Source organism: Biomphalaria glabrata, chromosome 1 (assembly GCF_947242115.1).
Source record: "Biomphalaria glabrata chromosome 1, xgBioGlab47.1, whole genome shotgun sequence".
Lineage (NCBI taxonomy): Eukaryota > Metazoa > Mollusca > Gastropoda > Planorbidae > Biomphalaria > Biomphalaria glabrata.
Window position 1 is genome coordinate 14,197,233 of NC_074711.1, and position 121,896 is coordinate 14,319,128.

At 34.3% G+C, this 121,896-nt stretch overlaps 4 protein-coding genes across 9 annotated transcripts; 1 reads left to right on the forward strand and 3 right to left on the reverse strand.

Annotated features, from left to right (window-relative positions):
• Positions 1-45,024: 45,024 nt before the first annotated feature.
• LOC106060468 (uncharacterized) lies at positions 45,025-72,535 on the forward strand. Of its 4 annotated transcripts, none has more exons than XM_056023624.1 (21): positions 45,025-45,164; positions 49,705-49,800; positions 50,581-50,743; positions 50,949-51,093; positions 51,564-51,673; positions 53,055-53,115; positions 53,215-53,263; positions 53,389-53,415; positions 53,755-53,871; positions 54,010-54,132; positions 54,698-54,823; positions 56,147-56,201; positions 56,477-56,546; positions 57,222-57,285; positions 57,501-57,611; positions 57,814-57,878; positions 57,986-58,077; positions 58,361-58,427; positions 66,571-66,737; positions 68,431-68,513; positions 68,904-72,535. In XM_056023624.1, exons 2-21 carry the CDS (start codon positions 49,728-49,730, stop codon positions 70,955-70,957), a joined length of 3,822 nt encoding a protein of 1,273 aa, XP_055879599.1. In that variant the 5' UTR covers positions 45,025-45,164; positions 49,705-49,727; the 3' UTR covers positions 70,958-72,535. The 4 variants fall into 4 exon arrangements, with proteins under 4 accessions (XP_055879599.1, XP_013073820.2, XP_055879591.1 ...); XM_013218366.2 differs by lacking the exon at positions 45,025-45,164 and adding an exon at positions 45,409-45,458; XM_056023616.1 differs by lacking the exon at positions 45,025-45,164 and adding an exon at positions 45,478-45,875.
• Positions 72,536-74,340: 1,805 nt separating this feature from the next.
• Positions 74,341-79,937, reverse strand: LOC106060469 (histone-lysine N-trimethyltransferase SMYD5-like). Of its 2 annotated transcripts, none has more exons than XM_056023636.1 (12): positions 79,778-79,937; positions 78,586-78,834; positions 77,801-77,922; positions 77,445-77,514; positions 76,651-76,755; positions 76,502-76,564; positions 76,202-76,272; positions 75,971-76,077; positions 75,822-75,878; positions 75,535-75,629; positions 75,327-75,397; positions 74,341-74,503 (listed from the first exon to the last, which is right to left on the reverse strand). In XM_056023636.1, exons 1-12 carry the CDS (start codon positions 79,829-79,831, stop codon positions 74,386-74,388), a joined length of 1,182 nt encoding a protein of 393 aa, XP_055879611.1. In that variant the 5' UTR covers positions 79,832-79,937; the 3' UTR covers positions 74,341-74,385. The 2 variants fall into 2 exon arrangements, with proteins under 2 accessions (XP_055879611.1, XP_055879619.1); XM_056023644.1 differs by having other exon boundaries at positions 79,845-79,880.
• A 3,476-nt stretch (positions 79,938-83,413) lies between these two features.
• Positions 83,414-100,683, reverse strand: LOC106060467 (hypoxanthine-guanine phosphoribosyltransferase-like). 2 transcript variants are annotated; one of them, XM_013218361.2, is made up of 9 exons: positions 100,480-100,683; positions 97,648-97,754; positions 95,900-96,083; positions 94,758-94,814; positions 92,740-92,805; positions 86,748-86,848; positions 86,115-86,161; positions 85,918-85,994; positions 83,414-85,336 (listed from the first exon to the last, which is right to left on the reverse strand). In XM_013218361.2, exons 1-9 carry the CDS (start codon positions 100,498-100,500, stop codon positions 85,283-85,285), a joined length of 714 nt encoding a protein of 237 aa, XP_013073815.1. In that variant the 5' UTR covers positions 100,501-100,683; the 3' UTR covers positions 83,414-85,282. The 2 variants fall into 2 exon arrangements, with proteins under 2 accessions (XP_013073815.1, XP_013073817.1); XM_013218363.2 differs by lacking the exon at positions 94,758-94,814 and having other exon boundaries at positions 100,480-100,681.
• A 4,088-nt stretch (positions 100,684-104,771) lies between these two features.
• LOC106060466 (galactocerebrosidase-like) lies at positions 104,772-117,702 on the reverse strand. The gene is made up of 18 exons (XM_013218360.2): positions 117,403-117,702; positions 115,416-115,484; positions 115,138-115,201; positions 114,911-114,999; positions 114,315-114,479; positions 113,578-113,616; positions 113,331-113,458; positions 112,436-112,553; positions 111,413-111,450; positions 111,196-111,320; positions 110,817-110,956; positions 110,635-110,724; positions 109,133-109,222; positions 108,891-109,032; positions 108,244-108,415; positions 107,786-107,952; positions 107,473-107,543; positions 104,772-105,118 (listed from the first exon to the last, which is right to left on the reverse strand). Exons 1-18 carry the CDS (start codon positions 117,538-117,540, stop codon positions 104,894-104,896), a joined length of 2,070 nt encoding a protein of 689 aa, XP_013073814.2. The 5' UTR covers positions 117,541-117,702; the 3' UTR covers positions 104,772-104,893.
• Between the last annotated feature and the right edge of the window lie 4,194 nt (positions 117,703-121,896).

The window sequence follows — 121,896 nt, forward strand, 5'->3', positions numbered from 1 at the left end:
CACTGAAAAGGTTTGTTCTCACGCATGATTCATCACTGTAAAGGTTTGTTCTCACGCATGATTCATCACTGTAAAGGTTTGTTCTCAAGCACGATTCATCACTGTAAAGGTTTGTTCTCACGCATGATTCATCACTGAAAAGGTTTGTTCTCACGCACGATTCATCACTGAAAAGGTTTGTTTTCACGCATGATTCATCACTGAAAAGGTTTGTTTTCACGCACGATTCATCACTGAAAAGGTTTGTTTTCACGCATGATTCATCACTGAAAAGGTTTGTTTTCACGCACGATTCATCACTGAAAAGGTTTGTTTTCACGCATGATTCATCACTGAAAAGGTTTGTTCTCACGCACGATTCATCACTGAAAAGGTTTGTTTTCACGCATGATTCATCACTGAAAAGGTTTGTTCTCACGCATGATTCATCACTGAAAAGGTTTGTTCTCACGCATGATTCATCACTGTAAAGGTTTTATCTTACCAATAAGTGCTTGTAATTCTTGTGATCATCGTGAAGGTTTGTTCTCGGAGATTTAGAAACTCTACTGCAAGCAACATGGAATTGAAGAAATCAATTGTCTGCATCACTTGGAATTTGTCAAGCAGGGATGTCTAGCTACGTAAGTCAATTAGTTCCAGTCTCAGCTCTGTCTGGGCACTTGACACATTGGCCGCAGATAGAGTTTAGAAACGGCTAATAATGTTCAATCTGAACACGATCATCACATGGTCTAGACTAAAAAACCTTGGCACGTAGATTGTGTTGGTGAATAATTCAATAAGGCTTAATTTATTTATGTGTTTGGTTCCTTAAAGCTGTTTAATATTCTTATGTCCTTTATCAAACAACTATGTTGGCTTATTATCGGTACCAATCCATTAACCCATACGTAGAGAAAGATTTTTAACTTTTTGTAAGGAGGGGGATTTTCTACATTTTGTGCCGTCGTTTCGGAGAGGGGGGGGGGCGAACTGAGCGGCCATATTTTGGGCGTCACTAGGATATGAGAAACTGATGATTTAGTCATTAAATTACAATATAAGAACTGTGAATAATCTGAGTTAAGTTTTTCCACCCATAGACGGAAAGAAAGCTACAGTCTAAAATTCCGTTCAGTCATCGGTTAAAAAGTCATGTCCTTAACCTGTATGACCTCATCAGTATTTCATTCCCATCGAATAGAGACAGTCTGACACTGTTCAAATATGCCTGACATATTTCTACTTCGGCTAACATCTCTCTCTCTCTCTCTCTCTCTCTCGCTCTCTCTGTCTGTCTGTCTGTCTGTCTGTCTGTCTGTCTGTCTCTCTCTCTCTCTCTCTCTCTGGGTGTCTCTGTACATTTTAGTCTCAGATCTAACCAAAAAAAAATTACAATCGGATCTTTGGCCTTTAACCTTTTAAAAGATTTATTCTATATTCTTTCTAATGTAAATTTCCCATGGAGTATGAATACAGACTTTGTATGCTATCGTACACATAAAAGAAATTTCCAAACGGATAATAAAGATTATTATTATTATTATTATTATATTTGGCTAATTTACTTATCCAGTCAGTATAATAAAACAACTTATAACTGGATTCTTTTAGCTTCAGTTGTGTTCATGTGCTATGCTTCTTAGAACACGATTTTGACGCTGCAAGTTTGTCAACTAAGTAGCTGATGAACTGATTGATTATGTTGATATGGTTTATGTTCATTTCGCGTGTCTTGGTCTGTCTGCTGAAAAACAGATTGATTGGCGTTTGTAAACTCTAGAAAGATTAGAAGAATAAATGATAATGACAATGTCCTGTTGTAAACGAGTTGTTTATCATCTGCGAGGGTGGGCCTACAAGTGAAGCAATGTGAGAGGGAGCAACGGAGGCACACCCTTGTTTGTTTTTAATAAATCTGGGTGTTTTTTATTTTTACTGACATAGAAAGATAACAAAACAAAAACAAAAATAAAGAAATTTAAAAAGAGAAATATAAAAGAATTTAAATGTTTAATAATGCCAAACAAACAATAATAAATGTGTGTGATTAGAAATAATTTTACTATTAGTTTCTGTTTAGGGCAATTTCATGCTTTTAGCTTTTCAAAATGAGCTGTGATCCTATCACTTGTCTGGACCAGTTGGGAAAATGGGGAAGGGGGAGAGAATCAAGGGGTATCAGAAAGGGGTACTCAGAAAGACACAAAGATAAAGGCACATTCCTCGTTCCATATGCTAGGACAAATTTGTACAAATACTCCTTCTTCCCTAGTGCTATTAGAGCATGGAATGGGTTGCCTGAGCTGGCCAGGAAAACCAGTTACTAGGCAGAATTTAAATCATTGGTTAATATACATGACTGAATGCATGACGCGTAGGACGTAATCATCATCTTTTTTGAAGTAACGTCTGTATTATATAAGATAAGAAAAAGTATCTGGGTAAATATCACTGTGATCGCTTTTAAAATGTGTTTCATGAAAAAAAAATTTGTACAACTGGAATTTGAAGTACTTAGCTCAATTCTCCTCAGGCCAATACACTAACCAATCTCTACACAAAGTTTAAAGGGAACTAACTCAACTTAAACCAACACATCAGTCAAGTATGATTTCTTTCCCTTGTTCGATTTCAAACAAAAAAAAAAAAAAAAAAAAAAAAAACCAAAAAAAAAAAAACTAGTCACAATCTGATTATGTGGCCTCAGCTAAACTACCATCCGCCTTTACTTTTCCCCCAACTAATTTCAGGTATTGGGTGGACTCAGAGGCGCCCTAAAGATTCCGAAATTAAAAATCCCAGTCTTCACCAGGATTCAAACACGGGACACACGGTTCGGAAGCCAAGCGCCTCCCTTATTTATAGAGACATATTATAAATACCTTCATACTTGGCATGTTTCGATCTAGAATCCTAGATATTGCCTGCGAGACAGTTATCTTTGTCCACCTACTGGCGTACGAATTTTTTTTAAATAGTTTATTTTCTTTATTTTCGTATTTATTTTTTTATAAATATTGTTTAGTTACTTTATCGCGCGCGCACATATGCATAGCCTACTTTTTATTACAAAGTTTATATCAACTCACTCTGTCTGTCTGGAAAAAAGTTTGTACACGTTATTTCTCCTACACCCAATCTCGGATCAAGCTGAAATTTTTCACAATTAATTTGTTTTACCTTACCGCGTTGGCTTGAGAAGGCTTTAGCCTACAAGTTCAAATTCAGGTCGTTTTTTTTTTTTTTAAATACATTTAAAAAGCGATCACCCAGATACCACGTTTTTTCTCCCCCTTTCCAACTAGTCCAGACAATTGATAGGATCATAGCGTATTGAGAAGCTAAAAGCATGAAATTGTGACAAAAACAATTGTTAAAAAAATATTTCTAATCGCACAGGTTTATTATTTTTAGCCTAGATCTATTATAAATTTAATTACATCACTGATCAAACTAATTGATACACATTAATATTGTTGTTTTTAGCGGCCCCAGAAATGGGAAAAAACGCTATTAGTTTTGTGTGAAATGTCTGTCCGTCTGTTCATCTTTCCGTCTCTCGTTTAGATCTCGTTAACTAGAAAAGATAGTGAAAATCCGACATAGTAATATTTTAGTTCATTCAAAGTTCTGATGCAACGGCTTGTGGGGCACCACACAAGATCTTTCAACCTTCTTTCTCCATTCTTCTCTGTCATTTGTCTTTGATATAATCTTATTCTGATGTTATGTCTGAAAATATTAATACCTGCCTTTTTTACCTGCCTGGGTGGACCACTTCGTGGGCCGATTTATTTTTATTTTTTATTTATTTTGCTTGTTCACTATGATAAGATTTTTTATTTGAAATCATGGTACTGTTCTGTTGTTTTTCTTTAATTGATTAGTACAATGTCACTCATGCTATTAACATGCTCAGTGTGCTCTGGGCCAATCTCTTTTGTGGACCAGTGTGGGCGGGGGTATCTGGGAGAAGGTTTCCGAGCTGCCTGTAGGCGCTCAGCAAACACAACTCAGCTCGAGTAGGGAATCGACTCCAGCCTCCTTGATAGGAGTGGTTCTCGCCACCCTGCCACACATCCCACAGTTACACAGCAGTAGAGTAACTCTGCTCTATAGGGCCTGATATACAAGTATAGCAGACTTCCGGACACGCTGAAGAAGTAGATAATTGTTACATTTGTTAGAACCAGGCGACCAGAGCACATATCTCTACATAGACTAGGCCTATAGATTTCATTAGAATTGAAAAAAAAAACAACAACAAACTTTTGTTTCTGTTCCTCTAGAAACTTCCTTCACACTTTTTAAACATTTACAAATGTAAAGATATTCTTCACTAACACAAATAACGCTTCACATTACGTTTCGAAGGGAGCTAATTTACACTTGACATGCCCTGATGCAATTGTTCTTTTTTTCCCCTGCTGATTTGCAAACTATTAGGTCGAAAATTATTTCAATTTAAAATATTTGTGAGTAAAAAATATTTTCTCTTACAGGAAATGAATATTTTTATAGTGCATTAGGCAATGTCTATTCATCTTAAAGACATTTTTTACGATAATTGTTGAGTAGGGAAAAAAAAGGCCATTATTTAAATTGCTAGGTGGTCTATTTTTAGAAGGAGGGGAAAAAAACTGGATAAAAATCTGTGGAACAGGGCGGCATAGTTTGGTGTTTAATTTGTCTTCGGGGAATACGTATCGGTCTATTTTGGTCGCTAAAAGAACAGAACATTGACACTGTATTAGATTTGCTTTGTAAATTCAGAGAATAGTGCTGATAGCACTCGTGCGCTCAGTTGATCTCAGCAGCGTTCTCGAGATTTATCGTCTGCAAACGCCGACTTATGTGTTGCGTCACATGCGCTGAGGGAAATTAGGGTGCCACGAGGTCCTCTATTTATAGCCGGCTAATAAAAATTGATTGCTTGGGTCGGGGGCGGCCAAAAGGGAGTCACGTCAAGGAAGAATTGATTCTACATAAATAATATAACATTTATTGGCAAAAAAAACGACTTGTTATTTGCCACTACGCTCCAATGTCAAAGGCGTATATTGTTTCGGTTTGATATGCTGACTAAATCTGGTCAGTTTTTGGCAACACTTAAGGAAGCAATATTAATCAAATTAAGATATAAATGTATATGATTATGTACCAGTATGCAGAGTGCGTCGATATTCATCGCTCTAAATTTTCATAATTTTCATCTATTTCCCGGTGGCGGTGGGTGCGAAGTATTGGTTTTCTATTCCCTTTAGGCTTGATAGTCTTTCATGAGAATCTGTTTAGATCTGTTTGAACTAAGGACAACAACGTCTGCTGTTGTTCCTATCAGTGGATTTGAAGTTTTTGAACGTGTTATATTGTTCACACTTCTGTCCAGAGACTAACTCCGCCAAGGACTGACCAAGCCCGGCTGAAAAAAGAGGAATGTTGAGCGTAGGCTAGCAAGCCTATATGACATTTTACGTCTCGAGAGACGATCTTTTCCCTTTGCAACTTCTTGTGTTACTAAATAGGCCAATCCTTGACGCACAATTGCGATCACAGGTTGGGCATCTGTAATCACCAGGCGCCATTGCACTTTCATCCTTCTTTCTACTACTGTTGTGTAAGGCATCTGCAACCCGGACCCTTCCTTTATGCTCGCTCTCCATGTGGATCTATCCAGTGCCACTTTTTCCCAGCTGCTAGTGTCGATTTTGAAGAGCTTCATGTCGCGTTTCCATACGTAAGTATACCGCAAAAGTGATCGACCATCGGCTCTCCTGCCTTTTGTTAGATCGCCATACAGAATGTCTTGTGGCAGTCGGCCTTCTGGCATTATATGAACGTGGCCAAGCCAGCCAAGGCGTCTGCTGCTGATAGCACAGCCGATGTCCTAGCACCATGCTCTTCGTAGCACTTCCTCATTGGTTATTTTATCTTGCCACCTTATTTTAAAGATCCGACTTAGGCATCGGAGGTGGAAGATATTTGGCATTTTTTCCTGCCATGAGTAGGTTGACCATGTTTCACTTCCGTATAGCAAAGTGCTCATCACACAGGTCCGGTAGATTAAGGCTTTGGTATTGTTAGTCAGCAAAGTATTGTCTCACACTAGCAAGCCTACAATGTGGACAACAGCTACAAAAACATCAAACAGCAAGTCAACAGATGTTTCTGACTTGGAAGAAGCTAGACCTCCAGCTAGAAGACACATATATATATATATATATATATATATATATATATATATTACAAGTACATACAAGACCTCAAAGAACTGGGTTAGCTCGCCTTAATGTTTTGCATCAACTTTGTAGGAGACAATAGAAGAAACTAGAAGGTCGTTGTGGTCAGTAGCTCAGTTGTTTTTTTTCAAAGGCAAATTCTTAAAAACGCTTGTCATAAATGAGAAATATCAGCGAGCATCACCCTTGAAGCTTATCTATAAATAAATTATCTAATTTTTTTTTATGCATTTTCATAAAGCAAATATTACACTCAAAGAATCGTCATAAAAACGCGCACAAAATTTTCTCCCTTGAATTATGACCGATATACTTAAAGACTTCAAAGAAATAACTCTTCTTCATTTAAGAACAAGAAAAACATTAAAAATATTTTTGAAAAGACAATATATCCTTTACACTACGTACAGAGCAATATGTTTCTCTTAAAAACTATTGAATGTTAAATTAAAAAACAACGGGCCATTTTGTTTACCCCGCCCCCTTCACCTCACCTCTTTAATCCTGGTTAAGCGAATTTTTAGATCTACTAGACCTTATAAAATTCCAATGATATTGATATACTCTTAGATCTAGGCCATGATCTAGACTCGTAAGACAATGCACAAAATTTTCTGAACATTAATTTATTAAACTCGTCAATAAATTGGTAAATACCCGAAGACTTCTAGTCCGTTCAAGATAAATATTTTCTCGTTCTCTAGCCAAATTTCTTTTTTCTTTTTTTTTTTACTTTGAAAATTTATAACGGTCAAACTAGAGTTTTCCCAATGTGGCCAACAAACTAATAATTCTTTTCCCGACGATGTACATTAACTGTCGAATTTCTAAGAAAATTGTTAGAGCCGTTATCGTGATCCCAGTGCAACCAGGTTCCAATCACCGACCCAGAAGTTTCCACAAAGCTTTAAAAAAATTAAATATTAATGAATGAATCTTCAAATTATAAATATGAATAAGTTAATAATAACCTGATGCTTCTGATTCAAATATTGCTTATTTGATACCTACCAGTACATGTCACATTTCAAAGGGAAGTGTCAATGCCCCAGTGAGTGTCATCCTAAATGTTGAAGCATGTGTTGAAGGTTTCAAGCTAAATCAAGATGACATCCGCCATTTTAATCTTTTATTTAACATAAGAGAACGTTAAGCATTTCAGACACAAATATTTGATCCCCAACCAGCGAAGTCAAGTTTCCCCTTTCAGACCTTGTGAACTATGGGGCAGATGATGTAAAGGTCATTTGTTTCTATGGCCTACGGTTAACGAGGGTGACATATTGACAGGACAACGACCAACCGCCTTTACTTTTCCCCAGCTGTTATCAGGTACTATCAAGGCTGGCTAGACTCAGAGGCGCCCCCTCTAAAGTAAACCAGTGGGAACACAACTTTCTATTCCTTTTTCACTTCAAATTCTCAAATATAAAAGATGAAGATACAGACACTTGTCAGCGGAGCTTCTTGTGACCTTGGTCACGTGACAAATGAGTTTGATGATTACAAGATGAGAGTTGCCTGTCGTGAACTTCTATTTCATCTAAAACTAATTCGATTCATTGGCCTCTGGTTCTGTACTTGATAAAAAAAATAAACAACACATTGGCTATTTCTCATTCTAAAGACGTGGGAGGTAGAACTACATAATAAAGAATGCGTCTATAAATAAACTGACAGTTATCTCTCTATTGTTTTGTCAGATTACGTTCACATCGAAAAACAAATAAAGTTGAAAGTATATTAAAAAGCATTAATATAAATAAATAAATAAATTATATATATATACTAGCAAGATATGACCCGCGGCTTGCGGGCATTAGTTTGGGTATCACTGATCTAGTCACTAGTGGATGGGATTTAGATCTAGAACTATCTCAAACATGGCGACTGTTCGTTTCACATTTGTTAAAATTTTGACACGTTAATAAAAGTAGAATGTGTAAATGGGTTTGGGGCCTCCCCGGTTGTACACAACGGTCTCCGCCCATGATCTAAGGAACATTTCTGCCAAGTTTTATCAAGATTGGTCAAACAGTTTTGATTTCTATGCCGGACATACATACATACATACATATATACACAAATACATACATACATACATACATGCATGCATGCATACATACATACATACATACACACACACACATATATTCATACATACATACATACATGCATACATGCATGCATGCTTACATACATACATACACACATACATTCATTCATACATACATACATACATACATACTGTCACGAGTCGAGTCTGTGACCTATTTCGACCAGTTTTTAGAAGCGAGGTCAAACCAGTGCAAGTGTCCAGCGTAAACAAGTTAATTTTAGGTATCCAATCAAAGAAAGATGTTAAGGGAAAAAAAAGCACACGTCAGCTTCTAGAAGGTCAAAGTTACTAAAATAATTAGGGGAGAAGTTTCCATGATTCTGGAATGTACGATTAAGAAAGTATAAATTAAGGGAAAGTCAGTTAGACAGGGTCCTCGCTTAGTTATCGCTTAAGTCCTCTCTTAGTAAAGGTTTAGTTAAGTTTTGTGATATTAGCGGGTCCATTTAATTAAAGTTTTATTAGTTGAAGTAATATTTATCTGAAGTTATATTACTTGAAGTTGAAATTGAAGTTATACAAAGTGAAGTTTCATGTATCTTTAAGTTTTATTTATGAAGTATCAAGTCAAGTTGTTATTGAATTGAGAAGTCATTTTATGTGAAAGTTGAAGAAGTATTATTAAAGAAGTTTTTAAGAAAATACAGAGAGATGTTTCTTTCTTTGTCAAGTTTGATAATATAATCCCCGGCAAGTGTGATCGTCACACATACATACATACATACTTACATACATACATACATACTCCTTACTTTCCGTAATATATATTAGATATATATCTTTTTTTCATAACTCTTATACATAGTGTGTTTTGTTGTGACTAATGTGTGATCATAGTGTGCTGTAACTTTGACTGGGATTGATGCATGAATAGATAAAAGGCGATACACGGCTGAGAAAGCGGAAACAGGAAAACACAAGTCTACTTCATTACAAATACAAACTATATTTAAACAAGCAAATTTTTAAAAAAATTGTTTAAAAAACAAAAACAACAAAGCTTTTGTAAGGGAATGAACTCCACACTTACAACTTATGTCACAATGATGTAGAGGCTATTTCCGTTATTTCATATCAAACTAAATAATTTATTGAATACTAGGTTGTTGTTTTTTTTTAATTGATTCATGTTTTGTTAGGTACAAAACCCTGCATATTTAGCCCCGTATATGTGAATACTGAAGGATTAATTTCTCTTGTTGGTATGAAACAAAAAAATTTACTAATTGACTATTTTTTGTAATTGATTTATGTCTTCTCTATGAATTGTGCAGAATTTCAACTTGATCCGAGAATGGATATGGGCGAAATAACGTGTAAAAACATTTTACCAGACAGACAAAGTGAGTTAATTAAAGCTTTGTAAACGATAGCAATCAGTCTATCAGTTAGAAACATTTACTAAGAATCCAACGTTTTAAAAACATAGCCGCCATCCAAATTCAATTAACATTATCAAATAGAAAACAATTTTCCAGACATAAAAAAAAACTTTTTTTCCATGGTAATTTTTTTATCTTAGGTTTCTAAACTGAAAAAAAAAAAAGAAATATTTTTAGTTGGCAACATAATTAAATTATTAACAGTCTACAGGGAAACGTTGCAGGACTACACTTCTGTGTGACATGCCCAGGCCTCTGACATATTGCTCATAAGATAGAGCGGTCTTTCTGTGCAATATATATCAAATGATACACATATTACAATACAACAGGTAGTGATGTGATTTCATAGATTCACTAGAACATAAGTATTAAATCGTCTGTAGATGTAGCTCTCTATAAACAAGTGAGCGCGACAAATTAGTATTTTTTGGTCTACATGATACACGATAAATGCGAATGAAGTTTTTCTGTTAAATGTTGGTGAAGTCAAATCCCTCAATAAATAATCGTAATGAAATGGAGGGGGGGGGGGAAACGACCTGCATTTGAATTCATGGCTCAAGCCACCTAAGCAGACACTGTAACCACTCTGCTACTGCAAGCCACCTAAGCAGACACTGTAACCACTCTGCTACTGAAGTTCTTATGAACATAGAAGATTGCATCGTTACTAGAGTATTTCATGTCTGTGTTCACATAGACTCAAACTTATTTGAGCAAGAGTTCCGACTGCAATAACTTATATGAAAAGACAACAACTGTTGTATCTTTAAAAAAAATAAAATTGATAGACATTAAAAGGGATTACTTTAGTTAAAATTATACTAATTGTTATCTATCAAAACTTGTGACTTGTTTCTAATAACAGTCGAAGAATAGGCACAAAGTCTCTTTTAGTGGAGTATATCATCTATATAAAAATAAATAGTCTTTGATATATTAATTTATCATTTATTTATTATATATTGACTAATGAAAGCTATGTTGGTATACAAATATAAATGTAATAAAAGTGGCCAGTAAGTGTAGAAAAGGATTGAAATCTACATAGTAGCTTCTGTTGTTTCAAGTTTCTACACAGAAGCGTAAACAATGTAGATCATTCGTTTCCGGCACTAGAACTTTTGGTAACTTTCGATTATGAACTTCGATAGTTACAATAAAAAGATGTGACAAGCTTATATCAGTTCATTGAGTTTACAAGTATCAAGCTTCATGTTAAGTCAACTACTTTAAACATTTATTATTGAATTTGAATTCTATTGTGTGTTAATACGTGAAGTACAGGATGTCAAATTAAAAAATTAAATGACATGTAAGCCCTACTCTTTTTTGAAAGGATGAGACCGGTTGGTTCTTCATCCTAAATAAACTCCCCGGAATACAAAGGATATTGGATGATTTTAACTTCTGAAAACACTACAATATATTGTCCTCTTTAGACATTTTTACACAAACACATTCACCTTAAACAAGAAACAGTTTCTTGGCTTCTCTTTATCTTCTTCTAAGTTACATTACACTCTATAAATAAATATAAACAACTGTGGCTATTAGAAAAAAGTAAAGTCAATGTTCATGTATAATGAAACAAGGTACAATTATGAATTCAGTGACGCGTAAAAAAAAGTGAATCGTTCCATCAGAAAAGAAGATTTATGAAGTGACAGACCCATAGACTATGGACAGGTCATATTGTCAGTATTTTTATTTAACTGTATTTTTTGTTCCACCGCTTGACACGGTGCTCTCCACTTTGTCAGCCTCCTGCCAGCTGGTTGGTCTCCTCAATGTTCCAGACCATTTCTCACTTGTTCCAATGTTTTCCGTCTCACTGCGTCTTTGTGTTCGCTGAAATGGACAAACAAGTTTTGTCGTTTTGAATGGGTTTAGTGAAGTGGTTTTATTTTATATACACGTTTTCTGTTAGGCATAACACAGTGCAAGAAATATCTACTAGCACATGAAGCACGTGATTTAGGCATCGCGTGAAAAGATTAAAAAAAAAACAGCAACATAAAGGCACGAAGTCTCAAGTCTAAGCCTGGATTAAAGCCTCAAGTCTCAAGTCTAAGCCTGGATTAAAGCCTCAAGTCTAAGCATGACTTAAAGTCTCAAGTCTAGGCCTGGCTATAAAGTCTCATGTCTAGGTCTAATAGCTTGTTGCCACGTCACACGTCGTAACGTCAGACTTGTGACGTGGCTACGGGCTATTTATTGGTTTATACTGCCCACAAATTGTGACGTCGCGATTCGGTGTTGAGGCTTTCTATAACGATTGACCTCGGTTAATATAGGTGTTATAATATAAGTCTGAAATACTTTTACATTTTTTTTTACATGCTTAAACTAGCTGATCAGCTCGATGTAATGGTGAAAGGAAATGAGAATAAACCAAAGATTTCATTAGGAAATTTGAAAAGGAATGTTGATGGTGGGGGAGGGGGATAACATGACGCCCACAGCTAACCACACCTGATGATATCGACCCTAGTGACGCCATTGAATATTAATTTGTTTGGAATAGGAGCTCACAGTGCAAGTCAGCATGGTCCTCTAAAATGTGTTCATTATTGTCTATTACATTTTTTTCAGTTAGATAAAACTAGTTCCACTTTTCTCGGATAAATGACAACTATATTTGTATAGTGCACTACTATGGAACCTAATCAAGTTATCTTCAGTCAGTCAGTGTGGAAACCAACAGACAGGGCTGTGGCAGTGACATCATGTGACTTTGATGTTTGGAACAACAAACGCTCTTAATCAGGATCTCTAGTGATGTGTATTTTTAGAAAGACCAGGGGGCATAATTGGTTGGGATAAAACATTACTAGTGCCGTTGCTTGGATACTACTTTTTAAAGCAAACCAAATCAAGTGAGGTATAAGCATAAACAGTGAGGGATATTTTTAAAAATAAAGGTCTTAGTAAACCTAGTCGAGGACCCTCTCACCCTTTTTTTTTCAAACCAATAATAAAAATAGTTTAAATGATTCAAGGAAATTATAAGGATTAAAAATTATTTGCTATTTGTTTTACGAATAGATTTATATTTAGAGTTCAAGTTTTCTTGTCTTTTTCTATTACAAAAAAAAAATAAATAAAAAAAAAAGTAATAAAATGCAATTATTATTTGTAGCTTTTTCTCCTAAAAGCAACATCATTGCTAGAATGTGGTTTTTAAACATTGATGGCCAGGAGCAAGTTGGCAATGTAACACAAACACGTTTTAATTAACATTCGAGTTTAAAGAAGCTGCCTTCGTGACCAGTGTCTCGCGGGAGACATTTCTTTGAACTTGGTGCAATGTAATATTCTGGACCATCAGTCCAGCTCACCCAACTTTGATGGGGCAGTAAGAAACAGGTTTATAACGCGGGCTGGAGGGATGGGAGGATTCTCCGGGGACGGCTGGTTTGATACTTGTTAGCGAGGAAACATGAGTCATTGAAAACAACTAGATTGTTATGCTGACTGTTGTTTGCCGTCTGTAGTTGCCAGATTGGGTCTAATGCTGGCCCGCTACGATTAAAACAAGTTAATACTTTTCTGGTAATTCTTATATATAACAAAAGAAAATTACATATAAATTATTTATAAATTGAAACATTTTTTTGAGTTTATTGTAAAACTGTTAATGAAACTGATAATTAGATGTCATAGAGTATGATAGACTGATCTTTAGATGATATAGAAGGATCTTTAGATGACATAGAAGGATCTTTAGATTCCAGAGACTGATCCTTAGATGTCATAGACTGGTCTTTAGATGCCATAGACTGATCTTTAGATGTCATAAACGGATCTTTAGATGACAGAAGGATCTTTAGATGTTATAGACTGATCTTTAGATGTCATAAACTGATCTTAGATGTCATAGAGCCGGGCATAGACTGATCTTTAGATGCCATAGACTGATCTTTAGATGACATAGACTGATCTTTAGATGTCATAGACTGATCTTTAGATGTCATAGACTGATTTTGAATTATCAGACTTAATGAACTGATTTTCAATTCAATTACGACTAATTGATTAACTAATTGGTTAATTAATTGATTAATTCATGAATTTATTAAGCCTGCAAAGTTTCAACTTGATCCGAGAATGGGAAGTGGGAGAAATTACGTGTACAAGATTTTGACCAGACAGTCAGACAGACGGAGACAGCCATGAGCTGATATAAGCTAGGCAAATATTCTATAAATTCTATAGTAAGAAATTAAGACATTTCTTTAAATATTATCACAAGTGTTTATTGACTTATTTTTTACAAGGGACGAAACTGCAGATAACACTTTTAAATATTGTTATGACCCTATTGGCGGCGCAAAAGGGTCAACTGTATGTGATTAGCTGACATATGTGACACAGGCCAGTAATACAGTTTAGTGTGCTATATTGAAAGGCAAGGGACAGTACTGGCATGAACTTTGCACGTGAATTGCGCCCGTGTTATGGTCATCTGATCATAAGCCTGCGCAGTGCGTAGGAAAGCGGCAGTTCAAGACCGGAGAGCGTTGAGACCGGGACTGTTAGTCAGCCATGAAGTCGGTCCTGGTGCTGTCCTCCAGTGAAACGTACGAGTCCAGGAAGAGACAGTGGAGTTAATGAGTTTAGTACAGTGATATACAGTCTAACGTTGTAACAGTTGATTGTGTTGCCAATAGTGTCGTATTGGCTGTTTTAATTGACCATTATTAAAGTACCAGATTATTTGGAGCCTTGTTGTCAGGTTCTTGATGTGTAAGATGTGTTGTGTTGTGTTTAACAGTGTTTACAGAAGCCTGATTAGGAGTGAGAAACGTAACAATATGTTAATAAAAATTTGCGAGAATTTTTTCATTATCAGAAATGGAACTACTTGATAAGATAATTATGATCTTTCAAGGCTCAACACATTTATAGCAAAGTTTAAGAAAGGTTATGGGATTACTTTAACATGTTGCCAGCTAATGCGCCCATACGCTCTAGGCCCACAATGTTGTGGAAAGTGCAACCTAGAAAAGTTGTCAACTCTCAAAAAAAAAAACATAATGGCGGATACATTAGAGGATCAATAGATTTTGTTATTCAAAGAGAGACAATAAAAATTGATACAATCAGAACTGTTGACGACAAAGAAACAAACTATCAATTCTATAGTTCTCCTTAATCTCTTTGTGATGAAGATAAGACCAGACATTTAATTACTTTCATCTTTTTTTTTCTGTAATTTTTACAAGGCTTGTGTTTTGTCCTCGGTTTCAGAAGTGGTCAATTCAAAAGTATATAGCTGTTGTCGAGGACGTTTTGGCACAGTCGTTTTGACGTGACCCTTTTTCAAACAGCTTTTTTTGAGCTGGACAGATTGTTGCAAAATGCACATGTGGCCCAAAAGTAGGTTTAAAGCCATCCATAGTTCGCAATATGAATTCATTAAATCATCAAAATTATTTAAACTTCTTTCTCGGAAGAGGGGAGGGGAGAATGTCTACTATATATATACTTTAGTATGGCAAAGTGAAAACAAAATATTTAGGCTACTATCAAAACTTTTGCGTTGTATAAATTATCTCAAGAACTTTGAGTCCCTGAACAGGGAAGTAACACTATTAAGTTTTAAATGACGAGCTGTCAGGATTTCATCAGAGCCAATGTTTAACATGTCGTTAATATCTTGTTGAAATGTGCCTGACAGTTACAAATGAGACTATACATCAACTATAAGCTGAAAACATAATCTAGCTTCCTTTATTTCAGTGGAAGGGTCAAGCTGCGCTTTGAAATCATGCCTTGACAGCTTTAAAAAAAATGCTCACAGGCTAATGGCAGAACTTATTGATTTAATTTTTTTCTTTAGGCACTAGAATTTGGTTTTATTCATTAATTTGTGAGCAACATTAGCAAGTCATGATGTGACGTTTTGAGGATGTCCAAGAAAGAAAGTTAAAGCAAGAAGAAGAAAAGACCAGAAAGAAAGAGAAAAGAAGAAAAGAATTTAGTGTTGAATACAAAATAACTTGTTGACACCTACCAGTTTCAAAAGCTGCTTATTTTTTAACTGGATATCACCGAAATATATGCCGACTAGATCTAGATTCTAGAATAAAAGAATTTGATTCATGACCGGATTGACTTCGGAAAATTAAAGAACACGGCCGAATAGATGGCTGCCTGGTCGTGCGGTTTGCGCGCTGGACTGTCGTTCAGATTTATCAATGGTCGAGGGTTCAAACCCTGCCCGCTCCCATCCCCCGTCGTCCTGCGGGAGGTTTGGACTAGGAAGTAATTATCTTCAACTCTGAAGGAACATCCGAAACATGTAAAACATTTTACAAACAAACATTTATCTAAATCTAAATTTAGAAATGATTGATGATATAATAACACAATATTGCGACTCTCGCGTGTTTAACCTTAAATTTATTACGTAATCATTTTTTAAATAATTAAAAAAAAATGTTTATATTTACCATTACATTCAACACTGTGCGATAAAAAGTCAATGCTCGGAACAAAAAAAGTAGCCCTTGCACCAGAACTTTGCAAGATGGCTGCCTGGTCGTGCGGTTTGCGCGCTGGACTGTCGTTCGGATTTATCGACGGTCGAGGGTTCAAACGCTGCGCTCCCATCCCCCGTCGTCCTGCGGGAGGTTTGGACTAGGAAGTAAACTATTTTCAACTCTGAAGGAACATCCGAAACATGTAAAAACAAAACAAAACAAGATTAAAGATATAATTAAGGCTTGTCTTCGAGTCCGAAGATTAGTGAGGAATGCAGTATTTTCCTTGGCTGCGCAGTCCCAGCTGTAACCTACATATTTTGCCAACACCCATTGCAAGCATAATCATTGTCCGCAGGCGGTCGATTTAGATTTTCTTTTCGCCGTCTGCGTTTGTCCTCGGCAGCAGCTTTTCTTTTGGTCTCAAATGTGTATCTCACGGACCGAAAGAAGTCCCTCTATACTCTATACTGTACATACCGGCGTTCACAATGAGCCATTAATATTTTTTCGATTGTATCTTAGATGATAATTATTATTATTAATTTTTTTTTGTCAATACGTGAATGAAAAATGAAAAGCAAAATGTCTTTGACCTATTATAAAAATACCTCTCCTGAAGTCCTTTAGTTTTTATGAACAAAAAATGCTTGGATAGCAAATCTTAAAAATAAATTATTTACTTTCAGAAGATCAAAAGTAGCCGTTGCACCAGAACTTTGCAAGATTAAAGATATAATTATATCCAAATTTCAATATCATTTTTCTTTTTGCGATCTAAACGTGACAGGCCACTAAATCAAATATGTCACTTCATCTCATAAGTAATGCCCTTCAGAATGTTTTCGCGAGAGGTAATTGCAAAATTGTCAAAACGTTCTTGTGATGAAGTCTATACGTCTTTGTCAGTGCTATTTCAGAGTTTGTCATTTTTCTAGAGTCTCGAGTGACGTACCGTTGTTCTATTGACCAAATAGCGTGAATAAAAAAAAATCCTTTCCAAAACGTCTTGTTCAACACGACGATCAAGGCCCATTTAAAATATATACAAGCTCTATGGACTACGATCGGCCCGTCCCACCCCTTCTCTATTTACTCTTTTTTTTTTCTGACCTGCGGTATCTAATCTTACTAGGAGAAACAGTGATTTGCAGACGCCAGGATAATGAATTTCTAAAGCTCAGAATTCGAAAACATCGATTGATAAAGGAGCGCTAATATTTTTTTTCAACGGGGGTGTTCATTGTAAAAGTTTGAGAAATACAGATATAAATCTAAAAGGAATTAATTACAGAATATAAATTGCTTTTATTTTATTTTTACTAACAGCTTTGATTTGATATTTTACTAATAAGAGAATAAAAGCAAGATGACAATAATACCAGAATCAAGGACGATGATAAGATAAATGTAACTATTTACGTATATATATATATATATATATATATATATATATATATATATATATATATATATATGTAGTGGAGTGGATATCTTTTTAGAAAACACCGGCCACCTCGATATCCACGTGACCCTTCACCCTAGATGGCACCTTGTGTCCGCGCATGACAAGGCAGACCAACGTGGGCACTGTCCATTCGACCGGCATCTCTTATCGCTGTAATGTCCGTATGTTACTGGACCTAAGTTGTCTCCACTCCCTTTTGTGCTTGGTTCTACACCATGTGTTCACGTATGGCTGCAGGTAATCACATTTTACTTATTCATATTGTAGATTGTAATTTTAATTAGTAGTTTATATAGAATATCACTACCGCGGTTTTTGTTCATGTTGGACTATTCTTATTTTTAGAAGCCAGCATGTAGATGAATTCATTTATTGAAATGCGTACCTGTAGTATTCTATATAGAATGTGAACTGTCCATTTTGTAAATGTATTTTTACCATGGGCGTAGCCAGGATTTTTTTTCGGGGAGGGTTTTGGGGGAGGGGATTCCCCCTGACCCCCCCCCCCCCCGCGGAAAAAATTATATATATATATGTGTGTGTGTGTGTGTGTGTGTGTATATGTGTGTGTGTGTGTACACATCATTAATCTTTATTACATTCTGACCCTTTCGGAAGACGTTTATTGTTTATTGTAGACTCCCCGCCCTTGCTAGCAAGGTGGTCTGGGGGAGTTGGCAGCGATCCCTAATCGCGGGGCGAAGCCCCGCCGCCGAGCACTATTTCTGGTATTGAAAGCCAACAAAATGCATATTCTGAGGTATCTACAGTGCATTATATTGCTATTAAAAAGTTTTATTTCAAAAACCTAATGTGCTATTCTTACTGACTTCGACCCTCGCGCGCCGTTCGGCGCGTTTTCCGGCAAGCTGTTTCCGCCACTCTTATTTTGCGTAATTCATTTTGTGTGAGAACATGTCCCGCAAAACCTCATGCGACGCTCTGTCACAACCTTACTAAGGATTCGACTCCCAGTTCGGCATATGATTTCTTTGATTTAGACCCGATCTCTATGACTGACTCCTAAAATCTGTCTTAGCCATCTTTGTTGAGATACATTTAATGATTTTCAATTTCTTGACTACGCTCTTGGAATTACATGCCTGTATTTCGCTTTAGATTTTATATCGAAAAGGAAAGTAATTTCATCAAATCATCTGTTGAGGGGGTTTAAACTAAGAAATCTCTGGAGTTTTTTTGTTTTGTTTTTAATTCAAAACCCCATTTAGCTACGATGATAGAATTTGGTGACTGTAGTTTGCTTTAAAATAATATTGAAGAGAGAGGTTTTCAACTCTAAACGCTCTGTAGGGGAATTTTAAACTCAAAACCATCTGGAGGGGTTTTAAACTTTAAAGAAAAAGCCATCTGGAGGAGGGGGATTTAAACTCAAAACGCCTTTGGCTACGCTCATAGATTTTATAGTGTGTAATTTGCTTTTTTTTATATTGAAGAGGTACTTTTTAGCTTCAAACCCCAACTGGAGGGGGGGGGGGTTTAAACTCAAAACCCCTTTGGCTACGCTCATAGAATTTTGAGTGTGTAATTTGCTTTTTTTATATTGAAGATGGTGTTTATCGTAAATTTTGGAGGGGGTTTTAAAATCAAAATCTTCCTCAACTGTGCTGTTGGAATTTGGGGATTGTTGTTTGCATTTTTTTTGTTTTGTTTTATAGAAGAGGGGGATTTAACTGCAAAAACCTCTGGTAGGGGGGTTAAAATTTCAAAACCCCTTATAGGGGGTTTTAAACTCAAAGCCCCCTGGTAGAGGGATTTGTATCTCAAAACCCCCTGATAGGGGTTTTTAAAATCTCAAAACCCCCTGGTAAGGGGATTTAAACTAAAAACCCCCTGGTAGAGGGTTTTTAACTCAAAACTGCCTCGGCTGTGCTGTGGTAAGTGATGATTTAGTATTAAAATCTCACCTAAAATAAACAAAATGTAAGCAAAAATCAGTCACTTAATTCCGTTCCCCCCCCCCCAAGGGGGGGGGGGATTTCATTTCGGGGGGGGGGGGGTTTGAACCCCAAGAACCCCCCCCTGGCTACGCCCATGATTTTTACAACAAGTATTTAGATACTGGCTTTTAAGAAACATTGTATTTGTGAGTGTATAGATTTGTTCTATTTAATTGTTGTAGTTTTTTTGTAAGGAAAGTAAAGAGCGAAACTCTTCAAACAATGTATATTAGTTTTATGTAGAACAACTAGTTGATTTATTTTTAGAGAACTACATTGTCTTTTATTTTTATAATGTTTCGGGTGTTCCATATCTCTCTTGTGTTTGAATAAAAGAGGTTGGTTTACACTATATGATTTTCTTTTCGTTTTTTGTTAAGATTTAGTATTTAGACTTTGATGTTGTGTGTGCAACTTGGTCTAACCATTTAGGCTTATTAATTATGTTTAGTTTATGTTTATTTGTAATTATGTTTTATGTTTGCCTTTGGCAGGTCTTTAATGTATAATAAACAGTTTTGAATCGCCCTACGAGTCGCCTTGTCCTTTAGTTTGTTCTGTGCCAAACCCACCACATATATATATATATATATATATACATATATGTATGTTTACAGATTTATAAATAGATCAGAGAAAGACAATGCTTTTGAAAAGAAACCCAAGGGAAGTAATCGAAATTTGAATATAGAGCTACAAAAATGAAAGCTGCTTATATCATGGGAAGCTGTCGCAAAATGCAGGAAATCAGAAGATGAGATGCAAGTCAGTAGTATGTAATGGTATGGTCAGATCATCGTTGTCTGCGGACACTGTTTTTTTACGGTAGCGTTACTTTTGTACGCAAATCTAGATTTCACTAAAACCACTTTCAGAAAATGTTATTTGTGTGAGGAGATGGGCATATTCGATGCGCGAGAACTCTTTTTTAAATTATCGATACCTCTCGGGAAGTATCGATTACATTGCTAAACACACACCATCGACGATAAAAAGGCCCCACAAACCTATTCCATACACCCTGCTAGGACCGGCCTTGTGTACTTCTTGATGAACATATCATCTTCCTAAAAAGAATCAAACATTAATCAAATATCGGTGGATACAAAATTTAACTTGGCGATGCTAGAACACAAAGTATTTAAGAAGCCCAAACAATGAGATGGGTGGGGGATTTCTTCAAATAGGATGAAATAGTTTCGTATACACAATTTTGGAGTAAAATGAAAGAACTATGTGATTGAGGGTGTGTGATTGAGGGTGTGTGATTGAGGGTGTGTGAGTGAGGGTGTGTGAGTGAGGGTTTGGAGACACTTCGAAAGGGAAGGGGAAAGTAATGAAGCTGACAAAGCATCGTGTTTAGGATTCAGAGAGCCGGTTCCAATACTTTTTAATGGCCTAATTTTTTATCAGCTGTATAGGAACAACTTACACGGCTGTCTGGGAACTAAAGATAAACAAAAGGAAATAAACAAGAATATTACAAACCTTAGAGAAAACCTTTTGAATAAATTCAACATTCCATTGTTAGATTATATCAAAATAATATGTATGTAGGCCCATATAGTTTTGACACAAATGAGTTATCCGTATTCATACAGATTTATTTATTGAGAAACAAAAGGTAGGCCTGTTGAATGGAAAGTCTAAAGCTAAAGAGTGCAGGGTAGGAATTGAAGAAAAAAAGGTAAACATCAATCCAGAAGTATTGTGTTAGTAGTATGTGGAACACGATAGAGCAGATGTGGGGCAGATGTGGATCTTTATCGTTTCAGGTTCATGTGGTACAGCATGTGTCTAGTGAACAGTTCTAATGGAGGGAAGGGGGATAGAAGGGAGATATATGTTTAAAACTCAAACCCATTGTCAGGGCAGTAAGAGTAATCCTTAATAAATTCACCTGATTCGGAGGATCCAAGACGATAAATAAGGATTCAGTTCATAAGTGCAAACTTTTCATTTTTTTTATAACTCATGCCAGGTTGTCATTTGACGTGAGGGAGATCAGGACTGAATCTCATCTTAAAAGTACTTTGAACTATTAGTTCAATCTTCATACAAAGAACATTCTACATATAGACTTGATACGCAGCACATCCCTCATATTGTGTAGCGTCTTCTTATCTTATATAATACAGACGTTACTTCAAATGTCTGATTCCAAACTTCCAGCAAGTTCATGATTAAAATCAAAATCTGGTATGGACGCTTCGGTTGACGTCAAGAAACATGATACTTCTCTTGCCCAAAAGACTTAAACAAAAAAAAATCATTCTTTAGATTGTCTTTTTTATTTTTTTAACCCAATTATTTATTTATTTTATTTTATTTTGGAAGAGAGTTAAATATCTTGGTTATTCTTTTATTGGAAAAGTTTCAAATGTCCATAACATGCCTCCATGTCCAGGGCATCGAAAATGGACAGTGGTATTCATTGTCTGGACCCACTCCTTTCAGCCAACCACTAATTAGCTGCTATGTGTGGTGAGTCATTCAATTCTCATGCACTTAAAACCCATAAATCTGAAACGCCATACACTCACAAAAACACAGACACGTAAATCACAGGTTCTTTTATGAAATTCACATTTTTGAAAAGAGTTTATAAAGTATCTAACTGTATCTTTCTGTCTGTGTGCCTACCAATCTATCTATTTTAATATGTATGTCTTCTATCTATATATCTTATATTATAAAGTAGAATGTGAGGCGTATGTATGTATGTATGTTACTTATAGACATCAAAACCGCTTGACCAATCTTAATAAAACTTGGCAGGAATGTTCCTTGGGTACCAACTTAGACCGTAGTGTATGTATTGTAGCCCTAAAAAAAATAAAGTTGTCCGACTCTATTAAAGCTATAGTATTTTATGAATCTAGGCCATGGTTAACAATGTTGACATGAGAAAAGATCGAAAGGATTTAGACCTAGATCTAATTTTAAGAAATTCACTTTGCGCAGATAGTTTTTTACTTTGACACATGAAAATACAAAAGAAGATCCATTGATTTCATTATATAATAAAATTAACCTTCAATTTTGTGTTTCAAAAGCATTTTTTAAATAAATTAGTTCCTGATATCTGTGACTACAGATTTCCTGACAAACATTCTTTCATTAGACAATACCGTAATGAATCGCGTACTAAAAATTAATTCGTTTAATTGTTTACTTTATAATCCCATCCCTAGATCTAAAACTCTAATTAAAACTTCTCTTCGCACAGATAGTTTTATACTTTAACACATGAACATACTAATTATAGTCCATTCATTTCATATTTTGATCAAATAAACATTCAAATTTGGTTTTCTAAAGCATTTTTAAGAGACTACATTCGTTTACGAAAGCTGCGAAGCCGAGTTAGATAGGCCTAGATCTATATTCATTCATGAATCGCGTACTAAAAATTATTTCGTTTAATTGTTCACTTTATAATCCCATTCATTTAACAAAGCTATCGCTCTTTTCGTTTTTAATAGATATGAATGTATCGGCTTCGGGTAAACCCATTTTCGCAAACCTAATTTTATTGTCGTAGCGAAAGAGAAAAAACTTGAAAGGATCATTAGCTAAGTTTAACATACATCTAAATCCAATCCACTAGATTAGTAAACACAAACTTAGACACGCAGGCCGCGGGTAATGTCAGGCTAGTCTATTTATATAATAGAATCGCGCTCCATACAGCGTCAATGTTTAAATAACTTTATTGATTTTCAGAGTGTCATTGATTGGCTCGTAAATTTCTCAAAGACGACAGTCAAAGAGTGTCAAACATTCTAGGCCTACAGGTCTACTCTAGACAAACATAATGCACTAGGAAAGTCTATATGTCCACCTATTTTGAATTGAAAAGACCTTCTAAATTGAGAGTCCATATTTAGTGTTCCATATATAACATAGCGTAGGTGTTGCGTTAGAAATATATTGATTATTAAAGGCATTGTCTTCGAGTTTGAATGTCAAGAAAGAATAACTGGAGACCCTGTTGTGACCTAAATATTTTATCAGGCTTTACACCGTAGAGACGTTGTCTGTGGAAGGGGCGATCTGTAATCTCTTTCCGTCATCTGTACTCCATAATAACATTAAATCACGTGGTTTGGAATGTGTTCCACAGGTGTTGTTATCGACAAAAGTGGCAATGGTTTGAAGCAGTGTTTTTTTTTTTTGTGATAGTACGCACCGGTATGGCGTACCGGTACCTTTTTCAATGTGGGTAAAAAATATTACTTTTCTTGCATTTTAACGTTTATTATTAATTTATTAGTAGTTAAAAGTTAATCAATCCATCACTGAGTACCTATTTTTTTTTTAAAGCACTGGTTTTTAAGCATCACATTACCTCTAAAATGCTTCCAGTGACAACGTCTCATAGTCTCTGCCAACCAGTCCAACTCCTAGCCTTCAAGTGCGGTTCAGATATTAAATCCGGCGGAACTGTTATCACAAAAAGGAGAAGTGACCAAGGCAAGCAACTGGCGCTTTAACCAGTAAGTGTTGGGCAAAAGATGCTCCTTGGCCTAGGCTGGCTACCCATCTGGAGAAGGAAAACCTCCTGTGCCTTGCATCTATGCTATACCCAAGACATGGTAAAGGCTTCGGGAGACAACCTTAAGGAAAAAATCAGTAGCTGGTGATCTTTAGGCAGCTTGCAGCACACGTTTCTGATGTTTGCCTTTCCTTTGGGCTTAATGGGCGGGAGAGGGGGGGGGGATAAATAGTTATGGACTGTGTGTGTGTGTGTGTGTTTCCAAGGGGATTATGAAAAAAGAGAGCATTAATTGTCAGAAAACGAAGAAAGGGAGCCTAAATTATTAGTTTTGTAGAAAAATGCTCTGTCACAATCTGTGTTAAGATCGAGGGACAACTCCAAGATGCCAGAGTGTTTTTCTTGCGAGTTAGAAATTTTCTATTTTGTAATAAAAGTTAGCAAAATGCTGGCTAGAAGAAGACATCATAAAAGTTAGGCTATATTTAGTTTTCCTCACTAATCTTCGGACTCGAAGACAAGTCTTATTACTTAGTTTTGTTCTCAAAAGAAGTTGTTCAAGTTTTTTTCGAGTTGTATTATTTAAGTTATACTACGCCTACAGCGGTATAGTTGTCTACCAGCAGTTTGGGGCTACAAGTCAACGACCGTCAACAACAGGGATAGGTGTGTGGGCGACGTCGTTCTCGCCATAACAAATGCCCAAGCTTTATCTCCTTATTCTAACTCTCTAGTAGATGAACTAGAGTCGATGTACGACTATGAAATGGGTGTCATATCAAATGTGGGTTTCAACGTTTTCTGCACACGTTGCCGACACTGGATGAAAAAACATTAGAGGACTTGGTCCATGAAGGGTGCAAACTACCCGCTACTGTATATGTGTCGCCTTGTAGGCTTGAGAAGGCTCGTTGTCTAAGCTGGCTGGAGGGCAACTCCAAGCCCCAGTTCAGTCTTTAGCCGAGAAGACAGAAATGAGAAGGCTCGTTTTCTAAGCTGGCTGGAGGGCAACTCCAAGCCCCAGTTCAGTCTTTAGCCGAGAAGAAAACAGAAACATCTATGAAAATCTCTGCACACTCTTTCTTTCATAAACACTTCCCAAAGTGAATAGGGTCTGGAACGTCATTGAACAGTTTATTTCCATTTTCCACATTCGGGTGTAGCATGAAATTGTAACGAGGTCACGTTAGATCTCCGCCGTGAGAACTGCGACAGATCTCCCAGTCTGTCAGATCACTAGGTGGTCGGCGAAGAGGTCGACACGTCAGTCGTTCTGTAAGATCGTTGATGTAGACTAAGAACAGCGTACATGATAGTCAGGAGCCATGCGGTAAACCTTGCTCAAGTGTTCTTTTGCGTGACATGCTCTTTGGCTTATGACTATGATATTTTTTTAAATGTGTGAACCGGACTGCATGCCAATGTCAGGGCCGATTTTTACACAAAGTTCCCCGCCTGGTAGATAAGAAGTCATTTATTTATTAATCAACCCTAAAAACTTAATTACTAATGTTCACTAACAGAGGGGACTATGACATCGCTATTGTGGTTCATTTTGTACACTAATAAGTTTCAGTCCTCTGGTGATCACATCATTAAATATAATAATGATATATCTGGTATAAACATTACACATGAAATTGGAATCTGGTGTGAATTTGTATCTTGGTTTCCTATAGTTATAGGGCCTAGTTTTGTTTGGTGTAATGCTCTTTTGTAAGACAAATTTCCTTATGGATAATAAAGATAATGATTATTATTACTATTATTAATATTATGTTTAGTCTGGTTATATCAAAACACACATTAAAAAAATATTTAAATATTTAAAATGTAAAAAATCGATAAAAAAAAAAATAACAACATAAATTTTGGAATGGGTTCTAAAGTGATTGCCCGCATCTACTTCTTCAATCTTCACACACATAAAAGAACAAAAACATGCTGGGTCAACACAACAGAAATGGTTTTATGCTTTTAAAAAATAGATCCAAGCCTTAGGCTCGATACATTGACAATGCGTAGTCTTATCAGACATCCTCCATTTCACTTTTTCTAAATGTTCCAAAGGGGAGAGAATCCATGTGAGGGAAAAAAAATCGTTCTTCTTGCTAAAGTAGCTTAGTTAATGGGATGTGAAATCAAGCAGACGACAAGCGACTCGAAAATTCAATCAACAAAGAAGAAGTGTTCAAAGAAGAAAAACAAAGTTGCAATGTTGGCAAGAGAATATACTAACATCTTGAAACATCTAGATTAAATAATATTTATCATATTGAAAACCGTACTAATATCCTTAAACATCTAGATTAAATAATTTAAATAAATAATATAGCAATAGTGTCTATGTTGCCAATGGAGAAATTATATAATTGTCTATTTAACATAATGATTACATTGTTAAGATTTTATTGCCTAAAAATAACAGAGGCAGAGAAGTTCAAAATGAAGCAAAGAAAGAAGTCCAAGGACCCCCCCTTATGATGAAAATGCTTAGTGAAAAGCACCACGCTGAGGCACCGGCGGATCCAGCGGGGTGGGGAGCGGTAGGGGTGATGTTCCCCCCCCGCCCCCACTCGGCCGATCTCTCCCCGAAAGGGTGGGAACGAATTTTAGTATAGAATTCACACAATTTGTATACGAATTTATTACTTATGTTAATAATATATACTAATTATTTATATTTCAACCTATTTTTAGATTATTTCGCCCCCCCCCCTCTAGTTTGTTGGTCGATTTGATAGGGTCGGGAGGGGGCAATGGCATCAAACCCGCATCCCCCATAAACTTTCGAGTGGTGGGGGGTGTGCAATTTATATGTAGAAATCACAGCTCGCTATCAGAATCAATTAAATATCTATATGACGAAAACTTGTTATTGATATTTTAACATATCTTTATATTATGTCGTTCCCCTGTTGATCAAAACTCTTTAAGTGGGGGCGATCCTACTTTTATGGAGAAATCATAGTTTGTGAACAAAATTAGTTGATTAATATATAAATTTTATATTATGTCGTTCCCCTTCTGGTATCTTGGCTTATTCGGTGGGGTAAGGGGGCGATTGCATGTACTGCCCTCCCCACTCCAGCCCTCTGAGTGCGGGGTGGGCAGTCCTATTTTTATGGAGTAATCATAGTTTGTGAACAAAATTAGTTGAATATCTAAATAATATATGCTACGTAGACTAAGGCTTTAGTATTGTTAGTCAGCAATATGTTGTCCCACACTCTTTTCTGCAACCGTGACATGGTGCCCATTGCTTTGGCTATCCTATTGTTAATGTCTTTATCAAGAAGAGCATTGTTGGATTTGATGGAGCCAAGATAGCAAAAGTGATCAACAATTTCTAGTAGTTGGCCATTAATGTTTACTTGAGGTGTAGTATTTGTGTTCTGAACTAGTATCTTAGTCTTGCTTTGACTAATATTTAAGCCGAACTTCTGGCAAGCAGCAGATAAGCCACAATAGCTGCATCATCAGCATACATATACGTTTTAGCTAGAAAATTAAATGTAGTGTAAGAGAGGAGTGCTTTTTTTTACATAGAGTTAAAATATTTTTCATAAAAAATCCGGAACAACCAATTTTCTTAAATGAGAAGAAGATTATTTTTTTTTATTTATTAGAAGAGGGATTTCAAACAGTTATTTTGCGTTAGTAGATTTTTCATATAAAATTCGGAACATTTTTGGCGACGATTTGTAAGAGAATTAAAGTATTGTAGATCGATTTCTTTTTCAAAAAAAAATCCAAAACATTCTTTATCGATTTTGTTATGTTATGGCAAGAAAATTAACTGTAAAATAAGTATAAAAAGTGATTTTTAGTAATCGATTCTAGTAAATTACTTTATTTTAAAATCCTGAACAACCTATTGTCGATATTTTTGAAAAAAAATTAAGTCATTTGACATAAATTTGTTTTAAGTTGAAAATACGGAACAATTTGATATCGATGAATAAACTATAGTGGCGTATTTCAAAGAATATAAATGTAATATTAGTCAATTATGCGATTTCAAACAATCATTTGACATAATTAATTTTTTTTTAAAACAATATTCAGAACAACTTTGTAGTTAATGAAATATAAGTCAGTATAGAGATTTTCATTTAGCATGTATATGCTATTTACATTTAAAAAAAAAAACGGAACAGCATATTAATAATCATGTGTTTTTGCAACCTTTAAGCATGGAAATTAAATGTTAGAAGTTAGAAGAGCAAACAAACATTCGTTGGCATTGATTGTTTTTTTACAAAACATCCGAAACAATCTATGATAGATACTTAAAGCTATTGCAATATTTCTGAAGGAGCATTAAAGGTTATATCAGATTGTCAATAGCCTTTAGTGTTGTTCTTTTTAATCTAAACGTGACGGACAGACCGACCAACAGACAAAATGCAAAAAAATAAGCGTCTTTTATTATTATGGGGGCACTGAACAAAAAATAAATAAAATCTGATTATTTAAAAAATTTTGAGGGAACTGATTTGTACTGTGACCTTACGCTACTTGTCACGCTACTGCACGAAAGTAGCTGCATAAAAAGTCCATTTTAAAAAATGTGCGTAATATTTACATTATAGCCTTTACAAACAAACATAAATGTTTTCCTTTTAATTTTAGCAGACCATTGACGACCGTTGGTCACAAACAACACCTTTAACTAATATTTATATTTGTTGTGAATATTTCTTGTACATTTTATAAATATATTTCACTTACAAAAGTACATACAATTGATTAGGTCTACAGACACATTGCAGCATTACCTCCATTACATTTATGTAATTGTTTTAGAAATGGTGTATTTTTATGAAAAAAAATCGCTTGCATAATTAATTTTATAAACTAAATGGTTTGCTTTTAGAAAACCAAAAGTAGCCGTTGCACCTAAACTTTTCAAGCCGCATTTAATGGTGAAATAATATTTTTAAATTTTCTTCTAGTTTTCGAGATCTGAGTGTGACAGATGGACATTTTGCACAAATATAATAGCGGCTTTTCCCCTTACGGGAGCCGCTAAAAATGATTAAACAATAGGCTGACATGAATGACGTCAAATTAAAGTAATAGTTGAGATTGTAAAATAATTAATATGATAGTCCTATTTACCAATCATGGCATTTTAAAAAATTGATCTGTCGGTGGTACATAACAAAAAGTACATTTGGCCGATAAGAGGCCTAGATAGTGCTATGCTTTCATTGGGCGTATTGCTTGCACAATGGGGTAATATTTTTGTAAACCACCTTTCGGATGGATGGCCAATTCTAATGCAAGTGTTATGTAAACTTTGGCTTTTTGTGCCACGTAGCCAGGCGTGATGTTGTGTTTGTGTTGTCAGCATGTCAACAAGAAGCTCGCGGAGAACGTTTTTGATCACAATTTTTTTTAAAAATTCCGCCAGCAGCAATTGACGATGATTGGATGCTATTTATAATTATGCATCAAATCGACAAAACTATTGTCCTTTGTTATGCTCATCGCTAAAGGGCAATCACGCTCACTGCTATCATCTGTTTACTTTACGGGACATTGGTCAAGTTTTAAATGACTGCATGCGAGGCGGGGAGACCAGTCGATACCACATAAGGTCTAACTCTTGTTGGAGACATTGCGATAGCCTAGAGTCTAGACCACTCTGCCTTGTTATGAAAAGACAATGTTGCATATCTGTATATGAATTGGCTTGTTTGTATAAAATAAGAATAGAACTACCTTCCTCCGTCTAAAGATTTAAAACTGTCACTAATATGTATAATGTATATAAGTAATGTAGTTGGGAAATAAGAGTTTTTTTCCTAACATTTTTTTAAAATTCAAATTCACATCTGCTTTTCTTAGACTCTAACCAGAAGGTCAGTTTTGTTTTGACTCATGTTGCCATGGAGGTATACATATTTTTTTATAATTGTCACGAGTTCTTCATGTTGATATAGGAGCTAATTCGTTGATGGTGCTGAGGAGTGCTAAAGTTATAGACTCATTCTTGAGATTCAGATGTAACAAGAAGTTACTGTGACATGCCGGGGAATCTATAGATGTATGTCTCTAGATCAGTGATTCCCAAAGTGGTCTATATAGACCCCCAGGGGTCTACGAGGACTTCCAAGGGGTCTACGGAAGTGAAAAAATAAATTGGGGGTCTATGGCCTGTTAATGGGGGTCTACGAAGGCGGATCTCATTGAAGCATGACCATTCATGAAATTGACTCGTTCACACATGATTTGTACCTTAGTTAATCCTTTGAATTTCAACCCTGTTAGTGGAATGATTTTTTTTATTTAAAGATTTTAACGTATAATTTTAAATACCTTAATTGTGTCTACATGAAAGTAATAATTTACATGGCCGAGTCTACAAAATAAAATGTTGACCGTAATTTGTTGGTTATTAAAAATTTGGCTTCATTCTTTCTTTGTTGAACAACTATTGCATTTGTTTTGTTTTTTTTATGTAACAAAATTTGAAGCTATGTCGCTATGAAACCATCGAAGCTGGAACATCGAGAAAAGTCAACATGAAATAAAATAGATTAAGATTTGAAATACTTTTGAACACTTTTCAATTCAGAATTAAGCCACAGTAGAAAAAAATGTTGATTAAACATCATAGGAGAGAATAGGTTTGTGAGCGTCTTACAATATATTTACTTAGGCTTATATCAAACTCTAAAAAACTGCACACTATAAGCAAAATATGACTTTGCCAACCATTAAAGAGGTTTTAAAATCTGTTTTACACAATCCTATATCTGATATCATAAAAAATTCCTCTAAGCAACAATACAGTTCAAAGGTGTAATGGTGAAATGAGTTTTTGGACAATGGTTATCGTGTTAATACGATTTACTTTTTTAAAAGCTGGACTAGTTAACCTTGCCTGATAATGTAGTGGTATTATTATAATTTTGTTATGAATCAAGAAATTCATAAAGAATTGCTTTTTGCCTGAAATTTTGATCAATTGCTCCTTCACACTGAAGTATGATAGTTTTCGAAAGGCTTATCTTTGACACTATTTTTTCTGAGTTCTTGGTTGCTAAGATCCTATTTTAAAATGGATGGCTGCCTGGTCGTGCGGTTTGCACGCTGGACTGTCGTTCAGATTTATCGATGGTCCCGGGTTCAAACCCTGCCCGCTCCCATCCCCCGTCGTCCTGCGGGAGGTTTGGACTAGGAAGTAATTATCTTCAACTCTGAAGGAACATCCGAAACATGTAAAACAAACAAACAAAACATAGAAATTAAACGGGAATCGGACATAGTCTATTTCACAAACTTGTTTCATAAATTGAATGAGGTTAACTTGCAGCTACAATGTGATAACCTAAATTTGATCAACACGAAGGCATAATCTCAGTGTTTCATGTGAGGATTAAATGAATAAAGCATACAATGATACATTTTTTTTACTTTCCAAATTTATATCAGTCTGACATCATCTAATCGGGAAGATAGAATATTAACCCAAACTAAATTGAAGCCCAAGATTGACATTTTATTATCAAAGCCGCCCACCAATAGGCATTTTTTGTTGTTGTTGTTGTTTAGTTACTTCTTGTAATGCATATTAAATTTTATTTAGCTTTATTTTGCTTTGAATGTCATCAATAAATATATATCGCATAGTAATCAGTGAGAAAAGCACATCTGAAGTTAATGAATTTTCAAAAAAATGCTAGGGGGTCTACCGAAAACTTAAAAACATGTCAAGGGGTCTACGAGACAAAAAAGTTTGGGAACCACTGCTCTAGATCTACATACTATCTTAGAGATTGAATAAGTGAAGATCCTTTTAAATCAAATACAGAACTTTAATTCAAAAACTAGGAATCACTGCAATATACAGTATTTACAAAAGTAAACTGTATCAAAAATAAAATATTCAAATTTACTACTAGGCTTAATGAAAATACAACCAATCAAATAATTTTCTATCAAGTGTCAAGGCAGGTACGGCTTACGTCATAGGTAATTCCGAGGTTGACCTTAACCTAGACTTGGGTTTATTTTAAACTAGACAGATATTACCCGCTGCCCGCAGGTCTTGACTTGCGTATTGCTGATATAGTCACTGAAACATTAGAATAATAATAATAATAATAATCTTTATTATCCGTATGGAAATTTGTCTTACAATTTGTGCATTACACCAAACAAAAAACATTATATAACTATAAGAAACCAAAGTGTACATTCACACCAGACTCACTCATAATTTACATGTGACAAAGTTTATACCAGATTGTTCTTATTTAATGATTTGATTGCCAGGGGAACAAAAGAGTGTTTGTGTCTGTTTGTCTTTGCTATCGGTGTCTTGTATCTCTTTTGTGATGGTAAAATCACAAAATCCTGACACAAAGGGTGATTCTTTATTTCGAGGATCTTGTTAGCTTTTTCATAGATGTTTGTCTCAAACAACTGCCCAAATGGTGTTTGTTTTTTGCCAATGATTTTACGAGCAGCATTTAGGATTCTATAAAGTTTATTTTTATTTTTAATGCTCAGATTGCCATACCAGGCAGTGATACTGAAACTTAAAATATTGCAGATGTGAGCGTGATAAAACATAGCCAAGGCCTTTTCGCTAACATTAAATGAAGACTGTTTTCTTAGTAATCGTAATCTTTGCTGCCCTTTTTTGCTGACATAATCAGTATTTGCAGTAAAATTTAGTTTATTGTCTAGGATAGTACCAAGGTATTGAAAGGTTTGCACAATTTCAATAGTCTCTCCAGCTACAGAAACAATATCATTTTCCTTCTTGTCCCTACGAAAATCGATTATCATTTCTTTGTTGTTTTTTTTACATTTAATAATAAAAAATTATCTTTACAGTATTTTTCAATGTGTTCTATTTCCTTGAAATACTCATTTACGTCTGAGCTCTCTGAGAGCAGGGCAAGAAGAGCCGCATCATCAGCGAATTTTGTGAAGGAGCAACAAGAACTATCGGATTGAAAATCATTGGTGTACAAAATGAAACAATTAAAGAAAATAATAATGTTATAAGTAAAGCGAATTCATGAATAAAAAAATATTATGAATGGAGCTAAAAATAGCTAATTAACCTGAATTCAATTTTGAATGTTAATTTGATTAAAATATGAAATAAATGGACTATAATTGATATGTTCATGTGTTTAATTATAAAGCTATCTTTGCGAAGAGAAGTTGTATCATCTTAGAGTTTTAGACTTAGGAATAGAGAGATGTGTAACATTTCACGTAATGTCTAATGAAAGAATGTTAGTCAGGAATTCTAAATTCGCAGATATAAGGAACGAATTTATGTAAAAATGCATTTGAAACACAAATTTGAAGGTTAATCTTTATTGAATAATGAAATCAATAGACTAAATTTTGCATTTTCATGTGTCATAGTAAAAAACTATCTGCGCAAAGTGTAGTTTCTAAAATTATATCTAGATCTAGATCATTTCTATCTTTTCATGTAAATATGGTAAACAAAGCCTAGATCGATGAAGTTATAATGCTTTTATAGAGTTGGGAAACTTTGTTGTTGTTTTTTTTTTTTTGAGGGTCTTAAGTTTGTTTTAGGGCTACAATACATACACTACGGTCTAAGTTAGTACCCAAGGAACATTTATGCCAAGTTTTATCAAGATTTGTCAAACGGTTTTGATTTCTATTCCGAATATGTGTAACATACATACATACATATGCTTTACTTTCTACTTTTTAATATAGATTATTTAATATTTTAAATTAATACGTGACCATTTCAAATTGATATGTGACAATAATATTTGTGTAATCACTGAGTCAGCCAGTCAGCTGCCGTTGTAACCTTTTTTTAGTTTCTTTCATATTAAGCGAAACAGTTTTTTAATAACTCGGTTTCTGAATACTGCCAAATCAGATTCCATATATAAGTAAATGAATTTTAAAAAATCATTTCAATAGTTTGTAAAATCGTACAAGTGTCAAATCCTCGCTTCAAAGTCTTGTATTCTTCCTTCTCTTACCAGTTCTCCAACCAACATTTTGTTTCTTATCCCAATAACAAGATGCAAGGGTCGCTTAAGTACATGAAGTGACAGTTATCAAAGTTTAATTTTTACTTGAATAATTCTATTGATTATTCATCGCTATCGAATCCTTTTATTGATTTCATCTTCTTTTAAAGCAATGTAATTATTCGTCAATCTGGTAATAATGTCTGCCAGCTGCTTTTGCGATTTAAATGGCACATTAAAGATCGGCGGGAAATAATCACACGGACGAAAGTGTACCGGAAATAGATGCCATGTGCTCCAACATGCCGACATTTGTGCTGGAGCCCATGCTGTGGGCCAACATAGACACGCATCCTTTTTTTTTTCCCGTCCTCGACCTCTAAACCTAAATGTATACATTACAATAGGGTTAGATGTGTGTAAGATATTTACATACTAAGGAACAATGAAATCTACAACGATGGGGGTTTAAGTCTAAATATAAACAGACTCACTTTTGTAGCCTACTACCAGTTAATAGAGAGTCAATATGTTGTTGTTTTTTTAAATTCTGTTTATTTAAATAGTAAGGATGTTAGAGAAACAACAACAACACAAATACGACTTGAGCAAAATTGGTCAATTCACTTCTTAAACAAAATCTTAAATTCTGATTCCAGTGACATTAGGTTATGCGTCACAAAGTGTCCAGATTTTGTATTCCCCTTGCTCCAGGCCAAAACGTCCGGCTTCGCCCAGGTCATGTCATTTTATTTTAATTACATTTTATTATTAACAAGGAGAAAAATAGAATGTGCAGTTTTAAAAAGAATAAATTTATTTTTTATTTTTATAAAAGAAAAAACCACATAAGTTACACAATTTTATTTCATTCTAAACTAAAAAAGGGTCCTTTTTTTCCTGACTTTCAGAACCTGTATTTTGCATATCATTAGCAATAGTTCGTCATAACCTGATGGACAGGACTGCAGAATGGGATTTTGATGACATCACTTGTGTGTGGATTCAGCCTGGTCTTTATCTTCTGTAAGGGGGCACCAGTGCTGACATGCCTACTAGCTAGCTGTGTTAGAGCTTAGAGTTTCTCCATTGTGCTACTAGAGTGGGTGACAAAAAGAAACGCCTCGCAAACATTTCTATGACATGGGCTGCATCAGTTAACCTTTGACAGATGGGGGGGGGTGCATTGACATACATTTATTAATTTTAAACGAACTATTCGCAATATATATATATATATATATATATATATATATATATATATATATATATATATATATATATATAGCCTACATTACTAATAATTGTATGTTTTCCTATGGCATAGAGTCGGCATAGACCATTTATTGTTCTATGAATTATTCCACTGCTCATTTGCTAGTACATAATTTATTAGAAATTGTATTTTGTTAATGTTAGTAACCTCACCATTTATTGAAAAGTACTAACAACTTGACATCCTTGTGACTGCAAAAAGAAAGACATACGTTTTGTGTGACCAACCTAACAAACAAAACAACGAAAAAGAAACTTTATTAGCTCATGTTGTCATATTATCCCAACGCTTCACCGTATATAAGACCGAATGCTTCACAACTATCAATAACAAACAATAAAGATTACAACAGACTACAATACAGATCAACAATTAGAATCTATTACAACAGACTACAATACAGATCAACAATTAGAATCTATTACAACAGACTACAATACAGATCTACAATTAGAATCTATTACAACAGACTACAATACAGATCTACAATTAGAATCTATTACAACAGATTACAATACAGATCAACAATTAGAATCTAACTGCATGAAGAACAATGCTTTTTACTGTCAACAAAACGAAAACGTTAATTCGTGTTGTCATGCCGACTCATTAATTGACTCTAGATCAGGGGTGGGCAAATTACGGACCGCGGGCCACATGCGACCCGCCGGAGTGTTTTATGCGGCCCGCCGACACCTACAGAAATCAGGTGTGCCCACAGTATATACAAATAAAAATGCAAATATTAAAAATAATATCTATATAAATTATTGAAACTGTCTTATTATAAAAAGTTTTAAGCAAACGAAGATTATGCTTATTGGCTATACATCAATACACTCAATTCAAAACACAATCTCTGAGTGTTGGGTAGGCTTGAAACAAGATGGCAAGTGTAACAATTGATGGAGCTCAATCTTTCACTGAGGAAAATAGGATTTTGTGTGTGTGTGTGTTTTTTTTAAATATCCCAACCATAAACTCTAAACAGGAAAGTTTGCACAAAGCTGCAAAAAAATTCAAAATTAACTACGGCGAAACTCCATAGTAATCGAGCTTACTAAAGCTAGGAATGTTAACCACGACTAGTTCCAATTTATGAACAAAATAATTTAATGCTACCTTAGTATGGAGAGGGCAAATGAGAAGAATATAAAATATCAGGACGAAATTGATATATTACTTGTAGGACATTGACTGAGACCTTGTTACCAATATTTCTAATGAAGAGGGGAAGAAAGATTTCATATTTGTTTATTTTATCAATTTCATTGCAATTGATTGTTTGCATATGAAGCGTAAATGCATGCTAAATCTTTTCAAACAAGGCTTTCCTATTTCTACAATAAAGCAAAAGAAAATAGTTTTTGTCATTTTCCTTTGCTGAAAGGTGAAACTACTTCTAGTGAAATGATTAACAGTACAACGCTTATTAAGATTCCTTAATTGTGCAATTTATAAAAGCAAATTTTAAGACGTCAAGAACCAGTTTTCAATACCATTCAGCTCCAGAGGACAAAGCTCCAAGCAAAGAGAAGTTCCTGTCAGTATTTCCACGGGACTCTTTTGGGTGCCAGAAGCTATATTTCCATACTTATAAAAACTTTGCTTCTATTCACACTATTTGGGTACACATACATCTGTTCTTCTTCTTCTTTGTTCTAATTTTACATGTTGGAGGGTTCAGATCAGTAATCCTATACCAGAGATGAAACGCGCAGTGGTTTCCAGATCAGGCAGTTCTCCGAATAGTCCTTGGCGGGCTTTGGGGCTAGAGTCTTGTTCGGGTCTCTTGATTTAGTGTGCACCATTGAAGGACATGGTCAGCATTTTCTGGTGATGCTCCACAAAGGCAGGTTTCGCTCGTCCCGACATTTAACTTCCGGAACATATATTGTTTCATTCAGTGAAGAAGTATTTTTTTTGTGAAAACTAAACAAGTATAATCACTGGTCAATGTTGACTGACTGTAATTTGACAGCAGTCACAAGGGTAACAACTAGTAGAACTAGTAAGATCGTTTTACAGTTCCGGAACATTATGCACGAGTGTAAAAAGTAAAATACTGCACATTAAGTACAAATGTATATTTGTGGCGATATTGTGATGTAAAAAGACAACAGCAATAGAAAAAAACAGTAAAATGTGTTTCAAACATTGCTAACTCTTATATATATATATATATATGTGTGTGTGTGTGAGTGTGCGGCCCGCCCAAATTGTTTTTAATGCGGCCCTCGATACAAAAAGGTTGCCCACCCCTGCTCTAGATCTAGATCTGTCTAGAGATCTAGTAAATTTGTTTTTCTTTTTTTTTTTAAGACTTTAAAAACAACAACTCAAAACCTAAGAGAAAATCCAAGCTTTGGGATAACAGTCAAAATAATAACAAAAATGGTCTAGCCATACTGTCAATCAGAATTACCGGATTTTTGGTTTTTATTGTGGGGGGAAGGGGGGGGGAATTCCTTTGGTAGGATTTATATATCTACTACTCGGTGCTGCACAGGCCTGCACAATAGGGGCGGACTGGCTATATGGGCGTTCAAGCAAATGCCCGGTGGGCAGTTATCCAAATGGGCCGGTTGGACCAAAGTAGGCCTAATCATCTTCTTTTTTAAAATCACGTCTGTATTTTATAAGATAAGGATCGCATGGATACTGTAATGTACGAGTTTAGAGAGTACGTTAGTTTTGTTAGACAAATATATTGTGTATAGTTTTAGCGACGGTAAAACAGGCTAATGACCTAGTAGACTGAGGCGAACATAATATGTAGCAACATCATAAACCACTTAGACAAACATAATGTCCTCACACCATACCAACATGGCTTTAGGAAATATAGATCATGTGAATCACAACTAATAGGACTAATTGATGATTTATCAAAAGGTTTAGATAATAGTGAACAAATAGATGCTATCTTACTAGATTTTTCTAAGGCTTTTGACAAAGTTCACCACCATAGTTTGCTTAAAAAATTAAAATATTTCGGCATTAATGGTCCACTGCATCAGTGGATTAAAGACTTTCTGATAGGGAGAGAACAAACTGTAATAATAAATGGCTCTAAATCAACACCGATAACAGTAAACTCAGGTGTACCTCAAGGAACAGTCTTGGGTCCACTACTATTTTTAATTTACATAAATGATTTACCAAATTGCATTAGTTCAGGAACAAAAGTCAGATTATTTGCAGACGATTGCATAATATATAGAACAATAAAAACAACACAAGACACAGATATTTTACAAAGAGAATTAGATGAATTACAGAAATGGGAATCAAATTGGAGCATGTCTTTCCACCCAGAAAAATGTCAGTTGTTAAGAGTAACAAAAAAACTAAAACAAATTAATTCCACTTATCTTATTCATGGCAAACCAGTAACACAGACTAAAAACGCAAAATACCTAGGTGTTATAATAAATGAAAAACTGTTATGGAATCCACATATTGATGAAACTACAAAAAAATCAAACAAAGCATTAGGATTTATTAAAAGAAATTTCTATAAATCAAATAAGAACATAAAACTAAAATGTTATTTAACCTTGGTTAGGCCAATAATAGAATATGCATCCTCTGTTTGGGACCCCTCAACTCAAGAAAACATTAAGAAACTAGAATAGACACAAAATAGAGCAGTGCGATTCATAACAAACGAATATTCACATTTGACTAGAGTAACACCTTTAGTAAAATCACTAAATTTAGAAAGCCTTCAGGACAGAAGGCTCAAAAGTAAAGTAGCAATCATACATAAAACACTGAACCATAATCTTCAAATACAAAAACAAAATTTAATAAAATACTCTGAAAGACACAAAGATAAAGGCACATTCCTCGTCCCACATGCTAGGACAAATTTGTACAAATACTCCTTCCCTAGTGCTATTAGAGCATGGAATGGGTTGCCTGAGCTAGCCAGAAAAACCAGTGACTTGGCAGAATTTAAGTCATTGGTTAATATGCATGACTAAATGCATGACGCGTAGGACGTAATCATCTTCTTTTTTGAAGTAACGTCTGTATTATATAAGATAAGAAGATAAGAACAAGAGACCAACATGGCGTTATGTTAGAAGTAGGTTGTGTTTTGAATAGTAGTTGAATAGTAATTAGATATAGCGACGTTTTAGGAAGACTGGACGAATTTCCCAGTGATTAATAAAGTATCATCCTATAGAAGTGAATATCAACTATATTCAACTTGTAATGTTCTGTGGCAAATGTTAAGTAATAATTGATACAAAGTCGAAGTCAGATTAGACAACATTATCACTATGGCGCGTATTAAATTGCTAAAGGTTTTATAATATTCCTTATAAGAGGGACCCTCTGAGAGTAGTATTATGCAGTCTTATGCAGACTCTACTAGGGCCTACTAATTTAATCTAACACATTTTCTGAAATAATGTAATGGCTTACACCCGTAGACAGTGCTACATCCTTTTAGGACCTACACACTGCGATCAAAAAGCAACATAAGACCTATATTCCTTATATGGATATAGTGTTCACTGTATGCATGTGTACAGTTATCGATACACTATCAAACATGATTTTGAGGACAGGTAGACCTAGAACTGAATGCTCATCAAATTATTTATGGGCCGGGTTGTATAGAAATGTCCGGGCCGATTTTGACACCTAGTCCGCTCCTGCGACACACCGACATCATAAAAGCAGAAGGTGCACACCATTTTTTTCCTCATGTTCTGGACTTGCCTATATACAGGACTAAAATACAATGTGAAAGCAAGGAAGAGAACTGTGCAGCAGAAGCAGACTTTGTGTGTGTGTGTGTGTGTGTGTTTGTTGAGTCTCATCTCATCATTCTTTGTTGTTGTTTTTTATAAGTTTCCAAAATTTCTTTCAGAAATGAAGATAACTACGTCCTAACTAAAGCCTCATGCAGGAAGGCAGCGGATGGTGGCGGTCAAGGCTCGAACATGGGACAATCGTGATCAGTCTGGCGCGCATACCACACCACCTACCAGCCATCAGCTGTTTTAGTATTATATTCCATTACTTTCGAATCCCTATGGTTGAGATATATGTCTAGGTTTAAAGGTGTACATTGTACATTAGGTTACAACAATAAGCATTAACTTAAACTTTAAACACTTTAATAAAACACACACACACATATTTCCCTTTTTATCGACCCACCTGTAACCCACTATTTTTTCCCTTGTTTAACGCGCCCATATGTTGTATTTACTACTGTCTGGTTTTCCAATCTCGACACTTCGCAAATTACACCAATGAAAATGCACGTAGTGTGTGTGACGGCACTCTGGACTAGTGTGTAGAGTCTACGTGCAATGTGTCACAAAATGTCTGCTCTTGAGTGTGATGGTGTGGTGGGGAACGCTAAAGTAAAGCTTTTTTTTTTTAACTGTCACAATAAAAAACAGAAGAATGCAGTTCAGGGGTTAACTAAACATTCATGTACTGATTTATTGTTTTGTTCTCACCAGGGTAAAGTTAGTCTGGCCTGTATACATACAAATACCGGTACATTGGAAAGAGTGCCTCTGAGAATGACATGCCAACTATTAACGTGCATAAGATAACAGCAACGATTCGTAATATTTTGTATTCCTTCATTTTAAATCAAACTGAACACTCATAAGCGGCAATTTCAATTCATTATAGAGATAATTAAAAATATATTAACGACGCGGCAACGAGCCAGGGCAGAGTTCAGGCTTTCTGTATCGAATGGTCTCGGCGTAACAATGTGAAACACTTCACTCATCCTTAATCTTTGGAATTGATGACATTGCCATTATGATCGGTAATTATTTTTATCTAAAATTGAGAATACATCTTTAGCGTGTATTTCAGTAAACCCTCCCCACCCCCCGAAACGATTCCTTGATTAAATCATTCTATTAGTTAACGCAGTATCTACATAGCTAAAGACGTCCGGCATTAGCTCTCCATGAGAAGTCCCTAATATTAATTCGTTTAATGCCACTTATTAGTTGATTTTCTGTGTATCCCAGAAGATGAATAAACTCATTTTGAAATTGTGGGCATAGATATGACTAGTTCTTGGCGTTACCATGACATAACGATTATAGTTTTTTGACATTTATAGGCCTACCAACTTGAGGTTATACATTCCTTTGTACACCCATGTAGAGGAAGATTTTGTATAATCATATACTTTTATTGCAGGTTAATATTAGTTGCAACAAATTTTCGCAGAAGCGAATTGTAGAAGCAATTTTTAGTTAGGTAATACATTATGTTATTTGTATATTATTATATTCTTATTATTAAATACATTCTATTTATAAGCCTGTATTTCTATGTGTTGTTTTTGTCTCGTGTGGAATCATGCGCTGATGTGCACAATAAACGCCGGTGCAGCCAGAAATACAGAATTTCGCGTTATCCTTTCGGAAAAATTTGCTTTTTTTTTTTTTTGGCGGCGCTTTTTGAAGATACTATTTTGTCGAACGCTATTTGGTCGGGTAACCCAATTTTAGTTATATATACTTCTTAAAACAAGAATAAATTGTCAGTGTTATTTTATTATTAGTCGACCCACAGCGTAGCATACGCCGCTATTTTGAAGGGGCGGCCTTAGGTCACTACAACCTATGCGACCGCAGTTGGCCCGCACCTTCATTGAACCCGCGCTAATTCTAGGTGTAAATTATTAAATTAAACCATTTTATAACTTATAACAGATTTCCCGCTGCCTCCTGATTTACCAGGAGCTCCTGGAAATCTGAAATTGCAAAATATCCAAAAAGGCCCTGGAAATCTCCGAAAATTATTAAAATCTTTTGAAAACTCAGAATAATCTCCTGAAATATATAGACAAGAATTGTCATTTTGGGGTGTCCTTCAATATGGAAAACGCCAATCCTACGCGCGATAAAAAAAATGACTTTATGCAATACCCGTAATTGTGGAATCTAGTGAAAGAAGCTTCTCGTTCCTCAAACTAATGAAGAATTACTTGAGGTCAATATTTCTTGAAGATAGATTGAAACTTTTGGTAATTCTTGCTATTGAGCATGATCTATGTAGGAAACAGAATTTTTATGATATACTGCAAGGCTCGTAAAGTAATTCTGTACGTAGTAAAGAATGAACAAAATGCAAAGACGAATTTATTTTCTAATACAAACTCTTAATTTTCACTTATTATCCGTATCCCTACCCATACTTGGCCCCCGCGAAATTCTTTTCGCATAGGCCCCACAATGGTTAAGTCCGACTCTGCTATTAAGTGACGGGTGAATACAAAGTATATTACTGGTTCTCCGACCCCCCCCCCTATTCTTTTTTTGTATTTAGCCGCAAAAATTACTCTTGTCGACTTGCAGGTGTCGAAATTTTGTTACTGATTTTTGCTTTGATTTTGTTTATTTTAGGAGATATTTTAATACTAAACCATCACTTGTCCCAGCGCAGCCAAGGAGATTTTGAGTTTAAAACCCCCTACCAGGGGGTAATTTAATTGCCAAATTTTGATTTTAAACCCCCCTCCGAATTTTACGATAAAACACCCCCTCTTTAATATAAGACTATCTATACATCAGTCGCCAAATTCTATTAGCATAGCTAAAAAATACCTCTTCAAAATTAAAAAAAAGCAAATTACGCACTCAAAATGCTATGATCGTAGCTAAGTGGGGTTTTGTGTTAAAAAAAAAAAACCTTTAGCGGGGTTTGAAGCTAAAAAATATCTATTCAATTTGTTTAAAAAAAGAAAATTAAACACTCAAAATACTACGAGCGTAGCCAAAGGGTTTTTTGAGTTTAAACCCCCTTCAGCGAGGTTTGAAGCTAAAAAATATATTTTTACTATAAAAAAATGCAAATTACACACTCAAAATTCTAAGAGGGAAGCAAAGCCAAGGAGGTGTTGAGTTTAAACCCACTCCTCCAGAGGTTTTATGTTTAAAATCCCCCTACAGAGAGTTTTGAGGTTGAAAACTTCTCTCTTCAATATTATTCTAAAGCAAACTAGAGTCACTAAATTCTGTATAAGAGAAGTTCAGGGAGTTTTTAATTTGTTTAAAAAAAAAAAACAACTCCAGAGATTTTTTAGTTTAAAACCCCCTAACAGATGATTTTGACGAGAAAACTTCCCTTTTCGATATAAAATCTATAGCAAACTACAGTCACCAAGAGAGTAGCCAAGAGAGGTTACTAATTTCTACTAGTCAGTAGTGGCTGGGCTCCATTAATAAAGTGCAGTGAATTGTCATCTGCGGAAATTGAAAAAGACTAACTGTGGCTCAACAAAGATGGCTAAGACGGATTTTAGGAGTCAGTTATAGAGATCGGGTCTCAATCAAGGAAATCCTATGCCGAACTGTGAGTCGACCCATAAGTAAGGTGGTGACAAAGCGTCGCATGAGGTTTGGGGGACATGTTCTCCGACAAAATGAATTACGCATAATATGAGTTGCGATGACATGGAGGCCATTACGAGGAAAGCGCAAAAATGGAAATCTCAGTATAACGTAGCGCTTTCATGGCGGACATCAGAGCAGGTGGGAATAGGCTTCAGACATAACCAGTGACAGATTTTTGTGGAAGCAGCTTGCCGCCGAATGGCTCCTGGCGATATATGTAAGTAAGAATAGCAGATTAGGTTTTTGAATAATAGCAGGATAATGCACTGTAGATACCTCGGAATATGCATTTTTTCAATAGCGGAAATAGTGTTTGGTGGAGGGGCTCCGCCCCGATCCTCGCTGGGGGAGCTCTCAGCGCTTGCTGGCAAGGGCGGAAAGTCTACAATTTTTCCGCTAAGTTCAGGAAGAATCTATTCTAGGCATAATCTAGTGTACAATAAACGACTTCCGAAAGAATGAAGGGTAGAATATAATAAAGATTAATTATGTACACACACACATATATTATATTAAATTATATTATATTTTATTTTATTATATTTGGCGAGAAAAAAAATCCTTCCAACCCCCCCCCCCCCCCGAAAAAAAATCCTGGCTACGCCCATGATCTGGATAATCCATTATCCAGACATACACCGTTCACATTTTATATTTTAGACTTTTAGAGGATAGTAAAGGATATATTGCACGGACTGTTTCTATAAAATCAGAACGTTTGACATTTGCGACCATATTAACAACGAGTATTTATAGAATTTCCATAAGATGTTAGAAATATTGTGTGTTTAAAGCCCATTGCTGAAAGTGTATCTATAATGTTGAAAACTTTATTAATGTTTTAGAAAACCACGTAAAAGATATACTTATAAGAATTCAGAATTACTGCCTCAACGTGGACGTGGTACTCGGGTGGAAACGATCAATAGAGGAAGTGGTTATGCTAAATGAATAGCAAAACAAAACTCCTGTGGGGGTGTCAATTAAGGGAATGCGAGAGCTTCCCCATTGCACGTACAGTGCGGAGTTAAGAGCTTCCACGTACCTGTCGATAATCCATGCGCCGTTCCTCAAGGGACCGTAGGGGCCTACACGTTACACTAATATTGGCCTGTCCTGCACGTTTAGCTTGGTAAAACATAGGAAAATGGCGGGGGTTCCAGGTGTGCTCGGCCTTCTGCCATGTATTCTAGTCCATGCGCCAGGAGTGCCATAGACATCGGAAATAGCAATGTTTTTCATAGACATTGACTTGGATCTCTTCCAGACAAAAAAAGTTTGTTCAAGCAGGCTTACACGCCTAGAGTTCGATGAGCCTTCGGTTCAACTCTTTTGACAATCACATGGCAAAGTAGAAAACGTCTTATTTAGAAGGATATTTATATTCAAATGAGTGTGAAAAAAACACAAATAAACAAGAAAACAAAAATACTTTAAAAAAAAAAAACTTATATAAAGTGTAATTGTATCAATTACTTTGGATCATTCATGTAGCCTAATTAAATTTGTAACCATCCAACATAATATGGGCCTGGATCTATCATAATCTATGTTTTCGATGTTTTTGTTTAATTGCAAATCTATGTATAAACTGAAAATCAAAAGAGATAGCAAATTGCAACAACAATACAACTCTGACGCAGAAGTAATCATGATAGTCTATTGTGTAGTATCTAGACTATAAGTATAATAATCTAGATCTAGATTAGATAAAATCATAACTGGATTCTATTATGATTATCTATTGGATATAGATCTAGATTATCTAGACTAGATCTAGAACTAATAGATTTAAATAGTCTAGACTATTTAAATTTAGAATTTAACTTAGATTTTAGATCTAGATTCTAGATCTAGATTATTACTTTAATTAAAAGTACTTACTAAGTTACTACAGTAACTTTAGTCTTAGTAATAATAATATTAAGTTAATATAGAATCTAGTTAAAGTAAATAAATAGAGTCTATCTAGATCATCAATCATCTAATTAACTAAAGTACTAAAGATCGCAATCATTTACGAATCATTATCATGATCTCCGAATGGCCAGGTACTGGTACAGTTGAGTGGTAGATTCTAAATTCTAGAGTAGTTTATGCTATTCGGACACCTATAGGCCCAAATTTGAAAGTTTGACTTTGACAGCGCATTATTTTACAATGGTTTGACATAGAAAAGAAAATGACGTATCAAAATCTTTTTTAGTTAAAGGAGAATAAGGATGACTACTTATATTTGTTTCCCAAACCTATATTTGTTATTATATTTAAGGTCAAAGAGGCTGTGTGTTTTCATTTAAATCGGACACATTTGACCCACATTATTTGATTCCGGACACCATAATTTATTTCGGACAGTCTCTATATTTAGGCATCAATAAACTCAGATTTTAATTCTATATTAACATTAACTAAATTTTAAGATCCCCAGGCATAGCCCCTCACATGAAAATGAAATCATTACGATGTTTTCAAACTATGCATAAATACGAACACAAAAAATTAAAATATGAACACACTTATTCTACCAAAATTAGGTCACTGGGATAGTGATTTCTGCACCGACTTTTAGACTTATTTTATGTTTGTTTAATTTATGTGTGTTGAATCTTTGGGGTTTGCATGATTAGATGTGTGTTGAATGTTTGTGTTTTTTTTTGTTTATTAATTTAATAAATTTCTAATATAGATGATCTTTTGTAGTATAGTAGGCCTAACTGAATCCTTTATATTCTCTCTATATAAATCTAGATCTATCTAGTAGGTCTAGATCTAAGCATTTAACTTCATTCAATGTACCAAGCTCACTCCAAACATTTGCCCATTTATTCTCTATTGAAAAAAAAACAACAACAAACGAACAAATATAATATAAGATCATTTTTATTGATGTCCAAAACTGGCTGTCCGAAATAAATTTTGGTAAGAAAATCGTAATTTAATTCGGACACCGTATTAATTTTTTTTTGGTATAGAATTAGAAAACTTGGCTTATAAACCAAATAAATTAGCTCCAAAAACAAAATAAATATTGCCGGGCTCATTAGTATAGACTTAGCCAATCAAAAAATATAGTCTTAACTCTAGGAAGAGGCATAGGAAAAAACAACAACCTGACTAACAAATTTGAAATTCGTTTTTCTTACATAAAAAGACAGCTAAATGGAAGGAAATTGGGTCAGAATCATTGGAAAATGGACAAGCACATTATACAGCGCGCTAGTTTTATAATAAATATTAAAATAATTATTCAATGACCACAAAAAACAGCGAATGTCCGAATTCATGTAATGTCCGTAATAAATAAACTACTATATATGATATCTAAGATTACCGATTAGATTAGCTCATGAATGTAGTGACAAAAATTTAGTCAATGTCAATGATACGAATGTAAATTTAGATCTCATGATCTACTCTACAATCTACTCCATAAGTATAACGCTAAAATTTATAATTATAAAAAGGATATCAACACTCAATACTTGAATAGCCATGGCCATGGCATTCATACTATTTACTATTCAGTTTAATTAGTTTAATTCAGTATTATGAATAGTTTAGTATTTTTTACTTAGTATGAATAGCTTGTCTAGATTAAAAAAAAAAACAACATAAACTATATATAGTAAAGTGTGAAGTTCGATCGCATTAAGCCTGCTGGCAGCAATTTTCACGTTTGGATTTTTATAGCACCGTAACGGTCTGACCTATGAAAAAACTGATGGTATCTCTGAATTCCTTGTCCTTTTGTCTATAAAAACAAATCTGATTTAATGTATCACTAGGCTTAGTTAAAATTAAATATGAGTTCAAAGAGGTGTAGGGTGGGTATCGCCAAGCATACTTTTCCTCGATCAGATTTTTCCCCAATTAGTAAGCTCGATCGGGTTGATGGAAGGCTCAATCAAATCAAAGAAAATATATCTAAAATATGTTTTAATCTTTAATTTTTTAATCTTTCACTATGTAGTCGTTTTCTTTTTACTCCAGCACAAGAACACCATCCATTGCCACCTTTCCCACGCTCCACAACTTCAAATAGTCTATTTTTAGCTGATGAGCCATTCGACTTAAAAATAGCCTTAAGCCCATCCATTTCCTTCACTACCGGGTAGTAAAAAAAAATAACTCCACACCTCTTGAGTTTGACCGCATCATGAACTTAGCCTTTACAAGGAAATAGCATGTGTCGGAAGTGAAGAAAATTTTTTTTAAAAGGTGTATGCGCAGTAGCAATATAGTAGTAATTTGGTAAACATTCAAATAAAAAAGTTTTTAGCAATAAAAAGTGAACCGATCGAACCTCTCTATACAAATCGAGGGCTGTTCGAACTTCGCACTTTACTTTTACTCTAGATCTAGAATGTAGACTTAGAGCTACTCTAAATAGACTAGATAGGTAATTTGTGGGTGAGGCCACCATTACTAGGTTGACGTCCTTACCCGACTAAGATAGATCTATTATATTACAATATATATATAATAATATAGTATAGATTTAGACTCTATAAAACCAGTCCAGTGCGTATGTAAGTATAGTATAGACAATGACTAATATAGTAGTAAGTCACTTGTATATCTAGGATTTGTAACCGAGGTGTCCTGGGTTCAATTCCTGGTGAAGTTTGGGATTTTTAATTTTGGAATCTAGGGCACCTCTAAGTCTGCCCAGCTCTAATGAATCTAAAGGGTACCTGACATTAGTTTGGGAGAATTAAAGGCAGTTAGTTGTGCTGGCCACATGACACCCTCATTACTGACATTAGCCATGGGTCAAAGAAACAAATGACCATTACATCATCTGCCCCATAGATCGCTAGATCTGAAAGAGGAACTTTACTATGTTTATATAGATCATGTAGATATATATGTTATTGTTAGTATTATATATAATATATGATGAATGTTTCTAATTTAATGATTGTTGTTCTAAAGATCTGTTAGATCCATATAGTGATATATATCTATGATAATCTATCATCTACATCTAGACTCTAGTGAGTCAGTCTTTAGAAGTCTAGTGATTTTAATCTAATATTATATATCTGATCTACTTTTTCTACTTTAGTAGCTACTTATAATACTGAAAGGGAAACTAGATTTGACTAATTGTATCACTTCATTCTTACAGTAGCTGTTAGGCTTAGTAACGGCCTAGTCAAGCGCTATGGTACAAATATATATAGATAGATAGATTTAAAAGCATTAGGACAACCAACTCGAGAAAAAAAGAACATTTTCATCTAAGCCCCTCCCTGTCCCAAGAAGTAAATAGATCGCAGGTCTGACTGATTTGAACAAACTGGTCAGTGTAAGGCTAGACTAGACTATGTGTATTCAGTCATGACAAGACAATCAAGCGATAGTGTTTGTTTTGTGTTGAGTGGTCAGGCGAGAAGATACACACTGCCGTGGTTAGTCAAGCATGTAAATCTCCTTTAACACGCATTTTTTTCTTTGCTTACAATATCTAGATCTAACTGCATAGACGAAGATATATTTCTTTTACCAGAATGTAAACGTAACTGTATGGTTTTCGTTATACAATAAGTCAATAGATTAAATTAATAGGCATGTGTGACGTCACATAGAAACCTGGTGAAAGTCTAACCATTTCGGATGCGCAGGAAAATTACGTCAGAAAAATATCAATTACTAAGTTATTATTGCAAATAAAAACAAAATAATAATATATTCATTATCTGTAAATCAAAACACATATATATTATATCAAAAATTGTCAAAACCATCAGAGTTTCCCTTTAGGCCTGCTTTTTTTATATTATATTTTTTTATTTGATCTGAAGTGGTAAGTCAACTTCTTACTTGTTAGCAATTTGTATTTATTAAACCTCTTTATTTTATTTTACTTCTAAACAAAATTATAGGTAATGAGCTGTTGGACAAAACCATGACACCCATACTGAAAGGCAGTATAAATCATATAATAGACCCGAGTAATTTTTGGATTCAAATTGGTACAGGTAAGTTATTTCTCTCTTATAATGGCAATGTCTTCGATTTAGAAGATTAAGGATGAGTCCAGTGTTTCACATGACTAAGCAAACCCAGTTGCGACCTGCATGTTTTCCCACATATTTAACTCTTATAATGAGATTATTTCAACATAGTGATATAACATTCAATGGTTTGTGACTATTTTTTTATTTCTACAAAGCTTATATCAACTCACTATATGTGCCTGTGTGTCTGGTAAAAAGTATGTTTACATGTTATTTCTCCCACAGTTGAAATTTTGCTCAATTATTTCTTGTACCTGACAAAACAGGAATCAATAAAAAACAAACAACCAATTAGTTAATTAACTATTAGTAATTAATTATTTTGTTAATATCAAACAAGGGAAAGAAATTATACTTGACAGATGTGGTGGTATAATTTAAATTAGTCCCCTTTATACTTTGTGTAGAGAATTAGGTGATTGCTTAAAAGTTTCGAACTAATAAATAACTAAAAACTATCATAAGCACTTTGCTGGCACAGTGGTTAGTGTATTAGCTTGAGGTGGCTTGAAGAGGCTTGAAAACTCAAATTTGAATTCAAGTCCTATAACTTTAAAAAAAAAAAAATGCGTTTAAATTGCGATCACTGTAATTTGTATCCAAATACCCCTTCTTTCTCCTGATAGCCTCTAGAGATCTATTTACAAATTTAGTTATTTGAATGATCCAAACTATTTGGTATAATTACATTTGATATTTTTCTTGTTTTTGTTTTAACTTGTGTTGTTGTTTTTTTTATAGCTAAAAGTTTTGATGAGTTTTCAAGGTATTCAGAGAAGCTCAATCAGATGTACAACAAAAGTGGGGATAGTTATCAAATTAGTGAGCATTTTCTTAAAGAAGGTGATAAAGTTATTGTAGCTTCTTCTGAGAACCATTGGAACAGAGCACAGATAGCCAGAATGTATGTTATCATCCTATCTTGAATCTTCTCTCTTTGGATAAAATTAAAATTTTGTTAGTTATAGCCACTATTTAAAACAAAAGTTTAAATTTTAGTTGTGCCTACACATAAGAAAAAGAAAGTACAATTAAAATTATTTTGAAGTATTTAATTATAAAATTTTAATATACAATTTCACAATAGCTATTTAACTATTATTTTTTAGAAATGAAGACACCCTTGATGTCTTCTATGTAGATCTTGGGTTCACAGAAATTGTAAGTGTATCACAAGTTAGATCAATCTTACCAGTGCTGTATAATTACATGTCACCACAAGTTAGAAGAATGGGATTAGCTGGCATAAGACCTGTAAGTTACTAATAATTAGATTCAGTATACTTATGTTTGATTTTTTTAAATTTATTAGATTTTGTATGTGAAAATTATGTTTATTTACTTAAAATTATGTTTACCTTTTTAATAGTAAATGAAAGATTGTATCTATATGTATATTATCACAATACTTATTATCATAAAAGATATGTATATCCACAAACTTTATTTTACAATATAATACATATAGAGAAAGATAAAGGGTATAATTTAAATTATTTTTGTTATTATTTGAGCTGATATATTATTTTTACTAATAACTATTAAGCTATAATTATAATATATACTATAGTTTGTCCATCATGACTTGGTTTTTATGCTTCCTCGTGAACCCAGATGTTTAACTTCACAGCTTCCAGCTGGAATATATAATAGGTGCTATATAGTTTTATGACTTAAATTTTAAAATGTATCAATGGGTAAAACCTTTTCCTTTTCTTTCTTAGCTGTCACCTTCGTGGACCAGCAGAGCCTCTGAATTTTTCACTGATTTGGTTGTGGACCAGATTCTTTTGGTGGCTTCTGTTGATACTGATCTGGTTTTGTTATTTATTTGGTAATTAAATTTGCTTTACAATTTGACTAAATTGCATTTTATAAGAATTCTCATCCTTAATCAATGTGTGTTACATTTGTTGATGGGTTAGCCCAGATAGAAATTTTCCTGTAAAATACTTCATCAACCTAGTTAAGGGACTAGACCTCAAATATTTTAAAGAAGTACCCCCCCCCCCCCCCCATCCCTATGAATCTATGTAGTTTTTGCCCCTTTAAATGACATATTTTAAATTCCATGAGCATTGATTTGGTAGTTACAGGTCAGTATCATCCACAATTTTGTATAAAATGTTTGTTTGTAGCAGTGGAGCAAAGAAACCTTAAGTGTCTATTCTTTCATCAATTTACATCATAATACTACCAGTCTCTCTAAATAGTTCATGAAATTCTCTCTGAAAGGCTGTTTTTAAAATGCTATTCTTTTAGTTGTATTCTTATTTTTAGAATAAAGTAATTACACTTTTTTTTCAATTCTATGTGTATTCTCTCTAACATTATCCTAATGATTGTTGACTACATTATATATATGTATATATATGTTTAGAAATATATTCTCAACATTTTAGATTTCAGAATAGACTGAAATTTACTTCTTTAATGTATCTTTCGTCTTTTATTTAAAACCAATTAATGTGCGTTAATAATAAGTAAAAATCAAAATGGGATTTTCAGGATTGCAATCTTCATCTTATTTTAATTGTTAGGATTCCTTAATTCAATACAAATTTATTAGCATCTAACATATGAACAATGTCACAGTAAATGATTGGTTCATATTGTACTTAGAAATGGAGACAACTATTGCAAGATGAGTTACTTTATACCTTCCAAAAGATGTGTAATCTTTCAATCTTTTTAAAAGACCATCATGGCTTTTTGAAGAGTTCTTCATTTATTGCCTTACAGTTGAAATGCAAAGCACATGTTTGTGCAGTAAAAATGCATTTTAAATGAAATCAAAGGAAATTGTTCAATTACATTCAAATTTTTAACAAAAAATTCAGGCTCAACACAAAATAATTAACAATATATCAAAACAAATGTATGTAGGCCTACATTTTTTGCTATTATTTCAAAATTTGGACTCATGCAGGAGTTAAGTTGTTTCTGTAATATTTAAAGTAGGCATTTTTATTATCTGAAATTTTTTTTATTAACTTTTTTTTAATTTCAACTTTTTTGAAATGTTAATTTTATTTTCTTTAATTTATGTATTTTAATTAAACAAAAACGCTGTATCATAAATTCAGTGCATGCCTTATATTACAAAAAACAAGTCACTAATTAAGTGCTGTTTAATATTTCTTAGATACCATATGTATAATTTAGATGATACATTGTGGTCCATGTGGTTTAAATTCTACTCTTTTTCTTCTTAGCTCTGATGATGGATCATGGATGTCTGTCACAGAAGAAATGATTGTTAATGAGATGGCTGTTGTAAGCATAAATATTTTTTGTCTTCAATATTTATTTAAGCATATTATTTGTGGAAGCCTTTGTATTTTATCTCATTAGTTTAACTATTTTTCCACCCAGTGTTCAGGACATTCATTTGATTCCAGTTTAAGCAGAGAATTTGTTCAGTGTGAGTATCAAACACTGTTTTGTTTTCATCTCAAAGAAATTCATTTAAGCTTTAGTCTAATTTTTGTTTGTTAGTCTGAAATTTAAAAAAAAAAAGAATTTTCAAATGTTATCTTTAATTGACAGATTGGCATAAAGAAGCTGATCTTTTTTGTAAGTATTTTTTTTTCAAACTAGATTTTTGTATATAATAGAAATACACTTACTTTCTAAAAGCTAAATTACTCACTATTTCGTTAAAAGTTGAATTCTTGATTGAAGTCTTTTTTACCCTTCATACTTGTCGGTAGGTCGATGAATATTCATTCTAGATAGTATCTTCATACTTTTTACTAATCACTATTCTTGCATTTAATTTTTACATCTATTTTACTTTCAAAAGTAGTTTTATGAATTAGTTATGAAATTTCTTTATTTTTAATAGTAGATAGCTTAGTATTATGTTAAACCTTGTACAAAATTAGTAAATAAATTGTACTTATCCAATTAAAGCTTCAGAAGAATTGGAAACGATGTCAACTTTTATTCAACCTGAGTCTACCCAAGTGAACACTGTTGAAATCACTAATACCTTGACACCTACTAACCTAAAAGACGTTTTTGAGTTGGGTAAGCTTACATTTTTTTTTTTTTTCGCTTTAGCTTGACATTTGTTTTGAGATGATCAGAGATCAAGGCAATGTAATCAGTCTAATTAATTATTTTCTCTGCATTTACCATGTTTGTTATATTTCAAATGTCTAAAAGCTCACAACGGATTGGAAAAATCACCTAAAGCTGAGGCTGTACAGGAGAATGATTCCAAACAAATAAGCAATGCCAAGGCTGAAATTTCGTCGACAAACTTGACGACAGAGTTTTTTGAATGGGGTAAGAAGGTCTTAGTTTTCTTATTAATTTTATCAATGTTTAAAAAAAAAAGCAGAGGGTGAAGGACATTTTAGTTTCTGTTTCTAAATGCTGGGTCTGATATCTCTGTTATCTCAAGGTTGATATCTTATAAAGTGGGACATCATTTGATTTGAATTTTAAAGCTTTTTGAGCATCTTCAAATATTGACTAGACCAGTCCTGTTGTAAAGCAACAGATGACTTTGTTGCAGAGCTAAAGGTATTAGATTTGAGTTCTAGGGCAATTTAGTTTTTTAAAAAAGCAACTAAAGATTTAAGGTCCATCCTAGAGTTATTCATCTCATACTGTAGTGGACATCTCATGAGAAAAGTAAAACAATGCTGGCTTAATGCTTATAATTGTGCCACATCCTCAAACCTTGACTTATTGGTTGTACCATACCTCTGATGTCCTGATGATTTGGAGTTCTATATGTCATTACATGAACTCTGATTGGTAAAGTCTTATTGCTGTTTTATTTTGCTTAGGCATATTATTTTTGTAGAAAACATTTTAGTGCTATGTGACAACATCTGTTTGACAGGACGAACAGATCTCTATGTTGGGGATGTTGATGTGTTTGATGATGTGCATTATGCCATTAGACAGCAAATTTTCAGCACAGATCCACAAGAAAGTTTTGTCACAGAAGAGGATGTCCTCCAGTACAGTGAGTGCTAGATGTGAACAATACTTTGCTCATATCTATATTGGATACTAGTAGAATTTTATAGCTTTTTACAAAAAAAACCTTGTTCTTCTAGAAACCTGACTGTACAGACTAAACAACCATATTGATTGTATCATTGTCATTAAATGTTATCTTATATTATAAATGACATATGTTCCTTAAAAACAGAAGATAATTTCTTCCTAAGCATCATGTTATCTCATCTCTGCCTGTGGTCCCTTCTAGGGCATAGACCACCATCCAGCTTTCACTAGGCGTCTCCCTTCTGGGCAAGTCTCTCCAACTGTCCCCACGTCTTGCCCGTTGGCTTGGCATCAGCTTCCGAATCATGGTGTCATGTATTCCTGGGCTGTCCCCTCTTCCTTTTTCCTTGGGGGTTCCAGGTTAGGGCTTGCCTTGTAATGTTGGATGCTGGATATCTACTTCAATGGGCTGCTGCTTTGTTCTTTGCCACAGTTCCTCATTCTAGATCTTGTCTGGCCAGCAGATCATAAGAATACCTGGATTTTTTTCATGGTGGTGATGGTGATTATATGTGCTCTAAGTTTATTAACATAGCTCAGTGTTCCTACATATATTAAACAGAGGACTACTTACACCATAGTGGCTTTCATTTGTACAGCCTCATGCTTTACTCTTTGAGAGGTTCTGAATTAGATCATTTTTTATAATGTTCCTTTATTGTATTTTTACTTTTATTTGGCTAAAACTAATGATGCTAAAAAGAGGAGACCAAATTTATGTTGAACCCAAATTTTAAAATATATACATGTCTAAACAGTGAAGTTGGCTTTCACTTTCAACTCACTAATCTCTGTGCAGCTTTGTCAACATCTTTTTGGGACATTTGTAGTTGGATCTCAAGATCTTAAACATTTAACTATACAGTCAAAATTTCATAATTATGACAAAATGTATTCTTGCTGTTACTTTACTGTTAATACAAATTTGAGACCCATTTACTTTCAAGTTTCAAGAATAAGAAAAATTGAACCTGGAATATTTGAAAAATGTTTAAAACATTCATCTCTGGCAGTCTTAGTGCATTTTTGTTTTCTCAAACAATATTGAAGCAATTAACATTTTAAAAGCCTATTTAAAAATAAAGATATTAGGTAGAATGCTTTAAAACTCATTTATTAAAAATGTATCAATGCAAAAAAAAGGGGCAATGGCTGATAGAACATTATAGTGTCTGCTTTTAGCTGCTGGGATGGAGATTTTTGTTCTCTCAGGCATTGTTTGAATTAGGCTATGAATTCTCCAGTGTCACATTTTACAGGATTGTTTTGTTTTCAACAGAAAGACCTAAACCAGAAGTACAGAAACAACTGGAGAAACCAAAGGACATAATAAAGTAATTTCTGTTTAATAATTTAATAGGAAATAATTATGGTGGTTTTTGTTTGTTTTAAATAGTAATTATTGATTTCAATTAAAGGGCTTTGGTTTTGTTGTTGTTGTTTTTTTTTATAGTTTATTTTGTAACCATCATCTATAACTTGGACAGTTAAAATTAGATGTTCTAAGTTTGTTTTCTGCTAGTAAGGTGTAACTTTAAGGAGGAACAAAAGGAAAATATATTTTTTTCAAGTATACTTAGGCGAAGCACTTTACATGTTTCATTTTCAGGGTTGAAGACAACAAAAGTACACATTTAAATGAAGAAAGAGCTTATGAACTAGAAAAGGAAATCTTAGATGTAAGTGGGTTTGTTATTATCATTAATTTATGTGAAAAATATCTACTAGATACTATATATATATATATATATAGTTGAGGAGTGTAATGTGGCAATCTCATCTCAATAGACAATCATGTTTACTCTCACTAGCATTTGTTAGGTGTCAATTGGATAATGATGCTCTCTGCAACATCCTCAGTAAAAATCAGTCATTGCAGGGACTAAATCTTCTACAACCAGCATACAAGCCTCTTCTCAACTTATAATTTCTTTTGAACTCTGTGGGTGGTGGGCTGACAGCTAAAAGTGTTTTAAACTTTCCATTGTCTACTCATTTAAAGCTCTTCTTACACTTCACTCCTAATAAACTTCCCATTGCCCCCCTCCCCTCCCCTATTCTGGTCAATACATTACCCTCATGAACTTCTACACTCATTGCATTCCCTTTCACTCATCCCTATTCTGTCACTAATAATGTGATCTCTCGTTACATGACTAGGTTCTTTACTTGCATTAATACATCAGTCAATGGTAATGAATTATACAAAATGTAATTGCTCCTCTAAATACATGAAGAGCTCTAACATAAAACCTATTAACTGTTGTTATAGAAATTCAAATGAAGTATATTGATTTAATTTGTATTACCTTGCACAAAAATAAGAATTCAATTTTTTATTTGTGAAACACAAGATTCTTCAAATCAAGGATGAGGAAAGATACATCTGTGAGTTAGTCCACTCTATTGTTGAACCAGGTAAAAATGTAGAAATTGTTTCTGCTACATTTTAGAATTGAAATGTTTACATTTAATTATAGCAATCCAGTTTCATTATGTTAGTTTTATGGGGATTTAATTTGTCCTTAAAATGTATTTTATCAGAAATCTTTATTTATGCAGTATTTAAAATCATGTTATAACTTTCTTTTTTTTTTACCTAAGTAACTTTAAACAATTATTCTATTATGTAGATACAGATGTTCCCAGTGACTACTTGCAAGTTGTTATTACATCAGTAATAGAATCTCTGATACAGAATGTTGAAACCCAACTGGCCTTTGCTGTATTAGATACCTATGTTGGTTAGTTAAGTATCAAATTGTAAATTTATGTTTCAATTACATACATACATACACTCTATACCTCGTCTATTTCTATAGACTTTAGATTACTTGTTCTATTTTTTTGTTTTTAGTATCATGTTGGTTTTTGGGGGGTAAATAATTGTTCTTGTTAAGATCAATTTGAATACAGAGGTTTAAAATGAGTAAATATATTTATTAGTTTCAGAACTTTTCCCAAAAGTTTTAATCCAAGTTTTGAAAACTTTAAAAGAGCGCTATGTTAAGGTGAGAAACTGGTACATTAGATTGGGAATCTTTGTAACATAAATAAAAATTCTATTGCTCAATAAACATTCTTTTAATATTGGCTTCAAAGACTTTTTTTTTTTCAGTTGCCTCAGTCTGTGCGCCTTAAGGGTCATCATCAAGAATTTGTTCAAGCTTTGTCTGAGGTGTTTAATCATTCAATCAGTTGGTGTCCCAGGTATATGGTAATTTCTTTTTTATATAAAATATTGTAAAAATATAAAAGTTTTATTACATAAATAATTAATGCAGATATGATTTTTTTTTTAACAGAAAAGTACAATTTTAATATCTTTAAAGCTTAATAAAATTAACCATGAAAATGCAAGTAGAAAAATAATTTTATGTTAAATTGTGGCATTCTTCTTATGTCATTTTTAAATGGTTATATAGTGATCTAATTGGTATTTGAAAATGTCAGACATAAAATATTTGTAACTATATATTTTGTCTTTGCTAAGTATGTTGAAGCCAGTGCAAGATTATGTTGTGAAGGTCTTGAAGCTTTGGACTGTGTTTAATACACAGGTAATTAAATATTCTTTCATTCTCATCAAATTTTTTCTATCTTCACCTTTAAGAAGAAAAAAAGATGGAGTTAACTTCTTCCTGATTGGAAAATTAGTCCTAATTTCAAATATGCATTCTTAAACCAAAACCGATCGAACATTTATGAAATGCTTTCATATTTATTGTATATTTAACATTTGGTGAACTGAAAATTTATGTTCAACAATATTTGAAAAGTTCTGATTATGAAAAGAAAATTTAAATAGCCCTTAAACAACCCTTTGTCCAAGTGATAGGTGACAAAATATGTAGGTCAAAAGTGGGTTTGCAGAGCACCTTGAAATACATTCTTTTCTTTAATCTTTGAATTTAAAGATAATGTCTTTGTCACCACCTCAAAGTTGGTGCCATAGAGTAGAAACCCTAATTCTGTATTGTGTATGTTAATTCCATATTGTGAATCTTATTCACAACCCATGTTGCACTAAGGTGAACACTTTTGACCTTAGGTGAACCAGAGAGTTAAAGGCAGTCAGTCCACTTAGAGATCTTGTAGCAAGCACTTGTATTGAGTCACTTAAGATATAAGCAGTCGAGTTAGATGTTTAAAGTAGTTGGTTATAGAAGAAGTACTAAGTTGTGATATTCGTATATTACTGTTGGATTAATACTGACCATTCCTGGGTCGAATTGTATGGTGTATTCACTATGTGGTGTTATATTAAACTTATTGTATCTGCTACACCCAGCGTCATTTCATTATTCAGTGATTTATAACAAGAACCCAATGTCACCACCACGCCTACATTGATAACCACAGCCACATTCATAACATATAAAATCACACAGTGACATTTATAAAAATAACACGGTGACATTTTTGGTGTCAGAAGTGTCAGCAAACAGCATTTATAGTGTCAGAAGTGTCAGCAAACAGCATAGTGTCAGAAGTGTCAGCAAACAGCAATTATAGTGTCAGAAGTGTCAGCAAACGATATTTTATGATGTCAGAAGTCAGAACTGCTAACTTAAAGGATTTATGAGCACCAGAGGAACAAGTCAAGAATTTTTTTCTATTGCTGTCAGAAGTATTTTAATACCACAGTTACTTACAGTAACATTTATACGGATATTTTTGAAGTTGGCAAGTGAACTATTTAGTTAACACATGAAAAAGTAACTCTAAAAAATATTTGTTTACACAAATCATGACGCCACTCAACGAGCAAGAAAGCTAAAACCTGATTATTATAGACTCTACTATTTTTCTCATTTGGTCGTTCAGCGACACATTCAACATTATAGAGATGACCTAGATCTACATTTATTGAGACCAGCACACAATTTTTCAAGTAAGATTCACGTGACCCAAGAGTGACATTATTATTATCTTCAGCTAGTCTAACACTCTAACAGAAAACAGAGCTGAAATTGAAAGTTAACTGTGCCTACTATTTTAACTTGTACTTCAAGATTGAACTTTACATGAATTGCAACTAATCCAGAATTTATTAAATTTTTTGACTACACACTTGGTATGTAGATCTACTACTACATGTCATGTTGACCTGCCATGACACAGTTACCATTAGCAAGCTATTTTTTCATCTGTGATGAACTGAACAATTTGAACTGTTCCTGTGTGAGCTGTATTTTCAACTTTTCCAGTTGACTACTGTCCTAAGTGTCATTTATCTGGAAGCCTGATTTATGTGGTTGTATTTTTACACCAGTTGAGATAGCTTTAGGAGCACAGCATTGTTCAAAGTTACTTTTTAACATCCTAAGCGAAAGAGATCAAACATGATATGCTGAGACAACCTGATCTTACAACCTGTGTGGGTGAAACTAGACAACCGTGATACTACAACCGGTGTGGGTGAAAATCTAGTACTACAAGTCATTCAAGTCATCGTTTGAAGACAGCTGATATATGGTCAGTCGAAGTAGCTGACATATTCAAGAATCATCTACATCGAGTGCTCGTCATAATTCTAATGACACACTCCTATTGTCGCTGTCTAACAGCACATTTAATAAGAGAGCGCTCTCACTCTTAGACCTCTCTTGTCGTCACTACCTAAGGTCATTTTTAGTTATTTATATTTGTTTCAGCAACTGTATGAAAATGGATTACTATTGTTCAAGGACTTGAGTACCGTATCATTTAACATTGTACTGTGGATTTAACAAGTGGATTACTTATGAACTGTACCATTGAGCTGTGGATTTAACAAGTGGATTACTTATGAACTGTACCGTTGTGCTGCGGATTTAGCAAGTGGATTACTTATGAACTGTACTGTGGACATATTTTATGTGGAGCATCACCGGAACTTTATGTACAAGTCAAGCATCAAGTGAATATTTAAGGGAAGTAACTTTAATTACCCTTTAGTATTATCAGTATTGATTAGTTCTCTTGAACTACACCACAATTTTTTTTCATTGTTTACATTTGTATTTATATATACATTTGACTTTAGGGACTAAATTTAATTATCTATTGAGTCTGAGCATTTATATTTTTTTTTCAAGTAAGCATCCAGGTATTGGTAGGGACTCTTTAGATAAAGTAAATACTTGATTGTATAGCTGTATTAGTTAAGTTTGTATTTCGTCAAGTATCTATCATATTGTTAAACTCTTGTATTGATATTGTCTTGTTTACATTTGTTGAATTTCTTTTTGCGTCATTGTTATTACTCATTGTAATTCTTTTGTCTACTATTTCTACTATCTTGTAATGTCTCTTTAAAGCAGACTGTTTAGTATCTATAGTGTATTTATGTTTGTCTAATTACTTATTAATATATATATTTATTTACTTCTTATTTCAACCTATTTTTTATTATTATCAACACTACACTACACACTTGATACACTATGGGATATATTTTGATTTGAGATTGTGACAAGATTGATTGTAAATAATATATACTTTGAGCACATTCAACTATTTGATACTATTGATACATTGATCACTATTTATCAGACTAATAAGGCTCACACAATTGTGAATTATTTGTTGCAATAAACTTTTACATTGCAAGGGGAGATACTAGAAATACATAATCATATAATTGATCAGTAAAGTATTACATTACGAACTAGACAAAGTACCAAGAATAACTTAAGATACCTCATAACCTCAATTGTTTCGCACAAAATATATATCTACTATTACCTGCAATTACTATTTGAGCAATAATAAGTATTTATTGTACAATATTCATTTACAACTACCTTTTTGTGTACACATATCTATTAATAAACTATATTACTAATTTGAATCTTTGAAAATGGCTGAGTATGAAAAACTAATAGAGATAGTGGATAAACTAAAGTTAAAAGAAGATGATAGAGCTGCATTCATTAAAATTGAAATAGATAGAATTAGAGTAGAAAAAGACAAGCAACGGGAAGAAAGGCTACATGAAAGAAGACTGAGAGAGAAAGAACAAGAAAACTTAGAGAAAGAAAAAGAACGCCAGCATGAAATAAAATTAAAAGAACATGAAGAAAAAATGGCCAAGCTAGCAAAAGAAAATAAAGACAATTCAGCAAGTCAAACTTCATCTCATCATCAGTATCATAGCAAATTTAGGAACTTTGACCAAAAAGAAGACACATTGGAAAATTTCATAATTCAATTTGAATACATCTGTCAAACAGCAAATATGAATAGTGCACAAATGGCTCAACAACTTCTAGCTAACCTAAGAGGTGAACCACTAAACATCATCGACACACTAACTATGGAGCAAAGAAAAGACTACAACACAGTAAAACAAAGACTTATTGAACATTTTGGCAAAACGGAGGAACACTATCGAAAACTTTTTAGGGAAATAAAACTAGCAAAGAATACAGATTTAAAAAGAACAATACATGACATGCGCCAGAACATGACAAAGTGGCTACAACTCGCAAACTGTAACTTAGATGACCCCAAACAGATCTTAGATTTCTTTCTCATTGAGAACGTCTTAATTAATGTTACAGATGCAGCATTCTCATTCCTGAAGGAGAGAAAAATAAAAAATGAAGCTGAATTGATATCAAACTTAACAACATACAAGGACTCCCACCCAAACATCACCATTGACAAAAGGGAATTGTACAATGTAGCTGCAACAGTGACAGAAAACCATCCAAGAACTACAAATAAATTTAAATATGCCAAGAGCATACAATGTTTTTTCTGTGGCATATTGGGTCACACCAAAGCAGAGTGCAGAAAGAGAATGTCATCAGAAAAACAGCAATATGTAAATAGAAACCATAGATATGGAAGAGATAACAGAACTTTCCAGAGCTTCAGTCCTAACTATAATAGATCCTATCAACAACAACATAACAGAAGAACATGGCAAAGCTACAGTCCAACTAACAGTAGATCACATCAAACAAACAGAAGATGGCAAAACAACAGAATGTCTAAAAGAGACCATTTTCAAGATAGACAACATACTTACCACAATAACAATCATACCAGACAAAACATAGCAGCTGTAGCAACTGAAACACCAATAGAATATGAAACAGTAGCATATATACAGACAAAGGTAGCCAAATTAAAAGTGTATCCTGCCTATGTGGATGGCATTAAGGTATATGCATTACGTGACAGCGGCTGCACCTCAATCATTGTAAAGAAATCACTAGTAAAACCTGAACAGATCCTAAAAGACAAGGTCACACTGACTTATGCAAATAAAGACTTATGGGAAGTATGTGAAACAGCATTAGTTTTCATTGAATCACCATGGTTCACTGGTCAATACAAAGCCATAGTAATGAACAACCCAGCTGAAGAACTAATTATAGGGAACATAGAGAATATAGTTGAACTATCAGAAGAAGCCTTAGTAAAATGGGCTAATAGTGTGAATCAAGAAAATATTGAGTTAGCATCAACTACTAATTCACATGATTACAACAATGTCAGTATACATGAAGCAACTAAACAGTCAATTACAAATACAAATAAAGTAGATGTAGAATGTCAAACAGATTCTAGCACAACACTAAAAGTAACTAGTGAGATACAAACAGAGGAAGTATGTTCCTATACAAATGCTCATAGAGATGAATTCAGACCTCAATACAGAACTACTAATGAGAAAATGGCCTTAACATTTAAAAATAGTAAACAACTAGAACTCTATAGTGCATCAGTTAATGAACGTGATGTTAAGTGCATAATAGATGAAGAATCTACCACAACCTTTGTAGATAAATATTTAGTGAAGCAAGAGAATTATCTAAATGACATAGCTATTGTTACTATGCCCAATAGTAAAATCATACACTGTAAAACTGCTATGGTAGATATTACATCACCATGGATAAATGGGAAATTTAAGGTTGTTGTTCTAGAAAACACTATCTGTTCAATAATTATTGGAGCATATCCAAATTTGGTCAAACCTTGGGAAAAGCCACAAATTAGAACTAATCTATGTTTATACAAATTGCCTGGTAATTGTTCATTGGATGATATCGTATCTAGTGTTGAAAATGTATCTAGTAATTGTACCTATAGTAGTATTGAAGAGCATCCAAAATATGGCTATTTTATGTGGTTAGATAATAAAGATTTTGAGGAATACAAGAAGATTTTGCATGAGATGTATGAAAACACTATTCAAGGTCAAAGAATTAAAGTCACCATTGTAAATTTCAAAGATTTAAGATTCACACCTTAAAGTAAACATTGAGCATTATTCTGTAAACATTGAGCATTATTCTGTAAACATTGAGCATTATTTTGTAAACATTGAGTACTATTTGTAAACATTGAACTAGAACTAAGACTTCATTTTTTTTAAAAACTCTATTTGTAAACAAACTTTGGAATTTGATTACTTCATTGTAACCTACATTTTTTTCACATTCTTTTGTCAACAAGAATAACATTTTTGTACTCAACAATGTAAACAAACATTGAATTTTTTCCCAACTTATTCAGTACTTAGCTTAATTTTTTCCATGCAATGTAAACATTATTTTTTTCCCATTGTATTGAGAACAACTTGGACAAAATTTTTTTTCTACAGCTATTGTAAACAAGATTGGAATTTTTTTACTATGTCATTTATCACAATTATATAACTTAGTCACATTTTTCAATACTATTGAAAAAGGAGATTGATTCATAATGTAACTTATTTATTTAATGTTAATTAGTGTAATCAAATATTGACATACACTTGTATTTTTTGAAAACATTTTTGTCAAACTATTCTTATGGACTATATTTTTTGTAACAATCATTGATGTAAACAAGAAGATTGTTTTACAAACTTTTTGATATTTCAAGTGCTGAAAGAGACACTTGATATTATTCTTTTAAATTGGACTTACACATTTTTTCACAACAGATTAAAATGAATACAACTAAACTAGTAGGATGTTATGCTTGTATATATATGCTTGAACAAATTAATGTAAACTCAAAGATTGTATCACAACTGACACATTTTCTCAGTTGAATCTTTTTTGACAAAAGAGTTTTTTTGAACTTTGTACTCAATAATTATTTGATAAACAATGTAACATTAAACTTTTGCCATTACTAGCTACAAATTATTTGAACTGTCATATGGAGAAATACTTAATTGAAACATAAGGTGCATGCAACAAGCACTATGAAAGATATTTATTTTGATTTGATGATCATACTTTTGAGCAAACAATATTTTGATACTTGAATTATACATATTTACTTGTGTAATATTAATGCACAACAATTTTTTATGGAGATATCAAACCTCATATTGAAGTAAACAGATACATTGAATTTGTAACAATGATCATTAAACAATTTAATCTTGAATTTTGACACATATATTTTGAATTTTTCTATACTTATCACTTACATATTGAGACTTACTTGTAACATTTTCTACATGATATGTACATATTGTACTATTGGTGTCAAAAACCAGACTTCTAACATTGCTATAGTGTCAAAGATTTTTTATAAATAGATATTGTGAATAAAAACTTGTATTAATTTTTCACATTGTGACATAGGAGATTGTCATTGAAATTTTCGTCACACTTTGCACATATTATTATGAAAAAGACTTGTAAATATTAAACACATTTGAATATTGATGTATATATTAGAACTACATGTAAAGAATTATTTGGGATGTTAAGTATTTGACTCAGAGAATTATTTGAATTGCCTTACAAGAATATGATGAATGAGAGAATTTTGCCCTTGTATGAATTTTTTTTGATTCAGCAAATATTTTGTGTAACACTGTCATATTATATATTTTATTGCAAGTTTGTAGTTCTATTTGAACTCTGCAATTGTACATTTCATAGACCCCAATAATTCCAATTGATCCTACTTATGATAATTATGTCGTCAAGCTGAAAAAAATTTCTTCAAAATTTTTTTCAAAAGGGGGGTGATAGGTAATGTCACCACCTCAAAGTTGGTGCCATAGAGTAGAAACCCTAATTCTGTATTGTGTATGTTAATTCCATATTGTGAATCTTATTCACAACCCATGTTGCACTAAGGTGAACACTTTTGACCTTAGGTGAACCAGAGAGTTAAAGGCAGTCAGTCCACTTAGAGATCTTGTAGCAAGCACTTGTATTGAGTCACTTAAGATATAAGCAGTCGAGTTAGATGTTTAAAGTAGTTGGTTATAGAAGAAGTACTAAGTTGTGATATTCGTATATTACTGTTGGATTAATACTGACCATTCCTGGGTCGAATTGTATGGTGTATTCACTATGTGGTGTTATATTAAACTTATTGTATCTGCTACACCCAGCGTCATTTCATTATTCAGTGATTTATAACAAGAACCCAATGTCACCACCACGCCTACATTGATAACCACAGCCACATTCATAACATATAAAATCACACAGTGACATTTATAAAACAACCCGGTGACAGTCTTATTATGACTTTGCTTTATTACAGACCAGTTAAACAGCACTGATTCTAATTTAGATTTTTTTTAAAGTTTATAATGTAACTGTTATGTGCTTCCTATAGTTCTCAAGTCCAACTTTATGGCTGTCAGGACTGAGTATTGTGCTAAGTATTTCTCTAGACAAGCTTATTATAACCAGATTTGACATTATGTGATTTAATTTTATATGTCAAAAACAACAACTCTAGAGGCAACAAGACACAGAGTCCAGTTTGAATGTGGAACTGATGTACCTTGAATGTGTCCACACTTTCTTAATGAACTCTTCAGCTGTGTTAAGTCAGTACTACCCAGACATTTTCAACAGTCTCATACTGGAGATGAAAGAGAAGATGCTGCATGATTTGACTCCAAGGTAATACATTTGTGTTACACTTGGGTCATGGTGTGTAGTTTACTTGAGATACTCTAAACAGAATGTCCCTCAATAACCATAATCCGCAAAGCAGACGCAGTATATTTATTTAAGTACTTATACAATATATTAAGTTGTTTTTTTTAGCCCCTGTGACAAAGGTCTTTGGCTTACATCTAGACTCAATCTATTACATCTAGACTCAATCTATTACATCTAGACTCACTCTATTTTATAAATCTCACCTTAATTACTTCCCCTTTTCCTACATTCAAGTCCACCACAACCCCCCACCCCCTTTCCTTCATGGTCTTGATCATTTAAACTAAATACAAGCCCTAAAATGAGTGCTGCTCACCAGCGCCATGCATCTGGCAATCATGTATTATCTTCTACTTGCCATGTCATGACTGTCCCTCTCCTCTAAACGCATTTCACTCCATGCACAAACTCTTTCCTCCACCCCACCCCTTCTGTCAAGGCCATAATCTGTTTCTAGCACTTCTCTTGACAACTTAAGGTACCACTTCATAAACCACTTAAGTCAATCTGTTCTGGTGGTGGAGAATCTTTCATTGCTAGAGTGTCCCAATGTCTCGCCCCCTCCTCTTGTCTATCTATTCTCCCACCCTTTTTATGTCTTTATAAACATGTGCATATCATTTTCACAAATCATTTCCTCATTTGTCCAAATCTCTGTGAGATGGGCACAATCTTCTCCATACTTTAATCATATTTCTTATTGGAAACCTGGTGCCTCCCTTAGGTTGTCTGCCTATGAGTGCAATCATATTTTTTTACATTGTGAGTTGTGGTGTAGCTTCTCATGTTAAAATTATTATTAGTAATAAATTTTTAGATATTTTTATATATTTTGGGATTTTTTTCGTGTAAAAGGTTGCAAAATTTACATGGATTGAATTTCACAGAATTCCTAAAAAAAAAAAAAAGCTAAGCTCTGCCAATTATTTCTCCCATCAATATATAAAAATTGTAAAATCGTGAAGCAACAAAAGCTTAAACTCAAAGAGCCGAGGGTTAACCAGTCACCCATTTTAATTGACATTGATTTAAGTAGCTTTTATCCTGTAACCTTCAGTTACCTGTATATATGTATCTTAATGAAAAATGTGTATAGTGACTTTTATACATCAAGACCTTCTAGTGTTATTCTGGTTATTTTATTTTCCTTAACCCTCAATATTTTTTAAAAAGTGAAAATGTCTTTTGAATGTTATTTCTTCTATCTTTAAATGTAAATGCTTCTATCAGTTATGTGGATTGAAAATGGGTATAAAATAATGATTGGAGGCGCTGTGGCTGAGCGATAAAGCGCTTCGCTTCTGAACTGGGGACCGGGGTTCGAATCTTGGTGAAGACTGGGATTTTTAATTTCGGGATCTTCGGGGGCCTCTGAGTCCACCCAGCTCTAATGGGTACCTGACATTAGTTAGGGAAAAGTAAAGGTGGTTGGTTGTTGTGCTGGCCACATGACACCCTTGTTAACCGTAGGCCACAGAAACATATGACCTTTACATCATCTGCCCTATAGACCACAAGGTCTGAAAGGGGAACTTTACTTTACTTTATAAAATAATGATTCTAGGTTACAAAGGTTTACAAAAGTTACAGTTTGAAATTATTATGTATCAGTCTTTTCTTTTATTATTTAGTTCATTTTCTCTTCTTCTAGAAATGTAAGGAGCTTTTTGTTAAGCATGATTTTAACTGTCAACAAGCACAGAGCTCCACTGAAAGAGGTTGCTATACAGACTGGTAAATTATATTTTGTTTTTAATAATCTTCTGTAGTTAAATTACTTGTTGCTTTAAAAAAAAAAAGATTAGAATGATCCTCATTGCTAAAGTAGTAAATGGTAAAATAATTATGTCTTTCATTTTTTTACCCTTTTCAAATAAATTAATTAAATTATGTATTAAAGAATGTCATTTAGTTATAATTCATAGAGCATCTCAACTATGTCAAACTTATACAAAAACTAAAAGTGTTGTTTTTCAAGGAGCTCAACATGTAATAGAGTTGTTGTATTTTTGGTCAAATATTAACTTATAATACCATACTAAAAATAGAAACATGTTCTCTGTTACAGTTGTTTCTCATTGCAAAAGTGTCTAAATATTGATTTCATTTTCATGTATATTTCAGATGAAACTGTTGGAACACAAGATTTTCCACAAGCAGAGAAGTTCACTTCAGAAGTTCCAGCCAGTTATTCTTGTGATGGTCTCAACTCTTTGTTTGATGACAAATGCAGTAACTTGTCTAACTCCTTTTTGAACAATGACAAGAATGTAGTCTTAGACTGTGCTCCTCCTGTCGGCAATCATTCCCCTCTTAAGGATTTAGTAGAATTTGTTAACATTTATGAAGATGATACTTTACAATCACTTCAGTCAGTCTGCTCAGACATTTCTTCAGCCAGAGAGAATGAGCTGGGTCTGAAAAAATCAGACTCTTGGGAAGATTGCACAGACTCAGATTCATTAGAAGGTGGCAGTGTTCCTCAGGAGTGTGTGCCAAAGTCACAGAAAATAACAAAGTACACACCAGCAGAGCTGAAAGCTTTGAAACCAACTGCAAAAGAACAAACAAAATCTGATTCAAAAAGAGTGGGTCTGGCCTCCAATAATAGTTACCAAAATAAATTAAATGCAGTTAAAAAAGATCAAATAATTTTTTCTTTGGATGAATTAGGAATAGCTGTCAATGACACTTACCAAAACATGTGCACAAAAGAACGAAATGCAACTAGAACTGGACAATTTCTGTCTGACTCTGATGAAGTTGGACTAGCTACCAGAAAAAATTATGATTGGCGCCAAAAAGAACTGAATAGAACAGAAAAAGCTCTTTCTAACTCAAACGATGTTGGACTAACTAACCAATTCCAAAATGAATCAAACAGAAATGGAAAAATAGTATCTAACACAGATGAAGTTGGACTAGCTAGCAGAAAAAGTTATGACTGGCAACAAAATGAACTGAATAGAACAGAAAAAGTTCTTTCTAACTCAAATGAAATTGGACAAAGTACCCACAAGAATTATGACCAATTTCAAAATGAATCAAATAGAACATCTAACACTGATGAAGTTGGACTAGCTACCAGAAAAAGTTATGACTGGCGGCAAAATGAATTGAATAGAAAAGAAAAAGTTCTTTCTGATTCTGATGAATTAGGACTAACTACAAGAAAAAGTTATGACTGGCGGCAAAATGAATTAACTAGAACAGAAAAAGTTAACTCAGACGAAGTAAAACAAATTACCAACAAGAATTTTGACTTCTGCCAAAATGAATTAAATAGAAAAGCAAAAATAGTTTCTAACACAGATGAAATTGGACAAACCACTAGAAAAAGTTATGACTGGAGGCTTAATGAATTACACAGAACAGAAAAAGTTCATTCAGACTCTGATAAAACAGGACAAACTACTAACAAAAATTATGACAACCGCCTAAAGGAATCTTATAAAACTAGAGGGGAAAATTTTCGTTCTAACTCAGATAAAATGGGACTGGCTTCTGTTAGCCGTTTTCAGAATAGATTAAATGTGAAGTACATGAAAGAATCTCACCAGGATCTTGACAATGATGACAAGTTTTTAGAACAACCTGACAAAAGTGAAACCATTGTTCCCACAATAGGTGTTAAAAAAAACCTTTCTAAACTTAACTTGTGTGATATAGCAGAAGATTTTCTAAAGAGTGAGCCTGATGTTGAAGCCATGAATGCTTCTTCATCTGAATCACTATCTGAGAAACACATGTCACAAGGGAGAATTGGAGGTGCTGGAAAGAAAAAGAAGCCCAAATTTCAACCTCTTCGTGGCTATCTAGAAGATCAGATTCGGGATCAAAACGTTGAAGAGCATTTTGAGGATCAGAGTCATGAGAAGAATATAGGAGATATAGATGATGTGCTAAGCCCAGAAGCAGTGAGACTCTATGAAGAGCTTGAAAATGAGAAAAGGTTGAGAGAAGAAGGCAATGTCATCCATCCATCCAAACTTGGGGCTGTTGCAGCTAGCAGTGGCAAAAGGAGGAGTTTGTTCCCTCAGGTAGCCCAAGCACCAGCCAAATCTCATAATCTGTGGTACCCCAAAGTGTGGCGGTGCTCACGGTGCCATAGTGGAGACCATAATGTCTATGACTGTCCTGAAAAAGACAGCTTTGACAATAAATTCATGCTGATCTAATTTTTTTTTTTCTATTGAACTCATTCCGTATTCCACCATCAGTATTATTATAGTCCGAAGTCATTTGCTCTTGTTTATAACTTGTTCTTACTTCCATTATGTATTTCAAGCCTCATATCATTTGTTTCAATACATGATTGCATGTAGAGCTTGTCATAGTAATGTGCTTGCTAAATGTTGTCTGTGATATGCATGGCATCAACATTTAAGTCTTGTGGCATTCACTAAGTCATTGCTCTAGAGTTATCCTGGGTGCTACTTAGATCTATAGTTCTTGTAGGAAACAAACTTTTTTTTTTGTCTGAAGAAATAATCTTTTTTTATAATGTCTATTTTGGGGTGGTGAGACTTGTAGTGTTTGTCTTGTAGACATAGTCAGCTTTAGGGCAGAGAATAGCTGTGTTTGTTATGTTTTTGTCAACAACGTATATACATATAAGTCTACTTACCTTGAACACCTTAAAATATATATACTTACTAGATTGCAGCTTAGGGTTTTCCACTCAGCTTTTATTTACAATCAATAGGATGTAATAATCTGGTTGCCAAATTATGAGAACCTGAAATCTTATCTTGTAGAATACAGACATTAATTCTAAAAAAAAAGATTTAAATTTATATTGAAATTGTGCAATGTTCTTGGTTTTCACTCTTAAAAATATTCATGCCTTCATGTTTTCTGAGAAATTCATTAGATTCAGGTTCATTTATGTTAACATATGTTTTATGGATAATTATCATTGTTAATTTTAAATCTTTTGTCATGAAAAAGTTTCTAAATTTTGTGATTTAAATTATCATGTTGTTTTTTAATTTTTAGTTGTGAATGTTTACTTATTGATATATCCTACAGCTTTTTCTTCTGTTTTTTTTTTGTTCTGAAAATATTTATATTGAAATAAATGTTTTAAAAAATGGTTTGACCAGTCAAGGTGAAAGAGTTGTATTTTGAAGCTATTGTAAGACATCCTTCAAGGTATAGTGGAGGGAACTGGCTGGACAATGGACAACATGAAAGAATGGATGGGCCCCTCTCTTGATATTCTGCTTAGCAGAGCTGCTGACCGGAAAGAGTGGAGGGATTTGGTGAAGTTAATGAAAGTCAAGGGATAGAAAGTCAAGGGAAAGTCAAGGGATAGAGGAAAACAATGTAGGCTAGGGAAGTGTTTTTCCAATCTTTTTACATCCAGCTTCACTGCATTGGCTCAATTTGTTTCAAAGTTGGCACTAAGTCAGTTACCCAACAATTTTTTGTTTTTCACTCGTAAAAAACAACAAAGTAATAGTGATTTCTAAGGAAATGATGAAGAACCAGACTTGATTTTCATACTATTTATTTCTCAACTTGACTGCATCACCGGCATTTTATATTGTCTTTTTGTATATAGAAGACCAGAATTTACTGACACGTATTGCGCAACAAGAAAAGAGAAATGATACAGTTAAGAAGCAAAAAGAATGCATTTACACATTTCAATGAACATTTTCAATATTTTGGTCTCTTGAAATATGAAATAAATATTTAATTCATTCTAAACAGATGAAACCAATTCATAACACCCCCTCTCCCCCCCCCCCTCCCAAAAAAAAATCTGTCCTATTTATTGACACCATTAAGCTATTCAAATAAGTTTGACTTAAAACATTTTGATTTTGTAAAGTAAACCTACCATATGATATTATAGTGTGTTAACTATCAACCTTGGGCCTACATCAGAATCTCTTTTTGAGAACTACAAGAAATTATTCTTGAAGACAAGACAATTTTTCTTTCTAATGTGTGTTTCTTGTTTTTATTTTTTTTTTATATTATTATATTGCTTATCAATATGACAAATTATGTATAGAAAAAAAATGTGTACATACAGTTCTAAATGTGTTAAGTCTCAAAGTGGCCATTTATGTTTGGGTTTTTAAATAATCAATTTTATTGTTGCCTTTGATGTTTGAAATTTGTTCTTTGCATTTGTCCACTTGTCGTACTTGAGTTGGACAGGAAAGTTTACAATGTGTTGATACAAATTTTAATATTTGAACACTTTGTAGAAAAGAACAAGATTTGAACTGTGCTCTAGTTCATTTTGAAGTCCCTTTTTTTTTTTAAAAGCATTACAAGAATGTCATTTCTTTCAATAAAATTGTAATAATTTGACATTTCTTAAATCTCAATTATATTATTTTAGCACATTATACTTCTAGGACCACTTTGCTGGAGATTAGACAATAATTACCTCTATCTATTAGGGTTGACATAAATTTTCATTTCTTTAATAAAGAATCCCCTCTTCCCCCAAAAAACAAAAGCTTTGTTTTGAAATGTTTTAAAAAGTTATACACATAGTTGACAGAAGTATTTCTATTTTTTTAAAGTTATTTTTTAGTCATTTATTTTGTGTCAAATATTTGAAGCAGGTTGTGTCATTTGGTATCACTTTTGCTGAATACTAAATTGTTATTTCAAATAGAACATTGTGATTGATATATTGAGATTATAATGTCATGCAGCATATTGAAAAGCAGACAGTTACTGGAAAACTATTTCTGTCACTTCCATTTCTGATCAAATGAGTGCTAAAAATATAAACGTATGCAGATAGAAGGAAGCTAAGAACAGAATAGTTTCAAGAATTAGTTAATAAACCATATAAAAGTCAATAATAGACAATCATAATTATCACAGAATTGAAATTTGTTATTTTGATATGGAAGCCAAAGTTTTGCTCAAAAGATTATTTCATTTAGATTTGATATGGTTAAAAAATAGAATCTAATCTTGAAATGTTACACTCAGCCCAAAGAAAAAAAAAAACATGTTAATAATATAGTAGTGAGTTGTTTCATTTTTTGTATGTCCATCCATTGCAGTGTTTCTTAATAACAAGTCCCTGTCCACTGACATTTGCATCTAGTTGTTTTTATTCTTTAAAAAAGAAAAAGGGGAAGAAATGAAGGTCATTGAAAAAGGTTAAGGAAAAATATTCCATTTTAAACATAAGCTTAAGTTTAAATATTGTATGGTCTTCAACAGAATGCATGTTTTCAATTTTAAAGCATATGACTTTTTGTTTTGGATCATTCTTGTAAACTATTATTGATAGAATGTGATTGTTTTCATTTTAGTCCACTGCAAAACTGAAGCTTACAATAAAAGTATTGCTGAATTCAGAGAACACTTTTTTGTTCCACATAAATTCTATGAAGAAAATCATTTGCTTTTTTGACTTGCTCTTCCTTGACACCTTCTGTTGTACATGATCATCCCTGTGTTCTTTTATTTATGTTAATTTATCAAAAGTTTGAAGAATTTGAAACATGATAAGATGAAATTATTTATATTCTATTGCCTTTGTTATGTTACAAAATAAACATGGGAAATAAAATCATTGAATTTCTATGGTCTTTAATACATTTGGTTTTATGAACATCAATCACATAGTGTCCTCTTCATCCATTTCATCACTATCAATGTCTTCTTCTGATGTAACACTAGCATCATCTGCCTCAGACAAACATTTTTCACAGGTACATGTAAATAAGTAATTCTCCCTGAGGAAGAAATAAAGTTTTAATAAAAGTTTTACATTTTCAACCTTTGACTTAGACTTACAATACCAGATTTTTACGACTTCTAATATTGAAAAAAAAATTTTTTTTTAATTAAGCAAACAAGATATTTCACTTTTTTATTTATCTGCTAGAACAAGTGCTCCTTCTACTCTAGTGCCATTAGAGCATAGAACGGATGGCCTAAATCAGCCGGGAAAACAAATCATGAATATATTAAGACAAAGATATGCATAGAAATTAATTATCTTCTTTTTGGAAGGAATGTCTGTGTAATGAAATAACTCTACTTAAATACTGATATCATGTCTATATTCAACATGATTACTTTACCATCAACAGTGAACAAACACATCTCTCATTACATTGTTTAAGTACTATGAACATACACACAATGGACACTCACAGGAAATAAACAACTCAGTTACACTACTACCCCGCCTAGAAGTTATAGGATCATAAACATGTAAATAATAGTAAATGAAGATAAATTTTTAGGGATGCCTAAGTATCCCTACTGAATACTTATAGTATTACTCTATTGAAAAGTATTATATAATCAGAAACAAACAAGTTATCACTAGAAAACAATCAGCTCCAAAGTGTGTCATATTATGCATATAAATATTAAGTTAGACCATCAGAAATTGTAGTCTAGAATAACACCCAGAAAATAATTCAATTACACTAAAGTCTGTAAATTATAGAAGAAAATAATTTCACTAGTTTAAAGCTTCTAAGTTTATTCTAAGTAGTGTTGAACAGATCAATAGGATACTTTATGACAAGTAAACAGAGCACTCACTTTAATATTTTTTGTCGACTATGTCTGCTTCTTGTAAGGTCACAACAACTCAGATAACTGATGGTAATTTCCTAAAAATAAATAAAGTTATATTAAATTTGTAAAACCAAACATCCCAAAATATAAAAAAAATCTAATTTTCTAAATTAACAAAATTGTATTTCTAGGAAATACAATAGTACAAAAACAAAAGAAATTAAATGCACACCTCTTCAGGACTGATATCCTGCAAAGCCACCATTGCAAGTGTATGATTGCCATTAGGAAAAGTAACTTCAGCATTAGGACTACAACTGTGATTGCCTGAATAAAATTAAACTCTGTTATGTATTTGTTATAAAAGACCCATTTCTCTTTCACCCTCATGCTAGACTAATATATATATATATATATATATATATATATCATTATTTTCATTACATTTTAATGTGCTCCTAGTCTAAATGGAATACAAAAACTAAAAGATACACAGACCATGAAGACAAAACAACTTACAAGAGCTTTGTAAAAGATACAGTGCAGAACCTTCACAATCAAGAAATTCTCCTGATACTGAAAGTTAAAAATTAGACAAGTTACAGTAAATAGCGTACCCAACTGACCATATCACTCAATATATACTACAGATCTAATGTGTACAGTACCTTCATCCAATTGATCATAAAGTTGGGTTATAAGTTCATCTAATTGTTTTTTCTCAGCATCTCCCAAACAAAGTTTCTCTGTATTTTTCACCCAATGACTAAATGAACTGAAAGAAGACAAAACGTCAGGCATATGTTTACACAATGTGAAGGTGCTTTTTAGTGTTTACATGTGAAAGTAAAATATTAAGTGTCTACTTAATGTAATGAAAATATACTTCTTTTATTTACCTGGATCCTATGCCTTGTCCATTGGTACCTATGAGTGCTAGTAATGAGTTGAACCCTTCTGGAGTGAACCACTGGTTTAACAAATTGAGAAGAAAATAAAATGAAATATTTATTTAAAAAACAAACTCTTATATGTAAAATTAAAAAGTTGACTGTCTAATGGAGGATTTAATGAAATGGATTGCTTGAAACAAACAGAAAATCATTTACTCATTTATAAATCTCCTATGAAAACATGGATATTATTATTCTTTTAAAGTATGTTTGGAAATGAAACAACTTGTGATCAATCAGATTTACCTCTTGTACAGCTTCTTCAAAAAGTGTTTCTCTCAACTGTTGTCTCAACACTTCTCTTTGAACCTGAAAGTATTCAATCAGTTTTCAAAGCAAATGTTTCAAACTGAATAGATTAAATAGTCCTTCCAGGTTTCTAGTACTTTACATACCTGAAACTGTTTACCCAATAATTTATGGGCTATATGTTCCTGTTCATTTAAAGTTGCTTTCACAAAGCCAGAAAACAGAGATATTATATTTCCTTTGTCCTGGGCCTTTGACAAAAAAAATTATTATTAATTGTCTTTATTAAATTATTATAATAATGCCATAATGTGTAATACTCAAAGAGGTCCTATTCAATATTTACAGATATATATATATATATTCATAATAAAAAAATAATGTTTGACATAAAAAGAAAAAGTATTAATTAAAAAAACAATTTACTTATATCATTAGAAAAATATACACACAGCTATAATTATCTCATTAACAAATGTTTATATTTTCTAAAGATTATATTGAAAATATTAAACAAATTGGTTTGGGTCCTAGTAAAAATCCCAAAATCCCAATTAATCAACCAAGACAACATACATCTCCAGATACTCAAAATACAATGAAACAATTGATGGAGTAAAACCAACATTACAAGAGAAACATTTACAAACTAGAATAATTAGACCTTCATCAGACTTCACTGCCCCCCCCCCCCCCCAACCTATAAAAAAGGAAATGATAATAAAGTTAATTAGAAAATTAATATATGAAATCATAAGGATCTTAATTTCTTTACTTCTTGAAACATACAGCTGAAAAATCAACATTATTTCATTTTCAGCATAAACTCTTTTAAAGATGGTGCTATAGTTAAAATTCAATAACAAACAAATGACTGTATGCTTCAAAGAGCTTCAGATACACAAGTCCTCTCATAGAATGAACATTACGTGGTAAATACCTGTTTCACCATGGCAATCATCTTAGCTATAAGCATTATACTTGTTGTTTCTGGAGGATAGTGAAAGGACCTGTAAGCATAGAAAAAATAATACTCAAATCACAAAACAATTTTAATTTCTTGGTTCAAAGTTGATCAACTTCTATCAGGGTGTTTATGGTAATTATAAAAAAATACAAAACTAATAGTCATAAATTCTTTTTTAATGTTGGTTTTGTAAAATGTAGAAAAAAAATATAGTCTTAACAAGATGTTATGTAAGCAACAGAGAAAAATAGCCACATTCTGTTTTTTTTTATAACATGCTGCATATGTAATTTGAAACAGTCAGTTGTCTATAGTGACAATCTATTTACCTCCAAGTTTCAAGCAATCTATTTAGTGGGTGAGCTTCATCCTCCTGCGACTGACCTTTACATAGAACTTGATGGTACTGGCTCAATGCCAAATCAAGACATTCAGTGCTGCAGTAAGGTATCTGAAGAACATCAGACAGCATATCTAAAGAGTATTTCTAATTGACACACTCATTGAATCTCTTTTCAAAAGATAAACCCCCTAATTAAAAAAGGACTCAGAATTATCAATTAAAGTTAAAATAGCAGGTAGACATGAAAGCAAGAAAAGAAACAAATTATACCTATTTTCTCAAAGTAAAAATTAAATTAAATTATATAGCTTTTATATAGCGCTACTTTCATGCTTTTATAGCATGCTCAGAGCGCTATGGTCCAATCTCAATGGGGAGGGGGGGTATCTGGGAGACGGTTTTCTGTGCTGCCTTTAGGCGCTCAGCAAACAACTCTGCATGAGTCGGGTGTCGAACCTCGAGCCCCCTTCATAGGTAGCCAAGTCAAGCCAAGTTCAAGCATCTCAACCATGCTTATATAATCATATACTATACCTCATCAGCTTTTAAAACCAAGACACAAACTAATGTTTAGATTAATTTTTCAATTGTTATTGAATCTGTTTATTGGTTATTCACTTACTATGTTGGCTATATGACACTTTTGTAAGACCTTTGGTCACAGAAAAGGTAACCACTATTTCAAGTGTTCTTTTAAGTTTTCAGTCTTGATGAAAAACCATTATTCCTTGGTACTAAATTATATCTAGACTTCCACATTAAAGATCATACCTGACACTGGGGACAGTTTACAAATTGGGTAACATCTTGATCACAGCATTCTGGATAGGGTAAGGTTATTTCTGCATTGTTGGTAAGTCGTCTTACCATATTTTCAGAAGTTTCCAATGACTTGAGACAATATTCGCAAGCCAGATATTTATACAGTTCATTCCAAGAAAACTGAGCACTGACCAAAGGTTTTTCTTCAAAAATAGTCTCCCCTTTCTTTAAATTCTTCCTTGCAAATAATCCTTTACCCTGAATATATAAATAAAATAAAGAATTTTAAAGTAATAATAAAAATCATGTTAGTATTTAAAAGAGGTTTTAGTAATCTTTTTAAACAGGCTTAATAGCACTTTTCAGGACAAAATTTTAGGAGATTTTGGGAGTTTTTTTAAGGATGAAGTGTATGTATATATATATAAGATAATATATATATGTATGCTATGTATCATATAATTTATGTATAATCTGTGATTCCGTGACTGCGTGAGCACACCTGATTTCTGTAGGTGTCCGCAGGCCTCATAAAAAACTCTGGCGGGACGCACATGGTCCACCAACGTAATTTGCCTAAATAATAGATTAAAATACTCTTTTACAAACATTTTTTTTGACAATGACAAGTCATTGACTGATTGAGACTTGAGTTTGAGTGCTAGAATTTAGAATCTAGACGTCATTAGACTAACACTAAGTGACATAGTAAGTCTTAGGCTTAGCAGGCTTAGTTAGGTTTTAGACTAGTAGTAGTGTCTAGTGACTAGAGACAGTGAAGAATAAAGTTAGAGTTAGACTAGTTTATTAGTTAGAGTACTTAGACGACTTAGTCGAGTTAAAGACTTTAAACTGACTTACTAGTCAGACTAGTCACGACTAGGACTAGTGAACTTGTGACTTAGTCACTTAGCTAGGCTTGGCTTAGCCTTGCCTTAGCCTTAGGACAGTTACTGTGACTTAGGCTTAGGACTTACTTTTTACTGAACTTACTCACTTAGAGTAGACTAGATCTAGATAGATCTAGTGACTAGTCATTCTAGTACTAACTAGATCTAGTAGTGTAGTAGAGTAGAGTGTCTTAGAGTAGACAAATCTAGATCTAGACTATCTAGAATCTTATCTAGACTCTAGCGGTAAGTAGCCTATATATTTATATCTATCTAGTCTAGATCTAGATCAAGTTCTAAATAGATTCTACCTTTATTGCAGAAATATTAATTATCTTCACGTTTTCATGTTGTAATTCTGCCATTTTTTAAGCTTACTTCTAAAAGACTGAAACCCATGGAGAATTTATATTTCGCATTTTAATGCTGAAAACGTTGCATATTATTTTTCCATGATTAGAAGAAATTCAATAGGTAGGGTGCATTGGCGTGATGCTGGGTAAAATGTTGCAGCGGTTACACGAAGGCATCTACACCAGGTTTCGTTTGGACGGCAATGTGTTCAATATTCGACGTTTATTCTCCCATACAAAAACAAAAGAAATGGTCATCAAAGTGCTTTTCTATGCTGATGTTTGCACCCTTCTAGCTCACAATGAACATGATCTCGAGATCGCGGTCAATGAATTTGCATACGCTACGACCTCTTTCTGTTTATCTATAAACCTCGGGAAAGCAGAAGTCATGTTCCAGAAGTCACCCAATAAAACCTACTCAGCCCCAAAGATCACCGTAAATGGACAGCCCTTTTACTTGGTAGACCACTTCACATATTTAGGAAGCATATATGGTATCAAATGACGCCTCGCTTTCAAGGAAACTTGATAACCGTCTGGCCAGGCGAGAGTTTGGTGGAATAAATCGCTCCGCCTGCCTACAAAAATCAGTCTACCAAGTGGTGGTTCTCTCAACCCTTCTATATACATCTGAGACATGGGTATCATACAGAAAACAACTAAGACTACTTGAACGCTTTCACCAAAGATGCTTGCGTAGTTGCGCTCCATCATCGACATACGGTGGCAAGGCTCACTACAAACAGCGATGTCCTTGCGAACGCCGATATGGACAGTATAGAGGGACGTCTTATGGTCCGAAAGTTACGTTGGGCAGGGCACGTATCCCTTATGGGGGACGAACGTATGCTATTTTTGGTGAGCTAAAAGTTGGTAGACATAACAGAGGCGCCGCACGGAAACGCTTTAAAGGCCAGCTTAGGCGCCAACTTGCCTTAGCTGACATAGAAGAGAGCACCTATATAGTTGCATGTGGCTTCAGAACGAGACAGCTGGAGGTCACTCACAAAGGCCCGCGAGATAAACATTTGAGAAAAAAAGAAAATCCACTGCCGAGGACAGACGCAGACGGCGAAAAGAAAATCTTAATAATCCACCTGCGGACAATGGTTATGCTTGCCCTGGATGTGGGGATGCGTAGCCACGGGAAATAATTCTTGTTTGTAAAATGTTTACATGTTTCGAATGTTCCATTCAGAGATAGTTTACTTCTTATTCCAAACTTCCCGCAGGACGACCTGGGATGGGAGCGGGCAGGGTTTGAACCCGGGATCATCGATAAATCCAAACGACAGCCCAGCGCGCAAACCGCACGACCAGGCAGCACTCCTCATTAATCTTTGGACTCGAAGACAAGCCTTATTATTATTATTAAAAGTAGCTTATCTTCTTTCTTTTTTTTTTAAGTAACGCCTGTATATTAATAAGATAAGATGAGCATGTGGGGAAAAAAAAGCTTAATCTGTTCTGCCTAAATATGTGTAGGCTCTATGCTTGTAAAGAAAACTGTATTCTGTATTAATAAAGGCCTTAACATTAACACTTGAAATAAACACGAGAAAGCTTAGTCCAAAGTGACATTTATTGATTGAGGTCATAAAAAATATTACTATTAGGCCTACAATGTAGACCGATCATAAAGTGTTATTAACTATTAGAAACCGCAGATGATATTCTAATTTACTTTCGCAAAGATGTCCATATATTTTATAGCTGTGTTGTTTTGAGATCTTTACAGATATTTATCAAAACACTTTCATAAATATTTTTTTTTTTTTACAGTAAGTTTAATTGGATTATTAAAGTGCTGATCAAGATTGAGCTAGCTCACTGGCCTACATAGCTTGGTACAGTTAACAGAAATAGATGACCACGAGGATTTCTAAGTGAAGGTTATCAGTAGGCTACGTAGCCTATCTAGATCTATACTTAGACATTTAGGGTGAAAACTTTAATAAGGGTATTAAGATACACTGACTAAGCAGACAACTTTTAACTGGAAAAAAAAAAGTGGGTCTCGGCACAGCTACCTAAAACTTGGTCATATTAATAGGCCTATTTGAACTCGAGGCAATACGTTACACTTTCTAAAGATGCTAATGCTAGAGATTTATGGTGTAGGCCTACTTTATAGCTGCCTAATATCCGTTCTGCGCTACGGTTGAAATACTTAATATATGTTTATTTTTACCGGAAAACTTTTTCATCCTTTAAAAAAAACGTCATAACAACGCTTTCCACCTCAACAAAAATTTATGGGTCTCAAATTCTTGAAGCACCGTTTTTTTTTTCTCTCTCTCATCCTTGAATCGAACGGATCACAATCCTCTAATATAGAATAAACACAAACATTTTTACAGCTCCATCAATTGCAGCCTTCACTACCCCCCCCCCCATAGTATGAACTGAAACACCCAGTCTCTCCACATTTGGCCTTTTTGACAAATTAAATATTAAAAATAGGATCGAAAGAAAGCGAATGAAAATAGTTTTGGAAAAAGTTACCCTTGTGCTCATTAGTCTGCAATGTCGGCTGTATGAATGATAGGCCTGCATTTTCATCAACATCACTTTGGATTTGGGCTTCCGCGAGATCGTATTTTTGCCATGACTATCAAATGTTCTTCTAATGCTTTGAATGTGGAGTGCTTTCCGCGGCAAAAACAATCCCTGAATCTTTTATTCCCTTATTGTTTCATTACGTTAAAGAGGCGCGATGGCTGAGCGGTAAAGCCTTAGCTTCTAAACAGGGAGTCCAGGGATTTTTTTATTCGGAATCTTATGACGCCTCTGAGTTCACCCAACCTGACATTAGTTGGGGAAAAGTAAAGGCAGTTGGTCGTTGGCCACATGACACCCTTGTTAACCGTGGGCCACAGAAACTGATGACCTTGACCTCAAGGTCTGAAAGGGGAACTTTTTTTGTTTGTACGTTCTCTTCAGAAAACCAACGAGTTGGTAGTATCGATACTGTCACAAGTGTTTTATACAAGTGCTAGTAGTAGCAGGCCTACACCAAGGTAATCGTGTTATGTTAATACACTTTGCACTTGAGAATAGATGTTAATTTTTCTTAAAAAAAATAAAGGCTAGTTTTTTGCCATTTCCTGTTTCCTTTTATGAGCACTCCCGAATGGCAGCAGTTGCTGTAACCAAGTGAACTGCTACAAGCGATGTAATTTGGTTTTCTCTTCGATATATAATACATAAAATTGCTGAGACGCTTGGTAAAGAATATTTTGGCCAAATGTCTTGAAGTCACTAGCTCCACATCTTTACCAATCCATCAACAAATGTAGACTGTGACAAACTAATTGTTACTTATAATTACTTCATTTGAAACAATTATTTTGATTATCAAGTCATTGATATCATCTAATCAGAAAACGGGTATGCAAACAGATTCTACTAAATGTTGAATTGTTTTTTAAATTAATAATTTTATTTATAAAGCGCTGTTAACAAACAAAATGTAGGCTCAAGGCGCTAAATTGAACTTTAGTTTGTAATATAATAAAAATGTGTTAAGTCTGTACCACAGAGCCAAATATTCAGCCAAATATTCAAAGAATGAATGAAATAGTGTATGAGAACTTTTGTCAAAAAAAAAAGTTTATTCCTAATAAAAAGTAAATAAATTCTGGTAAAATGTCAAATGCATAGTATCAATAAACTGAGGAAAGTATAGATTACAATTCATTCAACTTAGGTCAGCTATCACCATAATATCTCTTTCTTTGATACATGCTCTAAATTATGTGATGAAAACTAATTAAAAACTTTGAGGAACATAAAAAATGAGTTAAAAAACAAATAAACCCTGATTTTTTCTTTTGCATTATGCAGATGACATTTTAAAATAATTTAATGAAACAACTCAAAAGTTAAAAAAAAACAAACAAAAAAAAACAACTATACATTTATCAAGCACAGTCTACACAAGAAGTTTACTTAGTCACACTACTAAATGAAAACAATGCTAGGCCCTGGAGTGATGGTGGAAGAGCAAGAAGAGTCAATAGAAGTTTTAATGCCACATCTACAAGGAGTGTAAAAACATCAACAAATCAATGGTGTGAGCAGACTTAGGTGTGTGATTATGTTACTAGGTTCATGTACAATGGCTAGTCAAGACCTATTATCATGAGACAATTGTATCACAACATTTATAGGTGTGTTGTCAACCAATGGAAGTGAGTGTTTGTGTACAACCTGCAAGTGCTTACAATATTTCTGGTGTCTAATGCAAAGCATAGATCAGTGGGCTCAGAAACTTGCTAGTTTATAACCTTTCACATGTAACACCTAAATAATTATATATATATAAGTGCAATATATCTAACATGGACAGATGGATAAAAATTTGTCTAAAAAAAAAATACATAAAATCAACATTTGCTTAATATCTTTTTAAAATAAGTTGTTTGCTGACTATATCTTTTGTTCTGAGACAAACAAAAAAATGTCCCCAAAAATTCTAAAACAAGAAAAATAAAAATAATAAAAAAATAAAACAAAACAAAGCTCATCTAAGAGGAAAAACACATTTACAACTACATCTCTCATTAATAGAGTACGACTTATTTTCCTTCTTCAATATCAAACAAAATAATTAAATACTAATAATAAATTGAATAATTGGTTTATTGATTCATATTTTGTTAAGTTCAATAAATAATTGTTTGAAGTTTCAACTTGATACAAGAATGGGTGTGGAAGAAATAATGTGTTCAAACTTTTTACCAGCCAGATGGAGTGAGTAGATATAAGCTTTGTAAAAAAAAGGTTATAACAATTTCTTGAAGAAAATGAACAAGCCAGTAAATCATTTTGTTATATCACACTTGTCATTGAGGACAAAACACACACAAAACCGGGTCAAATAAAATAGTATAAAAAACCTCCTCCAAATCTTTCACAGCTAAATCCTCAGCTCTATAAGATATGCAAGGATAAATTAACAAACAAATCTTCATCTCTTTAAATACACCAAGATAAATTAAACAACAATGGCACACCAAAATCTTTTTCTTTTTATATTACAAGCTTGAAAATCAAGCACTGTAAATGTTCTTTCTAGTAAGTTTGACAAAATGTGTCATTAAGAAACACAACGGAGTGAAAAAAACATTAGCTTCTTCAAACATTACAGATATATCTGTGCAGTAAACAAAAATGCAACTTTGTTACTTTGGTTGAAAAACTAATGGGAAAGAAAATCCAAGAAGCAAAGTAATAGTTTTAAGTCAAATATGGTAAAACAAAAAACTTAAAAATAAAAATGCCCCAAAACAGATGAACACAAACAAAAAAATAATAAAATTAACAATATCTAATTTTCTGTTCATGTTTCAATTGTTTACATATTTGATGATCATATGGCTACAATTACCCACTGCATTGGATACAACTAAATTGGGTCTACAGAACTGGGAGCCATGTTGGTTGTAACAGAGCACATTATGATTTAGTTGAATATTTCTTCTTGCCATTCTCATTGATGACACATATGTGCTGAAATATCAGAAAGAACAATTGTAATGTATTTTATCTGCACATTTTAAGTACATCAAGTGTTGCTTAGCAAATAAAAAGCTATTGAAAATCTATAGACACCCTTCTCCTTTTATGAGTAAGCAACCTAAAAAAGTGTATGACTTGTGTGAGACAAATATTACCTAACCATAGTCTAGTAACTAAATGGTTTTAGGGAGATTACTGCCAATCAGAGGGCCTCAGGTGTTAAATTCTTTTGAATCCCACATGTGTTTTACAAGTAGCCTACCTTAAGGCTGAACTGGAAAACTGACAATGCCATTAAGCATTATAGAAAGGAACCAAGATAAAATTTACTAAAATTTAAACAAATACCATTTAGTTTCTTCTTAACTATGAGCAGAAGTTGGAACTTCTTGAAGTGGCTCTATATGAATGATAAACTGATGGATTAAAAAAAAAAAGTACTCAATCATACATGTTCCTGACAGGGATCATAGGGAATCCTGGGTTATTAGCTATCATATATAAATGTGTGTGTGTATGTATTTATATATTAGTTATACTGATGTAATAGAAATGTAGAAGTCATCACTTACTGTCAGGTCTCTGAAATATTCATTGAAATCAAGTGCATACCCAACAACAAACAGATTGGGAACCTCAAAGCCAATATCTGAAAACCAGTGATTGTACTTTACTTTAGAATTTTCTATATATAATCTATATAAATGTATTGTACTGTTAATGTATGAAAATAAAAGTACGGTAATTATTATCAAACTGAAGCACTCACAATCAGGTCTATAGCCAACGTTATCTTTAGTTCTTTTGACTAACAAACTGAAACAAACAAAAAAAAAAAAAAAAAAAGAAGATTGTATTGACATTCTCAAGTGAAACAAACATAAACCAAAGGGTTTCCTTAACTAAGTCATCCAAGTATAAAGCCATATTTAACTCCCTAGCATATATAACTAAATTGCACACATGAAAATGTCTAAAATAAATGTCTTATGTTTTTTGAAGAAAATTCATTAAATTGTAAAATTTTAATAAAGACAAAAGAATGGGTGAGTAATAAGGACTTTACAATTCTGAGTTGTAAGAATCCCAAAAATCACTACTCATATCACTACCAATACTATTGAAAATTAGATAAAATTATATCTGAAGGCTGATTTTTTAAATTATATCTAAAGGCTGATTTTAAAATCAATCTACATAATCATTGCGTATTAGCCTTGCTTTAAACAAAGAGCATGGTATTTATTCTACAAGATCAAGAAGATAAAATTTGAATAATGAGAGTTACCTTAAAGAGAAAAACAAAAATCCATCTGTTTCAGAGGAGAGTGACTAACATGTAATATAGACAAAAATAAGACCCAATACCTTTGCTTGCAAGTTAAATAAATGCATTACAAACCTGGCAACTTTGACACTTTTAGGTCCCACGGATTCCAACAGTTCTAAAAGCTGTTTCATAGTCCTCCCTGTATCTATAATATCTTCAACAACCAGCACATTCTGAAGGAAGAACAAGTTTTATTGAAATACTTTGTTTTTTTAAACAGTTGGCTATTAATTTTGACTTGAATAGTCTTTATTGAAGCAATTAGTGTTTACAATCAATATAAATTTTAACAAAAACAAATTTAAAAAAACTTAAAAAAAAAAAAACAACAACAAACAAAGCTTATATTAAGAATAGTTGTATCAATTAGTTCGGATAAGTCATGTAATTAAATTTGACATATATCTAAAATAATAAATCTGTGCAATTAGACATATTTTTACCAATTGTTTTTGTAAAGTGCAATTTAAGCATTTAGCTTTATCAATATGCATCAGTCAAGTACAATTTCTTTCCCTTGTTCAATTCCAAACAAAATATTTAATTACCAATAGTTATTTAACTAATTGTTAATTTTTTATATAGATTCTTGTTTTGTCTGGTAAAAGAAATAATTGAAATAACAAATTTCAGCTTGATCCCAGATTGGGTGTTGGAGAAATAACATGTACAAACTTTTTACCAAACTGAGTGAGTTGATAATATAAGGCCTCCTTCAGTCACAAAGTGACTATGGGTCATCTCATGGAAATAACTCCCTGGGCATTAGACGTGGTTGAAACAAGGTCGCTCATCAGTTTCCTTCTCTCCACACAGCTGATGTATCCAAAAGAACAGCAAGAGCTAATACACTTTAGAGTCAGCAGCATTGTATGCCTAAGGGTCATCAGCTCCTAATATTTCGGCAGGGTTGACTCCTCAAGCCTTTCTTGCGATTGGTAGAGCTGCAAGGCAGTATAGGTTTAAATTCACATTTTTCCTTCTCCTAGGTGGGTATCCAGCCATGGCTAACGAGCCCTTCCTGCCTGAATCCTACTGGTTTAGGCACCAGTTACTTGCCTTTGCCCCTTCTCCTGTTAGTGAAAACAGTTCCGCCGTACTCTGAGCCACATGTGAAGGCCATTTACCACATACATTTTATAGGTAGTGGAGTGCTTATATCCATTACCACTTCAGGCAATGACAACCTTGCTGAGTTGATATAAGCTTTGTAAAAGTAGACTAGGCTTATAAAATGCATACATTTCCTTGCTTCATTCTTACTTTGGTGCAGATTGATATCCATTGGTTTCTAACCACTGCAGCAATCATCTTCATATGTTTTTAACAATGAACCTTAGACTAAAGCATTTTTACACTTAATAGAACCCATATTGAGGCAAAAAATAAAGATATTTCAAGCATCTTACAAAATGATTCATTAAACGGATTGTCAAACATTTGAATGGATTTGAAAGTAACATTTCTAACAATATTTAAAGGTGGTGACTAATTCATATCGTGCTTTACGTAAAATGCAAAGTGAAAGTCTTGCAGGTCACAGACTTGTGCAACTTTAGTTTAAAACGATGTTCATACTAGAATAAAGTAGGTCAGGACTAGCACATTGGGGGAGAGGAAGGAAAATCGATGTACATCTAAAGTTGGAGTTTAAAACTTTTTTTTAGGCAAAAAAAAAAAAAATCCCTATACATAATAAGACTGATATAATTTCAACTGAATTTTAGAGCAATACAATGTATTTAACAATTCGAGCAAGCAATTGAATTGAAAACATGTCACTTGCAGTTGCATTGCCAGTAAGAAAGGGAAAGGAACTAATTGTTGGTCAAGAGTAAGGGTCAAAGAAAGGTGGAACGAATAAGTGATAAAGTAAAACAAGGTTCAACAATGAAATGAAGGGAAAGATATTGCATAAAACAGATGAGGTAAGTTAGGTGATAAAATGATGTTAAAGACTAGATGATCAACTAGTTGAGCGGAAAAGGAATTGAAAAGTGTGGACTATAGGAATGGCTTGGAGGGATAAGATAAACAGAAAACTAAAAGAGACCAAGCTGAGTTTCATGGCATTAGGTCTATATATGGCTCCTTTTGTCTCGAAAGGCAATGGATGCGCCCAAGTGAGTCACTGGTTTTGGCTTAATCTTGAGACGGGGCAGAATCTGGTGTGGCTAATCAAGCCAATTCTAGAACGGCAGACTTTGCCACAATTCGTACATTTGTATGCCTCTGATTTAGGGCTAGCAGACAGGGCAGCTTTCTTTTTTTCCCTCTTGATTAAAGCCGCTTCAATTCTTTTGTTCTCAGCAAGGGTTGTCCCAGCACGCACAGTCTGTCTCCATGCACTCCGGTCTTTGGCTATGTTTTCCCACATACTTTCACTGATGCCTGAGGCTCTCATGTCTCGCTTGCAGACATCTCTATATGTTAGTCTTGGGCGGCCCTTGGGTCTGACTCCTTCCACAAGCTCAGCATATAAGATATCTTTCGGGATTCTACCATCTGGCATGCGGGTGACATGTCCGAGCCAGCGTAATCTCCTTTGTGTCAGGAGAGCATACATGCTGTTCATATTGGCCAATCTCAAAACTTCCTGATTGGAGACATGGTCCCTCCAAGAGATGCCCATTATGCGTCTCAGGCAGCGCAAGTGGAAACTATTCAATCTGTGCTCTTGGTACATGTATGTTGACCAGCTTTCACTGCCATAAAGGAGAGTGCTCACAACACAGGCGTTGTAGACTAGGATTTTGGTCGCTGTGGTCAATTTACCATTTTCCCAGACGCGCTTGGAGAGTTTTGCCAATGCTGTGGTAGCTTTTCCTATCCTTTTTGTCAGCTCGATGTCTAAGTCTAGGTTACTGACAATTGTTGAACCCAAGTAGGTAAATTCCTGCACCACTGAAAGGGTGTGGTTCCCAATTTGTATTATAGGTATTTCTGCAACGTCTTGTGCCAGGATTTCGGTCTTGGAGAGACTTATAGTAAGGCTAAACTCTTGACAAGCAGCTGCTAAGGCGTTCACTAGCTTCTGTAGACCTCCTTGTGAGTGAGATACGAGTGCCGCGTCATTGGCAAACAGCAGCTCCCTTATCAAGATACGACGCCTTTTCGTTTTGGCTTTAAGACGTGCCAGGTTAAAGAGCCTTCCATCGGATCTGCTATGGATGTATATTCCGTCTTCCAGGGATTTAAAAGCACTGGATAGTACGACTGAGAAGAAGATGCCAAATAGTGTAGGGGCCAGTACACATCCTTGTTTTACACCGCTCTTAATGGAGAATGGCCTGGAGGAAGAACTTTCAAACTGAACGGTGCCCTACATATTTTCGTGAAAAGCTGACACTAGTTTTCTTAACTTATTTGGACAGCCGATTCTCTCTAGTACAGCAAACAAACCGCTTCTGCTAACAAGGTCAAAGGCCTTGGTCAAATCAATAAAAGCTATGAAGAGGGGCTGCTTTTGTTCTCTGCTCTTCTCCTGTAGCTGCCGCAGAGAGAAAATCATATCTGTTGTAGATCTTCCTGCCCTAAAGCCACACTGCGACTCTGGATAAACACGATCTGCCAGGATCTGTAATCGCTTTAGTAACACTCTAGCAAAAGCCTTTCCGACTATGCTAAGCAGTGAGATGCCTCTGTAATTGTTACAATCAGAGCGGTCGCCTTTATTTTTATAAATTGTAACAATGTTGGAGTCTTTCAATTCCTGGGGACCATTCCTTGTTCCCAGCACAAGCTTAGCAGTTCATGGAGTGGTTTGATTAGGGCATGTTTTCCAGCCTGAATTACTTCAGCAGGAATGCCATCTCCTCCGGGTGTTTTCCCATGTGCAAGCATGTCAATGGCAATGCTCAGCTCCTTTACTGAGGGCGTTTCGTCTAATTCCGTCAAAACTGGAAGTGATGGGAAGTTGGAAACAGCATTTGGTGAGATGGCGTTTTCAATCTGGTAGAGTTCTGCATAGTGTTCTACCCATCGTTCCATTTGCAGCGCACGATCGCTGATGATTGAGCCATCTTTTGACTTGAGCGGAGCACACTTGCTGGTGTGAGGTCCAAAGGCTTTTCTCATGCCCTCATATAGTCCTCTTATGTTACCACAGTCGGCACAAGATTGAATATCTTCGCATAGCTCCTGCCAGTATTTGTTAGCACATTGTCTCGCTACTCTTTGGGCATTGTTACGTGCAGCTCTGAGCCTTTTTAAGTTGCTTGGGGTGGGATCCTTCTTGTAGATTAGCATGGCTGCTCTCTTGTTCGTAGTGGCAGTTTCCATTTCTGGTAGACTAGCTTCAAACCAGTCTTCGCTTTTCTTGGTTTTGTTTCCAAAGACCAGTGATGATGTTTGGTAGATTGTATCACGCATAAACGTCCAGCTTTTTTCTACCTCAGTCACAGAGAAGTTTTTAAAAGCTTCCTCTAATTTGTTCTCAAATTCGGTGCAAAGATCAGGATTTTTTGTGCTAGTAGTATTCAGGCGTGATTTTCTTTTTCCCTGTGAAGTGTGGATCTTAGTTGGCAGCAGTCTTGTCCGGCATGACACTAAAGTATGATCAGTATCACAATCCGCGCTTTGGTAGCTACGTGTCAGCAGTATATTTCCAATGTCCTTTTTTCGTGTCAGTATCATATCCAGCTGGTGCCAGTGCCCAGACCTAGGGTGCCTCCATGAGACACAGTGCTGTGGTTTTGTTCTGAAGTATGTGTTGGTAATGCAGAGCTTATGGTATGTGCAGAATTCAAGCAGTCTTTGTCCGTTCTCATTCATCTTTCCGATTCCAAAAAGCCCAAGACAGTCTGGCCAGGTAGTGTGATCTGCAATGTCAATATGTAGCCTTTTTAGCTCGTTGTTTATAACTGCCGTCTTCCTTGCATCGTCGATCTGCCTTAGATCATCAGTGAGACCAGGACACATTGTCCTGACATTCCAAGTGGCCAGTCGCATGACAGGGATTTTCTTTTTCAGTTTAATTTTTCTTCTTTTGTTGCTTGGTGCAAGTTTCCAGCCTACTTGTCGTTTTAAACTAAGCTTTAAGCACCCATTAGAGCAGGCAGGCTGTGGCGGATCAGCACCTAACTGACTGGGGGCTGCCCAGGTTGAGGCGGGCGGTCGCTGATCAGTGAGGCGCGAAGACCTCTCCCACCGTCAGAGACAACCCGTGGCATCCATACATTACGCCAATCAAGTTGGACTTATAACCCGTAACTGTTGTCTCCCATGTTGTTTTAGCCGCTTTGCAGCAGCACCAGAGTTTCCTCTCCGGGGCGCATTCCTGGGCCTTGGATAAAGGGGTCATGGGTGGCCCATGCGTCATGATCCCTCTCTCGACCTTGCTGATGTGATCCAAAGGAACGCATCGCATTACATTTGGCACCAACTCAGTTGCAGAAGCTGCCGGAGGGAATTTCATAGCTGATACTCCCAACGCCTAAGAGGCTTCACTCCTGATTTCTCCTCGAGGTTGTCTCCTGAAGCCTCAGTACCGCAAGGCAGCGGGGGTTTGAAGTCAGAGTACCCCTCTCCTAGATGAACTGCCTTACTAGGCTGACGAGCTCCATCTGCCCGAAGCTCCCGGTTTTGTGGCGCCAGGTATCCAGGTTTCAAAGGTTGTCATGGCCAGGGGTGTCAATGGGGTTAAGCTCCCACTGTCTATAAAGTACTCCTAATGGCATGCGTCTCAAATAGCCTCTGACAACTAAGTCCAGCACCTGGTCGCTCGTGTGGCTTAGATATTAAGCCCGGCGAAACTGCTCTTACTAACAGGTGAAGGGGTGGCATTAGGTCTATACATTTAGAAAATGATAACGTTATGATTAAAAGTATAGCTCAAGCACATTTTCATATAAGTACAGGAAATAATTACAGAAAAAGTGCAATACACAATAAAGAATCACAAATAATTTGATATTTACTATAAACATATCAATACTGAGTGCATTGCTTGTACGTAAAAATAAAAATGGAAGGGCTAGTTATTTGTAGTGTTTTGTACCTCATCAAATATGTGCAGTGTAAGGCAATAGATGTGTGGTGATCCATGTACATGAAAGCACCTTACCTTTCCTTTAAGATTTTCTAAATTGTCTCCACCTATAACTTCAATGGAGCCTGTTGAAGAATCATTCTGAAACAATTTTGTTTTCAAGTGTTAAAATAATTTCACTAAATTTTTTAAAGCTAAAAATCAATAATCAATGTCCATAGAACAAATATAAAAAAAAAAAAAAAAAAAAAAAAAAAGCAATAAACAAACCATAAACAAGGTTACAAAGACAGTTTGTGTGGATGCACAAACTGAAAATCGGCCCCCGAAGTGGTCCACCCAGGCAGGTTTCAATATTATCAGAATGAAATTCTATCAAAGACAAATGACAGAAAATAATGGAGAAAAAAGGTTAACAGATCTTGTGTGGTGCCCCAGCGGTCCAGCAGACCAAAGGATAGGTGAAAGTGAATGTGATGTTAGATTTGAACCTGGCCTAACTGATGTCTTATAATGAATATCTAATTGTTTTGTAAAGGGCCAATCATTTATTCCTCAAGAATAAAACATTTCCGTAAAAAAAAAATAATACTTTTTTCTTTGGGGTTAGGTGTTTTATACAAACAGTATGACACTGCAGTTCAGCCAATAATATGAAAAACTACTTATTAATTGTTGTTTTAAATTGTCTGACTTGTATGCATACTAAATAGATTTTTTTCTCTTTAAAAAATAGTAAACATTTTTTGTGTATAAATATAGTACTTAGTATAACAGAACTTACATAACATATAACCATTTGCATAAATGTGTTCAAAATATGGTAAATATTTGTCTCCCCTAATAAAGAGCCTCAAATGTTTGTTAATATTAATAGTGAATAGTTGTAAAAGTGGTGTATTTTTATGAAAAAAAACTGCTTGCATCTAAGTGATTTAAAAAATTAGATTTTTCGCTTTCAGAAAAGAAAAAAGTAGTCGTTGCATCAGAACTTGGAATGGTCTAAAATATTGTGATGTCGGATTTTCACTTTCATCTTTTCTAGTTTACGAGATTTAAACGGGACAGACGGACAGAAAGGCCACACAAAACGAATAGTGTCTTTTTCCCTTTCAGGGGCCGCTAAAAAAACACTGGTTGAGAAACTAAAAAATATTTAAGAAACAGAGAGAAACACTAAATAATTGTTATTTTAAACAGGTTATTCTATTAGCTTTATGTAGTGTGCCAATACTCTAATAAAAATCATAAGAATCTAAACAACTTTCTCTTGCAGGTGACTATTCATAGCTGCCAAGACATGAGCATAAACTGGGACAAAGCTTGCAAGCTTAAAAAAAAAAAAAAGGGGGGGGGGGGGGGGAAGAGTATGCCAACTAGTAAACCACAAAAATAAACAAACCTATACTGAGGATTCATGGCTAAAAGTGGGCTATGGAAATGATGGACTAATAGTCAAAGCAAATCAAATTAGAAGTCCTATGGTTTATAAGACCTCACACCTGGCAATTATTCTTTGTTACATTAGAAATAGATACAAGATTGCTATATTGGAGATTTCTTACAAATGTGTGGGATAACATTTGAAAAGAAAATCCACTTCCGAGGACAGACCTAGATGGTGAAAAGAGAACTTAACAACTACGGGACAACTGTCTGCACTGGGTATGGCAAAATAAGTAGGTCGCAGCTGGAATTGCATAGCCATGTAAAATACTGCACTCCTCATTAATCTTCAGACTCGAAGACAAGCCTTATTATTACATTGGAAATAGGTTATGCTGAGGTGTGACAAAATAAATAAAGCAGTGCCAATGTATTATCTTGCACTATTTAAAAAATTGTCCCCAAGACCGAGGGTCCTATCAAAATTGAAATAATAATGCAAATGACTTTAAATTAATCAGTTAGCCTAAGTATAATTTAAAAAAAATAGGAATGCAATTAACATTTAACAAAACAAAGTGAGCAGCATGAAATAGAAGCAGAATACATTTGTAGCTAAAGATAGAAGTAGTATTAGAGAATGGTTTAAGTTTGAGGCGACCAACATATGAGTTAGTAATAATGGCAATACTTTAAAGTTTACTTGCCAAAGAAGTTTCAGTTGATGAAACATTAGCACTGGATGAAGAAATGAAATCAGATTTCTGTAAATGACAAAGGAAACCTGAATCCTAGTATTTAGTAAAAGCACATAAAATTAACCTAGACAGGCCAGTTTGTGAGAAAGTACAGAAGGTTCTGTCATCAAGAAGAAAATTAATGTAATAGCAGCCACAAATTTTTTTAGTTTATAGTAAATAAATCAGATATATGTAAATGTATTGTTAAATATTTTTATTTTGTTAGTACATATGAAAAACTCCAGAGACACATAAGTGACTGTCACTATCAAAACAGACTAATATGAAATGTGTTTTCATTGTAACAATTATTAAGCCTACACTACTTGTTTGACCCAATATAAAGGGTGGTTGCAAGAAAGTGGAAATTTGTCAAACATAGATATATATATATATTTTTTTTACAAAGAATTTAATAACTTTTACAATGCTTCTTATATATTACACTCATAGGTGCTCAAAATGTCACCAGTACACTTCAAGCTCCAAACACAGTAATCCATGACATTTAAGTTTGGACTTTTGAAGCTTCTTATTCGTGATCTCACCTGTCCCTTGAATTTTCTGCTTTTCTAGCAACCACCCTGTACATGTAGATAATATTCTTATGTCTACAAATTGAAATGTATGGAAATAAATTTGTCATTGCAGGGGTGCCGAATAAATAAAGTGAAAAACTTATCCAAGCAAAACTTATTAGGTAACCAAAGTCTCTGATTAAAAGCTTTATATATATATATATATATATATATATATATATATATATATATATATATATATATTCACACACTTACTTACAGACACATACATACATATACACAATGCTTTTTTTTTTTTTTTTTTTAATAAATAAAAAAATTTAAAAAAAAAAAGGTACCTGTGCTCAGTGATGGATTGCCTTGCCCAACTTTTAACTACTAATAAATTAATAATAAAATTTAAAATACAATAAAAGTAATATTTTTTTCCACACATTGAAAAAGGTGCCAGTAACCAGTGCGTACCGTCACAATCACACAAAAAAAAAGCACTGTATGTATATATATATATATAATATAAACAAAATGTTTAACGGACAAAATGAAATACTATATATGTACTGTTCTTACAACATAGCTTTTCAGTCGAATAAAATCAACAGCAAGTTGCACAGATTGTCTACTGTTTCTGTTCAAAATTTGGATTTTATCCACCAAATCTGTAAAAAATTTGTAGCCACCTTTGAGAACACACAGTCCTACAATAGGTTCATGTCCAAAATCTTCCACTATATCCCGAGCTATACGTTCAGTCCTGTAATAGATTAAAATCATAAATATAATTACAAAATCGTAAGCAATTTTATGAAAAATGTGTGTGCATCATTACATCTTGCTAGTGGCTATTTCCAATCTAGTCTTATAGTAGTCGACATATTAACCTAAACAAGGTAACAAAGGACATTGTGTTTAAAACAAACTCTTAGACAGTCCATGCTACACATATAAACAAATCAGGACATTTTGGCACAAAGGTTGTTTTGACTGTGGAGGAGCTCCTTGTATTTCATTTCTTCTTCTCTAAATTACTTTACGGATAGCATCTTTCTTAGACGATTTTGTATGTACGGCTGCTGAAGTTACCTGTAGAGCTCTGTATATGATAAAAGATACAGTAACGTCTGTATTATATAAGATAAGATAGATCTCTGTGGAAGAAGCAATCTTTTTAATTGTTAAAATAGAGGCAGCCTGAAGTTGAGTTACTTCCATGGCTGTGCTGGCCTAATTGAATTAAACAAGGTCGTTGTTTACTGCATCAGTGAATAGACGAGCACTACATTCCTTTTTAAGTTCACATCGTCAAAACTTCTTAGAGTGGTCTGCAATAAATCTATCAAGAAACAGATTTCCTTCATTTGTTCTTTTCCTCGCTTCAACTGGACTTTTTCCAATGTTTAAAGAAAACATCATCAGGTTTTCTAATAAAAAATATATAACAGAATAAAATGGCGAAAGTTTTGCCTGTCTGTCAGCATACGGGACAACTGATTTGTGAATGTTCCAAACTATACAAGCTTATAAACACACAAGGGCGAAGAGATTGAAAGAGAGGGGCTACTCTCAGAATTAAAGATTAAGGATTATAAATTTGCACCTAGGAATGCCAAGAGGAGTGCTAAAAACGGAAAATCGTCTTGTCCGTGACAGAGGCGAGAAAGAAACAAAGAAAAAAAAAAGGAGGAAGTAAATCAACTCTTGTCTGTAGCTGCAGTGAAAAATTAGTCGTTCATGAACAACAGCTAAAAAACTAGTTGTAAGTTTACATACAATACAACCAAAAATTGTGTTGACGAAATATTCACATTGAAATTCTCTATCTATACAGAATCTATGAATTCTACATGTATCATTTGTTTTAAGTACTGGGAAGTAATCAACTTAATTATATCATGCAACAAGTTTTGGTTTGGTTTTGATTTTAGGCACATCAGCACTATTTAGGTCAAGGACTACTCTCTATCTACATAACAAGGACTAAATTCTATACAGTTAAACCATTAAAACCAAGGTCTATTCACAGTTAAAATAGTAAAGGTAGTAAAAATTTAATAATTTGGTAAAAATCTAATGTAAATAGTACATGTTCACAAATTCATAAATCAGATCTTCGTAGACAACTCCACTTCCCGGAAAAACCCGAGTAACTTCCCAGGGCCGACATTGTCAAATAGTGTTTTTAAGTTAGTGGCTCTAAAATATTTCTCCCTGACATCCTGGTATCTGGGACAATCAATGAGGATATGTTCCATGGTGAGGCGAGAGTCACAGTACTCTGAACAAGTTTTGTTCTCTTCTAAAACTAAAATTGTCCTTACCTGTCATTTATTAGACCAGCTGGAATAAGAACATGGTCAAGATCTTCTTCATAATGCTTTGGAATGCAGAACTGAGCCAAAGCATATCCATGGTCATTATCATCTATCTAAAGTTTAAAAAAACAAAAACAAACATGTAATAGATATATCTCACTTTACTACTGCATAAGACTGGTACAAGTAAAGAACCCATAAAAACAACAGCTCTATCTGTGCCAGATAAGAAAAAATATGTAGGTAAGTCACAGCTGTTTACACAGGGCCAGGTCCAAGGCCAAGTCGCTAAATAGAAGTCTCATTCAAGAAAAGTGCAGTTACTCAAAAGACAAGGATCCAAAGGCTCTACTATGATCATTTCATGACTATATTATCTATCTATATTATATAATAGGGGGCGCGGTGGCAGAGTGGTTAAGTGCTCTGCTTACGAACCTGGGATCCTGGGTTGGAATCTTGATGAAGACTGGGATTTTCAATTTTGGAATTTTTAGGGTGCCCCTGAGTCCACCCAATTCTAATGGATACCTGACTTTAGTTGGGGAAAGTAAAGGCGGTTGGTCGTTGTGCTGGCCACATAACTCTCTGCTGGTTAATTGTTGGCCATAGAAACAGATGATCTTAACATCATCTGCCCCATAGATCGCAAGATCTGAAAGGGAAACTTTACTATATCTATCTATATTTTATGTATATATACATACAGAGATGCCTACATGCCAAAAGGGAAATGTGTATTCCCAGACCTGAAAATTTGTATTTTCCTAAATATAAAGAAATTTATTTAGGAAAGACTAAGATTTAATTCAAGCATGTAACATACAAAATGCAGGAATCTTAAAAATTAACACAGCTTAGATTTATATAGGCCTAAGACATACACTTGTCAAAATATTTATATATTTATACTTTTAGTCTTTGTCATACTTTTCTTTCCCAAGTATTTATAGTAGATTTCGAAAACCCAAAATATCACTAATTTAGACATATACAAGTGCTACGGTGAACTATTCAGAACCTTGCAGTCATGTTTCTGTAGTCAGAATACTGTCTTGAGTAGGTAGTTGAGCTAGTAACAAGTCAGAGTTGTGAACTCATAGTGAATGGCATTTAAGGAGTTTCTCCATTCTGAAGAACTATATAGTCAGCACCATTTTACCATCACTGGCAGTAGAGTTGTGTCTCTCTAGGACACACATTTGAGACCCAAAGAATAGCCTTTGCCTTTGCCAAAGACAGGTGCAGATGACAAAAATTTTAAACCCATGAAAGACAATAGCTTAGTCGGCACCATAGTCCATCCTTCATAATTCATATAGTCAATATAGATCTAGACATAGAGCTATGCGGTACAATTATATCTTATATGGCATGAAATACAGCACTCAACCAATCTTTGGAATAAAAGACAATGACTAGAATCTAATTTAATCAGGACTAGGTCTATATTATAATTATTATATATTTAATATATATTATAGTCTTAGCCTGTCTAATTAGTATTACTAATAGAAAAGTCTTAGGCTTAGGTTAATAGATAATAGATCTAGAATCCTGGTAGACTCTAGACCTAGATTTAGAGTGTCCTAGTAGATCTATGATATATAATAATAATATTATTTTAATATTATTGCCAATTTAATATAGATCTATATATATTCTATATATAGTCTAAATAATCTTTTTTTCTATAACTATAATAATAATAATATACTAGATCTATATTAGATCTGCCTCCATACATCATCAATACATTGCATTATGGATCTGCCTTTGGGTCAAACAGCGCACGTGTGTGTATGGAGGACTTCACCTGAGATCGAGAGTTAATGACATGGAGAATAAAATGACGTGGACTAGCCTATAGTCTATAGGAAGGAGGCAAGATCGAGTTATATAGTTTCTTTCTTTAAAAGAAATATTTGATCACAAGTTCCGTAGGCTATATCGACATCAGTTTCAAGCAGAGAAAGGAGATGTGGAGCATGGGAAAAGCGAAAACAAATTTAATGCCTCAAGGCCAAGGAGGACAATGACAATAGTTATAATGCTTCGTGGAATAAATTAGATTATAGAACTAATTGAAGCTTAATTTACTATAGGGCCTATTTTAACATGCTATTTTTTACGGCCTTTCGCTCATATGACTCCCGCGAAAATTACTTTCGCAGATTAGGTCTGACCCCTATCGCAAGCTGACTTGAATTATAAATTTAATCTAGCTGACATGGAAAAAAAGAGTCAAATTTAGTTTTATCGCCCAATAGCTGAGGAGTCTGCAGATGTTTTCATTTATTTTAAAATAAGTTTAACCATTGCGGAGCTATAAAAATTCTAAACTAAAAACTGGCAAAAGCGTTTGCCATTGCATTGGCATTCACATTGCCATTGGTCATGATTGGTTCTTTTCCATACTAGGAGTTAGGAGGATTAGATTATTATAATAGTATAAACTAGAATACTAGATCTAGATTCTAGATCTAAATCTATAACTCATTTAACTAATAACTGTCTATAGACTAGACTGACTAGACTATTATTACTATTAATTTTTCACTATACTCTATACAGTATACACTAATACTAATACAGTCACACTATAGTCTATAGATCTAGTAACAGTTGTATCTAGATTCTACATAGAATAGATTGATAGAATTCATAAACGACACGTGACATAGATTATTATAAAATTATATTATAGATTGAAGATTCTATCAACCTATCACAATGACAATCCAAATCTATACTTATACTAGACTAGAATTGACTAGATCTAAATATTACTATAAGTAAGGTAGTAGTTACTAGTAGTATAGACTAGACTAGACTTACACGGATGAAGGACTTAGCCATGCTCGAAAGAGAATTGTTGCCAGCTAAGTTTACAAGTTTCCCGCAAAATTATACACTCCTCAATGAGCCCATTGAAAGGAAAACTAAATTGGCTCGAACTGTTTCAACATAGCCTAGATCTAGATCTAGGACGACTAGGACTGGTGTGTAGTCTTCTAGTTCTAGTGTGATAATCAGGGCTACAAGGATTTGCAGTTATTACTCGAGAATGTCTTCTAATAAAATCCCCAGATTCTTAAGCATGACAAATAAGTGAAAAGACTAACCATATCTCAGTCATTGGTCTTATGGCTAAATGACTGCCGAAGGAATGGGACCATACAGGACAGCGAATAATAAATAGATAAAGATGTTGCGTGAAATTTTATTTTATAGACTATATCTAGATTACAAAGTTTCTATCAAAAATTACAGGAGCTTGTCATGTTATAAACAATCTCATCATGATCATCTCCTCCTTGACTTTCGTCGTAGCGGTACTGTGACAGTTCGCGTAACCAAAATCCCTCCACTTTTCCTGGTCAGCATATGTTTGCAGGATATCAAGAGAGAGGCCGGCCCATTCTTTTACAATGTCCAGCAAGCTTTTCTTTGGACAACCCTTAATATTTCTTCGTGTTCTCTTCGCTGTACCCGGGAGGATGACTTTTGACTGTGAGACCAAATCAGCTCAGCTTTCGCCTTTTTTTTTTAAATAGCATTTGTAGGCCTATAGCGCAAAGGCTTGAATTCTTCTTTCAGCATCAGCGTTCAGTGTCCAACTTTCAGAACTATATATAGGCCTATATATATATATATATAGGGGCCTACCACATATACAGGGACGGACTGGGTATCAAAATCGACCCGGGCATTTTCCATTTAACCCGGCCCACAAATGGCGTGTTATACTATATGCGTATAATATATGTAGATAAAGTTTGATAATGCATCGAGACTGGATGTATGCTGGCGTAGGATTACGTACTGTATATAATCTTATTTATACATGTATGAAGTCTGAAAACTACTAACAGTACAATAGCAGCCTAAATGAGTTTGAAATGAATTTAATATATTGTTATATCTCTGCTCCTATATTGAAGCATATGGTGCGCACCAGGGCACTGTTAAAGACGAGTGAGTGGGTAGAAACAAGATGGTGGATTGTAGATTCCGGATAAGTAGATAAAGAAACAGAAATAAGGATAGGTTAGGAGCTTAGAACCGCCTGAGTTGTAGAAGGGATCATTGCCAGTGTGGTCAGCGGGTGAGAAGCAGTGTATGTTGGCTGGTCAGGAAGAAGTCTTGTGAGAAAACTGTGGAAAGGGTCGTTCCTGTTAGTGGAAGACATTTCTTTTAGTGTAGGCCCTATGTAGGCCTATACTAGCGTTCCTGAGACACAGTGGCAAAATAGAGAAACCTGTTGGAACGTTAAGACATGCGGCAACAGTGAACGGTGTATGTTAGTGGAAGGCAGTGGCGGAGACAGTGAACCATGCAGGCCAGAGCAGCTAAATGAATTCATAGACAACATAGACATTTATGTTAATTCTGATGGTCTAAAAAAGTATCTTGTAGATAAAGATCTCTCAATTCTTCACTTCATTCTTCATTGAGTGTTTACCCTAGATTCGTGAGGCTACATTATTCAATGTTTTGGAAACTTTTTGGTTTTACTTATAGATTACAAATTTACTTCAAAAAAAAGAAGATATATAATTGCGACCTTCGCATTTCATGTGTCAATCTAATCATGCATGTTCTTTCAGTAATTATTTTCCACGTTCCGATGGAATTCTTCATTTTATCATTAGTATTTTTTCCCCTGTTATGGTTAAGCTTGAATAACTTTCTCGTTTGTTACCAGAAAATGTTTTATTTGGTCTAGAATTAAAGGGAAATGCATGCTCTTTTTATATAACACAAAGTAAATTTTATAAAATCTAACTTAATTTAATGAGGTCAAATCAACGATGGTATCGTCAATTAGGAGAAAAAGTTTAAACTCCGGTAGGTCATTGATATATATATATATATATATATATATATATATGTATATATATATATATATATATATATATATATATATATATATATATATATATATATATATATATATATATATATATATATATATATATATATATATATATATATCATGGGCGTAGCCAGGATTTTTTTTTTTTTTTGGGGGGGGGGGGTGTCGGGGGATTTTGTTGCCACAAGACCTACGGGATGCTAAAATCGTTACACTGTATAAGAACAAATGTGACAGAAGCGACTGCAATTACAAGGGAATATCCCTCCTAAGTATTGTAGGCAAAGTCTTTGCTCGAGTGATACTTGACAGGCTACAAAAACTCGCTGATCGGGTCTATCCAGAATCACAATGCGACTTTCGCTCAGGGAGATCCACAATTGACATGAATCTCCATCCGCCAACTCCAGGAAGAGTACAGAGAACAAAGGATGCCTGTGTATATTGCATTCATTGACCTGACAAAGGCCTTCGATCTAGTCAGCAGAGATGGCCTCTTTAAAATTTTACAGATAATAGGCTATCCACCCAATCTTTCCACCAAAATATGATGGGTACAGTGCAATTCAACGGTGCCAGCTCCGAAAGTTTCAGTATAAACAGCGGAGTTAAAAAAGGATGTGTTCTGGCCCCAACCCTCTTTGGAATACTATTTTCACTGCTAATTTATTGTATACACAGCTGTTTTTTCGCTGTCCATAGCCTTCTTGGTCACTGTCTCTCTCCATCTAGTGAGGTCTAGCGCTATGTCTTCCCAGTGGTCAGTATTGATGTTCACTGAGTCGAGGTCGTTTTATTACATCTAGGCTATGTAACGGAGGTGGGGTTGACCAGTTTTACTTGAGCCAGTCGCGAGCTGTCCGTAGAGAATGACTTTCGGGATGCGATTGTCTTCCATCCGGCGAACATGTCCAACATTGTGGCACTATTCCATGAAGAAGTTCTGTTTGAGGGACAGAATATGTTAGTGCTCTTGAAGTATCTCCTGCTATTGATGATTTGGTTCAGAATGAAAATAAGCATGAAACTTGAAAAATGTTTCTCCCCAAAGAAGTATTCATGCGACTTACTAGTTGGATGACGCGAGTTGGTTAGAAAAAGTGATGTGGCAGCGACTCTCGTCAACTGTTACGAAAATTGTGCCGAGTACCGGGTATTTTTAGAGAGAAGCAGCCTATTCTACAGCTTAACGCTTCAGGTGGATCGCACAGAAAGATTATCTTTATTAAACTCCTCGTAAATGTAGGCCTACATTCAGATGTACCAGGTAACGTCTAAGCTGGTGAAAGCAATATAGCTCGAAAAAAACAAACAAAAAAACTAAGCCTTTTCTTTTTAGGATCATGACATGTCCCGCCCCCCCCCCTTTCATAGCTGGTCTTGTCCCGCTCCCCCCCCCCTTTCATAGCTGGTCTTGTCCCGCTTTCCCCTCCCTCGTAGCTGGTCTTAGTCAATAATCGACATGTCCCGCTTTCCCCTCCCTCGTAGCTGGTCTTAGTCAATAATCGACATGTCCCGCTTTCCCCTCCCTCGTAGCTGGTCTTAGTCAATAATCGACATGTCCCGCTTTCCCCTCCCTCGTAGCTGGTCTTAGTCAATAATCAACATGTCCCGCTTTCCCCTCCTTCGTAGCTGGTCTTAGTCAATAATCGACATGTCCCGCTTTCCCCTCCCTCGTAGCTGGTCTTAGTCAATAATCGACATGTCCCGCTTTCCCCTCCCTCGTAGCTGGTCTTATTCAAAACATCGAATTAGTGCCATACAAGAAATTGATGCTTTGAGCAATTCTAAAATTCTAACTTTTAAAAGCTACAAGATGAGGGATTGCAACTTTTAAGAGGCTAAAAAAAATGGTTGAAACTAATGATGTTGAAACTGATAAATTATTAGTTAGGGTTAGGGTTGATATTTGCATATAGTGCCAAAATGGTCCAGTGTTTAATTATTTTCTTCAATGTTTATAGTTTTTCTACTAGTTTAATGTTTTAAACTTGACTTAGATTTTTATTTTTAAAAATATAGATTTATAAACCTGAAAACCAAAGACTGTCTTCGCAACAAGTATCTTATTAAAATTACTATAAATAAATACTTGTAGCAAAGTAACGTAGGTCTTTGCAGTTTATTCAGAACTACATTCCAAATAGAAGTACATTTTTAAAGTGAACAAACTTTAGACCATTATAGAAACCACAGTTCATTTTAAATACAACATAACTGTTCAAATAAAAAATTTATGACAAATGCAGAATTAAGTGAAATCACGTTTACATTTAATTTCATTCATAACAGCAGCATTCACAAGTGCTTCACTCACAGCATTATTCATTTAGCTTTCATTCAGAGTTTTTATTTGGAGCTTGAAAAATGTGTTCAGTTTCTTATTTTATGTTCTTGTTGAAAGTAGAGTGGCTGGTGAGGATGAAAGTATGTATCCATAATGGCCAATCCGTCTTCTGCTGTCTTGATGTGTAGATTGTCAAAATCTGCAAGCCCAAAGGTTAGTGTGCCAAATGCAGCAAAGCCACTGCCAGGTATATCATGGATTGTTTCATTGAAGATTCCAACACCATTGGAGGCCCCCATTATTTGATGGCCCTGAAATTATACAATTATTACTAAATAAAATTCATAATTTTCACACATCATATCTTAACTACAACCTTGTTTTTTTTTTTAAAGAGAGTTGGTCTTAGACTAAAAGTGGCAAGGCACATTTCTGTCTTAAAATGAAGGCATTAGATAAAGCAAATGCAACATTAGGTATTGATAGCCCTGCATCAGGCAGTGGTAGAAACAATGAGATGACAAAAGTTCACAGGACAAAAGCTTGAAAAAATTAGCCAAGGTAGATGTTTTGGTTTTCTTCAAAGAAAATGCAAGGGCTGCTAATTTTCTACCAGTTGCAAGGTCAATAAGCTGATCAAGTTACAAGGTCCCAAGAAAATTTACTGCACCGTCTTCCAGGATGGGCAAGGAGATTCACATGGGGTTGGTGTTAAAGACTCACATGGGGTTGGTGTTAAAGACTCACATGGGGTTGGTGTTAAAGACTCACATGGGGTTGGTGTTAAAGACTCACATGGGGTTGGTGTTAAAGACTCACATGGGGTTGGTGTTAAAGACTCACATGGGGTTGGTGTTAAAGACTCACATGGGGTTGGTGTTAAAGACTCACATGGGGTTGGTGTTAAAGACTCACATGGGGTTGGTGTTAAAGACTCGCATGGGGTTGGTGTTAAAGACTCGCATGGGGTTGGTGTTAAAGACTCGCATGGGGTTGGTGTTAAAGACTCACATGGGGTTGGTGTTAGAGACTCACATGGGGTTGGTGTTAGAGACTCACATGGGGTTGGTGTTAGAGACTCACATGGGGTTGGTGTTAGAGACTCACATGGGGTTGGTGTTAGAGACTCACATGGGGTTGGTGTTAAAGACTCACATGGGGTTGGTGTTAAAGACTCACATGGGGTTGGTGTTAAAGACTCACATGGGGTTGGTGTTAAAGACTCGCATGGGGTTGGTGTTAAAGACTCACATGGGGTTGGTGTTAAAGACTCACATGGGGTTGGTGTTAAAGACTCACATGGGGTTGGTGTTAAAGACTCACATGGGGTTGGTGTTAAAGACTCACATGGGGTTGGTGTTAAAGACTCACATGGGGTTGGTGTTAAAGACTCACATGGGGTTGGTGTTAGAGACTCACATGGGGTTGGTGTTAGAGACTCACATGGGGTTGGTGTTAGAGACTCACATGGGGTTGGTGTTAGAGACTCACATGGGGTTGGTGTTAGAGACTCACATGGGGTTGGTGTTAGAGACTCACATGGGGTTGGTGTTAAAGACTCACATGGGGTTGGTGTTAAAGACTCACATGGGGTTGGTGTTAAAGACTCACATGGGGTTGGTGTTAAAGACTCACATGGGGTTGGTGTTAAAGACTCACATGGGGTTGGTGTTAAAGACTCACATGGGGTTGGTGTTAAAGACTCACATGGGGTTGGTGTTAAAGACTCGCATGGGGTTGGTGTTAAAGACTCGCATGGGGTTGGTGTTAAAGACTCACATGGGGTTGGTGTTAAAGACTCACATGGGGTTGGTGTTAAAGACTCACATAGGGTTGGTGTTAGAGACTCACATGGGGTTGGTGTTAGAGACTCACATGGGGTTGGTGTTAGAGACTCACATGGGGTTGGTGTTAGAGACTCACATGGGGTTGGTGTTAGAGACTCACAAGGGGTTGGTGTTATAGACTCACATGGGGTTGGTGTTAAAGACTCACATGGGGTTGGTGTTAAAGACTCACATGGGGTTGGTGTTAAAAGACTCAGCAATTGTCCAAAAATCCCATTGGATTTCAAAACGAATGTTGGAAAAAATGTCATGTTAAAGTTAGGTACTGTGGTGCATCAATAAATTTAAAAATAGTTTCCGGCTGGAAATGTTCACCAACTAAATGTAAGCTTAATTTAAGGGTTCTCAAAAATAAAGGGTTTGGCTAAAAATCAAGATTAATTTTTTTGCTAAACTATTGAGGCTTAATTTCAATAAATTTTGAATGTCAAAAAAAAGGAAAAATAAATTGCTAAAAAATTTAGTCCATTGATATTTTTTTAAAGTACATGTGAAATTCAAAGAGTTACATTAACAATATAGAGGCAGTATTAAGTAAGTTTGTAAATGTTTTGGACATTTAAAAATGATGAAACCATCATAGGTGGTAGCAGAATGGGAGCATTGTGACAATGGTCTAAAGGGCATACCACATAGACAGCTAATTCAGTCAATTCAATACAATGATTGCTAAATGAATGAAATTCTTAATGTTCAGCATAAAAGGCCTGCCAGCACTAGAACAAATTTCTTACTTTCATTATTCATTATCTACCCATCAATACGTTTCTATCTAGTGCAATAGGTAGATGTAAAATAGTAATTCTATCTGAACCTACATGAATTAGCAATGATAATTTGTTCCACTCTTCATGTATATCCAAAGTCCCATGATCTAATTCATTACCAGCTGCAAATAAAAAAATTAAAGTGGGGATTTCAGTTAGATATATCCAATGAAAGTAAGTAGTACCTAGAGACATGTCTAAATTCTAAAATTGATGCTATACATAGGTATATGGCAAGCACTATGAAATACATAACGAACTAGAAAATAATTGCTGTTATAGATGTTCCTGATGAGCTGGTAAATAGCTTTATCATTTTACTTAACTCTACATACTGATAAATATAAGCTCTAGTTTTACTCACAGATGCTTTGATGCAGTGTCCAGGCACCATCACAGTACACTCCAAAGAAAGCTCCACTAGTCAGCTGAGTATCACAACCACTTCTGTCTAATCTGCTTGCAAGAAATACACCACTTGAAGCATTGACTTTGGAACAGCGGAAATCTACCTCTAGAAAAATATCACTCCTAAAGAGAATATTCAAAGAGGCTAATGCTAATCATAATCATACAGAAAGTTTTCTTAACTACCCGACTCAAAAAAAAGGCCCATCTTTTAGCATTAAAGATGTAAAATAAAACTTTTAACTTGGAAGAAAAGGCTACTAGAATTTCATCTATTTTGTTTTGTTTACACAGTTAACAACTGAGTTGATTAAAAAGTAATGCTTATGTTTAGTTTCTACAAAAGTTTATTTTTTTTGGTCACTTTTACCTTGTGGCTATTTATTATAGAAAAAAAAAGTTTTAGGTATTTACCAGGAATAATTTCCAATATATGTAATACCTTTGCCAGATTGCTCAGCAAAGCACCACATAACCGGGATGTCTATTAACATTTGACGGACAAATTTGTTTTTGCCATCAGTTAGAACTTCAAAACTGCCTGCTTGCTGTGCAAGGTTAAAAGGTTCCTGGTAAACCTGAACACCTTAAAAATCAATAAAGCAGCTGTGTTAATGTTACAAAAATATTTACTGATTCATTGGCCTCATCTCGCACACTTTTTTCATGTGGCTGTCGAGCCCTATTTTGGAGAGACACTCAAATCCACATATATTGCAAAGATATACAGCGATTTAAAACAAAAAGCTTTTAATAATGTAAATTCACATTTATTCAATTTGTACCAGAATATAAAATAGAAAATGGCTTCTTAGTTCTGAACATAGTTTGTTCTTATATGAAATCCTAATTTATAACCCTATATTGCAATTGCATTTCATTTTGATCTTTATCATTTCTCTTAGCTGAAATCATGTACAAGCCCTAGTACAAGCCCTAAAAAATTATCTCAAAATCTTTTACTTTCAAAATACAAACAAACCTCTGTGTAATAACATGATGTCACAATCATGCAAAATGAGCAGAACAGATTTTGAGTAAAGAAAGAACAGAATGCTTACCTTCAAAGTCATCAAAATATGGCAGAGGGAAAGGTTTTGGTGCTGGTGGATCAGGATAGCTGCCATGGTTACCAGATTTGACTGTTGTCAGTGTGTATATTTGATCTAATCCTAAGCTTAGTTTAAATGAACCATTCACAAACTTGAGAAAGAAAGATAATGTTGGAAACATTACACTAAAGCCTATATAATATCTCTTGACATTTTCAATAAACCTTTTTTTTTAAATTTCGAAGTCTTACCTTAATGGTGTCAAGTTTCTGGAATACTGTAGAGTTATTTCCATCATAACCAAGTTGGGTGAACCACAAGTCCATTTCAGTGAATTTAGCCTACAACAAAATTCAACATTTTAGCTAAAAGTTCACCCTATTACAATCTATTGCAATGTCAGAATTTATTGTATACACAAGATGTATATCACCAAAGTGGCACAATGTAAGCAGTTTGATTAAAAAAATATAACTAAATATTAAAAAACTAAATATTAAGCTTTGTTGAATATAAGGTTTAGAGCAGTGACCTAATTCGATCTGCAGGCCATTTTAATTTTGCGGGTTACATGACCGAAAATGTACAAAACAAAAAAGAAATTGACCTGAAACAAGTTTATTTGAAACTTTTAATGTTGCATCAAAGTACTTACATTAATTTATGGGATATTGGAAGTTATTTTTTTAAGCATTGGAAACTTGACTTCATTTCTCTACATTTCTCTACTTAAAATGTGAGCTACATTGTATAGATAGCTTTACCAACAATTTGTATTCTTGTCTCTGGTTGGTAAATATTCCTATAAATCCTTCAGGCGTAGTTTAATAATTTTTATTTCGCGGTAAAGCAAAGACTGTTTTATAATCTGTTTATATGTTGTTGTGCTTTATAATAGCCCCACTTTATAAAACAAATGTTAGTTTAAATATGTTTCACAAAAAAAAATAAAGATCCATTCACTTTTCCTGGTAGATTCTAAATTCAGAGTCCACTTTTAGTTTTTTAGGCTCTCCCATTGCACAAACCTAGAAATTTTAAATGTCATGGTACCAATCCATCAGAGAAAAATTCAGAGCCCTAATGTAGGTAAAGTTTCAAACTTTAAAAAAAAAAAAACAGGAGGGGGGGATTTTTTACACTTTGTACCATCGTTTTGGCGGGCCGGATGAAACCACGTCCGGCCCACGAGCCGTATTTTGGGCATCACTGGTTTAGAGCATTAAAAGTTCAATACAAATTAATTTAAATTGATTCATTTGTTGACAAAATTCTTTAGATATGACAGTAGATGACAATTAGAACATGGAATGAGGTGGCTCTATTAGTAAGGAAAACCAATGAGTTAGCCTAGTTTAAGTCTCTTGTATGCATGATTAGATTTGCAAAGATATTGAACATTACCTTATAAATTATAGACATTCTTTCAAAAAAGAATACAATTGTGCAAAGAATTAAATTTTCTATTTATTTAACTTCAACCTTTAAAATTTACATATTTCTTGCCGACGTAAATTCTGTTGAAATCTAAAAACTTTTTTGCCATATCTGAATAATGAAGGATTAATTTCCCTTGGTTGCAGTAATTGACTTAACTGGTTAATTTTTTAAATTGAAATGTATTGTCATTGCCAATGAATAATTGTGCAACGATTCAACTTAATACGACTATGGGTGTCAGAGAAATAAGGTGTTCAAACTTTACCAGACAGAATGAGTTAATATAAACTTTGTAAAAATAATTTCCACTTACCAACTCTCCCTTTAGATTAATGACAATGTCTTGTTTCTTAACCTCAAACCAATTAATATTTGGTCTAATGCATTTTGAATGATCATGTTGCTGTAACAGAAAAAAAAACAAAATTTAACCCTGCAAAAGAAAGATCTTAATATTTTTTTACCTACGTATATTAATTCTAAGTCAAAGTTTACCATAGTTTCAATCACAATAGTTAGATCTTGTTTGTCTGGGCTGAGAATAGATACATAGGAACCACCAAGATCAAGTTTCCCTACTCCAGTACCATGCCTGAGGTAATGCCAGCCTATCTCTGTGAACTGTGTAGTGTGTGCTGGTAGAAAAAAATGTATTCGGTTTTTAATGATATATGTCATTGGTAGTTGCTAAACAATATTCTACCATTAAAAAGAAATCTGAAGACCTATAACCTAAATAGTGAACAATGAAAACATAGCAGAAAACAAGATTAAAAGGAGATTATTAAAGCTGCCAAAACTTAAAATTTATACTGCATGAATAATGCATGTCTGAACAAGTGTTTAGCATATTAAAGTAATTGTAGATAAGTACCAGATATCCAGATAGGATTGTCCACAACATAATGGCCTGTCCAGGGCTGTTCAGCTGTCATTAGCCCATCTCTTTCATATGGAAGTCCTCCATAATAGCTTGCTATTAAATTCCAGGAAATTGTTCTGGAATATTTTAGAAAACAACTTGTTTTCTTAGGTTTGAAAATGTTTAGAAATGATTTACATTTTTAATAGACAAAATGAAACAAACTTACGATGTCATATAACCATTGACATAGTTCTGGTTTAAGATCTGAAAAGAAAAATTACCTCAACATTCAGTATACTCAAATTAGCAACTGCCTATAAAGTTCATTAAACAGATAATAAAAGGTAACCATAAACATAATAAAAGGTAACCATAAGCAGAAAATCTGGACACCAAATAGCACTATACAACCATTTCTGGAGATGATCAGTAGAAGTCATGGACATTATTGATAATATACACAATACATAGATAAATAACTAGGTCTAGATATTTTGGATAGTTTTTTTGCAATAATTTGAATTTTTTTTAGGGCTACTAAATGACTAAGAAATATTACACATTCACCTATCTGAAAAAAAAAATCTTAAACTGAATTGCTTCCCTCTGACAAACCAATTTCTTTCCACCAAAATAAAAATGGTCAACTAGATCTAGATAATGTAAACCCTGTGGCAGAACGATGGGGTTAATGTGTGCGACCTAATGACATATCTAAGAAAATGATAGGTCAACATGTAAAAGCGTACATCTGTAGACAGTACTACTAGTAGGCTTCATCCTAATCCTACACACTTAGCAATTAAAAAGCAACATAAGGACTATATTTCTTATAAAGATATAGTGCTTGCCTACAGTTACTGATACATTATCAAACTTAATATCATGATTTTGAGGACAGGTAGATATACAATATAATATACAATTTTTGGGCCAGATTGTATAGAAGTGCATGGGACGATTTTGACAGTCTGCCAGTGGTCCAGGAGTAGAAAACTCGTAGAGTTTAGTATGGCAGTTCGGTTAAGTTCAACAAAGCATTTGTAGTTAGTGTAGCCAAATGTGTAGTACCAGTATTGGCTATGATTGATTTATTATTAAACTACCACACATTTTTTTTTAACTCTTTGTGGTCATGTTTTGGAGTTAGATGTGTTGTGTTGAGCAGTGTTTGAAGATGGCCTGATTAGGAGAGAGAAACAATAACGGTACATAACTTAAAAATCTGGCCTTTTATGGGATTACCTACCCTGGCCCAGCATCCAGCTCCAATATTATCATTGAATGTACTGTAATCTTCTGAAGCCCATAGCGGCTTTCCCGAAAAGACAGCTTGATCCCATGCATATGTTCCAGGATAATGGCAACTGAAATAAATAATTTCTTACATTAATAAGCATAGACACTGGCAACTTTTTAATGTTTCCAATATACAATAGAACTTATACCACTATCAATGTTTTTTTGGTTGTTGCTTTAGCAATAGAACTTGTATCCTAGACTTAACACCTGCAATTAGGTAGGTATTGAAGTGGGTAGGGTTTGAACTTAAGCCCATCACACTTGAAGTGCATATCTCTTGATCATGCAGATAGAAAACATTTGGGTATGACACTCTTGGATGTGTCAAGCCAAGGTTTGGTGGGCTAACAGGTATAGAACACTGCCTCCAGTGGGCATCCACAGCACAATTGTGAGATTGAGCATTGCTCATAGGGAGAGGATGAAAGACTAAGCTCCTCTAGTCCTTCCCATCCTCCATGCCATTCCTCACAGGGGGTCATATGACCCTCACAGCTCGTGGTGGTGCATTAAAGGAACATGCGCTCTGCCTCCAGCCTCACTGGAAAGGAGACACCCAGATTTATATATAGCTCCTCCTTCATGATCGAAGATGGGCACATTTCTCATTTCCTGTGGACTCAATGACTGTAAAGCCTAATCCTCACTTTAAAAAGCTGGCCGCATTTGTGGCATGGGTGGGTTTGGTCAGTTGCAGATAGGCCTGCTTCTCTCAGCTTTTTGTTGGTTTGGCGCTCTGACTGCTTCTCTCAGCTTTTTGTTGGTTCAACGCTATTTCACCCTGGCAATTCTTTTTATGACAACTTTTAAGACAATATGACATTATGACAGTCTGAACATACCCTAGAGCATAGATCAAAGGAGCAAGATCTGGATCACTGTGGATATCAGACACAGCTTCCCAAGAATTGTCACCAACAACAAGAAGAACATTTTGAAATCCTTGCGAGTCCAGGGTCTTTCTTAAAATCTGAAATTATTAAAGTTTATAATTAGTTTTAGCCTCAAGCTTTTTGGATTACTTAACATTCTAATGAATTATGTTTGAATTACATAATATATTGAATTATAGTACAAGTGCATTTTTACCCTGATGTAGTCCACTTCATAAGGTCTTTCATTCCAGATCTGAAAATTCATTCAAAGAGTAATTCAAATTTAACTCACAAATCGCTAAAATTAGTAAATAATGTTTATAGATAATTGTCTAAAAGTAATTTAAAAAAAAGGAATATCTGTATTAAGAATCAAATCTTGGGATTGTTCACTTATATGCTTGTGAAGATTGTGATATTCAACAATCGTTGAGATATTCAACAATCATTGAGATATTCAACAATCGTTATGACATTCAACAATTGTTATGACATTCAACAATCGTTATGACATTCAACAATCGTTATGACATTCAACAATCTTTATGACATTCAACAATCTTTATGACATTCAACAATCTTTATGGCATTCAACAATCTTTATGGCATTCAACAATCTTTATGACATTCAACAATCTTTATGACATTCAACAATCTTTATGACATTCAACAATCTTTATGACATTCAACAATCTTTATGACATTCAACAATCTTTATGACATTCAACAATCTTTGACATCTTTATGACATTCAACAATCTTTATGACATTCAACAATCTTTTATGATATTCAACAATCTTTTATGACATTCAACAATCTTTTATGACATTCAACAATCTTTGATATTCAACAATATTTATGATATTCAACAATCTTTGTCTTTATTTTGACAGTTACTATGTTGCTTTCTGTATATCAATGAAAACCTAAAAAAAAAAAAGTCTACTTACACCAATAAAGTCAATGGTCAAGTTATAAAACACTTTTGCTGCATTCACCCATTTAACTATGTACTCTGCAGTCTTTGTGTTATTCAAAAATGGTGTGTTGTCAAGACGTCTGAGGAATCCAGGAAACCCCCAAGACAAACCATACAATTTGATATCTGGGTTTCTCTTAAAGTAAAAAAGAGATTTTGGAAATTGTGAAAATGATTTATAAAACCTAGATTTAATTAGTGAAAAAAAAAAAAAGAATCAAATAGATTTTCACAAAAGGTATTTACATAGATTATAGTAATTATACTTACCATTACACTCAGTTTGATCCTTGTACATCATTTTTTTTTATTCAAGGACATCCAAACCATGTATGGGTACAATTAGAAGGACAAGGAATTTAAACGTTATGGAGTTTATTCTGTTTTCTCCCAACAAGAATAGCATAGGTAGATTTTGAGATTTGTTAGATAACTTATAAGGTAGGCTACCTAAGCCAAGTCCAATTTAATTTCAGTTCAGAGTAGGCCTACCGGTAACTATAGTTGTGTCAACAACTGTAAAATAACTTTTGACATGAAAAAATTTAAATGACAAAAAGGCCTTACCTTTTTAGCTTCTAGCATCAGCCACCATTCATAGCCTCGTTCGTAGTTCTCTTCCCACTCGTAGTGCATATGAGAAGACTCGGATCCATCTGTGAGGTTTAGGATAATGTTATTGATATGTAATGTAGATGTATATAATTTGTGATTTCAAAAAAATGTAATGGTTAATACAAAGATGATCTTAAGCACACCTTATAATGTTTTATGAAAACTGAATATCTACTCACCAGTACTCTGTGCATCACCACCTATCTCGACTTTCAGTATCTGAAGTGATGCGCCAAAGTTGGGCTGTTGAAAAAAATATTTTGGCATACAATTTTGAAAAAATTACACAAGAGGCCATCAAAGTTGTCTTCTATGAACTAAAAACTATCAACAACCACAACTTCACAACCTTACCTCCGTCCATAATTAAAAAAAAAAAAAATCTGGTAGAGAGAATTATCGGTATTTGATATCGTTAGGCCGAATGACGATAAGATGCAGAGTACAAAATAATTACCTTAAATAAATAATCCAGAATCTCATCACGTTGTTTCTGCGGGTAATTGACCAGAAGCTTTGATGTAGCCTGTAATGTAAATAAAAGTTTAGCATTTAAATTAACTATAAAAAAAAAGACCTTTTTCCTACCTGTGTTTTCACGTTGGTATTTAATCGACTATCACAAAGGGCATTGATTTTAATTTTCTTGATCCACATTATAGCGAAATCTAGGGCATAAATAAGAATCTATCCAGAGTCTTTCTTTACGTGTGTTAAAAATAGAGTTTAAGATGTTCTTTGAGTTATAAGGGCATGTTGTCCAACGTTGTTTGTCTTACAACCTGGTAGATTTCATGAGCGTAGGCAGGATTTCTTTGGGGGCCCGGCGGGGGGGGGGGACTTTGAGGGATTCGTCAAGTACTATTTCCGGTATTTAAAAAAAAAAAAAGCACATTTTGAGGTATGTACAGTACACTATCCTGCTATTAAATTTAGTTCAATAGCCAAATCCGCTATTTACTGCACTTTATTAATGGAGCCCAGCGACTGGTACAAATTGGTAACCTCTCTTGGCTACGCTCATGGAATTTGGTGACTAGTTTGCTTTAGATTTTATATCAAAAGGGAAATTTTATCGTCAAAACCATCTTTTTTTTTTTGGAAAAGGGGGGGGGGAAAGGCTTAAACTAAAAAATCTCTGGAAGTTTTTTTTTTTGTAGTCCTACACAAACTTAAAACCTCCTTATAATAGCTACGCTCATAGAATTTGGTGGCCCTAGTTTGCTTAAGAATAATATTGAAAAGGGTTTTTTAACCTCAAAGCTACATGTAGGGGTGTTTTAAACTCAAAACCCTCTGAAGGGGGCTTTAACTTAAAATCCTCTAGAGAAGTTTTTTTAAACAGAAAACACGCTACGCTCATAGCATCTGGTGACTTATGTATGCTTGTATTGAAGAGAGGTTTTACTAAAAAAATATCGGAGGGGGTTTTTAAACTCAAAATCTCCCCTTGCTACGGTCATGGAACTTGTATTATTTTTTGCTATATAGGCCTAGAAAAGAGGTTTTAACCCCAAAACCCTTTGGCTGCGCTGGGTCAAATGATGGTTAAACATTAAAATCTCACATAAAACTAAATCAAAGCAAAAATCAGTCATTAAATTCGACCCCTCCCCTTTGGGGGGGGGGGATTTCATTTCGGGGAGTGTGGGGGTTGAACCCCCATATCCCGGCTACGCTTTATGGTAGCACTCGTTAGCGTTTAGATGATAGCTGTCTAGGAGACAGTCTAATTGATCTAATTACAGAGGCTTTTGGAGTTTATCCGCTTACTGTTTAAGGATTTAACTAGATTTAGCTGGAAAACCTCAGTGGTTCGTAAAAGAAGACAAACCGGTCACTTGATTCTTGGACAATGACGTGAACATTGCAATGACATGATTTTCTACAGTACATTCTAGTCGAGTAGATTTAAAAATAGAAAATTTGTCTTGTTTTAAAATGGACTTTGATTAATGATTAAACTAATTCACCTTTAACTTAAAATCTAATTCTACAAATGCTACACATCTTTTTAAAAGGCGAGACACAAAGTTGATAATTGGTTTACAGAGTGAAATTCTCAACAAAAAAAAAAGTAAAGTTCCCTTTTCAGACCTTGTGATCTGTAGGGCAGGTGACGTAACAGTCAACTGTTTCTGTAGCTCACAGTTAACGAGAGTGTCATGTAGGCAGAACAACGACCAACCGCCTTTACTTTTTCCCAACTAAAAAATCGGTCTTCACCAGGATTAAGCGCTTTACCACTCGGCCACCTCGCTTCTTACATTCAAGAAAAAAATCCTTAGTAGCATCTAGTGATCTAGGAAGTGGCTGGAACTAGTCACAGTAAATCCACAATATCAAACCAATGAAATTAGCTTTACACGAAACAACCATGGAAATGTAAACATCACATTAAAAAAAAAAAAGGAAAAACTCTAAATTCTAACAAACTAACTTACCCCTCCACCGCTGATACCTCCGATGCCTTCAAACATACGTCCCAATTCTAAGGTGTCAAGGTCGATCTCCTGCTGGCCCAGAACGGAGCCAAGGATCACCAGAAAACATGCCAACAGCAGCTCCATAGTGCGAGCCATAATAAATTAACTTCCAGCCCAAAAATATTACAGTGCTTGACCGTTTAGTTAGCTATAAAAAAAAGTTTGACGTCAACCTACGTAACACAAAAAAACTACTGACCATTAGTTGGTCACTCGTCAGGCTTCTCCACCCTGCATGACAGGCTTATATACTGAGACTCTCCCCAGAACTCATAGCCAATAGCTTTGTCCAGTCGATGTGACCTACATTCAACGGTGGTCAGCTGATGATGAAAAATCTCCAATCTCATAAGCAAGAGGCACGTGAGCAAGGCCAAAAGTCTTGACAATAACATTCAAAAAGGCGAGGTGACAAACACACACACAGACACTCTTCCACACACACACACTTCAGATCCACAAAACATTCATACTACAGCTCCCCCTCCCACCCACACACACCTATATACTACAACACATACGCACAAAAACACATTGACAATTGATTGTTTTAATCAATGACCAACATTCTTTCTGCTTTCAGTTCGCCAATTTAAATAAAAAAGGGTCACATAAAGTAAATTATTTTTACATCCCGCGCCAGTCCATCAGAGCTTAATGGGAGTTAAAGCCGATTTTTTTTGTAAGCGTGAATAGGCTTGAGAGATTTAACCCATTTAAAATGTCCAGACTTTGGCTGGTGAACTTTTGTTTATTTTAGACTAAATCAAAGCTCTTATGTTATCTGGAGAGAAGACCCAGCTTCACAGAGACCTTGAACTGTGATACAAGTGACCATTTAATCTAATGACCCAAATTCGATATCTTGACCTGTTTCAAAACTGTGACCCATGAGAACATTGCGTCCAAATATCGGATCAAACTGGAATGTGCAGTCAGCAGTGTGTGTGTGAAAGAGAGAGAGAGAGAGAGAGAGAAAGAGAGAGAAAGAGAGTAGCGGTCTTAGTGAATCTTGAATAAAGTAAAAAAAAAACGACTCTTCAATTTAAATAATGATCAGACAAATTAAAACAAATATATATCATTATTATTATTTTATTATTATTGGAGATTTTCATGATAAACTAGACACTGTCAAGGACGCTAAATTGAAGTGAACTATTGCCAAATAAAAAAAAAAGTATTGACCTCTAATTTGAATAATTGAATAATATTCGTATCAAATCTCTTGTATTACTGTTAGTTAATAGTTTTAAGTCATAGAGTGAAAGTCTATTCCTTCCTCCATCAAGGCTAGAACTGAAAGATTTTTTTTACAAAATTCCTTTATTCCCATTTCAATCAGGGCGTTTCAAGGTCACTTGTAGTCACCTAGAAGTACAAAGGAGACTAATGGACCTCATTCACCAATCGTAAACAAACATTTAGCCACGTGATTCTCTATCTCTTCTATACAAACTACGCAATCCATAAAGGCTGTCACGTGATACGTTTTTTTCCATTGTTTTATCAATATTATCACGTGGTTTAATGTTGTTTGTTTACGATTGGTGAATAAGGTCCATTCATAAAGCGCTGGTTTGTGTGTGTGTGTGTGTTCGTGTTCGCGAAGTTAGCGTCTATATTTGTATTGTTATAAATGTTATGCGGAAGTTCCAATGGTTTGGACCCCAGTACAATTATCTTCTTATCTTATTGGATTTTTTTTGTGCTATAAACGGACGAGATTGAGAAATCTGACTCTGCTGTGTTCAAAACTGCAAACCATAAGGCCTATCATTGGCTATCAAAAATCTTTTAAGTAAAATATAAAAATCTCTCTATATAATTCTCTTCATGGCCCAACCATGCCTGACACCACCAAAAGTCAGGGAAAGATCACTCTTTTATTTCTGCATGCCAGAGTTACACCACGTAACTTTTGCGGCGAAAAAAAAGTGTGTGTGTGTGTGTGGGGGGGGGGAGAACAAGTAATCTTCTCTGTATTCACCCTTCACTAAATAGCAGAGCCTGATTAATCATGGCGTGGCCCTATGCGAAACGGATTGCGCAGGGCCCAGTTTGGGTAGGGATATGGATAATAAGTGAAAATTAAAAGTTTGTATTAGAAAATAAATTCGTCTTTGCATTTAATTCATTCTTTACTACATACATAATTACTTTACGAGCCTTGATTGTAGCGTAGTCATACAGTATATCAAACAAATTCTGTTTCCTACATAGATTATGCTCAGTAGCAAGAATTACCAAATGTTTCAATCTCTCTTCGAGATTTTTTCCCGAAGTTTAAATTGTACAGACCTATAATTTAAAGCATAAAGCGTGTATGTCCCAAATAAAAATCAAAACCGTTTGACCAATCTTGATAAAACTTGTCCTAAATGTTCCTTAGGTCATGACGGAGAACGTAGTGGATGTTTAATGTCCCTCCTACAACCGGAAGGCCATGAAAATGGACAACAATAATTGTATCTCTAGTTTTTACGGTATTCTTTTTTTTTATTATTGGATATGAATGTGTCGGCTGAACGCGTAAACCCATTTCACACTCTAGTTTTATTTATCTGGCAAAGTAAAAAAATTTGAAAGGACATATTCGGCTGGTGTATACATATAGGTCTGTAATGCATACATTTGTGATGTTGTTGATTATGGACAAGTTGGGAAAAAATGAAGAAATTAAAATAAATAAGGTAAAAACTTGAATGTAAATAAAATCTTGAAAATAAATGAACAAACGAAAAAATGCTCATCTGAGATTTGTCTGCTAAGTGTAAACTAATTTTCCTAGTGCCAATAACAAGTTAATTAATTAACTTTATGAAAAGACAAATGAAACAAAAGACAATTATTCTACAATAATTCAAGATTTAAGTTGAAAACAACAAGACAACGAGAAACTTTCTGGGTGTTAAACTCACAACATTTTTAATTATAAAGGATTAGCTAGAACGGAACGTGTAATAAGGATTTTTGTTTCAACAAATACGCGCTGTGGTTAATTAACTTTTATTGTAATCAAAAAGATAATATAATTATTCAAGAAAAAAATATTTTTAAAGTCTATTTAACAAAGCTGGTGTTTTTTTTTTATTTATACAAATAATTTTTGTTTCATTTCATTAACAATGATTCATAGCAACAGTTTTGGTTTCCAAAGCTGAGTCCTATGGCTGAGTTACTTAAAACATGATTTAAAGTTTGAAGTATTTTAATAAATAAATATCGAAGAGACAAATTAAATCTCGTAATGTAAATAAATTAGGTTGTAAGCAATCAGATCAGAAAAAAATGTCGTGGCAAAATAAAAGTTAAGTCTATCGGATGAAATTATAATTTCAATTAAAAACACTTTATTTTGTCATTTTAACATTAAGATACTTTCAACGCCTACTTATCCCCCTCGAAGCCTTACGGTGTAGGTGCAGAGTCTGCAGAGCTCGATCAATAATTGATTTATCTAGGTATCTTGTCGATGAATGGAATTAAAAATAATCAAGAGAAAAAAGATAACGTTTAAAAAAACAAAGCTTATCTAAGGGGAAGAACCGTTAATTACTGCCTCTTATATGAAAAGAGCAGGGCTTAGCTCCATTTTTTGCTATATAAAATAAAATTAATACAAATTGATTGCATAATTTTTAGCGGCCCCCGAAAGGGGAATAGACGCTATTAGTTTTGTGCGAAATGTCTGTCCGTCTGTCCGTCCGTCTTGTTTAGATCTCGTAAAAGATATTCAAAATCCGACATCACAATATTTTAGACCATTCAAAGTTCTGATGCAACGCCTACTTTTTTTTTCGGAAAGCGAAAAAATCTAATTTTTAAAATCAGTTATGCAAGCAGATTTTTAAAGAGAAAAATTAATTAGTATGCTTTATAAGTTAAACATAAGTTAAAACGAATAGTAATCTTGTAAACATTATCTTCGTGAACAATTTTTCATTGCAGAAATGTTTTTTTTGTTTTTGTTTTTTTTTTTAGCATTTTAATAAGAGATTGAGCCTTTTCAAAACAATTACATATGTTATAATATTTCAGTTAGGCCAGGAGAGGCGCGGTAGCTAAGCGGTAAAGCGCTTGGCTTCCGAACCGGGGGTCCCGGGTTCGAATCCTGGTGAAGACTGGGATTTTCAACTTCGGAATCCTTAGGCGCCTCTGAGTCCACCCAGCTCCAATGGGTACCTGATATTAGTTGGGGAAAAGTAAAGGCGGTTGGTCGTTGTGCTGGCTACATGACAACCCCGTTAACCGTAGGCCACAAAAAGAGATGAACTTTACATCATCTGCTCTATAGACCACAAGGTCTGAAAGGGGAACTAGTTATGCAAGGTTCACATCTAACTTTGCATTCACTTGCACCTATCCTTTGATCTGCTGTACCGTTGGGGCACTACACAAGATCTGTCAACCTTCTTTCTCCATTCTTATCTCTCATTTGTCTTTGATATA

Bases quoted from the DNA above. Each gene is read 5' to 3' on its own strand.
- LOC106060468 (XM_056023616.1), top strand. The intron at 50,744-50,948 runs GTATGTTATCAT...ATTATTTTTTAG, and splicing joins AGAGCACAGATAGCCAGAAT to AAATGAAGACACCCTTGATG. The intron at 53,264-53,388 runs GTGAGTATCAAA...TTTAATTGACAG, and splicing joins AAGCAGAGAATTTGTTCAGT to ATTGGCATAAAGAAGCTGAT.
- LOC106060469 (XM_056023636.1), bottom strand. From the start codon at position 79,831: ATGGCAGAATTACAACATGAAAACGTGAAGATAATTAATATTTCTGCA. The intron at 78,835-79,777 runs GTAGAATCTATT...TTATATATTCAG, and splicing joins TTAATATTTCTGCAATAAAG to GGTAAAGGATTATTTGCAAG. The intron at 74,504-75,326 runs GTGAGTGCTCTG...TTTCTTCCTCAG, and splicing joins AGTCGACAAAAAATATTAAA to GGAGAATTACTTATTTACAT.
- LOC106060467 (XM_013218361.2), bottom strand. From the start codon at position 100,500: ATGGCTAAGTCCTTCATCCGT. The intron at 97,755-100,479 runs GTAAGTCTAGTC...TTTAAACTTTAG, and splicing joins TGGCTAAGTCCTTCATCCGT to ATAGATGATAATGACCATGG. The intron at 86,162-86,747 runs GTTTGTAATGCA...TGTTTGTTTCAG, and splicing joins AAAAGTGTCAAAGTTGCCAG to TTTGTTAGTCAAAAGAACTA.
- LOC106060466 (XM_013218360.2), bottom strand. From the start codon at position 117,540: ATGGCTCGCACTATGGAGCTGCTGTTGGCATGTTTTCTGGTGATCCTT. The intron at 111,451-112,435 runs GTAGGTAATCCC...TTTTCTTTTCAG, and splicing joins GAGCTGGATGCTGGGCCAGG to ATCTTAAACCAGAACTATGT. The intron at 110,957-111,195 runs GTACTTATCTAC...TTTTTCTACCAG, and splicing joins CAATCCTATCTGGATATCTG to CACACACTACACAGTTCACA.